Consider the following 124,755-nt stretch of genomic DNA (forward strand, 5'->3'; position numbering starts at 1 on the left):
TCGTCTGGGAGGACCGGCTGCGAAAGCCTTCGGGTCACTCACTTCGGCAAACGACCCGCATCCAACAACACACCAAAATAAAACAGACCAAACGAAAGGAACCCTGAACGTGTCCGTACGTGCAGCCGTGAGGAGACATCTGCTTTGTTAGGGTCCTACTCGCTCGCTGCAACACAAGCAGCTTATGAGCGAACGGCGCCTACCGCATTCAGCGGTATCGGAGCGCCCGTGCCAGGCTGCAATACCAGCTAGCCTTTTGCGGCACACATGGCCCGGCCACACGGCTCCCAGAGCCTCGACTCCCGGAGTCGACAAAACTCGGACCCAAATTGCAGCTTCCGTACACACTCACTTCGGGCTGACACAACGGCGCGGGCTCCCGGCCTCGCGTGGATGCAAACTCGGAAACCCCCGTTTCCATAAACAACAACGTCCCGACAAAAATTCGGCGACCACGTGTTAACTGGCAGCGATGTCCTGCCATATACACGATTGCTGCAAACTCGGCGCTTAACAAATTAAAAACGCCGCTGCAATAAATAATTCGCCTCACTCTCAGGAAAGTTCGCCTCTGCTAATAACTCGCTCCAATCAGTTAGGCCTGAAGTCTGTTGTCTGTGCTCGGATCGTCCGACGCCAGAACAAAGGATGCTGCCGTGCCTCCTGCTCGTCTCCGCAAACAAGGCCTCACGTTGGGGCGCCAGATGTGGGATTCTACATTTCACACACTAGTGATTTCCCACACCGCAGCCATCCGCGCTCAGCAAACATGCCTTGCGAGCGCCGGCTGCGGACGGGTCCGTTGTTTGCGGAGACAGACAAAGGCAGGAGGCGGCGAGGGCAAAACATCAATGGCAGCATTTATTGCAAAGTGCAAATCAAATATACTGCATACAGACTAATCGTAGGCCATAACGGTAACACTGGGAGCGAGGCATTAAACAACGCTAGAGATCGAGATGGTTCGACTCACCGATGGCATACCGGAGCAGCGGAGCGCTGCGGAGTGCGAACGCGGTTGCGGTCTCCCAGCTCGTCCGGACGCGTCCCATTGTGGCGCGTTCCCCAGGTCAGGACAAGCGCGCCGAAACGTCCGCGCGCTACCGGATCCCCAAGACAAGAGAGCGTCCCCTCGTCATGCTACGTCCCACCAGACTTCGCCTTACGGTGGCGCTAGTATCGAGGAAGAACTGGTTCTCGGGTAAGGCAGAGGGGAAAAGGGTCAACGCTTCCACCAGGGCGAAAACAAACCGTCCGGTCACTGGCGCCCTCCCGTATGGTTCCCGTCGCGTGAGCGAGGCGCATGTGCACGCCGGCCGCGACGGGAAGCTAGCCAGAAAAGGGGTTCGCGTGAAAGTCGCGATCCCCACAATCATTAACGAAAAAATTACTGACCGCTTCTCCACAGTACTGCAAACATTGCGCACTAGGTTTTCTTCGAGTAACGCCATTGCTCTTTTTTTAAATCTTGGTGCATGATAGCTGGGGCACCCTGTATATAAGACAGAAATATTTCTGTCTTATTTCAACGAGCCACTCATTTCCCATTCTGATTCGCTACATGCATAGCGAGGGCCTCTGTTCTGGCAGTCTTGGTGCCTTAGGTAGCTTAAGAGGGTTCAACGCTGGTCGACCACTCTCTACATGTCGTAGACGCTCGAGTCACGGCCCGGGGGTAAAAAAGAAGGTCCCCTTTACCCCGAGTAGTCCGAGTGGCGCTGGCTACCAACTTTAAGCGCAGACAACAAATCCCTTAACATAAATACCCGAGAAAGTGGAGGGGAAAAACAGCCCCGCCGGTAGCGCAGTGGTCATCGCACCAGAAGCGTATTCTGGAGGTCGTCGGTTCGGATCCCACCCGGCGGGAATTTTTTGTCCACTTTCTTTCTTCCGAAAATTCCTTATCTGTGTCAATGACCTACCGCATCCTCCCCTATGCTTTCCTTGGCATTCTTGGCTGCCAATCCTTATTTCTGTATTATTTCAACGAGCCCCTCATATCTCATTCTGATTCGCTACATGCCTAGCGAGGGGCCTCTGTTCTGGCAGTCTTGGTGCCATAGCTAGCTTAAGAGGTTTCAACGCTAGTCGACCACTCTCTACATGTCGTAGACGCGCAAGTCACGGCCCGGGGTAAAAAAGAAGGTCCCCTTCACCCCGAGTAGTCCAAGTGGCGCTGGCTACCACCCTTAAGCGCAGACAACAACACCCTTAACATTAATACCCGAGAAAGTGGAGGCGAAAAACAGCCCCGCCGGTAGCGTAGGGGTCATCGCACCAGACGCGTATTCTGGAGGTCGTGGGTTCTGATCCGACCCGGCGGGCATTTTTTCTCCACTGTCTTTCTTTCTTCCAAAAATTCTTTGTTTCAATGACCTACCGCATCCTCCCCTATGCTTTCCTTGGCATTCTTGGCTGCCAATCCTTATTTCTGTATATATGTATATATATATATATATATATATATATATATATATATATATATATATATATATATATATATATATATATATATATATATATATATATATATATATATATATATACTTACGCGTGCACATATCATATACCCTGTCCTGGAAAACTCACATCAATTATGTTGTTTACAACGCCAATCGTACGTTAGGGTATCTCCGGAGAAACTTTAATAAGGCTACTTCTTCTTTGAAATTGCTTCTCTATAAAACATTAGTGCGTCCGAAATTGCGATTGTCATTTGCTTCATTCGTGTAGCAAGAATAATGATTTGCAGAGCTTCGCTGGTAATATTTCTTGCATGAGTAACGAGTTGTTTTAGCCTCTACAGAAAAAGTGTGCTGCTGTTTTTGTTGTCTTGATTGAGACAATGGCGGACCAATGCAACGTGTTACTGGAAGAAGTAACCACAGGAGGTTGTGCTACTCGCAATCAGAAAGTTATTTGAAACGTTTCACACATACATGCACTGCAACCTATCGGTCGTGTGTGCTGGTGCGGGGGCAATGTCATAGGAACAAACTTACGAGCGATCACTGATTGATCCGGTAGGGTCTGCACTAGAAGTTCCTGTCCTCATTTGTAGGACAGGAAGTAAATTAGGCTCACCCATACTGCCCTTCCCTCTCTCCCAGAAATCCTGCACTCCTCCAAGCTACTTTCCACTCGGTCCACCTGTACACTTTCGCCCAGGCTTCACGCATCTAACAACGGAATCGATAACGCCGGGCCTGGGTGAAATGACGTTGGCTAGGGCCGTAAAATAATTTAAAAAAAACAGGCGTAATTAAGGTTCAAACTGCGAATGTTCGAGGACTTCGCAATAGAGACAACATAACCAGGGAAATCACAACGCGTGGTAAAGGTAAAAAGTCTCTTATTAAGCATATCAAACAGCGGAACGGGCGGTCGGCTCAGGCAATGCTATCGATCCCCATCTTTTGGGGGCAACAATGTGCTCTGAAAAACTCCACTGCAAGCAGCCTTGGGCCACGCGAGGAAATGCTTCTCGTTGGAATCCCATTTTGTGTTTCGTGACTCGGACCCTAATACAACGTCTATACCGTTCGAAAAACAAGCGATAGCACGAAAACGGAAATAAACATACGGATGCTGGGTAACGACGAGACGACAGAGGGAAATTTGTTTTGCCTTGCAGTCACGCTAAGCTGCAGGATGCCAGCATTGTGTAAATTTTTATCGACCGGACTAGGGATTTTGTTTCACCTGTTAGGCGCCGAGCATTTAGGCCAAATCTACCATCCGCATTTTATAGTCCGTGTGAAAGCTTGCAAAAACAATCTTATCCAAAAAGCAACTTTTTTTGTGTTTATAGACTGTGATACGTATTTCTTTCAGAGCAGCACTGAATTCACCACATATGAACAATTTGCGGCTCGCTCTAATAGTGATGTATGCGTGAATGCGTGAAAACGCCCAAGTTTTGAACTCCCGAGCTAATTTCACCACCTGTAAACCTTTCTATTCAAAAAAAAATATTTTTTTTATTGCAGAAAGCAAGCCCAAAACGTCAGTATCACTTCTATTACTTTTCTAGGAGGTGTCACCTAATTCCTTTTTTCTGTGTACGTACCGCTGCATTGCCATGAAATGATACGAACTAGTACCAACCATCCCAAATGCTAGTATTTTCGGTTATGAACTTTTAGCACATTCATTTTTTTTTCTAAAAGCGATACTCTGCACCTGTTTCTAAGACATGCAATGCGTCCGTAATAAAGCCTGTATCAGTGTTTTTACAACTAAAGTGCCACATTGGCAGTTCCTAATCTGCATGCATGTGTAAAATCGGTAAGACCTCTCTTTAGTGGGGTATGTGTTAAAGACTGATGGTTCACTCTCTTTAAAATAGGTTCGACCTCAGTGGGCGATGCAGTATGTAGTTTACGGATGTGCACATAAATATTTTCTCACAAAATAACATTACAAAACAGTAACAATTACTGACATCCCAAATTCCATTCTCATAAAAGAAAGCAATATACGCCGACGGGAAAAAATAACCATAATATTTACACCCAAGACAAAAATGTCTACTGAATGTGCTGAACGACAGCTTTGTTAGCACTGGCATCAACTGATATCGAGTCTCAGTCACATGCTGGAATAAAATAAAGTTAATTAACACCCTTGGGACGTAAATTATTTATTTGTGCGCGTGCATGTCTGCGTGCGCGAGTGTGTGTATGCGTGCGCGTGTACGTGTGTGCGCCCGTGCGCGTGCGTGCGTGTGTGCGTGTGGGCGTGCGTGTGTGTGTGTGCTTGCGTGTGTGCATGCGTGTGTGTATGTGTGCGTGCGTGTGTGCGTGTGTGTGCGCGTGCGTGCTTGCGTGTGTGCGTACGTGCGTGTGTATGTGCTTGCGTGTGTGCGTGCGTGTGTGTGCGTACGCGCGTGCGTGCGTGCGTGTGTGCGTGTGTGTGCGTGTGCGCGTGCGCGTGCGTGCGTGTGTGTGTGCGTACGTGCGTGCGTGTGTGCTTGCGTGTGTGCTTTCATGTGTGTGTATGTGGGTGTGCGTGCGTGCGTGTGTGTGTGCGTGTGTGCGTGTGTGTGCGTACACGCGTGCGTGCGTTTGTGCGTGTGTGTGCACGGGCGCGTGCGTACGTGCGTGCGTGCGTGTGTGTGTACGTACGTGCGTGCGTGCGTGCTTGCATGTGTGTGTTCGTACGTGTGTGCGTGCGTGCGTGCGTGTGTGTGCGTGTGTGTGAGAGAGAGAGAGAGATGGGAAGTTATGTGAAGCCAGGGATGCGGCTGAGAGGCCGCGGTACAGAGGATGTTTGCCTGTCGGTTCACGTGGCTATCTTTTCTAAGCGGTGGAGGAGGGAGTGGGGATTTACAGAAATCAAATATTATGAGAAACGTGACCTTACACGCTTCTCGAAAACAGTAATGTAAGTGCGTTACCCGTCAGTGTTTTGAAATGGTGACGAGCACGTTACTAAATTACCGAAAAAAAGTAACGCCTTGTTGGCAATTGCGTTACTTGTAACGTGTCATTTTCAAAACTGCACGTTGTGTCTCACTCGTGTGTGTGACACAAAATGTCCTGGCTCAAAAGTTTCATTTCCGTTCCTTAACTTCTATAAAAAGGCTGTAATGTAACCGATTTTATCTGAAGCAAGGACGTCAGAGATATCCGCTAATCTTAATTTATTTCTTTCCTGTATAACATATGAGCAAGCCTCTTTCTCGCTACTGTTGGTCTGAGAAGACCATGCCGCGAGTGTTCACGAGAGTCACGTCGTCCTGACACGTTAGAATATTACGTCTCAAATAGCTCGCCAAAACATAGAATTATGCGAATGACAGCACCGTCCCCCAGTTGGTTATAAGTTAGGTTACAACGAATACAATCGCTCATCTAAGGTATCGCTCTAATTCGGCCGAATGCGCTGACGGACAGAGCAACAATCGCACCTAACCCACCAGCCTCGCGGTCCAGCGTATGCGGGAGTAAGATTACACTGGAAACTAAGAAATAAAAAACACTGGCAAAAGCAGAACAGGTGTAGAGCCACTATAGAAATGGGATACTCCCTCAAATCACAGCTTTCGTTGTCACTAAATCCTCTTCGACTGACTGTGAGTGTTCAGCTCTTATTTCAGTTCTAAAATGAAAAGCCCCTCGGACATCGCCCGTAGGCATTAACTTTTCTTTATACGGAACATTTTGTCTAAGTGAAAAGTGAAAAAAATACCTTCAAAATACGTATCCGCACGTACGCCTTGCTCTAAATGTTATTCGACCGCCCGTCTATTGCGACTCCCTCAAGCTAAAAAAAACTATCGAACCATTCTAAATTTGGAAAGAGCCGCAGGACAGGGTTTTCGGCCTGCCTTGTAATGCGAACTCATCATGTTGTCAAAATAAAGACAGGTTCTTGCCCCGTATCGCTGCTTTCTTTGCGTTCTCAAGCGATAGCTTTGAATGACAACTTAGTGTATCGCAGCTGTCGACGCCGGCCGCAGTGCCAATGTCGAAATGGGTGGACAACATATCTGAGAATACTCTGAACGCTCTTCATGGATGTTACTTTACGCCCTACGGGTTGGCGAAATCTGTCGCCTTACTCCCTCCTTTCTTTATCTCTGGACGAAAAAGTGTCCAGTTACGCCAAGTTTAGGTTTTCTTTCTTGTCTGTCCACTGCGAAGTGACCTCGAGAAAAGTCTGACCGCAAGTTCAACCACGGATTCTGCGCCCAGTGTCGCTTGCATTGCGCCCGCCATTCTTGCTGCTGTGAACCAAGTCTGCTGTGTATCAGCTTAGGGCATTTCTGATATTATGCACTGCGTATATCGGTAATTTTCCCTAAGAAAGGTGCATGCAACAACCAGTCAGGAAATATTATCAATATTTGGTTGTCTTCAACGGGACATGCTTCACAGAAAACGCCGTCTATAGTTTATTACAAGGGTTACTATTATGAGGGGTACGTATTTTCAGTGTGCGTGTGTTGCCCCGTGTGCGTGGCCTTGTGTTCAGACCATGGGTCCGCCGTCGATACGCCTGTTGCGAGGTTTAGAGGACTGAATCTAAGCCCGCCTGCTTCTGAGGCGGAAGTCATGACCTCTCGCCCACGAGTCTTTTTTTTTATGCGTGCTATTTATTTCGCCGCGAAACAACGTAAGTAATAATATTTACAACTGCTATTTAAAACTATGCACGCATGGGAATGCGCTGAATGTAAGAGGAACTTACAAAACTAAACTGAACACTGTGAGCAAAGATATACACGCCTTTTAAAACGGTGAGCAGCCATGAACGTGTAGTAAGAAAGGTATGCAAGTCGGAACTGAGGTCAAGGTCATTTGAATTGTGGCGGCTCACGGGAAACCCCAAAGAGCGATGCTGCGGTGGTTCAGCCTCCACCGATGAGTGCTGGCCACGCGCCGCCAGTGCGGCGCCAGCCACCAGCGAGAGATAACTTATCAAGACTTTTCCAGGATCGCCTCACAGGTTTCCCCTACCATGTCATCATTGCAACTGATGCCTCCGTCCGTAATGAGAAGGCAGGCGTGGGTATTTTTTCTACCGGTTTAGATTGGGCCTTTTCCCTCCGATTTCCTGATTTCACTAGTTCTTTTCATGCAGTTCTTTCCATGCAATTGTCCTAGCACTTCGAATGCTAGATTCTGCTAAACAACATGCCATAGTGCTTACTGACTCTCTATGTTTGCAGTGTTCTTTTGTTCCCAAACACATCTCCTCGCCGTCGAGCCCTCAATTATTTATTGCCACCGTCATTACGGGAACTACGTTTGGTGTGGGTGCCTGGACACGCTGGCATCTGGATTATGCATCGGCCGAGTCTCTGGCGGGACTTGAATTAGATGGCCCAGTGGTGGAGGCTCTACTGCCCATAAATTTCCTTACCTCGGCACGTTTTCGTAGATTATGCCACCTAAAATGCACGGCTGAATCTGCGTTCGTAAGTTCAGAGCTTGAACACCTCCGCTACTCGTGGAAGTGCAGGATTATTAAATCCCGGGCATGTGAAGTTACCCTAACTTTCGCTGTGGCGTACCAAATTTAAGTTATTATTTGCACCTCTGTGATCTGGCCCTCTCCCCCCTGTGTGCACTTTGTAATAAATTAGAGGAAATCATCCATTTTTTCCTCTTCTGCCGAAGGTTTACCTCTACGAAAAGGATACTTGGAAGACACTTTTAATCAATCGGCCCACCCACTGTCTGTTCCTCTAATATTATCATTCGTGGCGGAAGTCCTGGGTTTTTGCCGCGGGGATCTTTGCTGCGCTATACACTTATTTATTTCTGAATGTGGCCGTCTACCGTGCTTGAAGCTAGATAGCCATGGCGGACTTCTCTATAAAACATGCCAGCGCCTGTACTCACTGCCTTCCCGCTCACTGCTTCTCCTTCACTGCCGTACCTTCTTGCTTTATTTCTTTACGTACTTTCTACGGCTCCCCTTCTTTCTATTCTTTTCTTATTGATTAGCTTTGATTTTACAGTTGATTTACCGTCTATCATACCGTACCTCATTTTCGGGCAGACTCCTTATTATTTTTTATCCACGTTTACATTCCCTTTTTCCCTAAGCGTCTACTTCAAGCGCATTTTTATATGTATTTTTTTTAATCCTGAGCACAGCTTCTTTCTCTCAGTTAGCGCCCATTTCCTGGCCAATCCCCCTGGGTTTGTATGAGCCTTCTTCTGGCCCCAACCCAAACAACCAACAGGGACACCGGTTTGGCTTCACGGTGCGAAGGCGTTCGGGCGTGTCCCATTTCGTCTCTGCTTCGGCCATTGCGAAATTGGTGACCCGGACATTGTAGCGGTTCCTGGGAGCCAGAATGCACCCTCCCCTCACGTCCAGCGGTACTTCTGCGCCCTCCGTTGCTGCACACGGCATGTCAGCCGTCGCTTGCCTCCTGCCACGATTCAGCCCGCAGCACCCTGGTACCTCCAAGCCGAGGAAAGTTTCCTAATGAGCCACATCACGCCGCAAACGACCCGCTTCAATCATTTACAACAGTACTTGCCTATTGAGATCGCGGCTGAGTTTCGGGACATTCTCGCCAACCCGCCCCGCAGAACCATTACGATGCATTAAAGGCTGTCATCTTGCGCCCCATGAGTTTTTCGGAACGCTATCGTTTACATCGGCTCCTTTCCGCTGAGGAGTTGGGTGACCGTCGACCATTGCAGCTCTTTCGCGGAGTGCAAAGCCTGGTCGCCGACACAGCTTCCGCCATGGGCTCCAGCTTACTGAAGCACATTTTTCTGCAACATCTTCCCCCGTCTGTCCAGATGATTCTCGCGGCGGTTTCCAACCTGCCCTTGCCCGCGTTGGCTGTGCATGCTGACAAGATATTGGAAGTCGCCACATTACATCCGCCCACTTCCACGGTGGCGTCCGCTCGATCTTCTGATACCACCGCGGTAGAGCCTGCTTCAACCTCGCCCTCGCCAGAGTCCTACGACGTCGCCGCTCTACGAGAGCGCATGCAAGTCTTGGAGGAGCTCGTCGCATCTGCTGCATTCTAGCATCGTCGACTCGTGACCCCCGAGCTCCTAGGTTTCGTCGATTTCGCCGTCCCACATCCCCACACGCTTCTCCCCAGGAAGATCCATCGCCCCAGCAACCGCAACACACTGATCCCTTTTGCCGGTACCATCGCCGCTTCGCCACGGAGGCACAACGTTGCATTCGCCCTTGCAGCTGGCCGGGAAACGAGAAGCGGGGTGGTTAGCGGCGACGACCGATTCCACTGCCAGAGACAGTCACCCGTTCTACGTCACTGACAAGACAAATCGTCAACGTGTTGTCGTTGACACTGGTGCTGAAGCGAGCGCGCTCCAAGCAAATCCCTGTGACCGCACTTAGCCACCGGTCTGGACTTTGAAGCAACCATGTTTGCCAGCTTTCGATCAAGCGTGCTGCGGGGAACCGGGCGTGACTATGGAGCAAAATGCACCATGTTTGGACACACGCCTCGAGGTGCCAGTCGAAGTCACTGCTTCTTTAAGCAGTACAACCATCTGCGGCACAGCTACCCCGCTTTCTTCATTGAAGCCTACATACAACGCATCACTGCCTCCAGACGTCGCCTCCAACTTGAATCCTGAGTGCAGCGCACCGCACCGGTTACTCAAGGTCACCGGTAAGATTCTGGTGCACACCACCCACCATTCTCCGCAAGCGCAGCGATAACTACAACCTGCAGGGTGGGCACTCGCTGATGGCAGGGTGAGAGATGAGCAGGAGAGCTGCGCCTCAACTTCGGGTTATGCACACCCGCAACTATCTCTGCATGAGCCATCATGTATCGTGTCTCGTACGCATCGTCATCTACTCGAAAATCCAGCAGCCAAGCGTCTCAAACCACGCGTCCGCCCTTCCTTTGCTTGGTATAACCAACGATCCGACAAAGCATCTTGCTGTGTTGTCAAAACCACTGCGCAGGCCAATCCCGACTCGTCACCTAAGACAACCAGTACACACAGTGGCGCACAGAGCACAGGCGTATCAACGCTTCTTCCGCGTCTTGTTGTATCCTTCTAAAGGCAATCAACCTCGCTTGGCGGCAGTTCTAATGGATCCTGCACTGTAGTAAACTCGTTACTGTGCGAGGCCGCAACGGAACTCCCAGTGCAGGCCTCCTGAGGCTACTCGCTACACCGTACGCTCCTTCAACGCCGACTTAGACTGCCCCTTTAGCTAACTGCGGTTCGACCGCGGATTGCCTACCAACTTTCTGGCACTAGGGGTACGTACCTGAACATTACTCTACACAGCCTCGCTCGATTCTACAAGGACTTCTCATCAAGCCTCCTTCAAAAAATGGAGGGGGCTATGTGGCGGCGCGCGGGCAATCCCCAAGAGTGATGGTGCTGGGGTTGAGCCACCACCGATGAATGCTTGCCACGCGCCGCCAGTGCGGCGCCAGGCTCGAGCGAGAAATAAACGGGGACCCCGGTTTTCCCTCACGGCGCGAAGACATTCGGTCGTGTCTCGCCTCGTCTCTCCTTGGGTGATCGCGACGGAATCATACGCATCTTGGTTTCTTTTTCAGAAGAGTGATATGGAAGAAACAATCGGTTCCGCGGGACACTACCCAAAATAAGGTCGATAGCACGACGACCAAAAATTTCAGAAGACGGCGGAGATGGAGTGGCAGAAGGTGGGCAGAGTCCGTTGACTTCAAGTTGCATACAATCCTACGTCGGCGGAAACGGTGAACTCGGCGGGCTCGACGTGTCCAATGCATTCGCCATGGAGAAAGGAGCACGGGCTTGCCCAAGAATTGCAAATAAACACGGCAATGTGACCATCGCGGAGAGTGAGGATGGCGTAGGGCAGCAATAAACACCGGCGTTCGTAAAACAAATGTGAAGGGGAGAGAAGTACACTGGCGTCAGAAGGGAAACGGCAGGATAAGGACACAAGTATGGCGAAGAATAAAGGAATAGTCGTGTCAGCGGCGACGAGAAGCTTTGCAGGAGGCGCTGTAGAAAACATTCAGGGGGCGCATCACACAGCGAAGAGAACTCAACCTCGGCACGGGCGCAGTCGATGATTGCGTTGTGACAAGAAAGGAAATCCCACCTCAAGATGACGTCGTGAGAGCATGAAGAAAGAGCGATGAACTCGATAATGTAGAGGGCGCTTTGGATGAGCACCCGAGCCGTGCACAAACCGACGGGGTCGACGGGATGCGCTGAAGCACTACGTAATGATAGGCCAGAATGAGTTGTCATAATCTTTTTCAAACGGCGACAAAGCTGCAAGCTTATGACTGAAATTGCGGCTACAGTATCGACCAGTGCGTGGGTGGCGGTGCCATCTATGATGATGTCGATGACGTTCGTGGGTGAAAAGTTAGGCCTTGGACAGTTCGACGATGACGCAGCTCTTGCCTCCGGAACTGCGGCATCTAGTTTTCCACTTCGTGAGTTGAGGGACGCCGGCTCATTGGGGATAACGAGCAGTACCTTGGAGATGGCGAGCAACGGTTGGCGGTATAACAAGAATCGGCAGGGTAGGACTTCATAGGAAAACTAGGTGGCGCATGTTGAGTCGGCGGCGGCGGAACATACGGGCAGTTCCAGAAATACTACCGCGCAGCCGTCATGGTCTCATTGTCTCGCGGCGGCAGTAATGCGCTACATGTCCGGCCATTTTTCATTAAAGCAGATGGGGTGGTTGTCCTGCGTTCGTCAAGCGTTGGTGAAACGGATATCTTCAGGCCGTGCCAGTGTATGTCTCTGCACCACGGACGGAACCGAAAAAACCCTTGAGTAATGACTCTAATGACGTCGCCCGGTGGCCCCAGAGTAGTGTCCCGGCATGACCTGGACGATTGGCGGGCTTGGCATAGCTTGTACGACGGACCTTGTGCCGGTTTCCGCGTACGTCAGAGGCCAGGCAACGGGCAAAGTTGGCGGCGCGGTTGTCACATGAGAGAGGAGCAGCTGTCGGCGGCGCGATGTCGGCACCAATCAAAGAAGCGGCCATGGGAGTGTGTTGGTGGGAGCAGGGGAGTGCGTCGGCCACTTGCTGCTGTATAGCACTTCTAAGGGAAGGGGAAAGGCTGGCGTCAGGCATTGGTGCATAAGGGACCAAAGAAAGCTGGCGAGCAACTTCTTCACGGATAAATTGCTGTATGCGCGGTTACAAGGCGCTATCGTCGGTCTCAGCAGTTATGCTCGACAATGACCCGTCATGGGCAACGGATCGCCGTGTCAGAGCTCGCTGTTTTCTCAGTTCATCATAACTCTGACACAGGTTGATGACATCGGTAACCGTTTGCAGATTCTAAGCGAGCAGCATTTGAAAGGCGTCGTCAGAAATGCCTTTGAGGATCTGCTTGATTTTGACATCTTCGATCATCGTGACGCACACCCGATTGCACAAATCAAGAACAGACTCATTTTAGCTGGGGAATTTCTCACCTGGCTGTTACGCCCGTTCACGTAAACGCTGCTCCGCGTTAAGTTTTCGCACTGTAGGATGGCCGAAAACTTCGGAAAACCTTGATTCGAATGCCGACCACGTCTGAATGTCCGGGTCCTTTCCGTGGTTGCTGAACCAGAGTTCTCCGACACCGGTCAGGGGAAGTGACACATTGTTGAGCTTCATCTTGTCGTCCCAGCTGTTGTGGGTGCTTACTCACTCGTATAAGCCAAGCCAATCCTCCACATCTTGTTCATATCGTTTCCGAGTTTTCCTTGACTGCCAACCTTTATTTCAGTCTTAATTCAACGAGCTCCTCATTTTCCCATTCTGATTCGCTACATGCATAAAGAGGGCCTCTGTTCTGGCAATCTTGCTGCCAAATGTAGCTTAAGAGGGTTCAACGCTGGCGACCACTCTTAACATGTCGTAGACACTCGAGCCACGGCCCGGGGATTAAAAAGAAGGTCCCCTTCACCCCGAGTAGTCCGAGTGGCGTTAGCTACCACCCCCAAGCACAGGAAACAAAAATATCTGAGAATAAAAATCCGAGAAAGTGGCGTGGAAACAGCCCCGCCGGTAGCGTAGTGGTCATGGCACGAGACGTTTATACTGGAGGTCGTGGGTTCGGATCCCACCCGGCGGGCATTTTTTCTCCACTTTCTGTCTATCTTTCCAAATCCGTCATCTGTTTCAATGACCTACCACATTCTCCCATTTGCTTTCGTAGGTTTTCTTGAATGCCAACCCTTATTTCAGTCTTAATTCAACGAGCTCCTCATTTTCCCATTCTGATTCGCTCATGCATAGCGAGGGCCTCTGTTCTGGCAGTCTTGCTGCCAAAGGTAGCTTAAGAGGGTTCAACGCTGGTCGACCACTCTTAACATGTTGTAGACACTCGAGTCACGGCCCGGGGGTTAAAAAGAAGGGCCCCTTCACCCGGAGTAGTCCGAGGGGCGCTAACTACCACCCCCAAGCACAGGAAACAAAAATACCTTAACATAAATACCCGCGAAAGTGGCGTGGAAACAGCCCCGCCGGTAGCGTAGTGGCCATCGCAACATACAGGTATTCCGGAGGTCGTGGGTTCGGATCCCACCCGGCGGGCATTTTTTCTCCACTTTCTGTCTATCTTTCCAAATCCGTCATCTGTTTCAATGACCTACCACATTCTCCCATTTGCTTTCGTAGGTTTCCTTGAATGCCAACCCTTATTTCAGTCTTAATTCAACGAGCTCCTCATTTTCCCATTCTGATTCGCTACATGCATAAAGAGGGCCTCTGTTCTGGCAATCTTGCTGCCAAATGTATCTTAAGAGGGTTCAACGCTGGCGACCACTCTTAACATGTTGTAGACACTCGAGTCACGGCCCGGGGGTTAAAAAGAAGGGCCCCTTCACCCGGAGTAGTCCGAGGGGCGCTAACTACCACCCCCAAGCACAGGAAACAAAAATACCTTAACATAAATACCCGCGAAAGTGGCGTGGAAACAGCCCCGCCGGTAGCGTAGTGGCCATCGCACCATACAGGTATTCCGGAGGTCGTGGGTTCGGATCCCACCCGGCGGGCATTTTTTCTCCACTTTCTGTCTATCTTTCCAAATCTGTCATCTGTTTCAATGACCTACCACATTCTCCCATTTGCTTTCGTAGGTTTTCTTGAATGCCAACCCTTATTTCAGTCTTAATTCAACGAGCTCCTCATTTTCCCATTCTGATTCGCTACATGCATAAAGAGGGCCTCTGTTCTGGCAATCTTGCTGCCAAATGTAGCTTAAGAGGGTTCAACGCTGGCGACCACTCTTAACATGTTGTAGACACTCGAGTCACGGCCCGGGGGTTAAAAAGAAGGGCCCCTTCACCCGGAGTAGTCCGAGGGGCGCTAACTACCACCCCCAAGCACAGGAAACAAAAATACCTTAACATAAATACCCGCGAAAGTGGCGTGGAAACAGCCCCGCCGGTAGCGTAGTGGCCATCGCACCATACAGGTATTCCGGAGGTCGTGGGTTCGGATCCTACCCGGCGGGCATTTTTTCTCCACTTTCTGTCTATCCTTCCAAATTCGGCCCCTGTTTCAATGACCTACCACATTCTCCCCTTTGCTTTCTGAGGTTTTCTTGAATGCCAACCCTTATTTCTGTCTTAATTCAACGAGCCCCTCATTTTCCCATTCCGATTCGCTATATATATATATATATATATATATATATATATATATATATATATATATATATATATATATATATATATATATATATATATATATATATATATATATATATAAAATATATATATATATATATATATATATATATATATATATATATATATATATATATATATATATATATATATATATATATATATATATATATATAGTTGCAGTCCTTATTGCCAGTGCTGTTTTGGCGTTTTTCCCGCTTCCGGAAAAAACGGCGCATTTTTTCTCGACTTCAATTTTCAATTATTTATTCCTGCAAAAAAAAATGCAATCATACCTCATTCGGCACTATAAAACACTGTTAAAAACGCCAAAACAGCACTGGCAATAAGGACTGCAACTTTGACATGTGTCCTTACGGAATCCCTCGTCCCGTACGTCTATATATATATATATATATATATATATATATATATATATATATATATATATATATATATATATATATATATATATATATATATATATATATATATATATATATATATATAGGACCGAAAATAAAGCTTTGGCAGTCAAGAAAACCTCGGAAAGCAAAGGGGAGGTTGTGGTGGGCCACAGAAACAGATAAAAAAATTTTTTGAGTCGGAAAGAAAGTGGTGAAAAATGTCCGCCGGGTGGGATCCGAACCCACGACCTCCAGAATACCAGTCTGATGCGATAACCCCTACGCTACCGGCGGGGCTGTTTCCCCGCCACTTTTTCGGGTATTTATGTTAACGTATTTTTTGTTTCCTGCACTTGGGGGTGGTAGCCAGCGCCACTCGGACTACTCGGGGTGAAGGGGACCTTCTTTTTAACCCCCGGGCCGTGACTCGAGTGTCTACGACATGTCGAGAGTGGTCGACCAGCATTGAACCCTCTTAAGCTACCTTTGGCACCAAGACTGCCAGAACAGAGGCCCTCGCTAAGCATGTAGCGAATCAGAAAATGGGAGATGAGGGGCTCGGTGAAACAAGACAGAAAATAAGGGTTTGCAGTCAAGAAAACCTCGGAAAGCAAAGGGGAGATTGTGGTGGGTCATACAAACAGATAAAGAATTTTTTGAGTCAGAAAGAAAGTGGTGAAAAAATGCCCGCCGGGTGGGTTACGAACCCACGACCTCCAGAATACCGGCATGATGCGATGACCGCTACGCTCCCGGCGGGGCTGTTTCCACGCCACTTTCTCGGATATTTATGTTAAGGTATTTTTGTTTCCTGTGCTTGGGGGGGGCAGTTACCGCCACTAGGACTACTCGGGCATTTTTTCTCCACTTCCTTTCTTTCCAAATTCTTTATCAGTTTCAATGACCTACCACATCCTCCCCTTTGCTTTCCGAAATTTTCTTCACTGCCAACTCTTATTTCTGTCTTATTGCAACGAGCCCCTCATTTGCAAATTTGTAATTCTGATTCGCTATATATATATATATATATATATATATATATATATATATATATATATATATATATATATATATATATATATATATATATATATATATATCGTAAGTAATGATAGACACAAACCATAAAAACATTAAAAAATGGTTCTGTCTTTGCTTGCCTTATTTTCTCCTGCTCTTTGTGCGTTTGTTTTTCTTTCGGGAACTATATATCAGAGTGTCGAAACTGAACCGAACCGAACCAAAAACCGGAACTGAACCGGTATTTTTGCCGGAACTGAACCCGAACTCGAGCCGTAATTTTTTTAGCACACTGAACCCGAACTGGAACTGAACCGAAAAAAACAAATAATGGTTACCGGTACATCCCGAAATGATTCCACCCTCCGTTGTTGAAATTGCACAGTCAATGCAATTCAGGCCTTTTTTTTCTTTCCCGTACCATCAACTTCGTACTTGCTCGCGCACTTTCCCCTCCAGACAATTGAACACTATCACGCTTTATGTAACAACAGGGGAAATGAATGAGCACCAATGTAGCATTGGTCTGTTGCTGCTGGAGGCGCGAGCGTAGTGCAAGCTGACCAAACGAAATGTCATTCTCGGCAGCTTGCAGGTGATATAAAACGACTTTGCCCTTCCCTAGCTGCGACTTTATTGGAACAATGAGGCTGCAGGAGTACTCCACTGCGCAACAGCGAAAGCCCACACCCGATGTGTGCAAATTGTTTGCATTTTATAATTTGTTTAAAAGGTCCGACCCCTGCAAATTGTTAATACTTGACAAGTGTGACCGACTCAGTGGCTAAGCCGTTTGCTGCTGACCACAACTGGCCTCGGTTTCCCTTCCCCACGACCGTTTTTCTGAAGTAGATGGAAATCGAGAACGTCCGTGTATCGAGATTTTGATCCACGTTTAATATCACCAAATGTTTAAAATAAGTCTGCCGGACTGCAACGTAAGCTGCCCCTCGGAGCAGAGATATAGGACGGGGCATCAAATGCGTCAGTTTTTTTTTATGTGTTTACATGGAAAACAACAAAAAAGAAGAGGCGAATCACATTGTTTTAAATATTACGCGAAAAGTAAGTAAAACCGAATAAGTAAAAAATAAGCTCAAAACGTGGATACTATACTTTTCTTTGCCCTGCCTTTCACAACCAAACGTATCATCAATGCGAAGGAAGTGAGTTCCGTGGTCAGTTTTTGAGGACAGTACACTGGACAAGTTCCGTTTTTTTACAGATACAAATAACAACAGATATGTCAGGGAAAACTGTTAAGGTGCGCACTTAATCCCTTGGCAAGAAACTGCAGCCGTGACCTTGTGTTGGAAGCATAAACAGTAATAAAGCAGATTACACGTGCAGAAAGGCAGCCCGGTACCTCACACTGTCCCATTCGCCCAGCGATAATCTTTTCTGCTTGTTCTGCAGTTTTGTCTCTTTCAGATCTGCTTTTTTTCGAAGGTGCACTCGTACTGACTGCCCAACTCGCTACATTACTTCTACTGCTACTCGTTCCAAAGGGGAGTACTGCTGTGGACTAATTAAAGAGAGTCTACCGAAAAAAGTCCCATCTCATGCTCTGCGCGTCAAATTTCCCTTTCATTTTGAAACAGCATAATCTGTGATAAGATTCTGTAATGTAGCACATGGAACGATGGCCGGGGGTCAGGCGGTACGATGACATACTCATTTTAATGCACACATCCGGTATAGCTATCGCAAAAGGAATTGGAGTGGTCAGAGCAATAATGCAGCGACTGAGCGTTGACTAAATCTTACTTTTAACAAAAGTGTGGCTCACACATTCGATAAGGTGGCATATAACAAATTATTCAGGGTGACCAAATAACCTAATCTATTGGTAGTATTTATGTGCCTTTTGTAGCATTTTTCTGTTTTGTTACAAATATAAAAAATGTGCGCCATTGGTATTAAGTGCTGGTATTTGAACGCGCCAGTACGCAGGCCTAAATTTAAGGCTTCAAGGTTATCGTTATGGGCGATTCCATAGCGACGATTACGATTTCAACAGAAAAGGAAATGGCAGAAAATATATCCCTCCGTCATATCTCTTGGCGGTAGCTTTATGAATAGTGCTATGACAACATAAAGTCTGGGCGACAAAGTGTTTGGTAAATCGTCAATCCAACATTAAGCATGCCCTGTATGCGGGCGATATAACGATCTGGATTGCCAAAGGCTATCCCGGCGTCATGCAAGTCAGCCTACAAGCTGCAGCGGGCGTCGTCCGCACCTACGCCAGCCGATGAGGTTTAACTTGTGCCCCGCAGAAGTCGGAACTTATAATAGTACAAAAATGCCGCCGGGAAATTTCAGACAACATCAAAATTTGACTCGACGGCGTACTCATCAAACCGAAACCCTCAATCAAGATATTAGGGATGACGTACCAGGAAAACTGCAAAAACACCCTGCTTCTCAACAGGCTCCAAGAAACCACGGCTGAAATTATTCGGATGCTGCGTAGGGTAGCGAACAGGAGCCATGGACTAAAAGAAAACGACATGGTCCGTCTTGTGCAGGCCTTCGTCGTCTCCAGAATCGTTTACGTGGCTCCTTATCTGGTTTTGGGGACAACGGAGCTCGAAAAGCTAGACGTCCTTCTTAGAAAGGTATATAAACAAGCCCTGGCACTTCCTCCAAGCACCTCTACGGTACGACTCACGGCTTTGGGACTGCACAACACCATCGAAGAGCTCATAGAAGCCCACCTAACGGCGCAGAAAGTAAGACTCGGAGCAAGCCCAACGGGTAGGGAAACGCTAGCTACGCTTGGTTGCACGGCGCCGCACATCACGGAAAACGCAGTGGACATGCCGCCAGAACTAAGGACCAGAATTCTTGTCCGTCCAATACCCCGGAACATGTCCCCTCAACATCATGAGGGAAGACGCCTAGCAAGAGCAACTGCATGCGCTAGAAAAACAGTACGGAGGGCAAGACCACGTCGTATATACAGACGCGGCGGAATATGCGAGGTACGGGGTAAGATCGGCGGCCGTTACCTCCACAACCGACCTCCTTTCCAGTCTGACGCTTCGGTTGTCGAACACCCAGCAGGCTGAAGAGACGGCTATCGCCCTTGCCCTCTCCCAGACAACGGCCAAAGTAATTATTACGGACAGCCAAGCCGCCTGCCGAGCATACCAAGCAGGTAGGGTTTCAAGACAAGCGCTTCGGGTTCTCCTTCAACGGCCACCGCAGAAGCAGGTCACAATCATTTGGACCCCGGCCCACTCTGCTCTTCGCGGCAACCAGACGTCACACGTACTGGCCCGAGAACTCGCCCACCGGGCACTGCAAGAAGAGTCGGAGCGAACCTGTCAACCGCTCCTCACATACGCCGACATCACTCAACATTTCGACTAGCGAGACAACTCTATCCCCCAGTCACCGATCAGGCAACGAAAGAACAGGAAGTCATCCTGAGACAACTGCAGACTAATACCTACCCCCACCCAACACGACTACGCACCATCCACCCTACTCTTTACGATCCCCTATGTACTCACTGCCAAGCACCAGGCACGCTGTACCATATTGCCTGGGAATGTCAACTGAACCCAGATCTTCCCCCCATCCCCAACCCCTCACGCGAGCAGTGGGAGAGTACGCTGGCCAGCTCTTCTCCTGAAACTCAGCTTTTGCTAGCGGAAAGGGCGAAGACAGCCGGCCGTACCAACGGAGACTTGGACTGAAGACCCCGACCCCAAATATGCTCACTTCAACTGTGATTAAAGTCTCTCTCTCTCTCTCTCTCTCTCTCTCTCTCTCTCTCTCTCTCTCTCTCTCTCTCTCTCTCTCTCTCTCTCTCTCTCTCTCTCTCTCTCTCTCTCTCTCTCGTCGCCACTTGATCTGTTCTTCTAATACAGTAATCCCTCGTTTAAACGAAGTCAGCCGGACAGCAAAAAATTTTGTTCTAAGCGGTACTTCGATATAAGCGACCAATCGAGAAAAGCTAAAGCATTAGCTTAAATTGCGCCACAGCTGCTAGTAATGAAAGCACAAGATATTCACTAAAGCAAAACAAGGCAGTGAACTTTGGCTATTTCAAGGTGTTAACGGGCGTGAGCTACCCGCACTCCAATTTGCCCTAACATTGCATGACGCTGTAGTCCCCGCACATAAAAGTGGCAGTGGAAGTGGCCACTTTTATAGGGGGGCGTGTGGGCGACACGGAACACTACGACAGTTTCGCGCTGGAAAGCACCGCAAACGCCGTGGCTCGAGCTAAAAAATGATTAGCGGCTCATTGTGGGTACACAGCGCAATCATGAAAACAGACCGGTTTTGCACTAGGGGCTCTGCATGATCACTGGGCAATTTTTTCCCGAGGTGTGCAGCCGTGAAGTTTGCAACACAAGAGTTTTTTGGCGCCCGGTTGTCGACGGCACTGCAAAATTTACGGTTCGAGTGTGTCGGTCTTCACGTCGCGTCCACGCGATTGACCAATGTCGAGGAACAAAATTCAATGGCCCTACCATGCACTTGCACTGTTTGTATAAAGGCAGATGGGGCGAATCGAGCTTGACCGGCTCGAGAACATCACCGGCGAAACACCAGCTTGCGTTGACCCGCCATATTGACAGCCTGCCTCGTCGCTGTGTCGCCGCCGCGCGGCGGCGCGTCCACTCGCCACTTCGCTCTAAGCGGGTCAAGCTCTCCGTGAGCTTCGAGTAATGCGGTCTAAAATACATGCGTTTGCGTTGGGACCAGAAGATATTTCGAATAAAGCGATATTTCGAGTAAAGCGATTTCGCTATAAGGAGGGATTACTGTATCCTGTAATTGTTTAAAGTTTGCTTTGCAATTGCGCCACTGCCCTTGGGGAACAGCAGCATTTTGAATTTTTGTTTGTAGTTCGATTTGACTGTCGTTTTAAACTACGAAATGTTTTTTTTTCTAATTCCAGTGATAATTCAACTCATCGAACCGGTTCGGTACGTGATTTTGTCGAACAGTAACTGAACCGGAACGAAATGATTTCGCCTGAACCATAACCGTAACCGAACCGGTATTTTTTTCGGTTCGACACACACACACACACATACACACACACACACACACACACACACGCACACACACACACACACACACACACACACACACATATATATATATATATATATATATATATATATATATATATATATATATATATATATATATATATATATATATATATATATATATATATACACATATATAGATATATATCTACACATATATAGATATATATATATATATATCCATCGGTCGCTTTTTGGTTTGGTATTTGCTCCCACCATTTTCTGCACCTCTGATTCCGGCCATAGGAACGTGTTCATTGTCCGGAGTGGTGGCAGTGGAATAATCGCCGTCGCTCATCTTGTGCTTCTTACATGGTTGCCGCCCGACGCGTCTTCCGCCGCATTTATTCTAAGCTAAACCAGGTCCCGCGACAGAAAACACGGCCACCGTGGTGCAACCACCACTGCTACTTCGCTTCATCTCCTGGAGATAAGGCGGTTGGCTCAGATGAATCCCCATTCCCCGCACGCGGACTATACCTCGATGAGGAGGCTACCGTTACTGCAAAAATATCCACAGAAGGATAGAAAAAACAAAAAGAGTAGCTTCAGCAGGGGATAACGTGTAATACATTTATTTCGTCCTTCTAATATGTTATAATCGGAAGAAATAAATAGTAAATGGACGCTTATCTGTGTATACCAGTTTTATTAAGCACTGTAGTGGTCAAAAATAATGGCATTAGTAGTGTGAAGACAATGTGCGAACTTGAGAAAGCGCGAATTACTCGGCGTGTTCTGTGAGCGCCGTGCCATCAGCAACAAATTGTTTGAACAAGTGAATTTATTGTTTGTTTGAAGAACCAATGGACATCCCCTAGAGATTTTTGTATGGTGGGTTGCAATTGGAAACGCACACTGAAGTAGCTATCATACAACCGAAGGCACTCCAGCAATATAACAACAACGAAAAAACGTACAGCACCCAACAGAAAGAAGAAAAACAAACGACGAAAAGATTTTGGCTGGTAGTGCATTCGGACCGTTAATGCAGTTGTGAACAGTGACGCCAATTTAGCGGATTTTCCGCTAAATCTGGCGGATTCCATTTCATTCTGAGGGGAAAAAATTAGTCTTGCGGCTAGTGGATTTTTTGACGGGCCATTTTTATACATAGCGGATTTCTGGCGGATACCTCACGCAGTGCACCGATTCAAAATCGCCCTGCAAGAAACCATTTCCGTGTCCTCAAAAAATGCAGAAATTGCTTAACTTCAGGGGTTAGGAGGGCTCCTGCGCACTTGCTCCGCCTATCTCAGACAAACAAATCCGTGAGGTTTCAAAACCGCTCTGAGACAATCGAAAAAATTCAAAACCAGTGGAGCAAAATCACCCTCCTGGACTGGAATCAAATATCGTCCACGCAGTCGTTCTGGTGTGAAGTTCACTCCTATAAGGACGCCTGCGGCGAAAACCCGTTTGCCGAGCTGGCCGGATTTGCCATGTCGATGCTCGGGCTGCCGTATTTGAATGCCGAAGTAGAGATGAGGTTTAGTCAGCTTAACATAGTGAAATCCAAGATGAGGAACAAGCCGAAGCCCGAAACAACAAACGCATCCTCGTCGTAAGAGCGGGACTGAAGTGACACCAGAAAAGTTGTTTTGATTACGAACTTCCCGCAGCAGTTGTTAGTGCAATCGGGACATCTGCAACGTATGTGCAATCAAGTCACCTTTCTTGTCCCTCAACGAGTACCAGCGGTCCTGTGGAGATGGTGTCAGACGACGACAGCGGCGACGAAGACCTCGATGTGTTTTTCGTTGACCTGTGATTTTTTTTTATCAGTGTGAACATTTATAACTTTTAGCCTCTTTTGTGATGAGGTTGACCAATGACGACCACCGCAGCACTGAAACCTGAAGTGTTTTGTTAGACTCCTTGGAAGACTCTTTTATATATTATTTCAGCTCTCGTAGTTTTGGGGAGCTTTTAAGAATGATAAAGGTATTTATTATACGAAATTGCACTGTTATTTTAAATAAAATAGGCCCTAGCGGGAAATTTAGCGGATATGTTTTAGAATCTAGCGGAATCTGGCGGATTTCTCATTGCTTTTTAACGGATGTCTGACGCCCAGCGATGGCAACACTGGTTGTGAAGAACAAATATTTTTCGTGCGTTCGGCCGTTATTAACGCGTACTAAAAATTTTCCAAGGCTACTAGTTAACTTTCTTTTAATGGAGTGAGTTCAATCGATAATTTATAAATGCTCGAATTTTGCAAAAAGATCACATTTGGGCATCGGGTTTCCTCGGTACCATGTTTTGCAACACCACTTGCGTGGTTCTTTCGTAAGTGGTCGTTGCCTGTGCGGAGCCCAGACAGAAGAAACCATGTGTGACAAAACCCATCTGGAGCAGGTTGCTTCTAGCAGGCGAATCACGCAAGCACTGTGATCAAACGGGGTGTCAGTGGAGCCTGAAATTCGAATGCGACTCATGAGTGGAATGTCGCCACGAATTGGACTACTTCGTGCATACTACCGGAATTCAAAGCAGCGCAAATAAACGGGCGAAACAACGACAGCCAGAAGAAACCACCTGTGACAAAACACGTCTGGAGAAGGCCGCTTCTAGCAGGCGAATCACGCAAGCACTGTAATCAAACGGGGTGTCAGTGGAGCCTGACATTCCAATGCGACTCATGACTGGAATGTCACCATGAAAAGCAAGTTGAGTTGAAACGATTAATTGGACTACTTCGTGCATACTACCGGAATTCACAGCAGCGCAAATAAACTGGAGAAACAACGACAGCAGAGGAAACCATGTGTGACATAACCCGTCTGGAGAAGGTTGCTTCTAGCAGGCGAATCACGCAAGCACTGTAATCAAATGGGGTGTCAGAGGAGCCTGACATTCAAATGCGACTCATGAGTGGAATGTCACCATGAAAAGCAAGTTGAGTTGAGACGATGAATTTGACTAGTTGATGCATACTACCGGAATTCAAAGCAGCGCAAATAAACAGGAGAAAGAACGACAGCACACGGCGCTGACTAGCAACTGGCGGTTTATTCCACGGCCTGCAAAATAACCGAAGAAGGAGGAGGAAGGGAGGCGAGAAGGAACTTATTTCCTTCTTCTTCTCTGGTATATTTCGCAGGCCGCGGAATAAACCGCCAGTTGCTAGTCAGCGACGTGTGCTGTCGTTCTTTCTCTTGTTTATTTGCGCTGCTTTGAATTCCGGTGGGAAAAGCAAGTGGCCTGCCAAGATGCATATTCAATCCACGCCCCTGCCTTTCTATCGCTAAATTCGTCTCTACATATTGATCAGCCACAACCACTTAGCTTTTATGCACGACTCAATCAATGCACTGTTCGTAATTTCAAAGTTCCTGTGAAACGACCTCCGAGACTTAATAAAGGAACTATACTTCGCTGCGCTCATTTTGCGAGGGTAGGTAAGAGCACGCCGAAAGAACATTGGCATGGCACAAAACTGCAGACAGCAGTATTTCTTTTCGGCGTCACCCGGCGCATGTTTGTGGCTGATTCTCAGAAAAATAGCAAAATGGTATCCAAGGCGCCGGCCAGTCACACAATGCGCTTACAATACCGTGCGAACAGCTTCGTGAATCTGGGTATTGATTTCTGAAGCGTTCTTTCGCCAAACAGAATTCAATTCTGCCCATGAATGCTGCATGAGGGCCGTGAAGTTCTGCGGCCGCCTCTCCCTCTCAGATAGTAATATTAACTCTATGCTCAGAGGCACCGACGCGTTGCAGCCCAATTTCGTACGTCGCTACTGCTTTTGCTTTTGAAGGCCTTGGCGAAAGCTCACCGCGCGTGATCGTATACAGTTTCATGCTTGCCTTCAGCAGGGTTTCCACAGCGTCATCCTGTCCCCTCCAGCTTCTCTTCGTCGTTACCGCTGGGGCTAATGTGCGGCGCTCCCCAACGCCCCTAGGGGAACTCCCTCGGGGCGCTGTAGTTGTTTTTTTCTTCTTCTTTAATGCCACCAACGCAGTGCCTAGATGAGCGCTACCTCACACGCCTCGCCATCCCTCTACCCCTTCCATTGACCGATCTGTACCACTGGAGCAAGCTTCCGTACAGCCGACGATGCTGGAAAGAAAATTACGCCAGTAAAAGGGGGAAGAGTGGACAAGTGCAAAAGTAAGCTCTGAAGAAAATCGAGAGTCCTGCGACCGAGAGGAAGGCCAGAAAATAGACAGTCGGAGCTTGCCCGCCGTTATTACTTCCTGCTTAATGACACAGCGTACTAGCAGTTCACCAACTTCCACTTCATTTTCCAGGCAAGAGTAATGCAATATACAACCCTATCTTTGTTATGCACATAATAAAGAAAATATTTATGTAATTTCCCCAAAGAACACGCAATTTATTTGTTACATAGTTAAGTACAAGTTATAATAAATTACTTCCACTCGTGTTTCTGCACTGAACTGAATAGCGGTGTATATTAGGTTCGTTTTATTGCAGAAAAGGAGTAACGAGAAAGTATTTCATGTAATACATTACTACGTACTGGCCTTGTAAGCGCCCTGACGTCTGAAGTACTGTTAAGATGTGGGTGGATCGACGATTCTCCTGCTACAAAATATTACATGCTAAAATTAGTAACTGAATTTAAAACCGCGCCAAAGGACGGGACGTGCCATCTTTTAACGCGGTCTTTAATTCCATAAGTATGCACTAACTAGCCCAAAGCACGGTTCTAACGCAGTAACCATTAGTGTTTGATGGCTTACAATTTCCTGTAATTTAATAGCACCGAAGCCTGCAAAAGCGAAATAAAAAAAAAGAAACTTGGGACAGCTAATTAGAGAATTGCGCCGGCTTCTTACGGCGTTTCATTTTTGTGCTTTGTCCACACTCAAATTAGCACCCTTTTCCAAATAGAGGAAGATGGAAGCATTATCGCTGAAATAAGACACAGGGTGTAAACGGCATTATTGCGAATTACGGAACTGCCTACGCGTCCCAACGTAGAAAAATACTGAACCTCCCAAATACCCGTATTTGAAAAGGAAATTAGATTTTTTTCCTAGGCCGTTTTGTTTACGGTTGTTCTATAAATGGTAATCAAAAAACATAGTTCGTTGTCAAGTTGTGACCACTTGAAGATATTCTCCTAGCATTAAACTCAGGGAATTTCATTTCTTGGCCGGAACTTATTATAAACGTGATTAGAGAAATTGGCTGATATTTTTGTTTTTAATGTTAAGCGGAAATCGTCAAAGCGAAATTCTGCGCGACCAATTTTTCTCAAATTTCGGAGCGTTCAGGGAAGTGTCAGGCTATTACAGAAACGCGATATTTTGTCTTCCCTAAGATTTCATCTTAGACATAGGCAATTCAAAAATGCTTTGCAGAGCACTTTTTTAGAAAAAGCCGTCCAAAACTGTTTGCAAAGAATTTGGTCTAATTGATTCCATCTCTTCGGAACAAGGTTGTAACAAACTGCACAACCCGAAGCTGCTCTGTCCTTTAAAAAAAAAGGCGCGAAGATGCGCTTTGCATAAACAACAAAGAACTTCTGAATGACAAGTCAGGCATGAAATGTGTTCTGCAAAGGCATAGTATGTAATAGTTCAACCAATAAACAAACCAATGATAACAGAGCCAACAGTAACGTTTGAAGGGACCGCAATCTACAGGACAAGGGAGCAAAAATTTTAGGATTATGGTCCAATGAAAATTTAACTTGGAACACTCACATTACATAATTAAGCAACGAACTGGCCCTAACTGTTGGAATGTTGTGCCGAATCGCGCACCTCATTCCACTCTGGTTGAAAAGACAGCGGTACAACACCCTTTTTTACTCCAAGTTATGCTACGGTGCACTTGTATGGGGAACGACAACTGGTCAAAATTACAAAAAGAAAATAATTACCTTACAGAAAAGAATACTAAGAATTTACGTAATTACAAATGCTACATCAGTGACCTGCGAACAGCTCCCCTATTGGGTCAATACTGCATGCTTCGAGCGGACCAGATTTATTACTTTATACTGCTGCAAATTATGCATAATAATAAGGCACAGCTCATGCACAACGACCCGACGGAACATCCTATTCCTTAAAGCATTAAAATCGGCATATTCCCAGAACCAGAACAAATTATGGAAAACAAGTGTTATCATATCAAGCCGTTATAGTCCTAAATAAACTATCTGACCAGATCAACCTTAATGTCTCCATTAGAAAATTTGCTAGCAAAACAAGAGATCTAGTCCTAACTATCTTACCAGATCAACCTTAATGTCTCCATTTGAAAATTTACTAGTAAAACAAGAGATCTATTCCTAAGAACATTCGCTTTCCTTGAGTCGAAAATTACAGTTTCCATGTATGACATTTTTTCTTTTCTTTGTCATTTCTTTCATTTTTTCTTCGTTTTTTAAGAATCCCAAAACAATAATTCTGTGAATAAAACAATTGAGCAATCACTTCTCTGCACATGCTATGTAAGTCAGTTGTTACCTGGATCCTTTCGTATACTTGTGATTGCTTTTCCAATGCAATCCCTGCTGTTTGTAGCCCCTTTTGTAAACCTTGCGTCCTATTTCTGGGTTATTTTGGAGGTCTTGCTCGCGCAGTTTGTTGCGTGCCATTGATATATTGTCTCTCAAACTGTAGTATAGATGAGTGCATGTATACTATAAGAGTTACTTGCACATGTTTTCAATGCGCTGTACGCCTGCCAACGTGTGGGCCTGCAACTCCATCATGCTGCTTTTCCTCAGCTTTTTCCGCAGGCCTCCAGCATCATGCCCTTGTGATGCGAAATAAACGATTGTATTTTAAGCTTATACGTTTCGCCATTTCAAATGGATTAGTTATCATTAATAGGTACCATTTTAAAGATCAATGGAATAAAAATAAAAGTGTGTGCGTGTATGTATGTACCTCAGGCATGACCGCCATCAAAGCTCAAGACAACTAAAATTTCCGTGTACCTTTCCCCTGAATTTTGCGTCATTTCTATGTGGTGTGCTAAAAAGCTTCGCCGTTCATCCACTTTCGCAGGGCTGGAATGGCGAGTTAATTTGTCTTGCGAGTGTCGTTCTCACGCCGGCCATATTTTGCGAGTGTCGTTCTCTCGCCTGCCACAGCGACCACTGAATTGGATGCGCGGTAACTGGTTCTGCGAGTGTGCCCATAGAACACGGAATAAGTGTTCTTTAAACAGGCACGGCGACGGATTTGACTAAGAAGTAATATTTCACTTCTCTCAAACCTGCTTTGCCAAATAATTAAAGAGGAAATTAAGTAACCTTCTGCGTTATTTAATTATAAAGATGATCAATACGCCCTCTCGGTAGGTGATAAGCAACCAATGAGCCACCTTAAGAGAGAAAGAACAACATCTTTATTGGCCGGCTAAATTAGTCGCAGATACCAGCCTCCTGTAGGGGAGGCAGCATCTATGACTGCTGGCCTTGGAGGGCCTCCATCGCGAACTGGACGGCTCCCCGTTGAGAGTCTAAGTCTTCCTTGCCCACCGCACGAACAAGATGGGGTGGAAGCACGTCTGTTGGGTCCGGAGTCACAGCACATGTCCGTAGCATGTGCGCCATAGTAGCGTGACTAGCACTGCACAGCACACACACATCACTCGGCTGTAGTTCGGAGTGGGCGTGTTTCGCCCATACAGGGGTCCACGTCGCACGCACTTGCAATTGTCTGAACAGTACTGCCTCTTGCCTGGAGAGGTTCGAGTGAGGCCCAGGGTATCGTCTCCGGGAGTCCCGGAAGCACTTCAGTACCTCCCCGTACGTAGTAATCGGGTTGAAGTCTTCACCTTCGTCGTCGTGATCGTCCGCTGGAGGAGGGGAGACCGAGCCGGCGTTGCGTCTTGTGAGCGCACTCGCCATCCGGTCCGCGTCCTCGTTGCGGTTTGCTGCGCGGTTTGCTGCGCCTCGACTATCTCGCCTAGTGTATTATGCACACCTAGCTCAAGGAGCCGTTCGTTATTAGTGTGGTTGTAAAGACCAAGTGCAGCTTTGTGTGCCTTGCGTATGAGCGCCTCCAGCTTTCTACGCTCGAGTTCGGTCCATTTATGAAAGGCCGCGACATAGGCCAGGTGGCTGATGGCGAAATACTGTACGAGTTTGAGCAGGTTGTGCTCTCTCATGCCAGCGTATTTGGTTGAAATCTTCTTAATTAAGCTTATGGCTCTGGAGACCTTGGAATCCAGTAGCTTAACGGTGTGGCCGTTGTAGCGTAGCTCTTCGATGTGGAGGCCCAGGACACGCAAGGTGCTGACTCTTGTGATGGTAGTACCGTCACCCGCATGGAGCTGTATGTCAGGTGCGCTGTCGGATCTGAACTTGCGGCGTCGCAGTAGTAGGAGCAGTTCTGACTTGGCTGGGGCGCACTGGAGTCCCGTGCCTTGCAGTTGGTCTTCAACGACGTTGATGGCTTGCTGCAGGGATGCCTCAATCTCGCCGTCACTGCCACCCGTCATCCAGAGGGTGATATCATCGGCATAGATCGTGTGTTTGACTTTTGGGAGGGCGCTGAGGCGTTCGGCCACTCCAATCATGACTAGGTTGAACAGCGTCGGCGAGATCACTGCCCCCTGCGGTGTGCCTATGCTCCCCAACGTCTTGGTCGGTAGCTCCAGATCCCCTGCCACGATGGTGGTGGTACTGGCTGTGAGGAAGGCCTTGATGTAGTTGAATGTGCGTTCTCCCATGTTGAGGTGGGATACTTGCTGTGGAATCGCCGAGTGGTGGATGGTGTCGAAGGCACTGTTCAAATCGAGACCGAGTATGGCCCGGTTGTCCATGGGGCTTGTGGTCGTCGACGGTTTGTCAATGATCTCGTGCTTGATGAGGAGCATGGCGTCCTGTGTGCTCAGCCTTGCCCGGAAACCCAGCATGGTATCCGGGTAGAGGTTGTTCTCTTCCAGGTAGTCTTGCCACCGGTTGAGCAGCACGTGCTCGAGGGCCTTGCCGATACACGATGTTAGTGAAATCGGGCGAAGGTTCTCGATGCTTGGTGGTTTGCCGGGCTTGGGGATGAGTACTGTCCGTGCCTCTTTTTACTTGCGGGGTAAGGCTCCGTTTCGCCAGCAGTGATTGAAGAACTTTGTGAGTGCTGTGATCGCCCCGTCGCTGAGGTTGCGTAGCGCCTTGTTAGAGACACCGTCGGGTCCCGCCGCGGACTTGCTGTTGATCTTCTGTAAGACCGCTCGTACCTCTCATTCTTCAATGTCTGTGTCGAGCTTAGGGTTGAGTCTCCCGTGTAACTTGGCAGAGAAGAGGGTGGCATTGCCGGTACATACTTGTCGTTGAGGCGCTTGCACACCTCGTCGTCACCTAGCTCTTTTCGAGCTTTGAGCAAGGTAAGTGCCAGGGTGTGTTGTTGCGTGCCCTTGGTTTGACTGTCGTCCAGCAGGTGACGGAGTAAGTGCTGTGTGCGACTCTTATGTATTTGACCATCTGCCTCCTGACAGATTGCACGACATTGTTGGCGACACAGCACGGCACAGTGCTTTTCAATTTCTCGGTTGAATGGGGCTATTCGCTTGCGGAGCTTGCGGTTATGCCGCTGACTCTTCCATCTTCGCTTTAGTGACTTCCGTGCCGCTGCACCTAGCTCGCTGGACCTCTGTGAGTAGTGCCTTCGTCCACTCTTCTATGTCGTCGATGTGGTCAGGAATGGTCTCCAGGTTGGTACGGAACTTGTTCCAGTCCGTGAGTTTCTGTGTTCGTGGAGGGGCAACATGACTGTTGAGAGGGATAATGATCTCGATTACACAATGGTCACTGCCGAGTGTCTCCAGGGTGTTTCGCCACCGCACTTTCGTGTTGTTGCTGAAAGCCAGGTCGGGGTTGGTGTCCCGTTGTACGGACGTGCCGTGCCTGGTAGGAGTGTATATGTCATTGATGAGGTTGTAGCCGGCGTCCTGGGTCACCTCTAGGAGGTTTCGGCCGTTCGCCGTCGTGCGCTGGTAGCCCCATGTGGTGTGTTGAGCATTGCAGTCGCCACAGATCAATGTAGTGTTGTCCCCGCAAGCTGCTTGATCTTGCGAATAAGGCTGCCGCAGCGCTGTGATGAGTACTTAGGCTTGGTGTAGATAATAGTGATGTAGATGTGCTCCTTGTGCTTCCTGTTCCTCTTGCCGACGACCACTTCAATCGCAAGATGTTCGGTGTTCGTCGTATGCTTGAGGTCGTGCTCCAAGTATACTATTCCCTTCTTGACCGGGCCCACTTCCCTGTGGACTTGGGGACTGAGGTAGCGTAGGAGCGGTACCTTGGTATCTTCGGGGAGACTTCGCAGTGGGTCTCTTGCAGGAGGATTATGTCAGGTTGTCTTGTAGCGTGTTTGATGGCTTGAATGGGTACTGCCTTCTTTCCGTGAGTACCGTTCATGTTTCATTGCCATATTATCAATTCCGTTGGCGGGGTGAGTTTTGAGTTGTCCCGAGTTTGCTGCTCTCTAGGGACTGCTACCGCCATTGTGCGAGGAGAGGCGATACAAGGTCCAGGAGTGTCAAAACAGCCGCGGCTATCGGAGATGAAAGGGGAGCGAGGAGGATGCGCACAGCCTCAATGAGAGAGGACAGCACCGAAGACAGGCCCCCAGTGTTTCGCTCGTCTTTGGGTTCACGCTGATGTTGCAGTGAAGCTCGGCGAGCAGAGGCTGAAGACCGCGTAGTTGGAGTCGTAGCCGGTGCTATCACAGGCACTTCTGTAGATGCAGGTGGTTCCGCGTGCCTGGGAGTAGGATTATGCTGAGCTGCTGGAGAGCGGTCTGCCAGTGCTGGTGCAGCAGGGGGCGGCTGCTTTGGCCCGTGTTGAAGAACCGGTAAGGCCGGAAAGTCCTCCTCGGCGTTCTTGAAAATTGGACCCGCAGTTTGCTTGGTCCAAGCTTCCTTGCGCCCTGTGCCACGCCCTTGCATAAAAGCCGATTTCGCTGACTTGTAGTCAGTGTTGTTAGCAGACTTGAGTTTAAAAATAGCCTTCTGGTCACGCCGGGCTGAGCACTGAGCAGATGTGGATTCGTGCTTTTTGTTGCAGCTCGGGCAGCAAACCTTTTCAGCGGAACAGCCTGTATGATCATGGCTGCCACCGCACCGGGAACATCGCAAGGAACTTTTACACACTTCAGAAACGTGCCCAAAGCGCTGGCAATTTTTGCACTGCCTGGGTGCTTCCACGTAGTTGTACACCCGGTAGCGCGTGTATCCGATGATTACGTGCTCGGGTATTGTTTCCGGGCCGAACACAATCTGGACACTCTCTGATGTTTTCCCGAGTCTGCGGGCAGATTTTACTGGCACCCTCAGGCGCAAGGCATTAAGAATGTCTTGATTAGAAAGGTCCGTAGAGACTCCCCTAATCACTCCCACTCCGCAGTTGCTGGGCCTTGGCTCATATGCCTGCTCCTTGATCCCCGCAATGCTAGAAATCTTCAAGAGGCGCTCGGTGGCATCAGCATTGCGCGTGTCGATGGCGATAAGGTTCAGCCGATAGTTGTGACGTACTTGTAGCACACCGCCTGGAGCCAAGGATTCCAATCCCTCTTTGAGAACAAGGGGATTGTAACGTGTGATTATTTTTGAGGAATCGAGAGGCTTTACGACCACGACAACCCCGTGTCTAAGAGGGCTCGGGACTGCGCTCACGTCAAGAGGCCTATAGGAACGTTTAGAGGCACGGTGGTGCTTCTCAGGTACAGCGGGCTGAAACGGCTGGGACTTTTCATCCTGAGATGCGTTTTCGTTTCCATAAATGATGGTCCCAGAAGTCGAGTCAGTGATGCCAGAAAAATCGTCCATGTCGTCCGGCAGAGGCTGCTCGGAAGGTACCACAGGAAGACTCACTTGTCCAGGAGGAAGCGACGTCCCGGAGGGTCCAGGATCGCTGCTGCAGGGACTTCAAGCGGCCGGCGGGCCTGACGAGGCGGCAGCAATGGAGGCAGCGATAATTCCAGGCTCCGCGGCAGGGCCTGGTGGGTCACCCGACGGTTGGCCAAGAAGTGTTGTTGGCGGCGGTAAACACACGGCCGCGCCCGTCGCCGGGAGCATATTTAAACCTCTAAACACCAAATTGCCAGTAATTTGCTCGACTCAAGTCGAATAAGACAAAATAACACAGAGAGAAGGTCACGATTGACTCAGCGTAGCTTCGTCTTCGTCGTCGTCGTCTCCCCGAGCCACCTTAAAAGGCTACGTTTTTGAGAATTGCATGCAAGGAATAAAAGAAGGAGCCAAAACAACGTAATAGCGGCCGTATTTAGTGCTGGCGAAATCTGGTAAAATTTTGGCCAGGAGAGGGTGTCGAAGGCTATTTACAATCTTGAAACGCTGACCAGCACTGGCAACGCTGAGCAACGCCGTTCCTGGGCACTGAGAATAAATTTACTTATTTATTTATTTATTTATTTATTTATTTATTTATTTATTTATTTATTTATTTATTTATTTATTTATTTATTTTAAATAGCTGGGCAGAAAGCACGCTGTTCATCTTAGTATTGAAATACTCGAATGAATCAATGAATGAAATCTTTATTCAACAACAGAATTGGACGACTACACCTACCTTGGACAGGGTGTCAGCGTTGATCCTAACACAGTGCTGCTCCCAACCCAACCAACACTCTCAAATAATGAAGGGGTCTACCTCTATGACTAGAATGATGGTATACGATCAATGTGTATGGCCGATAATTACTTATTTGGCAGAAACTTGGCACCTCACTAAGAACTTGGATAGAAAGCCTGGGTCACCCAAAGCAGCTATGGAACGAATAATGGTAGAAGTAACTCTTAGGCACAGGAAACGAGCGCCCTCGTTCACGGAAGGTGGAAGGCAGCCTGGCGCAACCTAATAAAAAGCTGTGGCTTGTGCCGGGCCTTTAATTCGACTAAAAGACAACCGGTGGAAAACCAGAGTAACACAGGCACTACCGATAGATGGGAATGGAGGTAGGAGAAGACCATGAAGTAGGTGGAAGGACAAAATGTGGTAAATCAGCTTCAAAGAATGAACTCTGGCGTTGCATGCAGGACAACAGTGATTGGAGGTCTGTGGGAGAGGCTTTCGAATTGCTGTGGATATAGATAGGCTGATTACGGTGGTGATGATTTAGAAGAACTTGTTGCAGGGCGTGTTTTTTACGGTCTAAGAACATGGTAAGCAGCGCAAATAAACGACACACGGAAAGAGGACGCGCAAAGCGCCTTTCCGTATCCTTTTTGTCGGGTGTTGTTCGTTTGCTATACATATCATGTTCATGGTGATTATCTTTCAGAGCTCTGGCTCTAGCTTGTCTGCGCTGCACGTTATGCACGGGGGGGAGGTGGAAGGTCCTGGGGAGAGGCGAGAAAAATACAGGAGCCTTAGGCGGGAGATGTATGTGGGTCCCTCTTTCGGGTGGTGTCGTGACTTTTTAGCGCCTCGCGCATCTGTAGGGTTGATGTCTAGTGAATCCAGAATCTGCCTCCCTGTCGGACTCTTGGTGAGCCGCTCCCTTTGTGCGGTTCTTCGGGCTTCTGCGAGCTCACTGAGGGTTTTATAGAGGCAGAGCGTTCCGCAGCATTCGTTCGATGCCGATAACGGCATCCCAAAAGGCCTTGTTTGCACGCCCTCCTTATCACAGCGTTTATCTAGCTCTCCTCATCCCGTTTGGGGTTCGTAAAAGGGAATGCGACAATGCCTTTGAATGAGACAGAGAATACGACCTTGAATATGACATAAACAGAAAATACGACACTTCCGGAAACGTTACAGTTTTCTATCCTGTTGACTAACAAGGCTATAGGCCGACATAAAACTACAACAGCCCTGTCGCATGCGAATGGGACTACAACGTTCTTACTGTACGAGTGAGACAGAAAACCTCTCACGTGATCTAAAATGACCTAGAGAAGAAGCTGTTCTCGCAGCTTCGCCTGCTCTCCGGCTGCTGTCTCAGCAAATGTAACAGGTGCAAAGGTGAGGGCGAGACGTTTATACTATCAGCTTGCAACCATGTTTAGAACCAACATGACGCTGGTCACACGCCAGGATTTTTTGCATAATCGCTGCTTTATAGTATGCAGAGAAGGGAGCTCAATTTGCATAAGTGGTCTGCGGCCCCCCGTGTCACTTAAACTTTTTCACAGTGAATTTAAAGCAGCGCGTTGATTGCCCCAGCAACTTTTACACATGGGCGTTTCTTGCAGTACGGACACAAATCAGAGAACTTTCAGCCACTTTCGAGGCAAACAAAAGGAAGAATGAAGGCACAAAAGGTAGCCGCTCATATATGCTAAGAAAAAAAAACATTCACCGTTCCATGAACAGTGTTATATGCCCTGCCTGCCATCTATACGGTGGTTTTATACAGATTGCCCTGTCTATGGCTTGTTCATGAAGTCCGCACGTTCGATTTTTTGTCTCCCTTCAAAGCTCCCTCGTCTTTTCCTTAGTTGCGTTTCAACTTTTCCGGGAAAGAGTAAAAAGCACTGCAGAAGTTTTGCTTGTTTTATGATTGCGCTTTCACCAACCAAGGGATTTGACCATTTGCCCTTGGTCCACGTGTGTTATCGCCAAACTTCTTCAGCGAGGTTTAGAGCGAGAGAAATTCCTGCCCCTCTTCCTCCCGCCTCCTGTAGAGTTCCTATGAGAATATTTGCATGAACTGCAGGCTCTACTTTATCGCCAGGAATTCGCAGTGGCAGACTAAAAAGCTCCTCTCACGCTTTATTCTCGCTCCGAGGGATAGAAAAAGGAAGCAGAGAATAGTGAATAGGGGTCCCAGCTTTTCGAGCCGCGCCTGAGAATCATTCACAGGATATACCCGGTTACCGAGTGGAGTTTTTTTGACAAAGCGCAAGCCGATATCTCTCTCACTCTCTCGTGCGTCGGTGCCCGGATGGCCCCGGAATGGATAATATTACCTTAGGTTGTCCGTGTGCCTCTTATCTGACGCTTCTACCTTGAAAGAAAAGAAAATGTTGAGTTTATACTTTAAAGGAGCGTTTCCCAGGTGGGTCGATGCATACGTTGCTCAACGTCTTACTCAAGGGCTTGGTGGTGCGCGCACTTATTAGCAAAATCTGAACCGGTCTCCTCTAACCAGTGCGCACCCAAGTCGGCAACTTTCATGCGAGCTCCCCGTGCGATATATACCGGTGGACGGCCGGGACAAAAGCTCACCAAACAGCATCTCACCGAACAAAATCGTGATCGCCTGTGAAGATATCACGATGTTCCTCACGGAAGCGGACAAGTCCACTGCTGTTTATTGTGAGGCCGAACAAAATCTTACCCCCAAAATTCTTACCTCACATCTCTTCACACCTATTTACACTTCCCGCGCGTTCACATTTTTATAGCGTTTAATATCAGTGTTGATCTGACGAACACACTGCACACCGATAGGATTAAAAGTTGCCAAAAAACGTTATGCACTAGTGTAATACCCGTACCTCCTCGATTTAGAAAAGAAAACGGGGCAGCAGCTCTTTCGAGTGTTGCGTAAAATACACTGCACAAAAATTCAAGGGCCGCACCGTTCATGTGATAGCAAATTACCAGCGAAGCTGTTTCGGCCTCATTGGTTCGAACGCATTCACAAAACAAGAAGTCTGCAGATACCCGAGTTTTCTCGAGAGCTTTTAATTCGAGGACATGAATGTCCACTTGAACGCCTCAGACGCCTTGCTTCCGCCTAGCTTTGTAGAAGGGCTTTGTAATCTTACCGTTTGAAGCGCTTTGCTGTGTGATTCGCCTTAGCGCTTCACAATGTCTTCGGTCTGTCTCCTGCGCGTTCTGCCGCTGCCCTTCCCTGCTGCCGTGCGACGGGAGAGCGGACGACGATCGCGAATTTCACTGCTCCTCTGTTCGCTCGTTCGGCTGGGTTCTTCCGCTCCCTTCATCTGCGGTGCGCTGGTGTTGGCCGCCACCTTTCGCTACAGCCCAGTCAAGCTCGCCATAGCAAACGCCTCGTGCCATGAAACCTTCTCGCCGCGCCTTCTCTCCTTCCCTTCCACACGTACATTTTAGGGCTCGGGTACACGTCCCCCCCCCCCCCCCCCCCCGGGGAACATATAAATAAGCTTTTATTTAGTGCCACTAGTGCGCACGGCGTGTGCATAAGGGGCTAGAAGTAAATAGGTCCGCTGTAAAAAAGAACCCGCATCGATAAAAGTGCTACATGTCACACAGTACATGTCAGCCCTCACCTAGTAGTGCGTCTGCTGGACCTCCTCGGTTTCCCAACCGCTACCCTATACTTGGCGTCCTTCGCGTCCGATCTGCTATCACTGTGCCGTACGGGGCCATATCTATCGCTTCTGTCCAGGCGCCAGCAGGATGGAGGGTTCGCATATTCCTCCGTCCCACCAGGCGGCAGTCGAGCATGCTGTTCGCAACAGCTCCCTCACACACAACCCTTCCCATCCCCTTCGGACTCCTTGGACCAGCACCGCAGCTCTCGCCCACCGAAACGGGGTTTACCACCTCCCTTCCGCGGCCCCGCTGCTTCCCGCTTCGTCAGGCCTCCCAGGTTGTCAACCAACATACGGAAAACTAAAAACGGTAGTTGTCTGGGGGCAAAACTGCGTCACGTCGAAATTCTGGAAGTCCTCCTCATCGGCCATCCAACAGATTCTCTGTTTTAGTTGAAGGAATTCAGGTGGAAGATCTTGTGGACACTGCTGCTAGCATTTCGATAAATTATGACTTTTTGTACCCTACTTCTAAAAGTAAAGAACCAATATGCTGGCCCTGCTCTACGTGGTGCAATCTCCGCTACAGTTCAACCTTCGGGGCTGTGCACAGTCCGTGAGCTCCTTGATGGCATTCGACACCACATTCAGTTCGCAGTACTGCCCTTTTGCGTTCATCATGCAATATTAGGCTGAGATTTACTGAAACTGGCGTCTGGTTCGACCGCTTGTGATTGGCCGATGACTCATTTAAATGACACAAGCGTTTTGGCTCGACTGAATACACTTCGCCGGTGCAGGAGCTATGTGGCGACGCTAAAACCGATGTACCGGTAAGTTACCCTTTACGGTTACTCTCGCGCATGCACAGTCGACTCGCGCAATATACGCTGTACCTCCTGCTCAAAGTCCGTAAGGGCCTGGAAGCAAGCTAAAAAAGAAAGCGTCGTCGTCCCATGTGCGACCCACTTGCCGAAGCAATGATGGTAACGACGCCGCCTCAAACAAATGTGGGCTGGACCGTCGCCACCATCGCCGATAGAAATCGCGAACTCGAGGCGAATTCAGGCAGACAACCATGAAATGTGGGCTTCGCTTCGGAGTACTACTTCATCGCAAGTCGCCTAGGCCACAAATAGTCCTACCTTGTCTAAGTAATAGCTATTGTTAGCGTGAGCGAATATGCTTACTATTTTTAAAGTGAAGTTTTAGTGTTTTCACTCGTGGTGTATGTGATGCCAAAACGCCTAAGTGAAAGAAAAAAATGCTTCCGGTGGCCGGAATCGAACGTGGGTCCCTCGCGTTATGAAGCTGGCGTCTATCCGATTGCTCCAAGCAAATCATTTTTTTCTTTAATGCATGGAAATTTTAGAAAGAAGTCAGCCAAGACAATTGGCACACAATATAAACACTAACAGACAGCAAAGGGTAAGCACGTCAGTCTAACTAAGGACGGCAACATTTCAAAACTCAGGCAAGCAAACGCACGCATCCAAAAGATGCAGCCACTCCGGTGGATCAACGCTCCGTACCAACGCCGCCTGTTCCCGAAAAATGCACTTGGTCGGCCTAGGGGGTTCAGCATGCCGATTAGTCATGCGGCACTTTCACAAGCTAAACAAACCTAGGAGCACCAAAACGTCATATGGCACCCGATTAACGTCCTCAAATGGCAAGAAGCAAATGGTGTAGGGGGTGTTGTCAATGTCCTTTTTTAGTGTCCGTTGCAAAACGTCCCAGAAAAACACCGCGTCACGGCACAGCACAAAACAGTGGTCAATAGTTTCTGGTTGGTTGCACAAGCGGCAATTGTCTGACCAAGGGATCGACATTCCTTTGTATCGCAGCCATGTTTTAACTGGAAGCGTTTGCGAATGAAGCTTAAATAAACGTTTTGGCATTTGGCGGCACGCAAATACGCTTGACACGGTCTAAAACATTATTCGTATGGTCCCGCAAGTATGGCTGGCGATAAAGAGGCACGAGGAATAGATTATGAATTAAAGTGTTCGTCATAGCCGTCTTTGAAAGGCTAAACAGGTACTCCAGAGAAAACCGCGCAGTAAGGAAATGAAAAGTATCCACAACTTCTTTTAGAAAACCCCATGGCGGCTTTTGGTTCACCTCACCCGTAGAAACAAGGAGAATCGGTAAATGGTAACTTATGCGCTCTTGAATTACAGTACGTAAAAATGGATGCTCCGCCAACTTGTAGAAGAAAAACCGAGACACAAGTTGGTGCACAAACAAATGCATTAACCCAACACCACCAGACCGTAAAGGAAGAAATAAATTATCCCGGCGCATTAGCTCCCATTCAGATCCCCACACGAAGGTAGCAAATACTCTGTGTAGAGCCTGGACTTTCGCCCGCGCACAGTGCAGTACCTGAAGCACATCAACAAGCTTTGCTACCAAGAAGACATTCAAGACTTGCGCACGGGAAAATACAGAAAGTTCTCGCCCCATCCATGCCTGCGAGGCACGCTCGACATGCGTGAGTGCTGAAGACCAGTGTGGCCCTGAGTTCCTTATTTGGTGCAAAGGCACGCCAAGGTACTCAAGCGGTGTGTTGTCCCAATTAATACCTGCAAATTTGGAAGGTTTGGTTCCCCACAGGTCAAACCAAAACCCCTTAGTTTTCTCCATATTCATGGCCGCTCCAGACACGTCACAAAACTCCTTAGTCAATACAAGGGCTTCGTGAACACTACGCTTGTCAGCACAAAAATAGGCAGTGTCATCAGCATACGCAAGAACTTTAACTTCACATGACGCTAACGAAAAACCACGTACTCTTTGGCTCTTTTGTATGCCAACGCAAAGAGGCTCTATGTACAGTGCAAACAGTAGAGGCGATAGAGGACATCCCTGTCTAACAGACGACCTGATCTGAACTGGTTTCGAGAGAATGCGATTGACGACAAGTTGTGTAGTACAATTCTTGTAGCAAAGCTGAATGCCTCTATACAGCACATCACCCACATTAGCCGCTTCCAAAAGTGCAAATAAAAAGTCGTGACACACCCGATCAAATGCTTTCGCAAGGTCAATTTGGATAAGGGCCAACTGTTCAACCGAATCAGACACGCATTCCAATATAGAACGAGCAATATGTATATTCGTTTGAATACTTCTGTTCCGAATACCGCACGTTTGGTGAGAACCAACTAAACTAGAAATTACCTGTTCAAGACGGTTAGATAAAACTTTGGCGAATATTTTGTAGTCAACATTGCAAAGAGATATTGGCCGATAACCCTCTACAGATCTCAGCTTGTGTTCATCCGCAGTTTTTGGTATTAGCACTGTGTGTCCTAAGTAAAAGGTTGGTGGCAAAACACCGTGATCGTATGCGGCTATGAATATGTCCAAGAGGACTGGAGCAAGGATATCAGAAAACTTCTGATAAAATTCCCCACTCAATCCATCCGGTGCAGGGGTCTTGTTTGTCTTGAGCGAAGAGATGGCAATCTTAACCTCTTCCAGTGTAATAGGGCCGGAAACCCCAGCACACTCATCTTCCGCAAGCCTTAGAAGTGCACCAATGAGAGAATGAAAGCCGCGCTCTTGACCCACGACATTAGACCCACCAAATAACCTGCTGTAATGAGCATGTAATGCACCGGTATTTTATCAGCTGAGTCGGTATACCTAGTACCATTATAATTAATCTCAATTATCTCCTTTGCAAGAGCCGATTGGCGCTCATCACACAGCGAACGGCGAGTGGGATAACTGTCAAAAAACCTTCGTGTTCTGGACCGAATTAAAGCACCGCGGTATTTTTCAGTAACATATTGCTGCAATTGTCATTTAGTTACGCCAATGTCATCTATACTTGATCTAGGCATTACTGCCTCCAGTTCATGAAGGTCCACCAGTGTACGGGAAAGTTCACGAACATGAAAGCGTTTTAGAAACGCAAGACAGAAGAAGACGCCGTTCGGAACGGCTGTGTCTTTTCATGCTCTCAGCTGGAAACAGCGCAGCGGTCACTGGCCGAGGTACTACTTCGTCTGAAACTAATATGGATAACTACAAGATCATTCTTCCTCGTCTCCCAACCGGTAACGTTGTCTTGAATACCGTTTTCCTGCATGCGGACTTGAAAGGCCGGCCTTACCGGGCTCCTGACTTTAGGGATGCGTTGGCGAGCGTTATCAACCTCTGTGATGTGTTGTGCATCGGACAATATCAATTGAGTCACGTTTGGATGTTTACCTGCGTCTCCAACAGTGTCAAGCAAAAGCTAGTACAGCTCGAGCACATCACCGTCAAGGGACTAAAGTGTATGGTGTTTGACCCGGAAACGAGAAACATCAAAATGAAGCTACTTTGGGTGCCACGCCATTTGGACAACCGGGAGATTACCGAAGCGCTGGAACCATTCGGCACTACCCAGTCTGTTGCTAGAGAGATGTGGTGTCCAGGAATGGACCATATGGAGAGGAGGTGTCCCTCATATTGAAGCATGGCGCCTCGGTCGCTGACATACCGCACATGATGGACATTTATGGGAGCCAGTGCCTTCTACTGGTCCCTGGCAGACGACCTCTTTGCGTTGCAACAGGATTGTGCACGTACGGCGACAATGCCGAACACCGCGGTGCCCCTAGTGTCGTCGGTATGGCCACACCGCAGAAAGGTGTGTCATGACATATGCGGACAAGCTCCGACAAGGTCACGAATTACCAACTGATGAAGATGTGTCCGCTCATGTCATGGACAAGTGATAAGCAGGGGGAGCCGATTGGCATGGATTCCACGACTCCCATTGAAGCCTTGGAGGAAGACCATGCTTCAGTACCACTGCCTGCCAGCGATGATGAGAGGAGCGACTTGTCTCCCGGTGATGTTGGGGGCGATGCTTCCGTTACTTGCCCCATGGAGATTGCTTCATCATCTTGGGCGGATGCTGGGGCTTTACCTGACGCCGTTCCGGGTGGTTGCAGCGGGCCGATGAAAAGGCCTGCTCCTGTGGATGGCGAGAAGTCATCCATCGCAGGCAAAAAGCAGGCGTCCACCGTACTGGACTCCTCTGACGCTGCTGTTCTGGCTAGTGGTCTTGTGCCGCTGGCTGGTTCCAAGAAGCCAGGAAAGGTACTGTCATCCAAGGCCATCCGCAAGGGTGGTTTATCTGGAGGTGACAAGGACACGTAAGGTGCTCCCACAGTATGGCAAGTGTCACAGCACTGCATGCTGCCACACTTAATGTGAGAGGTCTGAGGAACAGGAGACGACAGTACCAGCTTTTGCGCCTCCTTAAACGGATGGACGTGAGCATTGCGGCCATTCAGGAAACAAAGCTCTGTGGTGATGAGGACACATCGGCAGCATTAGAGCCTTAGAGCAGTGCAGTGTTTGTGTTAGCCACTCCGCAGGCTTGTCTGGGGGAGGCTTTGTCTTCATCAGCAAGGGCATAGGGTTTTCTTGTCTCTCGTGTATCACCGATACTTCAGGGCGTTTCATTTGTTGTGACCTTGTCATTGCAGGTGTTGAGTGGCGTGTCATTTGCCTCTACGCCCCCGTGAACTGTCGTGAACGTACGTCGTTTTTTCTGTCGGTTCGGGATTTTCTACGTGAGCAAAGAAAAGTCCTCCTCATGGGGGACTTCAATTGTGTATGTAGTGTGCAGAATCGTTCTAGGCCTAGCGTGCAATATGACCGCAGCGCAGCCACCCTGGCTGATCTAGTGCACGAGCATGTCTTGTTGATGTTGGAGAGAGGAAAGAGAGTTCCGTGCACTTCACTCACTTTCAGTGTACCTCGAATGCACCCCTGGGTCGGATTTATATTTCTGCAGAAGTTTCTAGGATTTCCGACTATACTGTGCGCCCTATTTTTTTACACCGGCCACTGTATGGTATCTGTTTACTTCGGTAGCTCAAAGCCGCGTGGTGTGCTGCCTCAGTGGGATCTATGGAAGCTCAATGTCTCCTTACTGGTCCATGAAATCTTTTGCAGAAGTATTTCGGAGTGTTTACACAGCCCTTTTGCAATAGCTGATCTTTCATTATATCAACAATGGGGTCTTTTTAAGCAAGAGGTGCGAAACTCGGATACAGAAGAGTCAGCTCGTCTTGCGTTTCTAAAATGCTCAAAGCAAATAATCGAAGCCGTTTGGAAAACTTAGTCGACAACCAAAGAATCCTTTACGAGATTCGTCGTCGTCGATTGATGGAGGGGTGCATGATGTTTTGGGCTTGCCTCTACAAGAACTGGAAAGTTGATTTCTGACACAAACAAAGCCACCTTAAAATCCATCTCAGGGCTGCTTTAAGAGCCGCGCTCTGAAATTGGACGCGTGTCTGTTCACTTCGCTGCAAAAGTCGTCGAAGACTATCGTCTTTCGACGACATTAGGCGCGACATTAGGCGATGAGGCGCGCCGTAGTGGAGGGCTCCGGATTAATTTTGACCACCTGGGGATCTTTAACGTGCGTCAAAATCTCGACACACGGGCGCTCTTGATTTTCGCCTACATCTGAAAATGAGCTACCGCAGCGGGGTCGAACCCGCGTCATTGGGCTCAGCAGCAAAACGCCATAGCCTGAACAACCGGTTCGTGAAAGAAGCCGTATTTATTTTCCGCGAAGTACGCCCAGTGCGTCCAGATGGTGCGGACGCTGTCGCTGCCAACTACTCGAACACGCGTCGCGCCCAGCACTCCCGTTGCATGAACTGTTGGCGGCCGCGGTAAGGCAGCTTACACGACCCCTCCCGAACCTCGAATTACGACCAACCGAGGTCTCCTTTCACCCCTTCATTGGCCACATATTGTTTGGTGTAGTGAGCGGGTTCATCTCCATCCTACCCCCAAGTTTCGCATCGCATCGGCTTGGACGCAGCCGTCAAGGATAAAGAAGCCGCGCCGGGCAGCCCCAGCCCTGCCTAGACCAGGACTCGGTGATGTCCCTAGCCCCATGTCCCCAGCCCGAGAGATGCCAATAAAGTCCATTCGAGGAGCCGTGCCCAGAGAAGCCAAAGAGGTCGTGTTCCCCCGCCCTTTCGTGCGACGTAGCTACAGGACCTTCGACGCTTCGTTGTGACTGAAGACGTCGTTGTTGCGGAGCCAGGCATCATCAGCGTCATCATCGTCATTCATGGTGGCCAGCGATTCGTCACTATATATTTTCATCACATTGCTCATACGCATCCAATCTTCAGCTTACCTCTGCCTCATCCGGGGGGTGGGGGGGAAGGAGGGGTATTACGGGGCGCGGACAATCCCCATGGCGCCAGGACCTACCGTCAACGGGGATGACGATGATGGAGAAGCTGTGTGTGGAGCCTGTGCCTTGGGCGGGACCTTTTATGACCGTATACATATATGTATACACCGCACATCATTATCAACATTGGTTCCTATCACTTATGTCCTGCCGCCAATATATATGGCACCCGACCGCGGTATGGCTCACCGCACGCTGTTGTCTCTCGAGTTATTGCTGAGTGGACGTTTAGAGGTACACCATGGTGTGAGGGCCGGCACTTGTGAAGGCCGCGAACATGAGGGCCGGCACATGCACCAACTTTCCCAAGCCACGCACCATCAGGAAACTGTTGTAGCCCGACAAGCTTCGGCGGTGAAGTATGCACTGGGCACGATCGGCGGACTGGCGAACCTTTGCCTCAGGGTGCCCGTACATGTCATTACGTGCCGAAAGCCCTATACCCAGGCATTTGTGGGACGCACACTTGCTGATTTCCTCCCCGCCGGATGTAACTGCTGCGTCTCCGCTTGTTCCAGCGAGGGTAATGGCCGCACACTCTTTTCGCTGAACCGGAGTCCAAGACGTGTCACCTCAGTCACGCAGATGTCCAGCAGGGCATGAAATTCGTGCAAGCACCTCAGTCATGACTACCAGGTCGTGGGAAAATGCAAGCCCTGGCAGGCGGTAGTGCTCGTTCGCCGCAGTCGTGCTATACCTGAGTCGGAAACCTAGACCACATTGGAGCAGCTTCTGATCAATACTTGTCGCATGTAGGACGTACAGCTGCGGAGAGAGCGGGCCGCCTTCACGGGGGCCTTTTAGTGACGGAGATTCGGCCTGTCTGAGTCGGACCAAAGTGCGCTGCAACGGCGCTTCCCTCGTAGACTATTTGAATCGTCTGCAGCAGCTTTTCCGGAAGCCGGAGTCGACTGAGTTGCTGGAAAAAGGGGGGCATGTGTTACTATGTCATAAACGTTTTTCCACGTCCAAGAAGCAGCACACCAAAGAGCATTTTTCCTTGACCGCGATTTCGGCACACTGCGTTAGGATGAATAGGTTATCATCCAGACGACGAGGTGGACCAAACCCGTTCTACAGTTCAGTCGAGAGCTGTTTGTACTCGGCCTACCAGCTGAGCCACTCCTTCAGCTTATGAAGAGGCGATACATCACGCTGGTTGCGGTGAGGGGTCGGCAGTCCTTCAGGATATCGGCTTGATCGCCTTGCTTAGGTGTCAACGTCAGCCGACCGTGATGCTCCTCCTCAGGAATGGTCCACCATCAAGGATGTTGGTAAACAGCAACGCCAGCGGTTCTCGTTTCTCTGCCCCGAAGCACTTCTAAAGTAGCACTGACAAACCATCAGAGCCAGTGGCCGCACAAGAGCCGATTCGGGACCCAATTCTCCAAAAGAGGGACGTCGAGCACTGTAGCAAGGGCGCAAAGCGGCGGGCACTGCCCCCGTCGTCTTGCTTGTAGCTTTGCGCACTTGCTACTGTGCTCACCTGGCTCATTCTCGCGTCTTCCCAAAACCTCAAAGCGGCGCCCCAGCCCAAGAACACACGCATTTCCATGGCGCTGCCGCACCGTTTCAAGACGAATCCCCATTTTTTTTAGAATTGGGCCCCACGGCACTGCTCCCGCTCCACCGATTGGAACCTTTCGTTACTGATGGACTTAGAATGCCGCCTCGAGGTCTAGGCTCGAGTGCAAGCCCTTTTTGTATTTTTGGGTCAAAATATTGTTTTAATTTGGTATTTTTTGTTTTCTATCGCAAAAATCCCGCGCACGTTAGTCTCAGTTGAATGAACACTACCAGTACCAGGTGATGTTTTACCTCAAATATGCCTGTTTTCTTATTGCTCAACAGTGTTGACAAGTATAGGTGAAAGTTCTGCCTATATAAAGTTCTCGTTTCAGAATTCTTTTACCTTTTGGCCGAGTGGCTGAACCAAAGGACAGGCCAGCCGCCTCAAAATCCCATTACGCACAAATTATACCACGACATTATTTTTTTCTTTTGGGATGGAAGCACCGGGCGTTCAGCGAGAAATTCCCTGCGCCTCCTATCCCTCTCTGGGGGTTAAGTAGTCTCCCTTACATCGACCTCATGAGCCAGTTTTTGGTCCTCGGTTGTTGGCCCTCTTGACTTCTGGGTTACGTAGAAGCTCCAGGCAGACCTCTGATCCTCTACTTTCTCTGCGCCCCTAGACGAGTTCTGTGTCCAACCAACTATCCCACCGGACTTTTCAAGGCCGTCATTACCTTAGTGGTTGATTGTATAGTTTTGTATAGTTTAACGCGCCGATGCAACGCAGGCGATGAGGCGCGCCGTAGTGGAGGGCTCCGGATTATTTTGACCACCCGGGGATCTTTAACGTGCGTCGAAATCTCGTACAAACTGGCGTTTTTGCTTTTTGCCTCCATCAGAAAAGCGGTCGCCGCGGCCGGGAATCGAACCCGCGACTTTCATTAGCTTAGTCAGAGTCCTTCACGGACTTTGGTTTAGTCATAACACTAGATGCTGATATTGATATTATGAATGAACAACCTTCCAGGCTGTGTGAAAACTAGATTCTGCGAGGTGGGCCAGGCGAGTAGATCCACCAGATTTTCTTTGGCCACATCTGACTTCAGGCACACTTCCCGAGGATGCCAAAGACATCAAGTGGCAAAAAGCGTGGCGAATTCTTCCCTCCAGGGACAGGTATTTCGCTTGGGAATAACAACAAACTTTTTCCTGTCCCAACTGTGGCCAACCGGAATCCACAGCAAATACTTTGTCAAGCTGCACTGTAGCGTGTTGCTTTTAGGGCATCATACACCACGCCGATCCAAGTTTTGGGCTTGCAAAGTGTCAACTTAGAGAACATTGCCCTTGCAGTCCTCTGGGCAAACTGTTTGCAGTAATTGGCGATTATGTACCGTGGCGTGACCGCTACAGGGCCGTTGCACAGAATCGCAGGCTATGTATGCAGTGGCCTGTGATTTCACATTTCAGACAAAATCTCGGGACCTTTTTAGAAGATAAGTTGGCATTATTGGGTGAGGAAACGTTTCTGCAACATTGGACTACCCAGTTTCTATAGGTGACTAACAAAAGGGTTATTATTCATGCCAAATTGGTGTCCTTGGAGATATTTGTTGTTACGATTGGTTATTTTGTTAGAATTAGTTGTCAATGCGCCACAATATTCATTACGACATTAACACCAGCTTTGTACCGTATTTTGTTGCACGCTTTTAGCGTGTGCAGTTGTATTCGTGCCCGCGACATGTTAATCATTTCTTTGTAACCAACTTCAAATTATTCGCGTGTATCTGTAAGTGTTTGTAACTGCTAGCCATCGGGATCTGTTAGTTTTGCAGCAACTGGCGCGGCGTCTGTTACATTGTGTCTGGTTGTTACTTGGTATCCTTGATACCAGGATTATTTGATAATAAATTTATGTTTTCGGACGGACAAACAGACAGACAGACAGACCCTTTTGGAAAAACTATCGTCTTTAAAAGTCAACGCCGTGTTGGCCAGCTTGTCAATGAAGTGGTCTTCAATGGTGACTACAAGACGTCATGACGAGGCACCCGCGGGTCGAGATTGTCGACCATGGCATTCGCCTCAAGCCGCAATGCGCTAGATGATACACTTCTCTTTTTTTGCGTGAGCAACAGATGTATCATGTCGGCGAAATGTTAATAACACCTCGTTCTGCAGATCCGAGTCGATCTTTCAATATAGCGAGCGGTAAAAGAGCACAGAATTGCGAAGTCGAGAGATCGCGGGATGAGAGCCGCCTTTGAGAAAGAAGAGAGCTGCCTTCGCAACGGGGACGACGTTGTCAGGAGGACGTCAAGTCGACGCGCGGCGCGCCACCTGCCTTCGCGCCGTCTCGACGGGTCCCGTGACTCCTGCCACCGTCTGCATGCGCTGTAAAGTGGCGTGTTCAGCCATGTGCAGGGACAAGTCCGCGAAGGAGAGTGACGAGATGCTCATGCATTCTTAAAAAGTATCTACCAATGAATATCCAGTTATTATTTTTAACATCGGAGCTGTTTAGGCAGAGCAATATCCGTCCGTCGCACCAAAAAACCAGGAGGCAAGGAGCCCACGAACAGGTGCTGGGAGTGCGCGCCTTAATTAAAGAAGTACTGACACGAAAATTTTATGATCTATTTGTATTGCTATTATCGATGCTTAATGGTCTGGCGAACCCGACACAGCACTTTAAATATTTCAGCGCGCGATAATTAATTACATTGAACGGCCTGAAAATCGTTTGTTTCAATTTCCCGCGCTTTCAGACCGAAAGGCGCATATAACAGAATCCCGGCATGACCCCATCGCTTTGTGCGGACGTCAAAACACTGCGGAGGCCGGTGGGAGCGTTGTTTCAACCACGCCGCCGCCGGAGCTGAACGACTGAGCTGCCTGAAGGTGCTAGGCCTACCATTGCGGGGGAAATTCGATGACCGCTTTCAATAAAAGTTCTGGTGGCGACTTCTGTTGCGATTCCGGGATATTTTATCCCTTGCTTTCCAGTGTGTGGAACTTTATTTTTGCCAACAGTTCCTTTCTAGGCAGCGGTTATGCCTGTATATCTGGCTACGTGCATCCGTTTGTGAATGCGTCAGCGCCCAGCCGCCGCTCGCGGGGCCGCGCCTGTGAAGGGACGTCACGACTCACGAGTTTTTGACGAGCGGTGCCCACGTCACTTCTTTTGGCTACCACGGAATGATGTCATGCCGATGTCCATTTTCTTAGTGCTGCCCTGCGTGCTGTTCCGTCGGCGCGATAAATGAGATCTAATTAAAGTATGTTCTTCGCATCGCAGGCCGCTCATATTTCACCCAGGGTATTGTGTTGAGCAAAGGAACCGAACTATGCAATAATATTAACGCCGAAAATTGGTGTCAGTACTCCTTTAAGAAAAAAGTGTGGCTAGGGAGGCCCCGGGAATCGAACCAGGGAGCTTTACGCCGTGAAGCCGGCCACCTAACTGCTAGGCCAATTTAAAGGCCCGAGGTTATGGGATTAGCAGCGGCGGGGAACAATGGCATGTGCAGCCAATTGAAAACAAAAACGCTTCCCGTGGTCGTAATCGAACCTAGATCCCCCGCGTTATGAAACCTGCTTCTGTCCGATTGAGCTATTATCGCATTCCGGGCGCCCACTATTTTTGGGGGTTCGTAGCGCGGGCGTTGTCTTCGGACTTGGCCGCGGGTTCTAGCGCGTGCTAACGCGGTCCACTTTGTCACAGATGTGAAAGCCTGTGGACGAAACGACCTGGGCCTGCCAGTCATGGAGAAGTTTCAGCGGCAAATTCGGAAATAAACGTGTGGTGCAACAGCCAGATCTCCGACGAAGAGACAGGGGCCGCCAGCTCTGCTATTTCTCCAGCCTTGCACCACTAGTGCAAGCTGCGGCAATTTTTTTTTTTTGTCAACCCTTTCGTTTTAGCATTGCGTCAAGAAACCATGGAGGAGAAAGGGGGGGAGGGTGAAGGGGGAGTAATGCCGCGAATCATGCTATTTTAATGGTTTGTTTATGTTGTGCTGCCAGCGCTTAGCCGCGCACAGTTATCCCGTCTTGTGCTGAAAGCAAGGGTCCGAAGCTTGTTCTTGCTGGCGTCATGCCACGCCAAGTTACCTTGTTTAATGGGGAAAGACTGTAGCCCTCCCGGCACTGTCCTACGGGCTATACCATGGCTCAATCGACAACGTCCTCGACCTCATTGGATCTTTCTAGAGAGGACTGAGCTCTAAAATAAATACGCCTATACTAAACGCCTCTGCATTTCTTTCATGTGCATGTTATTCTGTTTAACTGCTTGTTGGACGTTTGTTCTTTTAATAGTGTGTTACGGAGCATAAGTTGGCTCCAATCAACTGTGTTAAATAGTTATATAAAAAAACCGTGTATTATCCCTGACTTCGTAGCAATATGTGTTACCAATGCATCAATTGGATGCCATTGATGCCTAGGATGATAATGAGCATGGTGATATTCCTTGGTGAATGGCACATACTCAATCAGATCCGCCAATCATCAGGGTAAAAATATTTTAGGGTAATAGGGTAAAAATAGTTAGGGTAATATGGTAAATAAAATGGTAAAAAACCATCTGCAAACTACAGGTAGCAGCTTAAAGACAGTTTATATGCAGCGTGCAAATAATTTTGAAGTCAGTTTAAAGAGCACAGAAAAAAAACTCGTGGGGAATGTGATAAATAAAAGGAATTCCATACGTTCCATGAATAATAGAAACCAATTACAGCGGAAATCGATTCGACTTTTCAAATGAAGCCAGGAAGGCAGAGCAAACACCTAGCGGGCACAAGCCGTCTCTGAAGCCCCGATTGAAACAAGTGCCGACACTCAGATGTCAATCCCCAGACTGCGAAGTGGCATTTCAAGACTGAGGCGTTAAAATCGCCGGCAGGATAATTAGTAGTGGACGCGTCCCCCTTACAGTAACTGCACAAAGCTGATTTCGCTAAGCGAGACAGTTAAAGTACCTATCTAACTTGAGTACGTGACAGCGAATGGCGGTGATAATAACTGCTAGGGGACGTGAAAAGCTCCATTCAGACAGCCAGGAGAATCTCACGGGATAGAAATCCCTCAAATGCAATAAAACAATCTTGCCGACCTTGAGGGAGTAGCGCCTTTCGATGTCTGACGGCAGTGATTGAAGCTGTTGGCCGAATAACCTACGATGGGCCCAGGCAGCACTGTCATCGCTATTGAGTCTGCGGCTTCGTTACGAAAGATCGCCGCATACCAGGGAACCCAAACAAGGTGAACGTGAGTCACATGAGACGGCAGCAGGCATGAAAACATATGTTAGTGTTTTGGTGTGCAGAAAGGACAGCGTAGAGGGAAAGAGAATCTGAAATCACGGCGGCAGACACGCAAGATGCTTGCCCGCCGTGGTGGCTGAGTGGCTAACGCGTTGTGCTGCTGAGCACGAGGACGCGGGTTCAATTCCCGGCGGTGGCGGTCGCTTTTCTGATGAAGGCGAATTGCAAAAACGCCCGTGTGTCCGAGATTTCGGTGCACGTTAAAGATCTCCAGGTGGTCAAAATTAATCAGGAGCCCTCCACTACGCCGCGCCTCATCGCCTGTGAAGTGTCGGCGCGTTAAACCCCACAACCAATCAATCAATCAAGACAGGATGCTTCCAACTTGCGTAGGGCCTGTAAAAACTATTTTTAGGAATACAGCGAAATAAACTAGACGAACAGAATGGGAACTGTTAAGCGAGGTGGAAAATACATTTTTCATCACTTTGAGAGGGCCCGTATAAATGATCGCATCAGCTGGAGTGGAGGTCTAATAATCCTGTATGAAAAAAGTCACTAAACCACAAAAACCACTAAAAAGTCGGCAGTGCAATAGCTTGGCATTTTCGGGAGAATACGGCGTGGAAGATGATCAAGAGTAGAGTAGACCTATCCGGAAGTGGTGTAACCGTATTGATCCCTATGCATGCGTAATAATGGGGAAATAAAACTTCGTACCGAAGTAATTCGTACATGATAAGACCTTGGCCACTGGTGCCAAAAAACCACTTGATTGTCATCATCATCGTCGTCGTCGTCGTAATTGTTATGTTTTTGTTTTACATTGCAACAAGTGGTGCGCTTCAAGATTCCGTGTTGGGTACACTACTGTTTTCTATTTTTATCAACGATGTGTCAGCATTCTTTAAAAAATCTTCTTTGCTTCTCTGTGCTGATTATGTCAAACTATTTAGGCACATTAGCGGTGTTCGTGGCTGCAGACCCCTGAAGAGTAATGTGTCGAAAATTATCGGTCTGGTGCGGCAAAAACTGCCTAATTTTGAACCCTGCTAAAATAAAAGTTACCACGTGCAGCCTCAAAACGCATCGTTTACTGTTTTCCTACAGTATTGAGGGAGCTACTCTACAAAAAGTTGAGGAGATTAGGGACCTCGGGGTGCTCTTCAGCAGTACCCTCTCTTTTTCTACTGACATTAGGCTCATCAGCCGACGAGAGCTCCGCAGTCTTGGAAATGTGTGTCGGGTTTCAAAGGAATTCTCTTCTTCCGTTTTATTTCTAAAGCTCCCGCGATATGCTTTCAAACGTGGAGATTATGCTGGGCTGTATCACTTTTATTCCTCCGCTGAATGGTCAAGTGTCTTTGATGTCAGTGATATTACGAACAGGTTCGACGTTTTACCGAAATTGTCAGGAGTGGCATGAAAAAGTGCATCCCTCTTTATACGCCTGTTCATTCCAAATTTCCCCACTGGTTCTCCAAAGAACTTCGAAGTTCTCTTAGACTCGAGGACAGAGCCCACAAAAAGGCAAAGCGTTCTGGACTCGACAACTTGAAAGCGGAGTCCAGCCGGTATCACTCACTTTGTAAAAGCCTCTACCGGCGTGACCGCCAGTTTTATATAGAGCCTTTGGAAGCTTCTGCATCTCAGAAACCGGCTGACTTGTGGAGGTATGTACACGGTCGTTCTAAGGAGTCTAAAGAACGATTAGCCCGCTTAATTCCGATGGTGATCAGGTTCACGATGTCGCCGCCAGCTTTGCTCAGCACTTTTATTCTATCTTTCAACTTGCCTGATGCTGACGGCGCCCTCTAACGACGAACGCCTATCGTTCAATAACATGACTAATTTTAATACAGTTATGTTCGATGAGCCCCTCCGATCAGCACAAAGGCGCCCCAGCTGTTCCTGGACATGATTGATTGATTGATTGATTGATTGATTGATTGATTGATTGATTGATTGATTGATTGATTGATTGATTGATTGATTGATTGATTGATTGATTGATTGATTGATTGATTGATTGATTGTGGAACGGCACGTGCCAGTCGAACAGTAATATATTAATATCGTTGACAAAGTGCACAATAAGTTCATATCTATCCACAAACATCGTTTCTACCACCACAGTAGCAATGGTTCCGATTTTTTTCCTTATTTCTCATCCTCTCCAATGTTTGAGGGCAAGATGAACAAAGCTGACCAATTTTTTTTTATTTAAACTTGTTCACGGAATTATTTCTTGTTCAGACCTGCTTGCAAATGTAAACCTTAGAGTACAGTCGAAACTTACCCGGAAGTCCCCTGTACTTCGTACCCGTAACACATGCAATCGACACTGTCCATTGTACCGCCTTCAAAAAACATGTAATCTCTACTCCATCATATGGGCTGGTTTCATGCACCACTTCGGTCTTTCATGTGCGAATTTCTGTCTCACCCTGACTTGGTTTCGCCCAGTTCTAAATCTAACTTCAATGCCCCATTTCCGTTTTCTTGCTTCGTTTATTTTACTGTTCCTACTCGTGTATATCTGCCCGGTTGTATTGTCGAATATTTCGGACCACCGTGTTTTATCGTTTCGTGATTGTTCCAACTTTAGTGTGACCTTTAGTTTCTTCGTGTTTTTTTATTTTATTCGCTTGTATTTTATTGTTTTTCTTACATGTGAATGTATTTGTGTGTCGTCGTCGGAGCCCAGGTCATGCTCCGGCGGATGGGCTCCCTGTCTGCTTACCACGCACGGAGCTCAGGGACCTCTTCAGCTATCAGGGTAAGGCTGACGAAGAAAGTACCCCCGTCCCCTGCTTTTTTCCTATGCTTTATGGTTTTTTTCTTTAATTCCCCAAACCAAATGATCGGCCCCCTAAAAGGGGCCGCACCGAAGTTTTGTTTCCACCCCTTCCGAGCATGAAAGTCTCCAAACCTGACAACTACCCCCACTTCTTGGCAATCCAATCTCTTGAACAAGCCAAGCCTATTGCCTCACAGTCCATTTTCTTAAATTCGAAGTTTTTAGAAAGCATTATAGGGGAATCCTATAAAGCTAAGAAGCAAAGAACCGGTGAGATCTTGGTCGAAGTACACAGTCAACAGCAGGCCACAAAACTCCTGAACCAGACCCGAATTGCCGATCTTGACATCAAGGTCACGCCCCACCGCAGCCTCAACAGCTCGCAGGGCGTGATCTCGGAGCCATATCTAGCAAACAATACAGAAGCCGATCTTTTTGATGGCCTGAAAAGTCAAGGTGTGGCGGCTGCCAGGCGCATAACCATAAGAAGAGACGATAAGGCAGTACCCACTAGACATATCATCCTGATATTTGACCGTTCCGTCCTTCCAGACCACATCAATGCTGGTTTCATCCGGTGCCCCGTCCGAGCGCGCATCCCGAACCCGTGGTGCTGTTTATTGCTGGCGGTTCTAGCATGGTACTTATAACTCGTGTCGGGGCCAAATAACCTGTGCCAAGTGCACCCAACTTGACCATCCCACAGATAATTGTAGCTCACAACTCCTCTGCACTAACTGTCAGGGCCCACACGCGGCCTACTCCAGGAAATGTGAAAAGTTCCAGCTTGAAAAGAATAACAATAAAGGTCACAGAAAACATCACTTTCCCGGAGGCGCGAAAGAGGTTCGCCTCTTTCCCCCTGGGGAGGTACGCCGACGCGGATCGCCGGGGGGCGGAGCCGCGTCTGGTTTCGGCGGGAATTCAGTACCGCGAGTCGGACCTGGTCCCGTTCCCGCCCCCCATCGGGTTGCCTCCGGCGGCCCGTCCCACCCCCACACCACTCGCTGAGCCAACAGCGGCTGTGGTGGCAACCACGTCTGTTGGGGATGCCGCTGCATCCACTGCTTCCTCTCCACCGGCCCAAAGCACACGCGAGGGCACGGAGATGGAAACGGAGGCACCCGCGGCAGTTCCCACCCCCGCCGCACCGCCTCTGCCACACAGGGCGCTGCTGACGCCTTCGGCGGTCGCGGCTCCAACGAAGGGCACCGGAAAGGGTGCCAAATCCAGGGGTCCGGTTCGCAGGGCCCCCTCATGACTTCAGATGAAGACATGGGCGTCGAGCCGTTGCGGCTTGCATGACAGCGAAAGTAACGGGCTGCAGTGGCCAGGTCAGTAGAGAAGGTGAAAAAAAACCTTCCAAGAGTCTAATCCCTGAAAAACCTTACATAAATAGTCGCACTCCAGTAGCTCTGAACACTTCATAACGGGAAGAGGAAATATTGTTCAACGAAACTGCAGAGGCCTTCTTAATAATATTGACGATGTGTACGAGATCCTGCATGCTAATCAGCCAAGTGTAATGTGTGTCCAAGAAACACATTTAAATTTTAATCACACAAATTTCTTGAATAGTTATATGGTATACAGGAAGGACAAGGATTGCTGCACACACAGGTCGGGCGGTATGGTTATAATCGCCCAGAAATCCTTAGCATGCCATCCTATCACCTTGAACACTGTCCTTGAGGTTGTTGCGATTCACGCAATAATATTTAATAGGTTGATAACGGTATGCTCCATTTGCATTCCTCCTAGTTTTTCACTTTCGAGCTCCGACTTCGAGGCACTGGTTGACCAGCTGCCCAAACCATACATTCTCACAGGCTACCTTAATGCGCACATTCTCTTTGGCGCTCTTCTCGCAGGGATGCCCGAGGTTGCCTAATCGAGGAATTCCTTACATTTTCAGGAGCATGCCTCTTCAACAAAAATAAGCCCACATACGCTAATATAGGACACAACACATACTCATATATTGACTTGGCTATTGGTTCCGCAGTTTTATTTCCTTGTCTTGAGTGGGGCGTGGGCACGGACCCATAATGTAGTGACCATTTCCCCACCTCATTAACATATATAGGTAAAGGCCCAAGCAGTCCATCTTCCCAGAACAGGTTCAATGAAGCAAGAGCAACCTGGAATACATTTACAGATACATTTAAACTTCACTACTCATCCATAAGACACCTACAAGTTGAACAGGCAACCCAACTACTCACGGCGCACATCCTCGACGCCGCCGAAAAGTCCATTCCCCACGCCTCTGGTGACCTGCGCAACCAGAGGAGGCCATGGTGAAATGAGGACTGCAGGCGGGCGCGAGAAGGCCAGAACAAGGCGTGGGGTGTCCTTCGTCGGTACCCCACGTCAGATAACCTTCTTTCGTTCAAAAGGGCAAAGGTGATGGGAAAACGTGCGTGCCGTGAGGCAAAGCGAGACAGTTGGCGCTCCTTCTTGACATCCATAAACTCATACACCGATACACACAAGGTCTGGACACGCATACGAAAACTCACAGGACATCAGACACACAGCCTTCCCCTGGTTAGTACAACAGGGGACACACTGGAAGACCAGGCTAACACACTCGCACACTTCCATCACGTGTCCAGCTCAGCACACTACACAAGCACTTTCATGAAACATAAACAATCGGCCGAAAAGAAGTCTTTACTTCATAACGACAAGTCAACTTCCTCTTATACTCCGAGTTTTCACTTCATGAGCTGAGGGCTGCTCTGGGCACTTGTAAACCCTCAGCTCCAGACCCAGACATCACATATACAATTATACAGCACCTACACTCGACACTCTTCTACACCCCTGCACCTATATAACAAGATATGGCTTTCGGGGCACATTACAAACTGAAAGAGGGGAAGGACCCTTCCTCACCCGCTAGCTATCGACCCATTGGCCTGACAAGTTGCCTGTGCAAGCTTCTCTAGAAGATGATAAACCGGAGGCTCGTGTACATTCTGCAGCACAATGGTCTTCTCGAGAGCTGCCAGGCAGGCTTCAGGGTGGGGCGATCTACCAACGATCAACTTGTTGCATTGGAATCTTACATAAAAGATGCATTTGTCCATAACCAGGTCTGCCTTACTGTATTTTTTATATTTTGGTATTTTTTGATATTGAAAAAGCTTATAATACAGCCTGGCGGTACGGCATCCTTAGTGACCTTAAAGGAGCCATGAAGAGAAAATACAACTTCGTATAATTTGAAAGAACTAGGATTCAGTATCTCACTCAGCTCCATTAGAGCCACAAAATATTTTTTTAACGAAAAAAAAGCAAGAAGTATTTAAAACTTTCAAATTTTGCGCCACAGTGACGTGTTACGAGCAAGAATGACGTCATCGGGCCAACAATAAACCAAAATTTTCAGTGCGTTAACTGCACGTTAGCATTCAGGTGATGCGATCAAATGGAACTAGAGGCCCCATTACAGACGTCCAGTCATGTGCCGTCGCGACAGGTCAGTTAGGCGGCCGCCAATCGCACAAACAAGGTTTCGTGACGTCATAGAAAAGTTGCGGGAAATTGGCTAGGGGGTCGCGACTGCTTCAAACGTTTTCTTTAATATCTCCGTTATTTGTTCGAAGATTGCGGTGATATTGGTATCATTGTTATCGGGACTAAGCAGTCTTTCTAATAAACCCAGCTTGTATTTTGTCTCCATGTTGAACGCCATTTCTAGTTACATTTCCTAGAGGACATTTCGTGTTAAGGTTGGGTCATCCCTGTCCGGGATACATGTGCAGGAAAAGGGTGTGCCGCAAGGCGGAGTTTCAAGCTGCATATTGTTTGTAGTTAAGATGAACTCCATCCGAAAGGCATTGCCACCAACCATTTCATGTTCCATCTATGTAGACGATGTGCAAATATCTTTTAAATCCTGTAACCTCGCAATTTGCGAATGTCAAGTACAGCTCGGGATTAAGAAACTTGCTGGCTGCAGGTGGACCATAACGGTTTTAAACTAAACCCGGGCAAAAATACTTGTGTTGTATTCTACCGCAAGCGTGGGATTAATGCGGACCCTGAGATTACTCTTAATCGTGCATCTATTTCTGTGAAAAGGGAGCACAAGTTTTTAGGTGTCTTATTTGATGAAAAACTCACGTTCATCCCACCGATCAAACAACTTAAACATCAATGCCTCAAAACACTAAACATTCTCAAGGTCCTCTCCCACCAATCCTATGGTACGTGCAGACAAAAGACTGCTTCTCCGTGTCTTTACCGCCTTAGTCGGGTCTCGGTTAGACTACGGCAGTGTGGTGTATGGGTCGGCATCAAAAACAACACTAAAGATTCTTGATCCAGTACTCCACTTGGGTCTTCGCCTTGCGTCTGGTGCGTTCCGCACTAGACCGGCCCAGAGTCTATACGTTGAATGTAACAAATGATGTCTTGAGGACCAACGAACGTACATGGACTTGCTCTACGCTTTTAAAATTTCATCGCTGAATAACCATCCTTTTAAACCTGTTTTAATGATAAATCCACATCACCACGGTTTGTAAATCGCCCGTCCGTTCCTTTGCAGTTCTCACTTCTAGTGAGACAGGAAGCTTCGGATTTCAACATCTCCTTTTTAGACATTTACACATCTTCTTTTACTGACGTTTTACCACCCTGGCAGCTTCAACCTGTATGTTATGACTTGTCTTTCATAAAAATTGATAAAACCAGGGTACCACAAACTTCAATTTTGCAGCACTTGTCCCCGCAGTATAAGTGTCAATGTGCAGAGTTTTATAGTGACGCATCAAAAACTGCAACCACAGTGTCTTGCGCTGCTCATGGGCCAAACTTTGATGTATACAATGAGCACATACACCCCAATTTACTCAGCTGACGCATATGTCATCTTACTCATTGCACAACACATTCTTGAACACAAAATTTCAGTCCATCATATATACAGATTCCTTGAGCGTTGTCCGCGCATTGCCATCACACAAGCCATGCAAATACCGAATTGTCAATATGGTTTTCAACACTATCATGTCTCTATATGCCCAAAAACTTGTTCTGGTGTTGTGCTGGGTTCCAGGTCACGCTGGGATTGCTGGCAATGAGGTTGCTGATCAGAAGGCCGCAGTTGCCACACTCAGGAATACAGTAGATATAACAATACCACACAGTGACCTTAAGCCACAAATTCTACAACACCTTCGTAGCAAATGGCAAGCACAATGGAATGAACACACAGATGGCAGCTGCAGTTGGACAGTTGGCAGCTGCAGTTCACGGCGGTTGGACTCAGCTAATCTTCGTGCTGTATTATTACAGGCTGTCATCGGCGTGCCTTGTTCCTGACCTCGTGCGTTTTTGCCGTCAGCACCCGTGCTTGGCTCGCCTCGTGTCCGTCTCCTGAGCACCCCTTGCGGCTGCGCGGACGACACGTGACCCATCGGAGAAGTACAAAACAACGCACCAAGGCACAGGATCGACAGTTGGCAGCTGCAGTTCACGGCGGTTGGACTCAGCTAATCTTCGTGCTGTATTATTACAGGCTGTCATCGGCGTGCCTTGTTCCTGACCTCGTGCGTTTTTGCCGTCAGCACCCGTGCTTGGCTCGCCTCGTGTCCGTCTCCTGAGCACCCCTTGCGGCTGCGCGGACGACACGTGACCCATCGGAGAAGTACAAAACAACGCACCAAGGCACAGGATCGACAGTTGGCAGCTGCAGTTCACGGCGGTTGGACTCAGCTAATCTTCGTGCTGTATTATTACAGGTTAGTTATTCTGTTCTGCACTGTTTTTAAAGCCCTTTTCCACGCCGTGACTGCTGCGCCAACATTTGTGTTTGTAAATCCTGTTGTACTACACGATGCCCACTAACGCCGAACTCACGAAAAGAATCGAGGAGCTCGAGTCTTTGGTGGCTGGCCTCGCGTCGAAACTCGAGGGAAAAGCTGAAAGGAAGGGGGAGGTTGATGAATTGCGTGCGAGTGTAGACTTCATGAGCACGCAGTTTGACGATCTGCTGAAGAGGCGGGAGGAGTTGGAGACGTCCAACAAGGCGCTACTGGCTTCCAACAAGGATCTCGTAGCTAAAAATGAAGCCTTGGAAAAACGCCTCGCCAACATGGAACAGTACTCTAGACTGAACAATGCTGAGATCAAGGGCGTACCGGTCACCAAGGGCGAAAACTGCTTGGCCATCCTGACGGCCATAGGGGACGCAATCGACTGTCCAGTCTCTTCAGCTGATTTAGATGTCGTTCACCGAGTGCCTACTAAGGGGGAAGGAATGAACATTATTGCTCGTTTTTGTAGTCGTGAGAAGAAGAATGACTTTGCTCGAAAAGCGCGCAAGGCCCGTGTGATGACCAATCAGATTGGCTTTTCTGATCAGTCACACGACCCGGTGTATGTGAATGATCACTTGACGTATGAGAACAAGAAATTATTCGCACAGGCCCTCGCTCTCAAGAAGACGCACTCGTGGCAGTTCCTCTGGACGGACAATTGCCAAATCAAAGCGAGGAAAATGTGCGACAGCAAAGTCTTTCGCATATCATCCGAGGCAGACCTGCGCTGTTTCACGCAACTTTTTCATTAATTTGATCAGTTCACTTCATGAGCATGCGCTCATCCTGTTAAGATGTCTTTGTTTTCCATAGATGAGTGTAAATCCTTGCTTGCTGACTTTCACCGATCCGTCATACATTTCAACGCTAGAAGCCTCAGGAAAAACATCGATAATATCACTAACTTTGTAGCCTCAGTAAAACACAGTTTTTCTTTCATCTGTACCTCGGAAACATGGATCTGTGACGATGACTCTCACTTATACGGCTTTCCATCATACGCCTCTGAGTACTGTAACCGCTCACTTGATAGTCATGGTGGTGCGGCCATCTTCGTTTCCTCTGGTATCTCTTACAGTCGCAGGCTCGACCTTGCAATTGACGTCACTCACTGCGAATCAGTTTGGATCGAGACCGACCTGCCATTCTTTCCTGATAGTCGCAAAACATTCATTCTCGGTTGCATTTATCGCTCGCCATCCTCTTCCGTCACTGAATTCTTATTTTCCCTGGATCAAATCCTCAACAAATTATCATTCGAAAACAAGGATATCTTAATTGTTGGGGATATTAATATAAATTTACTGGCTGATAATTCTAATATAAATGCAGCATATACCGATTGCTTTACTGGTTACGGCCTTGAGTCTTTGATCACCTCTCATACAAGATGCAACTCTCATGGAACAGACAGCTTATTAGACCATGCTTTATCTAATGTTGCACCGGTTCCCGTCGCTGGCGTTATTGAAACTGATATCTCCGATCATTTTCCAATTTTCGTGGCATTCCCTAGTGAGGCTTCCACTACCCAGTCTTCTTTTTACACAACGATCTTTAATGCAAATAAATTTATTTCCGCTATATCCTCCACCGATTGGTCCGGCGTTAATTTATCATTGGATCCCATACAAGCATTCACTAAATTCCGTAGCCTGTTCCTTGAAGCAGTCAGCGTAAGTTCCACCAGAGTAAAGTGCAAAAAGAAGTATACCCTTCCTAATAATCCATGGATGACAAGAGCCCTATTAACCAGTTTAAGAAAAAAAGAAAACTTGTACAAGAAAACTAAGAGACAGCCTTTCAACGCAAATCTAGCGGAGCGATATAAAAAGTACAGCAACGTATTAAACAAGCTATTGAAAGTGGCGAAACAGCGTTTTTATAGTAATGCCTTCCTTAAGAACAAAAACAATCCTAAAAAACAATGGAAGCTTTTGAACGAATTCTTGTCGCCTTCCTCTGCACCTAAGACGATATCTAAAATTTGTTCTAATAATGAAACTTACAATCAGCCTAGCCAAATAGCCAGTGCTTTCAGCACCTACTTTTCATTACCCCGTGATAATCGCCAGGGAATATATCAAACAAACTTGCCTCGTTCATCATGTTCATTTTTTCTTTTCCCTGTAACGTATGAAGAAGTGTCCCGTACCATCGGCAACTTGAAAAATACTAGTCCCGGATTAGACGATATTTGTGCGCGTCACCTAAAAACTGCAGTGGATTATATCTGCGAACCCGTTAGCAATATAGTTAATCTCATTTTCAATACCGGCATCTTTCCCCCTGCTTTAAAACGTGCCAAAATCATACCTGTGTATAAAAAAGGCGACAAAAGTATAGTTTCTAATTATCGGCCAATTTCAATTCTTTCTTCCTTCAGTAAGATTATTGAGAAATTATTTGTTAAGCGTTTAACTGAGTACCTAGATAAATTTAACCTATTAAAACAATGTCAATTTGGATTCCGTTCTGGAAGCTCAACTAGTCTAGCGTTACTTTCTTTAACTGATCATATTAAACTTTCTATCGATAATGGCTACCTAGTTGGCTCCGTATTTCTGGACTTCACTAAAGCTTTTGATACTATTAATCATAACATCCTCTTTTCAAAGCTTCAAAGCTATGGAGTTACTGGCCCGACCCTAACCTTTTTACAAAACTATCTTTTAGATAGAGAGTACGTTGTGTACACTAACGGTGCATTCTCTGACGCTAAAATTATTAATCAAGGTGTCCCGCTGGGATCGATACTTGGTCCCTTGTTGTTCTTATTATATATTAACGACCTTCCAAATTGCTTAAATTCCTGCCATTGTATTTTATACGCTGACGATACCACTATAATATCTTCTGACAAATCCATCGCAGGTCTTACAGACAAGCTAAACAATGAACTACAGAATATTTTAAACTGGTGCCGTAATAACTACTTAGATATACACCCTGGAAAAACTAAGTACATGATCTTTAAATCTAGTCAAAGACAAATAAACTCACTTCCCCCTTTAACTCTCGGTCCTAACCTCATTGCTGTTTGCAACTCTGTTTCCTTTCTTGGTGTTTTACTGGATTCTAACCTAAAGTTTTCTTCGCATATTAATCACATCAAGAAAAAAACTGCATATGGTATTCGGGCCCTAATTAAAGCTCGTCCGCATTTTCCGCCTGAGGCTCTCTTATCACTATATTTTTCTTTCATTCATAGTCATTTAAACTATGGGATCGCGGCTTGGGGTAATACTTATCCTTGTCATATTTCATCAGCCCAACATATTCAAAATCAAGCCATTCGCATTATCACCAGGAGCCATTCTCAATCGAACACCCATGACTCATTGTGTTAATATAAGGTGTTATCTGTTAATAAATTGTTTCAGTACAATTTAAGCCTAATATTTTTTAAGTCCTTGTGTTTACAATTGCCTTTTACTGTAATTAATCCCACCTCCCTAGTTAACAGCAACACCACTAGGTTTTCATTAAATAGAAACTTTTTACTACCTCGTGTTCATACTAATTATGGTAAAATGACTTCAACTTTTTCTGCAATACATATTTGGAATTGCTTACCTACTGCTGTGAAACGAATGAATGGTATGTCGTCATTTAAATCATCTTTGAAAAACCATCTTTTGTTCTGTTAAACTGTATTCTTTCACCTTTTCTTTGCTTATTTATGTATAATTAATGTGACCATCTCCCTTATTTATTTCTTTTTTGCACTGTTGAACTATTTACTGTTTTAATTGTTTTCTTGACCATTCCGTCGAATTGTTACTGCCTACTATTATTATTACCCTTGTTATTATTTATCGAGGGTCCCATTACAGTCTTGTACTTTGGGACCCTTGTCTGTACTGTTTTTCCCGTGTATTTTGTACAATGTATTTGAATAAACTTCTTCTTCTTCTTCTTCTTCTTCTTCTTCTTCTTCATAACAAACTACACGTAATAAAAGCCCACTTGGGACGGTACACAACTGACTCACACAACAGACACACGGAAGTCGCGATCGCCTTGGCTAGGCTACGGATAGGGCACACCCATGCAACGCACTCGTATCTGCTCACGGGATCTCCAAAACCCCAGTGCAGCAGGTGCGGAGAGGCCCTATTCGTAGTTCACATACTCATTCAATGCAAGGCACTTGACACCACACGACGCAAACACTTCCCACAACTATACAGACAACACATCCCGTTTCACTCATTATACATTTTAGGAGACGAACCCATGTTTTCCAGCAAGCGTGTTTTTAAGTTTCTCATTGATTTCAAGTTTTTACATCTCATTTCTTATCATGCATCATAACAACCTGGCCCTTTACACCAGTCATCTTCATTACCGTGTGTTTTACTTCGTTTATTTTTACTGAAATGGTTTACTTTTACATTCACGTCACTCAGATGAACTAACTATCCTTTGGCGCTCTTTGCCCTGAGTCGGCCTTGCGCCATAAAAATCCAAACATCATCATCAGTAGTAGTAGTAGTAGTAGTAGTATTAGTAGTAGTAGTTGTTGTTGAGTGCTGTTGTCGTTGTCGTTGTTGTTGATTTTTTATTATGTATCTTCCTCCAGTTTTCACATTACTATTCTTACGACAAGCTGGCTTGAGTCAGATATTGCCTCCGGGGACTATTTCACAGAATATTTTAACGGTTACCACAGTGACCGTGTTTGTACAGAAGGTAAAAGTCATGGGAATGGGGGGGGGGGGGGGGGTCGTCTTGATAGCTGTGGATCGTTCTATTACTTCCTTGAGAAGCAGTCATGTTGAAACTGTGGGTGGATCTGTGTGGCTGGAGTTACGCTGCCCAGGAAAGCAGAATACATTACTATCTACGTTTCATTTTCCTCCATATCTTTTTCCCATGAGTTTGAGTCTGGCATTTTTGCCATAGAAAACATCTTTACCTCAAATCCCTGTCATGACTTTTGTGCACTGGTGATTTTAACGCACCTGGTATCCACTGGTTGGATGGTACCATCCACCATCAGAACCACTATGCCATAAGGAGAGGCCTCTGCCTTTTGGACTTTTCTTTTGCTGACTTCGAGCAAAAAAATGGTGTAAAAAACTGCAACGGGTAAACGCTTGACCTTTGCTTTTCAAATCTTCCTTCTCTCGGTGTTTTCTGACTTCCCTCTTGTGTGTTCTGACAGGTACCATCCCCCACTGCATGTTTCTTTAATGGGATCCCGTCAGTTAATTCGCTCCTGTCCTGCACGTCCTGCCTTTAACTTTGCCGGTGGGGAGTACGCAGGTTTTTATAATTATCTGTCGGACGTTGATTGGTCTGATCTTTTGAACGCTGGTTCAGTCGACGAGCAAGTCGAGCAATTTTCTTATATTATGCAAGAAGGTATGCGCCGATTCATCCCGCGTAAGCGTCCCAAGAATTCTAAATTCCCCGTTTGGTTTTCCGGTGAGCTCCGCGTTGCTTTGAAACATAAGAAGCGTGCCCATAGGAAAGTACGGCGGACAAATAGTGAGTCGTGGAAACAGCAATTTGTATATTACAGGTCTTTGTGCAAAGAGCTCTATAAGTGGGATCGGTGACTCTACATCTCTACTGTTGAAAATGATGTTAACCGGAGTTCCAAATGCTTCTGGCAGTACGTTCGTTCACGCTCCGACGCAAAGAGCCGAGATAACATCAGCCTTCTCGGTGATAGGGGAAACGATATCGCTTCTGTTGCTGACGAATTTGCTGAGCCATTTATTTGAGTATTTGGATCCAATACCCTCTCCTGCGCCATCCAGCAGTCTTCTTCGGAATTCTGTATCACCCTTATACGCGAAAAGGAGGTTCTCAGGGCGCTTAAACATTTAAGCTAACGCCATCTCTTTCCTCTGGTCCGGATGGGATTTCCTCCGCTCTACTAAAAGCTTACGGGCTCATACTGGCTTCGATTCTCGCTTCCATATTCAACAACTGTATAAAATCATCTACCTTTTCATGCCTTTGGAAAGTTGCGCGTGTTCTTCCTGTGTACAAATCTGGCGTGAAAACAAATGTTGAAAACTACAGGCCAATTTCTATTTTCTGATCGGCGAGCAAACTGTTTGAATCAATTTTGCAAGCAAGTAATGTTGTCGAGTAGCGTCAAAAACATCCTTCTTCCTGAATAACACAGGTTTTTATCTGGCCATTCAACTACTATAAACCTTGTGTGAGAAGGCTCTTTATTGGAAAAGCAGATAAACTTACCTTTGGTATCGTGCGGGTACCTCGTGTGCTGCAGGTGGCGGAGGGTCGTCTCGATAGCCGTAGTGCTCGAGCACGGCAGCCCGAAGGTCGGCTGTACGTCTGGTCGTTGTAGATATGGCTGATGCGCTAGATAATCATGTCAATACATAATTTTCTCTCTCGCAAAGAAAACATTCTCGCGTGTAATAAAGAGACATGCCCTGTATACTTTGTTATTTCAAGCTCGCTACATGTACTCGTCCTCGTAGTTAATCCCAATTTAACTTAATCTTCCGCTCGAAGCTGAGCATGTATAATTACGTGTGGAAGTACGTGCAGTGATTTCCCTACACCCCCCCTAGGGGGTGTGTAGACCCCCCCTAGTTTTTCTGGGCACCCCCCCTTGAATCCCCAAATTTCACTCTTGTCAGTCCTTGTATGGACCTTTTTCAGTATCGATCTGCGCATGCGCGGGCTGCCCGTCTGCTATTCTTGGCAGTAGCCTTGGGCAAAATAAACAAAAGTGCGCCCCCCGAGCTTGCTGTTAGCGTTGCACGTATTTATTTCCTTTTTTTCGACAGCTCGTGGCAAGTTCGTATACGCACACAAAAAAGGCTTTCAAAGGAAAGGGGCAAAGTGGTTTGAGGCTGACCACGCTGCGAGCACATTGCTACCAGCATTGCTACCACTTGTATAGAGCAAGAACAAGCCCGTGAGGAGGTACGAGCAAAGCATATATCGACAAGCACTCACCCAAAATTACTTCGACTGAGGCCGCCTTTGACTTGAACTAAGTGCAGTAAACACACATAATTTACTTTCTTCATTGATTAAATGCCGTTCTTTGTTTACAACCGTAATCTTTGCAGAAGCTCTTTCAGCATGTACATTTAAAATGGGCAATTTGGCGAGGCGAAACGCTACGGAAGCTAATCCTGGCGTTTTAATAAATCGAGAGAGTACAATCGGTGCCTGATTTATAGGTGCTGCATAATTCGTGTACTACCTAAACATTATTTCAAGAACTCAAATTTCGTCACTGGCCCTGGTAACAAGTTCGAAAATGTCCTTATAAGTTGAAAAATGGCGAGAAATTAAAAAAAAAGATACGGAATACGGACCTTTCATGGTAAAAAATTAATTTCTCTAAATTTGTTTTTTTTTAGATTGAATAGAAAGCACCGCCTCTCAGGTGTATATATATATATATATATATATATATATATATATATATATATATATATATATATATGTAGTATAGAAAATGAAAAACGTACGTCACGGGGATGAGCGTTTGGTTAACAGACGTCTATTATTTAACTAGTGAGATAAAAAAAAACAGCTTTTCTAGTTTATGAACCCCCCCCCCCCCCAGAGCCATTGAGACACCCCCCTTTGATTCGATGCCTGGGGAAACCCCTGAGTACGTGCGCTCATGTCCTGAATGTCAGCGCCGCAAATCACCGCCTACTCGCTCTACAGCCCCGTTGCAACTACTACCATGCCCCGCGAAACCCTTTGATCGCGTTGGAATCGATCTGTACGGGCCGCCAGTTACCGGTTGATAATTGTTGCGGTAGGCCACCTGTTGAGGAGGATAAGTGTTGAGGAGGATAAATTACAGCGCCAATCGTGTCATCAGTTGTGGTTTTGGCCGCTGCGAGTCCGCGCGAAACATTTCTCAGGCAAGGCGGCTTTCCCCTCAGTTGCCTTTTGTTCCCTCGGAGGAATAGCCCCGTCAACAACCGGTCCCATTTATGACCAGTCCTATTGTTGCCCACCGCCGCTCCCCTCGTTTTGCAAGGCGTGTATCATGCGGGTGCGCGCGGCGGGTGGGGGCTTGCTCCCCCTCTCAAGACCTGCAGGGGAAGTGCGTCAAAAGCCTGTTCTTGTGTCTTGTATTCCGGCGTGAGGCTGCCTGGTATTTTTCTTTTCTGTCATCTGCACCGAGCGCAAGAAAGAGCGACAGCACAGAGCAGCAGAAGGTGTTTTGCGTCATCGAGAAATACACTTGTTGCCGGGAAACAACGATTTGCAAGTCAAATGCAGGTTACTTCAAATATACACGAAAGCACGCTTTTAACTATTTTCAGTAAGCATCATATGAAGTTAAATTTATTTTAGGAATTGACTAGGAATGATTAGGAATGAATGACTAGGATGAATGAATGAATGAATGAAATACTGAATGAATGACTAGGAATGAATAGGAATAGAAAAAAATGAATAGGAATTGACAGTGTTATGTGTAATTTTTACATTCCTGTCACGTTTGCACCGCAAATTCTGCGCCATTGAAGCAGAAAACAAAAATGCGAGAGCTGCTTCTTATCAATGCGGCGATCGAATTAACACCCATTGGATGATTTGGTAGATCTGTAACGAACTCACACCTACAGTGAAAGCCAGAGTTGCCCTGCGCATGCAACGCGAGACTGCGACACCGCAGTTTCGCGTTATTTTGTTTCGCATTAGCCATATAAAGTACAACAGCATTGTTATGGTGCATCAGCCACAGAGGAAGAAGACACGAACGCCAGTGCCTAGCCTGCTCGCAGGTGTGCTAAATTGTAGCCAAAACAACACGCTGGGCGCGCTCAGATCGACTCTGAGGTGTACATGTATTGAAAAGGAAGAAGCCGAAGCTCTGGCGTTCTTGGTCTGCGCGGGGCCTTCTGTTCTGTAAATACGCCTTGTTGGTTTATGGATTGTAGGGTTTAACGCGCCGATACAACGCAGGCGATGAGGCGCGCCGTAGTGAAGGGCTCCGGATTAATTTTGACCACCTGGGGATCTGTAACGTGCGCCTAAATCTCGTACGCACGGGCGTTTTTGCTTTTCGCCTCCATCGGAAAAGCGGCCGCAGCGGCCGGGAATCGAACCAGCGTCCTCGTGCCCAGCAGCACAACGCCTTAGCCACTGAGCCACCAAGGCGGGTGTAAATACGCCTTGTAAATACATCTTCGTTCCACGTATTCCTCTCTGTAACATTTTGGTGGCGGTTGCTAACCATATATCCATGCTCCTGCCTTGAGCCTATACGAGCGCGTAAGTGCTCACTATCGATGATACCCTACGCTCACGCTCGCGCTACAAACGGCTAGCCTCCTGGTTATAAGTTTAGTCGGGAAATAGACTTCATGATGTCGATGGGCGGTGGACCCTAGGTGAAATCAAGCACCGGGACCCTTGCGAAGTATCTAACCAAGCTGTAGAGCCTTCCTTTGTAGCCGCATAACTGTATTTCTAGAGTGGATTTCAACTTTTAACATCTACGTATATAAACTGCACTCCGCTGTCGCTCCAATTCCTCCCCATAGCGCTGCGCTGGCGGCACGATTGCTGCCTAAATATTTTGATGTCTGCTGCTGCGGTGTTGTTAATTCACTGCAAAAGCTATAATGTTTGACAACTGTATTACCTTTGATGAAACTTCATAAAAATATTTAGGCGACGAAATTGAAACTTTGAAAACTTCCCTTTGCGGCAGGCGTAATCAATTCGTCAATTTTGATGCAAGCCTAGGTTTATCCGCCGTGTAAAAGCACGCACCACGTCGAAATATAGAGTTACGCGTACAGTTAAGCCTGTATGTAAAGAAGTTGATAAAAATTCAAAATTTTCGTTACATGCAGGTTTTCATTATATGCAAGTTTCGATTTAAGGCACCCGTAAATGAAGCCGAAACTAAATCAGAATACTTGACATCAGGGACAGTGAACTCTCCCTTCAAGAATTTATTTCAGAGTGAAAAAAATGCTCTATTTGCGGCTTGCTTTTCCACGAAGTTTTTCAGTACACGGCAGTCCAAAGAATCAAGGTCACTTATACCCCTGTATTCGCAAGCGTAACGTAACTATCAATTTTGCCTTTTGACACTCTTCGCTGCTTTAACCAGTTTCAAGGAGCAAACGTGTGCTGAAAGGGCGCCTTTTCGCGAACTTGATGCTATTTAATTGTGCACTCAAGCTTTTTGAGAAGGTGCTAGCTGGGATGCTGTACCGACCGACAACGTTGATCCTACTTGCCTGCGGAGACGGCACCTGAAATTGCGAGCTTGTCTTGAAAAGACAAATCTTTTTGTTTTCTAGTAGCAGAACTCATCACCAACGAACCTACACCTCAGAAATCAGTGGAGACGCGCGAATATACTCACCGACAGTTGGGCCTAGCACCTAAGCGACACCACACTCACATTGGAAACACACGGTAGTTTGCAGCGCGGGCAATGTTCGCTAAATTAGTGCATATCTCCAGCCAATTTTTCAGAAAAAGTGCAAAAAACGATGGCTCATCAGCGTAGCGAATTCGTTACATGAAGGTGTAACTGTTGCCATGCCTTCGTTATATGGAGGTCAGGTCGAAAACGCATCGTTTTCAATGAGGCTGGCAATGGGGATTTGAAAAACTGTTAAATCCAGGAATTCGTCACATGGAAGTTAGTTACATCCTGGTTCATATGTAATTGAAATGACTCCTTTTTTCCCATTTTGTGCCTTGCAGACATTGTGCTAACTCAAAGCCCGAATTCTTCTCACAGGCAAGGGCAAGACGATTAGGAAGTATTCTAGTCCTTATAATCAGCCGAAGCGCAATGTTTAGCCTCCAATTACGCGAACTTCGTTTAAAACCTTGAGTTGCGTTTGTTGTTGAAAAGCTGCGTACCCATATTTTTCCCATCATCGTGTGCGGCGTAAGGACACGACGCCCTCGAAAAATGGGGAGGGTGAGGGGGGGGGGGGGGGGGATCGAGCCTTTCAGCGCCCACTTTGTTGGCGCCTATGCCATCGAGCTAATTTGAAACGAATCATCCGATCTCAGTGTCTCCCTGTTACTGTTATGACGGGGTCTGGGACATTTCGGTGAAGCACGTTTCGGCGCACGGGCTTTCCGATGCACGGACTTCTCAGTTCAAAGGCATTTCGATGCGAAAACATTTTGAAGAACAGATATGGTTACTCGTAGTGTGCTCCTAACGTGCCACGATGGAAGAAGACAACGACGGTAGAAAACGACGACGAAGCGTTTCAGTACGCAAGCAGTGCACGTGCAGTTTTCTGGAAACAGCGGACGCCAGCGGTGCGCTAGCTGTCTCGAGCAGGTCATGTAAAATATATTTGTTGGTACTAGCCACCTACTTCGGTCTGGTTCTTGTATGCCTTATTTGCTTTGAACGTATTGTTGTATTTTGATTTTCGTAAATCATATGTCGTGAATGACTATTTACTGCACTTACTGAATTTTTTTATTATATTAATGCCGCGTTTCAAAAGTTTATCTTACGATTTGTGTCCATTGTTAGGTTTTTCTTTAACACACTTCAAGCAACACCTATTATAAAGCAGATTTATTTTACTCGTTGCGGCTTATTTCCTATTAAGTTGTGGTTCTTTGGGCAGGGGAGAGATTGCTCTAGATTCACTCAGAAAACATTTTAGAAACATTAGAAAGAGCAGTTTCTAGCCGTAATATCCCGTAATTTGCGTAATATTCCGTGATTTACTGTGAAATGATATCCTATTATTTCTAGTCGTGAGACTATGTAATTTTCGGAGCCGTTTAACGGGGGAGGAAGAAGGGGGGGGGGAGATGGACTCCATGTGCGAAGGCATTCCTGGCGAAGGCATGCTTTATCGGCGATCAGGCGAGAAATTACGTAATCGTGTTCGCTAATAGTGCTCAAGGCTGCAGGGGTAACTCGCTTGTTTAAAGCATACATGTACGAAAAAAAAAAAAAAAAAAAACCTTTTTCGTAGTTATGTGACCACACAGTTATTCCGTACGCACCAGCCGGACTGGTTAAGTTGCCCACAATTCTTTTTTCATCGAAGCATGATATTTCTGACTAGTGAATCAAAACGTTTAAGTTCTAGTTTACAAAAAAAATGCCACTGGTGTTTTTTACAAATTTTCTCCCTACACCACTCGTATTTCATGTTTGGTTATGAAGCGTTCCTTGATCCGGGCATCACGATCAGTCTCGTTCAAAGTCAATCTTGTTCGCGAGTCCTCTTCATTCTGTTCGTTGAGACGAGCAGGTAAGGCTGTCTTCACTTTGCGATGTAAAAGGCGAACTTCGCGGCGCTGTCCCCAAGGGCGGGTGGAGAAGTTTCCCGTCGCATTGTGCGACGTTCCTTTGTGTAGCATCCCCCCACGGCTTTTTGTTCATTCAGACAGGTTTCAGCCGCAGACAGCGGCTACGGAAAGTTGCTTGGAGATCCACTGCCTTCTCGCCCCATATGAGAGGGAAAGAAAAAAGGGCAAGGGCTCAAGGGGTCTTTTCTCGCCACTGCCGACCCCGTGCGCACCCAGCTCCAGTCGTTACACCGGATCGTTTACCTGGAACACTGCAGTTGTAGACGTAAGTATATGCGCAAGCGCATGCTTGTTCAGTCGTAGCCTGTTCGATGGTGTTATATCTTTCTCCGTGGTCTGTCCAACCGAGACCCGTTTATCGCTGGATATTCAAAACGAAGCGCCAGAGGCGGCGTTTGGGCAATGTAAGCGACATACAAGGAAGGTGTGCAGGAGCAACTCGTGAGTATTTTCTTGCTTTACAGGGTGCGTTTCATATGACGAGGTAACAACGCCGAGCGTGAAAAAACAAAAACCATGGTTAAAGTGAACGCTAACAAATTTAGTGGCTGCAATGATACGCATGGCTTTGACTGAAAAACCGAACCTTCCTGCATTCGTGCAAATAAAAAAAAAAAGAAGAATATGCCCGGGTTGTTGTAAAATGCTCAAATTCTTCCTCCTTTCTTCCCCTAGCCTGTTCCAAGCATGTATTAAACATGTCACACAACTCTTTTCAGTGCTGAGAAAGACTAGGATCGAAGTTGTTCGTTTATGAGTTCCCACTTTGGTTCCCTTTATTACGTAAGTAAACTTGGACCATTATACACATTCGTGTTTAATGGGTGTTTCTTTTGTGTGAACCATCTGTAATACCTCTGTAGCACTTTGTGTTCTTTTTTAGGTGAAAGATCTGCCAAACTGGAGGAGCAAACGTCGCTTCTACAACCAAGCGAATTTTCAGATGGGTTGTTTCGATTGAGGTAGCGGTCATCTATATACAGTTGGACAGGAAGAAAAGAAGAAAAAGGTCCGAGAGGTTAGTATCCGTTCCCGAATAGTATTTGGTGAGTGTAGAAAATTTCTGAAAGCGTATTTTGATTTGTTTTAGTAGTTCAATTTATGAACTGCTATGCAGCCCATAACTAGTCGCGCCCTATGCTTTCCGGCTGCTGCTGGTGTGACGCAGGTCACAGTCGATAGCGGGCCACATCATTGGTGACTGGATCCACTTTGCGAATATTGGGCTCCCACAAGGTAAGCAATAAACTAATATTCTCAAAATTTAATAGTGCATTTATATTTAAATGATTTTCATCCTAATCTCTGCCTAATAAAAATACATGAACCATGCAGAAGACACAACACTCCGCTAGCGAGCGACTTTGACGAATAGTCACTAATAGTTACTGACTCGGGAGATTCAAGTTGGGAGTCAGGTGACCCAAAATTTTGTGCGCTTGCTTTCTTCTGGTCATATGGTTAGCACGAGTTGCTGCGTAGCTGCTTGTTCAGTTACTCTCCTTTTAGTGCGTGCGTGTGTGCATGTGCGTGTGTGTGCGTGTGTACGCTCGTTAACTAAACAAATCCTTAGACGGCGACTACTTTTACGCGCAAAAACCGCCTACTGCCGCAGCGTACTGAAGTAGGAATTGTTTGCTTTTTCCACACAGACGCAGCCAGCCCCTGGATGGAGCCTCCTCTCCTGCACAGCAGCAGCAATGGAATGTAAATAAAAAAAATGTTGTAACCATGCAAAAATAAAATAAAATTTTATTTGAAATTTCACTTTTCCTTGTTATTTTGAAAATGCTTTAAAATATATCGTAACCGGCAAACGTGGATAACAGAAACAATGCTCAACGATACACATTCCACACGTTTGGCAAAACGTCACTGTAACGTTCCTGGTCCACATTCTGAAAAGGTTTTGCAACGTTAAAAGATTGTTTCAAGCGTGTTTTCTGCAACGTTAAGTAAATGTAAATCCAACATAATTACTATGTTGTCGAAATGCTTCCTCACAGTTCCAATAATGTTTGACGAAACGTTACTGTAACGTTTTTTAGTTGTTCTTAAAATGTTTTTGTAGGGTGCTTCTGCAACGTTAGGTAAACGTAACTCCAAAAGTATTTATTTGTTGTAGAAATGTTTTCTTACTGTTCGCATGACGTTTGGCGAAAATTGATGTAACGTTTTCCATTGTTTTTAAACGTTTTTTGAACGTTATTAGATTGTTCGCTGCAACGTTAGGGAAATATAACGCTAACATTAATAATATGTTGTAAAAATGTTTTGCAGACGTTTAAATAATGTTTTCCAAAACATTATTGTAACGTTTTTGACAACATTAGTTAAACATTTCAAAAAAATGACATTAAGAACATTGCTCTAACGTTAACACCAAACAAAAAAATTACGTTCTTCTAATGTTTTGGTGCTACTTGGGGTTTGGGACCCTGGTCGGGTCCCAGTCAGGCTACACGTGCATTCAAAGCTCTCAGAGTTTCTTCGGAGCATAGAACTGGACATGCAGAGTCTTGTGATTGAAAATTTTGGGCGCATCAAATGATATCCTTTCATTTTTATAATTTTTTCATCCTCTTTTTTTGTTTGTTTTGTGTTGTTTTCTTTCTCTTTTTCTTCTCTCATCTAGCGTAGCAAGCCAGTGCGACGGATCGGCTAACCTCGCTGCTCTTCATTAAAGTCTCTCTCTCTCTCTCTCTCTCTCTCTCTCTCTCTCTCTCTCTCTCTCTCTCTCTCTCTCTCTCTCTCTCACCCGTGTACTTGTGTTCTCCTCCTGTGTCGTGTCAGTAGTTCGCGCGTAAAACATGCACCAATTCGCCCAACATCAAGTCCTTCTAAACTATTTCAGCATCCAGGTGACTCCTGTATGTAGTTGACTCCATACGATGATTACAGGGGCGGTATTCTCGAGTTTTGTCCCTTTTGCGTCCCTTTCAGAAGTGTCCCTTTTGGCGAGCCCTGATTGGCTAAAAGCAAACAACAGGAAGTGACGTAATGCAAGTGCGGCAAACCTACTGCCAAAGCCCACTGCTTAACCGGAAGTACGTCACGATGAAAGGGACGCAAAAGGGACGTTTTCAAAAGGGACAGTTACGAGAATACCGCCCCAGATTACATGTTACAAGTTTTGCTCAGCTCCCGACAAGCGCGTCTTCACCCTTTTGCGCTCGTTCCGCGCCACAATTCAAAACACCTTTCGTTCAATTTAGTTTCGGTTTCGGGATTGAGTGGTTGTCACATTTTTTTTTTTTTTTTAATTTACAAGTTACGCTGACAGTGGTAAGACCCCACTTTAGTGTATTTAAGCTTCTGCGTCATATATCTTCGCTGAGATAACTCAAGGTTTGACTAGCAAAAAAGTCAGCTGTTAAGTGCAGCGGTTAGTCGAAGCATGGCCAGATGTTGGCTACCATGCAAAGCAGCATGGCAGCTTCCTTCACTTGTTAAAATTCCTCGGTGTGCTCCTGTAAGAAATGAGCTGTTTTCACCGCAAACATTTGTTTCTACGATGCAGAACGGTTCTACTTGGACGACGTGTCCAACACGCATTAAGAAAGCAGCAACTATGCTCCCGTAAGTTTTCCTTGGATATTTTTTTTTTTTTTCGAAAGTGCGTTCATAGGCACCGATCTTGGCCTTTACAGGCATTGGTGCTTATGTCTTCACTTTGAATGGCAGTTGTCTCTTTCTTTGTCCTTAGCAAGTTTGCTTGTAATGTTTCTCTCACCGTGGCCTTTCGATCCATAGCACATAGCTTTTAATACACTTACAGCGTTTAATGGTGGACGTGGTTTCGATCCTTGCAGAACACGAGAATAAAGCTCCCCTTGGCTTTGATACCGTCTTGTCCAAGAGGAGAAGGGAGTCTTCGGCGAGCGTTCTTGTCGAGATAGAGAACCGGCACAAAATCGACGATCTTTATCAAGAATGTCTGCAGTACGGGAATTTACAGAAAGTGTACTTGTACACGAACAACTCCCATAAAGTAAGATGACTCGGACTTTTCCGTTGCCGTTTCTAGATTAGTGTTGGTTTAGCGATTTTACCTACACCTGAGTTAATGTCCTCCGCAGTGTCAAGTTCTCCTGGAATTCAACAGCCCGGATGAGGCGTTGGGACTGTTGAACGGCTGCAAGCATTTGTCGTCTGATGGTTTTCCTGTGCGGTCAAGGCTTTTGAGATTCGTGCCAAAGAACGGCTCGAGGAGAGACAAAAAGTCTGCTACTGTAAATATTGAAACGTCTGCAAACATCACACCCCAAGCTCAAGCCACGAAGCTGGTCCAAAGTGACACGGTAAGAGAAAGTTCTTCCAGTTCCAACTTCTTTCCAGATCTACGACCCAGGAATCAGTTTTGTACTTGTACAGGCATGGGGAGTCAAGTTAATTAGCGTTATCAATAAGTGAATTTAATTACTCGTATAAAGTGTTAGCTAAAGGGCAGTATAAATCGAATCAAGGTAATGCATGAAAACAAACCTTCAAAGGCAATGGTAACACTTATATGTTTACTGAACATGCACATATAATTTCGCAAGAATCGCCCTTAACATTTGCATTTTATTTAGTCATGACACAGAGGGTCAATTTGCTATGCAATACTGGTCAATTTGCTATGCAAGTTGAAGGTGGCAGCAGTGCACGTCATATTCAGGTTAACATTTCTCACCTTCTTTGCAGATAGCTGAGCAGATGAAACATTTTTATGAGACTGAAAAGCTCAGTGACCTCGAGACAAGACTGGGATTTATGGTCTGCAAGCAAGTGGAGGAGTTTATATCCGGATTGTATCCCAAGGGCCAGGTGTTGCCATTTGGTTCCCTCGTCAATGGCTTTGGCAGGCATCACTGTGACATTGACATGGTTTACTGCGTTCCAGATGCCACGGTGAGTTGCCATATGCTGTTCCTGCCGTACCTTGCCCACTTCTGGATGTCACACTCAACTAGCAGGGCCATACGTGGAAAATTTTGTTGGGGAGAGCTTAGGGGATTGGGTGGGGGCAGATGGGAATATTTGGTCGCATGGAAGCTGTAATAAAATTAAATCACCAACAGTAGTTATAGAGGGTAATATGCAGGAGTGCCAACCCTTTGCCGAGCAAGAAATTTTCTCGGTGTGTGCATGATTGTACGGCGACATCACGCTCCCATTGTGTGCCCAGTGTTCTGCTGTGCATGCGCTGCTGCTGTTGTGTGCAGCACACCCCTGTTTCTGCTTTCTTCCTCTCCCACTCTGCTGATAACTGTGCAACATGTTAGCCAGCTGAAGTAAACTGAAACTCACCGTGGGTACTTTGAACAAACAGACGGGCACTTCTGCAACATTGCTTGTTTAACGGAACAGGACTGTGTTCATTACTTGATGGTCCAACGAGTTGCACGTATTGGTGAAGGGTTCTTGAATGACGACAAATGAAGCCATGTGAAAAGTGATGTGAAGTCTCATTCGAGTCCTAGAGACACTTGAGTAGAAAAAAACTTGGGGTGAACTCTTTGGAAAGAATTGGTGGGAACATTGGGTGTAATGACAGGGGATGGCTGCATTCATATGATACACCAACACACACTCCTCTTAGATGAAGATGTTTCTTGTGGGGGGAGAGTTATTATAACTCGGTCGTTCCACATCCCGCTGGAGGACATGTCGTTGACCCTTTTTAGGAGAGTTGGTGGCACTCAAGCCTCTCCGCAGTCTTGTCTCGAGTAGCTTCCATACTACATAATTGTACATTGTATCCTGGTAGTCCCTGGCTGTTGCAGCTCAGTATGTATCTTCTTTGCTTCACTGGCTTCAAAGTGCACTTGTCAAAGTGCAAGTACTCATTGTGGGTTACTGAACAGCAGATGCATTTCATGACCAGTTTAGAAGCAACAAAGTGTTCTGTATGTGGAGGTGAGTCTAGGTATGCCAAAGAAAGTAGATTGTGAGGCCTTTCATTAAACCTTTGCAAGGAAGTGACCGTAAGACCTGGTTTTTTTTTTTTTTTTTTAAGCACACAGGGGTTGTGGGAATGAAGGGGGCAGTGTCTGCGTAACCGAGGGAGCAAATGAGGCACCCCAGGCAGAAACAAAATGGAGCTGCGTATGGTGAGGGGGAGGGCGGCACGCGTGTCGCCACGGCTCAGTTTCACAACTTCCTCCTCACACTTTTGCCATGTGTTGCCGCTGCGGAGTGCCCTCCCCCTCACACTTTTGGCGAAAGCTCCTCCATCGTTCGTGGCTCATCCCAACCGCGTGACATTTGCGCGGGAGGTTCAAACACGATTTGCAACAGTATGCTCTGTGGCAGTGAAGCGCTGCGAGATAACGACAGAGTAGCGCGCGCCGCCGTGCGTTCATTGATCATGCGATCACTTCCTGGGGTGCAGCAGATATGTGCCGTGACTAAGAAGACTGCACTTCGCGCTGTGCACAAATTTTGCATTAGGGAGTATAGTAATCGTCATGTTACTTACTGGTTACTGGTGATTTTTTACTGGTGATCTCCATTAAACTATGTTGTTGATTCTAATATTTCCATTGTAACTTGGTAGCAGTGTTTTAATTTCTGTTGTTTTGGTAAATGTATAGGTCTGTTTTGTGCTTCATTTAGTTTCTGCCAGGTGTTTAGTGCTTCATTTGTGCTTCATTTAATTTCTTAGCAATGCACTCCATTCAGGCGGCCTCTTTATGTAACCTCTACACCCCCATTCCCTCCTTGATACGTAGGCAGTCGTGTTTTGTACTGTTGTACTCAGAAACCTGATCGGACGTGTCATTTCATTATGAGCGATTCAGTTGTTGCCTGCAAGTGCAAATGACAAGACGTCTAAATACCAGTAATCGTAGTATGGAAGCAGTGTGCACAAAACCGCAAATACGTTCTCTCCCCGTTTTTTTTCTTCTTTAAATGGGTGTTATTGCTCCTATAAAGACCTGTAACTTTCACTAGAGCACGTAACCAAACTTAGACAGGTGTTTTAGGATGCATTCTGACCTTGATATTACTATGTGGCCTGAAAACCCACCTGTACAGAAAGTTAAAATGTCACTTGTTTGTAACTGACCTGCATGCGTAGCAATGCTTGCTCTTTTCCATACGTGTGTACAGCATGTACATTGGTGTTATTTCTAAATTGCCAAAGAACGTGGTGTTCCTTTTTGTGTGAGTAAAGTTATTTCGCACTGTACTTGCAGTGTTGCATTGCGAAGAAGTACGGTTTCCCTTTTCACCAGCACTTGCTGTTGTCTTTTCATCTTGGGAGGTCACCTTGCGCAAAAGTTTCTTTTGTGTGTAAAAAATGATTTCTTAGTTTGGTATTGCTTCCCTCTAACCTATTATAAATGCCATGAAGGTAGAAGTGGAATCATGTACTGTACATCATGTGATTTTTCGAAGCGTTCTTTGTATGTATGTTTAGCCACTAACATGCTTTACATTGCATGGCCATCTATTGCAATTTATGATTTTTTTTGTTTTGTGCCACCAGGGATAATGGTTTTATGTCATAGGCAGTGTAAGAGCTTGTAGACTTCACCCCCAATCATTTAATAGTTACCATAAGTTAAATAAACCCCCCGCAAGCTTGCCTCATTTCTTGTTCCTTAGACAATCCACTGTTAGAGATAATACTGGCACCTCAGGATACAGGTGAATGACCTGGCTTTGCTGTGTATGCTTACATTGCCCTTTTTTTGTGTGTGGGAGCCTGCAGACTTCTCAGGACTGTGGCAAACAAGTTGAAATGGTGAAGACCCTGGGCTGATATTTCTCCTCAGAAGCTATAGCTTTTGAGAAGGAGGATTCACTCGGGCTCATCACTGTAGTGACAGTGATGGTAGTGACGGTGGTGTCAGTAGGAGTGGGTATGGTGTAATGTATATAGTATGTGCAAAGTAAGAACCACAATGCAGTTGAACTGAGACGAAAGGAACGACGCACATGGCGCTCGTGTGTTTCGTTCCTTTCATCGTCAGCAAGCAACCACTGTCACATCCCGCACATGCACGTGCATGCTGTGCAGTGATCAGTGTGGTGCCCTTACCCGAGCGCCCGTGCCACAGGGAGCCCCTGGCGGCGGCGGCGGCGGCGGCGGGCGGTTCTACTTCCAGGACAAGCAGCAGGCGATCAACGACCGGACGCTGGTGCAGCGCATCCTGGAGACCCTGGGGGACCTGCTGCACTACGTGGTGCCCGGCGTGTCCGAGGTGCAGCGCATCCTGCGTGCCCGCGTGCCCATCGTCAAGTTCCAGCACCACCTGGTCGGCAGGGAGTGCGACCTCACCCTCAGCAACATGTGAGCCCTCCTTCGTCCGTGGGCGCAGGGATTGTTCTTTCCTCAAAGAGAGGACCATCTCCGAGATTGGCCAAAGTTGGCAGCACCCTAGCTTTAGTCTCGCACACAGTGTGTTCGTGATGCAGCCCCCCCTTGTGGCAGTGTGCTGGCGGGGTCATCTTCATGCCAGGGTAATCGTGACGTAGGATGTGGCTGGCCCATGTGTATCTGTGAATTGGCATGCACATGTGCGTGTGTTTGTGGATTTTAAAATTCCAAAGCTCTGGTGAACTTATTAATGAAAAAAGGGGCACCTTGCATGAGCACAAGAAATAAGGCTGCAATCAACACTTTTTTTTTTTTACAGTTCAATTTTCCACCTATCGTTTGCACGCCATCAGTTTGTTGATATAAGACACAGAACTCTGAGAGGGAGAGAAAAGTTGAATAGCTTGAAGTAAGGCACTTTTTCTGGCCTAAAGTTTAAGCAGAGTCTTCAGGGTGGGAGGAGGGCATCACCGCCTGATACTATGCTGTACTTGGCCCCTTCGTCATATACTGACTTGGCAAGGGAGATTCATAGCAGTATTTAGAAGCCAGTTGACACAATTACTAGTTGTCGAATCAGGCATTGCTGCTAAAAGGATTGCATTAAGCGGGTGTTCATGGCTGTGGTGGGAACTCTGAGAGGCGATGCACTCTGGCCAGCTTTCAGCACCTTTGGCTTACGGCCTTGTTGAACCATACGAGCGAGTCGCTTCATTGTTGTCAATTGCTTTCGCTACGAAAAGCAGGTTTGGCTGATTGTTGTACGGACACTACTATACAAAAAACACAACCTTTGTACCAGCTGGCTTGTACAATGGAGAAAAATAGGTGCTCCCGGAGGGAAGGTGGGTCATAAGTCCTCCAATCATGTGTGGTCATTGTTTTCCCATTGCACGTTACAGTGCCACAAGTTGTCATCATGCCTTTACACTTGGTAGTGATTGTTCCGAAGGGACTTAAAGGTGGGGGGGGAGGGAGGACAGTGTTGTTCACCACCACTGCCCCCCCCCCCCCCCTGGCCCACCCCTGAATGGCAGTGTACTTCTTAATTCATTTACTTTCAAAAAATGAAATCACTGAGACCGAAGTGTTGCGTGTCACATGTGCCAGGACATTTTATTCTGCCCAAATGTTTACGACATTTTTCTTGCTCTGTTGAAGCAGCTATTACAGTGAGAGGCCACTGAACAAAAAATTGCCGCTGAATCCAGTTTAATCAAAACCATCTGAGGGTATTGCTCTGGTGATTGCGTTCCAGTCCACTTTCAGTCATTGTGCATTTTCTGCTATGACAGTGCAGTTTTAAATAGGGCTGTCATTCACCGTCTTCAAAGAAACAAGTTTATTGCTGAAATGTGTAATATGGCGTGTTTCCTGAATTGTGCTGTGGCTTCCTTCAATTCATTACCAGTCTTTGAAATACTGTCACGTAGCCAAAGATGACGTAGGTTTTCGTCAAGAAGAAACGTTTATTGGAGCAAACTTGTGCTCCACAAAAAGTCAAAGAAAATACAAGCGGCGTAAAAGCTGTCAACAAACTGACTTGCGCAGACTGGTGTCGGCGAATCGAGTACTGTGGAGTCTGCCCTGCGAGTATTTATCTTTCGGTGCGATTTCGAACCTTCGAATTACATTGAGAGCACTGAAGATCAAAGAAGATTACTCTAGGCCAGTGACGTCAGGGTGAAACACTCTCCCTATAAAATAAGATAGTCCGTGTAACATTCAAAAGAAAGGAAAGGATACACGCACTTCACTTGAAACACAGATAACACAGCCAGGCACCGCCAGATGGTAAAAACCAGTGTGTCGAACCGAAAAAAATACCGGTTCGGCTACGGTTCTGGTTCAGGCTAAATCATTTCGTTCCGGTTCAGTTCCGGTTCGACAAAATCACGTACCGAACCGGTTCGGTTCGCGAATTATCACTGTAATTAGATAAAAGAACAATTAGTAGTTTAAAATGGCAGTCAAATCAAAATACAAACAAAAATTAAAAATGCTGCTGTTCCCCAAGGGAAGTGGCGCAATGCCAAAGGAAACTTTAAACAATTACGAGATATTAGAAAAACAGAGGAAGTGGCGGCAATTTACCACCTAGTTTCTCGCCCAGAATTTATGTTGTCCTACCGACTATTCATAAAGCCACTGCCAACAGATATGACGGTTGGGTATATTTTCTCCCCTTTCCTTTTTTGTTGAAATCGCAATTGTCGAATCACCCATCACATTAACCTTCAAGCCTTAAATTAAGCCTGAGTACTGGCGCGTTCAAATACCAGCGTTTAATACCGATGGCGCACATTTTTTTTATATTTGTAACAAAACAGAAAAATCCTACAACAGGCACATAAATACTACCAATGAATTAGATTATTTGGTCACCCTGAATAATTTGTTAGCTGTTACCTTTTCGAATGTGTTATCCACACTTTTTAGGTAAAAGCTTTAGTTAACGCTCAGTCACTGCATTATTTCTCTGACAACTGCAATTTCTTTTGCGGTAGCTATACCGGATGTGTGCATTACAATCAGTATGTCATCGTACCGCCTGACCCCCGGCCATCGTTCCGTGTGCTACATTGCGGAATATTATAACAGATTATGCTGTTACAAAATGAAAGGGAAATTTGACTCGCGGAGCATGTATACGCTCTTTAGTTCGTCCACAGCAGTACTCCCCTCTGCAACGAGTAGCAGTAGAAGTAATGTAGTGTGTTGGGCATCCAGTACTAGTGCACCTTCGAAAAAAAGCAAATCTGAAAGAGACAAAAATGTAGAACAATTATAAAAGATGATCGCTGGGCGAATGGGACAGTGTGAAGTACCGGCCTGCCTTTATGCACGTGTCGTCTTCTTTATTACTGTTTCTTCTTCCAAGACAAGGTCGAGGGCTTCAGTTTCTTGCCAAGTGATTAGGTGCGCACCTTAACAGTTTTCCCTGACATATCTGTTGTTATTTGTATCTGTAAAAAATGGGACTTGTCCCTGTACTATCCTTAAAAACTGACCACGGAACTCACTTTCGCATTGATGACACTTTTGGTTGTGAAAGGCAGGGCAAAGGAAAGTATAGAGCAATATCCACGCTTTGGTGCTTTTTTTACTTATTCGGTTTTACTTATTTTTTGCGTAACATTTTAAAACAACGTGATTCGCCTTTTCTTTATTGTTGTTTTCCGTGTAACTGGCGCATTTGATGCCCCGTGCTGCATCTCTGCTCCGAGGCGCAGCTTATGTTGCAGGCCGGCAGACTTACTTTAACCAGCTGGTGATATTAAACGTGGATCAAAATCTCGATACACGGACGTTCTCGATTTCCATCTACTTCAGAAAAACGGTCGTGGGGAAGGGAGATCGAGGCCACTTGGGATCAGCAGCAAACGGCCCCCTGCAAGCTGCCGAGAATGATATTTCGTTTGGTCAGCTTGCACTACGCTCGCGCTTCCAGCAGCGACAAACCATTGCTACATTGGTGCTCATTCATCTACCCTGTTTTCACATAGAGCGTGAGAGTGTTCAATCACGGCCGCTGGATGAAAGGTGCACTGACGTGCGGCCTGCCGCGTGCCTTCAATGCGGCGTGAGTGCGCCTAGAGCCAGATACTGCCACCGCGGTGCCACCGTTCCGGGACTGGTTGCGGTGAGCGCGGCCCGTGGGACGCCGGCTTTTGGGCCGCTTATTTCGAAGTGTGGGCTTATCATCGGCGTTCCACGCTCCACATAAGGCATTTACCAGCACAAATGTTACGCCTGTTAAAAGACAAGCACGATTAGCGGCGGCCCAGCTTAATTTGGTCAAGATGGAAGTTAAATTCCGTTCGCAGCAGCAGCATTACGCGTTGATAGCGTGCCTTCTGTCTCACATTGCTGTGTCGTTGTGTCTCACATCGCCCGGCATGCTCTTTGTTACCTCACGCCCGGCAGAGATTTACGTTTTGTCTGCAAGCTGCGACTGCAGAGAATATATTAAAATTCCGGACAAGCAGAAACAGTGTTTTTGTGACGGCGCTTGTTATTTATGAGTGCCAACACTTCCCAATGTTTAAGACATATAACCAACTTTTATGTAGGTTTTTCCTCGTGCACTAAATAAAACACCACAATTCGTATTAATCTCACAGCACATATAACTTGATTACACGTTATTTAGTTATGAAGTAATACTAATATCATATCTATGTCGGCCCTTTTTTATTTTGATAATATACAGTTGAATGAAAAGCGATTCCAGTTTCTACCTGATATTTTTACTTCTTCCCTGTAGCCTCAAAAAAAATTAAGGAGAGCAGATGGGATGTCCGGGTCGACAAAAAATTTAAAAAAAAATATTTGGCGAGCTTGGCAAGCTAAATTTTTGGCCAGACTCAAAAGAAAAAAGCGACATTGTACAGAAATTCCAAAAATTGCGTAATAATGCTTAAGCATTCAAACACCGCTTTTCCACTTCACATTTTCTTCTTTTCTTTGCTATTTTAAACCAACAATGTACAGGTCCGCGCAGAAGTAAACGGAGCACGGGAGCGGTGGCCGAACTGCATCGCGGCGCCGCGTATGGGCGCCGACGGGAACCGTGGAGCGCTGGTCAAAGAGTGTGTTCGCACTTCCCCCGCCGCCCTATCTGATATGTTTAATCGCCACTCTGCTGGCGTCTCATGCTCGGCGAGACGGTCTTCAAAAGGCAGCGCTGGGTTATAGAGGGGCGCTGGTTGCATTGCCGCTCGCAGGCATCAGCGGCGACCGAATCCTTTGCCCATGAGCGGGATGAAGTTGCACGCGCCCGGAAACGTGCCTTGTTGCGCGCTGTAAAGGGCGGCATAAAATTGTAGGTCACTGCGGTTTGGCATAGCATGTCATTGCGATATAATTTATTGCAAGCCGGCAACAAAATTGCCCTGGACAATATAGAAAGAATATTCACAGACATTTTCGTTGTTCGGAAAAAAAATTCTCGCTTCCGAGATTTTTTTTTTTTAGTTTTGAATTTTTCCCAAGTTATTGCTGCCCCTCAGTCCAGGTCTCTTCTGAAGAAAGGGAAATAAAAAAAATTGCATGTGGTGGAAATTCTGTATTAGAGAACGCCGTAAAGAATAGGTGCAATCATTGCCTGCTATTACAGCGGGTCTCATAGAGCGCATATTTTGTTGTCGCATTAAAACCGACGTTGTTATTTTTAACGAGCACCTGATATTCGTTAAGAAAGTGTTGCAGATTTAAATTAAACTCCGCATTGAATTGAAAGATGGCTACACCGCATGACCTCACTGTCTTGCAAGAAAGCGCCGTCAGGGCCCCCAAATGACCAATGACGAATATAACCGTCATGGCCGATGACGACCATACTCGTCATCGGTTAATTTGGTACAAAATCTTATGACGGCTATCCTAGTCATCGGTTAATTAGTACAAAATCTTATGACGGCTATCCTCGTCAACGGGAGCGAAATGGGTAATGTGACAACAAAATATGCGCCTATGAGGCCCGTTGTAATAGAAGTCAACGATTGTGTTTATTTTTTGCGGTGTTCTCTAATACAGAATTTCCACCGCATGCAAATTTTTATTTCCGTCTCTTCAGAACAGACCTGGACTGAACAGCAGCAACGAAAATGTCTGTGAGTGTGCTTTCTATATTATCCAGGGCAATTTTGTTGCCGCCTTACAATACATTATATTGCAATGACATGATATGCCAAACCGCAGCAGCCTACAATTTAATGCCGCCCTTTACAGCGCGCAACAAGGCACGTTTCCGAGCGCGCGCAGCTTCGTCCAGCTCATGAGCAGAGCATTCGGTCGCCGCTGATGCCTGCGAGCGGTAATGCAACCAGCGCCCCTCTATAGCCCAGCCCTGCCTTTTGAAGACCGTCTCGCCGAGCATGACACGCCTTACTTAGGCTCGTGATGTCACTCGTCGATGTTGTCGGCGCCGTCCACACGCTCACTGCGCATGCGCGTCGAAGCGCAGGTGTGCGTCTCTCCCCCGTACCCTCCTCGCTCTCAACAACAGGTGCGGCGGTGCACTGCGGCGGTGCGGGGGGAGCGCGTCTGTGCGCGCATGCGTCGTAACGGCGGCAGGGTAACGGCGGCAGGGCGTGTAACGGCAGGGCGTGTAACAGTAACGGCGGCAGGGCGTGTACACGTGATAACGGCGTGGTGGGTGCGTGGAAAGTTCGCGCGCTTGTGTACGGAAGTGTGCGCATGCGCGTCTCTCCCCCGTACTCCTCTCCCTCGAACGCGGGCGGTGTGTATATAAGCGGCGGAGCGCGCGTTCGGAATTCAGTCAAGGGCGTCTTTGCTTGGCTTTCGCTTGACTTGACGCTTTGCTTGACGGCACCAAGCAATAAAGACAGACTTTAACTTTACACTCCTTGCCTTCGCTTCTCCTTCATTCAATAAATAAGAATAATAAAGACAAAATAACAATTAAAGGAGCCATGAAGAGAAAACACAAGTTTGGTTCATTCAAAAGATTGCCTCGTTAGAATCATACTGACACCACTTTTAACGTAAACTTCGCTCAAATAAGCTACATAATTAGGAAAAAAGGGAATGACCATGCGACCCACCAGCTCATTTCCCGCAACAGAACCTATGATGTCACACGGGAATGCTCTGCGATTGGCGGATGCCGGCACAAGCAGACGCAAATTAGGTAGAACTTACAAACTAGACGAACGAGCGATTTGCGCTTAAATTTAGGGCACATTCTTTACAAAGCAATAAGAATGATGGGACAAACAGTGGAAGTTACGAAAGCACATGTAAACAGAAGTACTGATGCGTTCTACTGTTCGTACTGCGCACAGCATGCTTGGTTTAGCTGCACGGCACTACGGGGCTTGGGGTTGTCTCAGACGACACTGGCCGATTGACGCAAGCAACGGTGTCTTACGTGACCACATTTGTGGAGCGAGCACTGTTTCAGGGAACGAATATTTTCTCCCAGAACAAAAACAAGCATGGTTTAAATACGGGCAAAAACAAACCAAACGGTTGCCACTTACTTGCCACGGTATGGTGGCGCCATCTAGGTTCGGGTAACGTAAAGAAACGTGGGAACAAACCAACACCGCTGTACAGGGTGGAGACAACCTTTGAAAGGTCCCGTGCCACCGCAATTGGGCCAACGTGCTCAACGCGTTGTTCTTTTCGTTTCCCACGAGACCTAGCAACGCGAAACAGACAGTATGATTCAAACTTCTTCAGTAAACCGCGTTGCGGCGATAATTTTAGCGCGGTTTTGACACAATGACTTGCTTCGGCGGTGAGCGAGCGACACAAAATGGCGGCGCCAGCATATACGTGTCTCTACCCTGTACGGCGGAGAATGAAGGTATTCTAGGCTGCAGAGCGGTCGGTTCCTGTGATGTCATTGCAGACACCGAAAACAAACGATTTAGCGGCAAAATAAAAATTTTAACCTAAATTGTTTAATTTCTCAGTGAATAAAGCATTGTTTGTATCCGGACAAGCGCTGGGGGCACTATAAAACACGAAATCTTTCGAATAAAACCAACTTGCATTTTCTCTTCATGGCTCCTTTAAAGGAGCCATGAAGAGAAAATGCAAGTTGGTTTTAACCGAAAGATTTCGTGTTTTATAGTGCCCCCAGCGCTTGTCTGGATACAAACGGTGCTTTATTCACTGAGAAATTAAACAATTTAGATTAAAATTTTGATTTTCCCGCTGAATCGTGCGTTTTCGTGGCCCCAAGTGACATCACGGGAACCGACCGCTCTGCAGCCTAGAGTACCTTCATTCACGCATCCGCCGTACAGGGTAGAGACACGTAACGCTGGCGCCGCCATGTTCGGTTGCTCGCTCGCCGCCAAAGCAAGTCATTGTGTCAAAACTGCGCTAAAATTATCGCCGCAACGCGGTTTACTGAAGAAGTTTGAATCATATTGTCTGTTTCGCGTTGCTAGGTCTCGTGGGAAACGAAAAGAATAACGCGTTGAGCCCGTTGGCCCCATTGCGGCGGCACGGGACCGTTCAAAGGTTGTCTCCACCCTATAGCGGTGTTGGTTTGTTCCCGCGTTTCTTTACGTTCCGTAACCTAGATGGCGCCACCATACCGTGGCAAGCGTTTGGTTTGTTTTTGCCCGCATTTAAACCTGGCTTGTTTTTGTTCTGGGAGAAAATATTCGTTCCCTGAAACAGTGCTCGCTCGACAAATGGGGTCACGTAAGACACCGTTGCTTGCGTCAATCGGCCAGTGTCGTCTGAGACAACCCCAAGCCCCGTAGTGCTGTGCAGCTAAACCAAAGCATGCTGTGCGCAGTACGAACAGCAGAACGCATCAGTACTTCTATGTTTACATGTGCTTTCGTAACTTCCACTGTTTGTCTCATCATTCCTATTGCTTTGTAAAGATGTGCCCTAAATTTAAGCGCAAATCGCTCGTTCGTCTAGTTTGTAAGCTCTACCTAATTTGCGTCTGCTTCTGCCAGCCTCCGCCAATCGCAGGGCTTAGCCCATGTGACATCACAGGTTCTGTTGCGGGAAATGAGCTGGTGGGTCGCATGACCATTTCCGTTTTTCCTAATTATGTAGCTTATTTGAGCGAAGTTTACGTTAAAAGTGGTGTCAGTATGATTCTAACGAGACAATCTTTTGAATGAACCAAACTTGTGTTTTCTCTTCATGGCTCCTTTAAGCATTCCTAAATCATACCCAATTACGCAACATTCACGCGATACCCCCACCACTCTGCGACGCATTTACTCGAGTTCCCCCCGTGGGAAGATGCGGGCGGGTTTTTTTTGACAGTGCGCTCGCTGCCAGCGGTCTGCTCAGCCCGACCGGAGCATGAGCAGCAGAAACACGTTTAGTTTTAAGCGATAACCGTATCTCCCTCGGCTGGAAATCATTCGCGTCACTGGTCGTGCCCTGTGCGTGTGCAAACCAGGGCATCATCCGAAAGGAAAAATAAGAACTGATATTTCAGTCACGGAAAATGCCGTGTTTATTGCCTGCCTCACCATTTTCATATAATACAGTAGGTGATAAGATATGAAAGCCTCGCATATTTTTCTTCATATGCCCCGAGTTAAAATGTTTCTTTCAATTTTTGATTAGGCGTTTCCGAGTGATAATGTTAGGCTGTTTGACCCTATTAGACCGAAAATTCAAAAGGGGGGAAGGAGTCGCCTATTTTAATGACGAGCATGTAAATTTACACGGACTGGTGTCACCTGTAGCAACGCCGCCTGTATTAACATTGCCTGACGCGTCGCGCGCTTTTCAATGGGAAGGGTAGGGACGCTTAGTTCAGGCACTGATCCGCTATGTGGCGCGTGCCGGCGGACATCTCGCCTTACGTCACTGCTCGCGAGTCGCGAACGCTGCACCCACTTCTACGACGTGTGTCTGTCAGCTTGTCTGTTGGGCTTCAAGGGCCGTTTCGCTTACATCTTAGCCGCGACGGGGCGCTAGTTTTGTGGTGCACTGGGAATCTCGTTCAACGTGTCGCTCGCTTCACACTTGCTGCATTTTTCCAAAAATAAAGACGGAGGCGGACTGAAATAGTGTAAGAACATACTGATTTTCGGGTAGACATATAGCTAACAGAAAAACGATATTTTCGGATGGGGCAGCCATAATTTTACTGATATTTTTCTTTCTGGAGTATTTAGAGAAGAAAAAATTGCGTGCACGTTTTTTGTTCAGGCGCTCACTTCTACGATTACTTTCCAATAATATCACGTGCTTGTAAACTTCAGAAAATTATAGGAAACAAAAGGATAAGCAGCTGGGGTCTCGCCACGCTGTCCGGGCGCTTCTACAGTACAGTCCTCAATTTTAGAAGTGCATACCGATGCGGAGTGCGCACAGCGGGGTCAAAACAATACCTAAATGCGGAGGGGATAGAGGTGGGATGCCCCACTCAGAAAATTTCAGGGCCTGTGATCCGAGTAGATAAGCGCGCAAAGCCGGCATCAGCCTGCGGCAGCGCAAGGGATTTTGCTTCGTGACAAAGGAAGTTTTATCAGTGACAGACCAAGACAGACAGGCATGGTGAAAAACAAGAAGGCGTAGGAGCGCCGCCTCGGGAACGCTAAACAAACTTTCCACTATTTTGCATAGTTTCCGAGAAGCGGCGCTGGCTGGCGGACACGAAAGCACGCTGGAAGGCTACGGAGCGGGGAAGGGTAGGAGAGAGCAACAGGAGAGTGGCTGTTTGGCCATTTTTCGCTCATGCGTTAGGCAATGTTTCTACAGGCGGCGTTGCCTGTAGCCACGGCAGGGTAGGGCAGGGGCAAATGCCCGCGCGCCGCCGCTCTACCCCGCCCGTGCTGTAGGTCAACCGGCAAGGGTTGGTCCACAGCGCCACGAACTAGCGGCGGTGGAAGGCGGGAACTATAGGGACCGGGCAGCTGGACGGGTGGCGCCACCACTCGGCGCTCCCCTCGTCAGTGGAATGAGCCAGTGCATTGGACTACACTGCCTCCCGTTGTTTTTGTCGTGTTTGCTTCGGTGGTTTGTATGTTTTGGTGGCGTTGTGAGCAGACATGTGAGATGAAACGAAGTCTAGACAGATGTGTTGGGTTCTTAGATGCAGTAATGACTACGTAAACTTGTCGGATGCGTCTAAAGTTGGGTATCGGCTGCAATGGCATGAGCGCTTTTTGCAGCGATCTGCGCTTGGCTCCACCCGTTCTGAGTACGAATAAAACTACTATTATTAGTATTCATTTCTTCTTAAATGCACTAACGGCTATGCAAACTTATTGGATGCTTGTAGGGTTGGGGAAGGGCTACATTGACACGAGCGCTTTTGCAGGGCTCTGCGCCTGGCTCCGCGAGATCTGAGTAGGAATAAAACTATTAGCAATATTAGAATTCATTGCTACCACTTTAAATTGTCTTCACTGGTTTCAATGACTACGGTTTCCACGCCAGCCTTAGCGCTGGGATGCCTCGATACGTGTGCTTTAAATAGAAAGGCACCTGCATACGAGAGGGATTACCGTGTAGCCGTAGAAATGTTGCGGTAGTTTACACTTTCTGTAACCGTGAGCTTTGTACCTTCGGTTTGGTGAGCGACACTGTGACAGCATGGGAGCCTGAAAGCCGAAGTGGAAATCCCACGTTTGTGGTGGTCATTTTATCAAGAGCCAAAGTTATTCACCAACTCAACAGCCCAAGCTACAAACCATCCCTCCTCCCTTTCCTGTTTTACCACCTGCATAGAATAAAGGCTCGCACCGATAGTTAAAAAATGTGGCAGTGTTAACGTCAGCCGGTGTTTTTTAATGCTTAAGTATTCTTTACAGAGTAGCTAAAAAAATCGTGCAATGCCTGGTGAAGACACCGAAAACGCGCGATTAGTTGCCTCAAATATGGGTGCATGAGCCCGAGTCCTCCATCACAGACACATTTCCGACACGCTGGAAAAGGTTTAGGTTTGGAGAGGGGGCGTGGAAGTTCAAAATTAAACAGCAAAATCATCTAGCCCTCCGTCTAATGATTATGATGGTTGAACACCAAGCTTTTCTTTGTGCGAAATCGAATGGGAAATGGTCAAAGTCAAAGACGCTGCGATCAAAAGACCAAACTGTGTGCAGGTCAAATTCGACGCTTAACTAGTCAAAGTTTAAATCCAGAAGGCAACCAAGGAAACCCATATGATAGAGGTTTGCGATAAACCATCATCGTCGTTAGACGGAGGTGCGCATGATTTTTCAAGCGTAGGTGGCAGCTTGTAAACCGACGGCAGCATACAGTTGTGAAGCTGAGTACAGGTTTCGGGTACCCTCCTGTCTTGCGTCCTTCAGCCACGCAGGAATTGGTTTTTGAAAAACCATTTACCAACTAGCCAGCAACCATTGCAATTCTTGTAAAGCAATGCTTCTCCACGACAAGCAGTAACGTTCTACTATCATGCGGTATTTAGTGTATCAACGATTCCCGATGACTGTAGTAAGAGCATTTCTGTGAAATTAAACACGTTTCAGCCGTAGGTAATGAAGTTACGGAAGCGTCGTCCATCACAATTTCTGTTTTGAGGTAAATCACCCCCCAACTTTGTCTTTCGCTTGTGCATGACGTCGACGCCGTTTCATCATCAACTGCCCAAGGCCAGCGCCGCATATTCCTAGATCGTTTGCACACACTGGCTTTGTGGGAGCATTTAGCTGCAGTATACTCCTAGATACGCGAAACTGCATGCAGGTATCAAAAAATTGCATGAAGCAACGAACTTTCTCTTCCAGCTTGACTTCCAGCTTGGCGCATTGAGCGTCGTCTGCTATTTGTGAATACTGAGTATGGGCGTAAATCACACACATGGCATTTCTCGTAAACGTCACATCCACGCTCAAGATTTACCGATCTGAAAAATGCACGTGGGGTTACGTACGCTTTGCAAGCCGCACCGCAGAAAAACGACAGAAAGCCATGCACAGTTACGCTGCGCTGTCCGCCACCGGCATTCCACTGACGAGCGGTTCGCCACGGGCGGCGCTGTTCGCTGAAGCGACGGTGGTGCCATACAACGGCCGCCCAGGCCCTATACCCGAGGCGCAGGCCGTATGAAAGTGCGTGCCCGCCGCTCCTCCAGCCCGGCCGTGACCGGCGCTCCATGGTTCCCGTCGGCGCCGCTCCCGTGCTCCGTTTACTTCTGCGCGCACCTGTACATCTTGAATATCATAATTATTAATTGTTCTAACTGCGTGAATTACGCATTATTTGTGCAGATACAAGGCATTGCACTTGTTGCATTACGTAGAGATTATGCTTGGGTGCTCAAAAAAGAAAGCTGACGTAATAACAACGTATGTGAAAATTTTCCTACGCTACGAAAATTCATTCGAAATGAAGCGCAGTATGTTCACAGAGCAAAACTACCGCAACGTCTTTAGAGAGCGCTAATTTGAACGCATACTGGTGCTGCTCCAGGAGCCCGGCCGTTAGCTTCAGGGATAAGTGCATATGGGTATTTAAATCGGCGATGAAATAACGGAGGAAATGTACTTAGCGCTTGTTCTCATCGCAAAGTTTGAAAAATGCTTAGCAGCTAGGAGAATGGACCATACGCACTGTTTCTTGAACACAGCACGGTGCATTTATTTTTTTTTTTCTATACAACCTCTGTAATCAAGTTTTCAGTAGCGCGTTTAAAGCCATTGTCTTGCCTGCGAAAATAAAACAACCCAAATCTCTATGCGCGAAAAGACATGATCGAGCCAGTATAAGAGTATCAAAAGACACGCATAGCAAAATGTCTAGTCTTTGGAAATCCTTTTTCCACCATCCTATCGCGTGTCCCCGTTTTATGAGGTGCGCATTCCGCCCGGCCAACATGTTTTTGCAAAGAAGTGTCTTTAGGCAAGCTTTAATCCGTCGCCGGCAAATATTCATCGCTCTCCCGTGTGTCGACACCGCGTTTCCCGAGAAAAGGTGACATTTTTGAAATTTCGGACGAATAAAGTTCCACCAAATACCTGCCGCTTGAACTGTAACTAATCAACTTGCGGCTTTAAACTGTGCAACGCGGTTTACGTGCTGTGTGTGAGACGTTTTCAGACAAAGCTAACCGGTGGTTATTATCTTTTTGTTGAATATTATCTTTTTTTAACAATGTTGTCGAATATGGGGCATGTTTTTAGATTTGTTAGATTGAAGATGTATTGCCTATATCTCATTCAAGAATTATTTTAACTTCTGGCTGCTTCAGTCACGGCCGGGCGGTTGGATCGAGCGACAGACTGGCAGACATACATACATACGGACAGACAGTTTTCGTGGTTGAGTAGCCCAGGAAGGACAACCACATCTTTAAAACCCATGCGCTGGCTGTGTCTCTCAGTCGGCGCAAGCGCTCGCCTACGGGGACCGCCCCGCTCCGTCCCGAAACCAGTCCCTGAACGCTAGCGCCGTGAGGGAGTCAAGCGGCGGCAAACGTAAACACCGCCACTCACGCCCTCGCCCGTTGAAATCCGGGCGACGCGGCAGGCCGCACCTTGCGTGCGCTCTCATCCAGCGGCCGTGGTTCAATAGTCTGGAGGGGAAAGCGCGCGAGCGGGTACGAAGTTGATGGTACGTGAAAGAAAAAAAGGCCTGAATTGCATTGACTGTGCGATATCAACAACGAGGGTCGAACCGTCTCGGCGTGAACCAGTAACCGTTATTTGTTTTTTCGGTTCAGTTCCGGTTCGGATTCAGCGTGCTCAAAAAATAACGGTTCGGGTTCGGGTTCAGTTCCGGCAAAAATACTGGTTCAGTTACGGTTTTCGGTTCGGTTCCGGTTCGACACCCTGGTAAAAACAAAACACAGAAGTAACCAAACAGAATGCATGGTGTGCGGCGATATGATGGTCGTTACTATTGGTTTATTTGCAAATTCCAGTTGAATTATCACCTAGGGACTCCAAGAAAAGGGGCGCCTAAGTCAGAGTTTGCTTTATAAGGGTAAAGTGAGAATGCGACAGTGTGTCATTTTTGAATCAAAGTTAAGAATTTTTAAGGAGTGAGCAGGAAAAAACATCACATACAACTATCTTTATACACATTACACTTTTTTTTTTTTTGCTCTTTGGCTGAATAAATCTGCCCATGCATCATTAAACAACACAATTATCATCATTGTAAAAAATTCAGATGTAATCACCAGACATACGCGAACTGACAGTGGCAGCGGTCTTTGTTTTGTGAGAAATAGTGAGAATGAAGCACGCTGTGTGGAAAATTTATTTAGCACCTTTATGGCGAGAGTGCGGGCTCGTCCTAATGTTAGCAACTGATATTAGCAATAGATGTTTGGGTGAGAAGAAGAGTGTATAAGCTTCCCTTCTATTGCGCTTCAGCATTCTCATGACACCACCAGCCAACTCTTCTCTTGTGAGATCTCACAAGGGCACAGTGTACCTTGCCTTGCACTCACTTATGCCTGAAAAAGGGCCCCACTTCATGCATTTCTGTGTACTTTTGATGTAAAGGTTTTTACTCTAGCCCTTTTTCTAACAACCTTATGCCAGTACATAAGCATGCAGTGCAACCATAGACTGATTACACATACCCTACTCACTTTGGAGGTCTGTTGCACTGTTCAAACATGCGATGATCATCACTATAATCAGGAGGAGCACATTCATGGAAAATGGCTGTGCTTTGCGTGGCAATACACGTAAACAAGCTTTTCATACTTTCTCAGTTAGCGAGTCCAGTCACAGTAAAGAAGTCTTCACAATTACATGGCACTTCAGATGCATTCTTGTAGTGCATTCCACTCGCAAAAATGTCAGCGTGGCAAATCCTTGTTCCCCCTCGGATAGCTGCGGTGAAAGTCAACCTTGCAGTGCTGTTTTTGTCGGCACAGGTCCGGCGTGGACATGTCGCGGCTGCTGCACACGTGCACCCGTCTCGCCCCGAGCCTCTGCCCGCTGCTTTTCACCGTGAGGAGCTGGGCCACGGCCCAGGGCGTCACCAGCAAGGTTCCGGGCACCTGGATCACCAACTTCCAGCTCACCCTGCTCGCCATCTTCCACCTGCAGCAGCACGGGCTCCTGCCCCCGCTCAGGGACCTCCAGGGTCGGTGGCTCTTGCACTGTTGCACTCCTCCCTCTCGGCTCTGCTGTCGAGTCATGTGTGTGTTCGTGCGAAGTTTCGTGCTCGTGTTCGTGCCCGGTTTTTGACCGGCCCGACCGGTTTTTTTACATGACGGGCCGGTTGCCGGGCCGTACTTAAAAGTGGACGTCATTGGCGGTTTTTTGGCCATTGTGCCGCTTATTTTTTTTGTGTGTGTGTTTTATGAGTGTCAATTGACAATTTGGCAACTACAATGATAAATATGTGTCAACAAGCTGTGCGGAGACACGCGAGCAGAGAAAATACACGGTAGTGCGCACTTCCTGAGATGTAGGGGGACCAAGAGGAGGAACAGCACAACGAAATGCTGTCACTGCAGTGCATTCAGAGGAACAACCAAAATCTTATTCATTTTTGGTTTTTGGTACAAACATTTTGTTGATTTCTCACTAGGAAATCGCTACAACGAATGTCGTTGCATATAAAAAAAACATGGCGTCCCCCTCCCCTCCCCTCCCTACCCCCAAGGGCTGTTCTTTTTTTTTTTTTTTTTTTTTCCCCTTCTCGGGGAAGGTATTAACCCTACTTGTGAGGAAATTGTCTGAACAGTGTCGTGTCAGTATTGTTCCAATTTTCACAGCATATTCTGTCACTTTTGCCCATCTGCAAGGGGTGCCTGGTGTAGACAGGGTTGAAAAAACACTGAATTATTTGATTTCAGTGCATGAAGCAAAATTGAAGCTTGCTGGTTTTCAAATTTGTTTCTGATATTTGACATATTTTACAAAAATCGATAGATGTTATACATGTGTTGGAGTGTGAAATAAATTTTTTGCATAGAGAAAATGTTTTGGAGTATCTGCATATTTTTCTCGTAATGTTTTGTCAAAATTATTGGTTTTTCTGTCCAATGGGATTTGGTTCTTCGTTTTGGTAATTTTTTTTCTTCGTGCAACCATTACCTAGAGAAAACAAGGAGTTTAGTGGCTTTTTTTTACACACTGGTCACGGGTTCATTGCTGTTAACTTTTAACCTGTGCACTTGAGAGTTTCACATTACCGGTACCATGCTGAACACAAATAAGCAGTCAGTTTTTGCCTATAGAGCCTTATACACCTTTAAACTCTAAAAGAACTGGAAGTACAGCTAAAACACAGTAATAGTTTCAGCGTTGCCGTTTTGAAGATACAATCATAAAAATATCAGGTGAGGAAATACGAACATGTATGTAAATCCTGCACGGAGTTTTCTACTATCAAGAACTGGTGCCATAGTTTTGCAGTTTCATCGCACTAGCCAGTCTATAAGCTTTCAGATTCAGCAAAAAATCATGTGAATCTGACCACTAGATCCCACGTTACTAACTGTGGGCAACAGTTCACCCCAAGGAAAAAAAAAACGATTCTGAGAACACACTGCAACGAGTTCAGAAAAATAGGTGAAAATAGTCATTTTGGTCTGGTTTTAGTGTGACATCTCTGTAAACGCTTTAGATGCAACTGTCATATGTTGCAAGCACATTATTCGGGGCTTTTGGATGAGTTTTGCCTTCTTACTTTGCCGTACATTCTTATTCTGGTGCCTCACTTCAGTTCTCATCTTTTCTCCCCCTCCCCCCTCAACTTCTTGCCAGTATGCTATGCCGTGCCATTCGTCAATGTTCAGGAGTGATAGAAAAATTTGGATCTCTTTCGCCTTAACAACTTTGTCAGCAGAATCATCGCTTTGCCTGTCTTACCCCGTGTCCCACACCTACCAGCTTTAGGAGTGTGCCATGGCAAGCCATAAACTAGGACCACTAAAAAGGCAGGCAGTCCGAATGGAGCCATGGGCCCCTTGAGGGACAAGATTTAGTTTTAGACACATTCTGAACATAAAAATTCTCGCTTGGAAGTGCGACTTGACGAAGTTTTTACGAGATAGCCAGCAGTGCTGTCGTCTCATGAAGAAAGCTTTTTCTTTTTTCCCTGTATTCTGCCTTGTCACACTTAGTAGAACATTTTTTTTTCTTTCCTTTCCTGCAGAACTTGTAAATGATTTGCTCAGACTTGTCAGTTACAGTCTGAAAGGTTGCATGCCTACATCCTTGGCTCATCTGTACATTGTTAATCAAGCCAGGTGCCATCCTAGCATTAAAATTGCTATGACAACTGATGTGTTTGGATTTTTCATTTCAGAAAAAAAGCACATCGACGCCTGGGAGAAGTCAAAGCCGCCGGATGAGAAGGGTGAAGCTTTCGGTACGCTACAGTCTGGCTTATTAGCCACATTCTGGAACCTGTACACATGTTGCTTCGTTGGTACCTTTTTTTATGCCACTTATGCTTACAGGGTCAGGCTGTGCTTGAAAATTGCAGCGTAGAGTACATATGCCGAAACAGTTGACTGTATGTTATTGCCTGAAATTGGCACGTTGAGCATCTGTGTTTTCTGTAATTCGAAATATAAAAGAAATTAGGGGAGCACTAGCTATCTGCACCTGGTGGGATGAACTGCTATGGGGGTAAACAAGCCTTAGACAAGCCTTGAAAGGGACGGTTAGGTAAGTGAGTTGTGAACACTAATTACCCTACCAGATTGAAGTCTAGTACATGTAGGCCATGGTCTCATTGGCTAATTTATGCACATTCTTTGACACGAAAAATGCATTTTGAAGTGCCCTTCTCTCGCACTGTCCTGCCCGCCAATTCATTGATGTGGGCTATGACAACATACTGGCTAGCCCGTAGGGCTAAATTTAGGGTATCGCTAGCATGTTTAACCTCTACAATCTGTGTGTGAAGTAACAAAAAGTTTGTATTAATCACGAACCAAGTGAAAATAGATGTTTGCTGAGGCACCATGAAAGGACATGCAGTTTTCTTGACATGAAGGATTATTTCCCAAAGGGAGTACTAGCAATGCCTGTGAAACCACGGCATGCCAAGCTACCAACAACGGTGTGATGTGTTTTGTGATCAGTCCATTATTGCACGTATAGCATCGTTTCTGATACTTTTCTTTTTTTAGACAAAGGGCTCACGAACTGATGCCGCAAATTTTTCCTTTGCTATGTGTGCATCTCGAGTGTCACATTGTTTTAATTTTCGAATTTTCATAACATTTGCAATAATTTGGGGAATCTGTATGTTTGCTTAATGAAACCAAATCTCCCCATTGTAAGAAATGTGTGGGGCACCCATAAATGCAGATGCAGTCAGTCACTCACCTGACCTACTAATGCTGGTAGGCATGTCTGTCTATTTAGTGGAGCTGTGGCCCTAGGTTCTAGCCTGAATGATTTCTGTAAACCAAAATAATGGTGCAAGCGTGCTTGCATTAAATGCAAGGTGCTTGCATTAAAAATCACAACCTGCATACATAGTGGAATAATCAGCTTCTACTGACAAAAACTTTTAATCCCATTTCCCTCTTCTGTCCTGTCTGCAGGTTGTTTAGTGTACGTTTTTCTCTCCTTACACACACATGCACGTACAAGCAAACGACATAGACCAGCATGCTAGTGCAGCTCATGAAAGGCAACTCTGGTTAGACCATGGTTCAACACAGTGTTTACATGCTTTGTGGCTACTTGTCGGCAGCCCGCCACGGTGGCTCAGTGGCTGAGGTGTTGTGCTGCTGAGTCGAAGGACAAGGGTTCAGTTCCTGGCCGTGGTGGCCGCTTTTCTGGTGGAGGCAAAAAGCGAAAAAAGCCTGCGTGTACGAGATTTCGGCGCATGTTAAAGATCCCCAGGTGGTCAAAATTAATCCGGAGCCCTCCACTACGGCGCGCCTCGTAGCCCAGGTGTAGTTTCGGCGTGTAAAACCCCACAATTAATCAACCAAATCAATCTTCTTACCATGCCTTAATTATCTACAACCCTCCACCGTTCCCCATTCCCTAAAGGGGCAGTGTCAATCTTCCAATGGTGGACTTGCCATTTTATTTTTAATTCCAAATTCACAGCTTTCTCATTTTTTGAAATTATATAGTTTGATGGAAAAACGAAGACAGGCATACTCTGAGCCTGCTCAGATGCAAACCGATATTAAATTACGTCTAGCATTTATAGCCTCGGTTGCTGCGCCCACCAGGGCAAGGGTTGGGTGAGCACCATTTTTCACCACGTCTCTCCGAGCAACCAGTCTGGTATGCAGGAAAATCAGGTTGCCATCCCGAGCTCCCGTGCCAACTCAGAATTGTATCGTTACTGTGTACCACCAAGAACCAGGGCAGTTTTGCATTAGATACTACAGCAAAAGCACACCGAAATTCTTACTTAGTGAAAAGTAAAAAGCCACCATTATCAGGTGACCACTTGAAAAGAAACTTGTGCATGGCGTGCTTCGTAGCTCAGGTGTTACTTTGTCTCGTTAAAGTCCGGGAAAGCCGGTAGCGTGTCTCGATTGCGTCGCTGGCCTTTTTCGCAGAGGATGTTCTAAGAAGCTTTTTTGAGTTCTACTCGTCGTTCAACTTCAAGAGCAAGGCCATCGCGCCGTACTCGAACCAGATCCTGGAGAAGCCCGAGTACACAGCCATGCACATCCAGAACCCAATCGACCGGCAGCTGAATGCCAGCCGCAACGTGGGCCTCAGCGACCTCAAGAAGCTGCAGGCCCGCATGGCCGACGCGCTCCACTTGCTGGACGGGGCACCCCGCAAGATCACCCGCGAGAAGCCCTGGGGCATCATGGCCCTGTTCTCTGCCCAGACACCCGCGGCCAGGAAGCAGCAGGAGGCCATGCACCGCCGCTTCCAGGTCCACGAGCTCTTCCAGGAAGCCAAGGACACTGGCGAGAACTACGTTGTCGAGGCCACCGCCACGGGCATCAAGACTGCCAGCTGATAGGGGCGGCTCCGGCGTGCGCCCTCATCTAACTGTAAGGGAAGGAGGACTACGGGTGCTTGTAGCTAGGTGCCGCCGCAAGTGCTGAAACTGTGGGGCTTGCTCGGCATGAAGAAAAAATATACACGTGTGCAAGAAGCCCGTCAGTCAACATTTAGTCGGCTTTTTGGCTGAGTGAGCTAGTCTGGCCTGCACGTTGATGTTAAAATTGTTGGCGTTCTTCGTGCTCTGATTTTCTCTACTGCTGTTGTTGAGGGAACAGATATCCCTTGAGAATTGTGCATTGTGATGCTACGTGTTGTGGAGATAGCAGTTGTGGCTTCTCATGTAACACTTCTCAAGGAACTGAAGCGAAAATTCATGCGTGGCATCATCGAGGAAATTGTTTGTACTGTGGGAACTTTCACACTGCAGTTAGATAAAGCAAGCCCATGCAAGAACAGTTGGAAAAGAAAGACATGGGTGGGTAGTGTGCTGACTACAAAGATTTTTGTGAAGAAAAATAAAATGAACACAAGCTCTTCGTAGAGGTATAAAATGTGGAGTGCTGCCCTGTTGAAACAGCAGTGAACATAAAAATGGCTGTTCCAGTTGTGTAAGGAGTGCAGTTACAAAATGTGCTTTCTTCTAATAAAATAATTCATTGCTCACACCCATTACATCACAGAGCTTGCAAACAGGACCTGTAAGCCAGTTTTACAGCAATGCCTGTAATATCTGCAGACGAAAACTGCCTGAAGGGCAATGCTTTTACTTCCAACACCTACGCATGTAATGTGAAAATCTAAATGTTCCAGGCTAGAACGATCTTATGGTCGCAAATGTATTGGAAGTTCATGCCAAGTTGTACTGGCAGGATTGGTACTGCTCAGGACTGAGTGCCAGCATGTTACAGCCCCACAACCATCAAATTCCATGCAGGTGCATTTAGTATGGCAACAGGCACCACAGTAACTTGACAGAATAACTGCCAAGTTGCAACTAGGATGAATTCGATGCTTGTTGGCAGCTGCATTCTGGAATTGAGCGTAAGAATTTTCACTTTGGCCACCATGTACTACAGCACTCGCAGCCACAGAGAGGACAGAGGTTTTGTACCTGCGAAGCCATTGGCTGAATACTAAAGGCACTGGTTATCGGTTTGGCACTTGTGCAGATTTTTCATTCATACTTGTCATTTTTAGTCTCATTATAGTTTTTTTATTATTAAAGAAGCTTTTTGGTCTACATTTAAAACATTGTGCACCAGTATAGCAGCAGTGGTAGTTATTGGCAGGTAGGGTATTTAATGTGACCATGCAGGATAAAAAAGCAGTTGAGCAGCCTGATAAATATTATTGGGATGGACTCGGTTTTACTTGCTTGCACTTGAGGTTCACACGCAAGTTGGAACGAGTAAAGCCCTCCATGCATTGAGCTGTTGCACACCGGCGCTATTTGGCAGTTCAGCTTTGCAGCACCTCACCCATCGAGAAGAAGCAACCTTTGCATGCTCAGGCATGAAGAGCATCAGTGTAACAACATCCAAAAGCACGCTACTTTACTAGAAGGCCGTACTTTTGTAGTATCTAGCTTGGCAAACAAGTAGTTTCAAGGCCAGAAAGAGTCGTCAAGTCATTTGTCATGACCTATTATGCGACTACTTCTGGACAGTGACAGGTGTAAAAGTTGAAATGTTCTAAAGCACATGCAACATTTCAACCACTTTTGAAGTGAAGGAAAAAGTACTATCATTACCATTATAACGTGATGATATGGATGAGTGGCAACTGCCTATTTACTCTATCGAAAATGCTAACCACAGCAAAATGTCAAAATATAGCTTTAGGAATGAAACAAGGCTTGAATAGGGCTAGTTAGTGTGATGACATCTAAGCATACACACACACAAAAAAAAGGAGCATGGAACGACAGACAGCAGAGACACGCATAAAGATGGGTGCACACCAGTCTTCATTGCTGTCCCTGCTGTTGTCCCATGCTCTTTTTTTCATTTTCTTTTCGCCATTCCAGTGCACAATTCCTCAGTCTAAAAATGCAAAGGCATGCATACATAACAAATACATAACAAAGCAGTTGCAACAAATTGAGTTTTAGTAGTAAAACTTGTATGCACACCTTTTTTTTTTTTTTTAAAGTTATAACTGCAGGTACCTGAACTATCTCACCACTTCACAAAAACTTGCAGTGGAGGGAGCGGGCTGCGATATGCGCCATCTTATGGATTCACAGTTCACACAAAAATATCTGCACCAAGTCTGGCAAATCTTTTCTACACTTTTAAAACCATAATCCCAGCATGTTATTAACAGCTGCTGATCACAGACATGCAACAGACTTCGAAGACATGGTAGCTCTGCCTCAATTAATCAGGTCAAACGGTTGTGAGAATTATTAACTTTCTTAAATGCGTAAAAGCAATTTACACACGTTTATTTTTTTTTACACGTTTTTGAATTGGATTTTCGTCAAAATTTCTATGACGTAATATTGTAGCAGACCATGCTGATTAAGACTGCCACGGTGGTTCACTTGCAAAAAGTAGTAAAACTGACTTGCGCTCATGCATATGGTGGTGGTGGTGGTGGTGGTGGTGGTTGTGTGGGATCAGGCGGTGCTAGCCTGGCTGGATATGCTGGCAATTGCTCCGCTCAAGCTCATCCTAATTAGTCAATATTAGGGTCCTTTCACCATGAATCTGCCAGTCCCGTGTCCTGAGGAAAGCTTAGTAGAGGCCGCGACACGTCTTTGTGCAGCATCCAATGTCCCCTTGGGAAGATGATGCGGTCCAGAGTGTTTAGGGGGCTGCCAACTTTCGAATTGCCGAGAGCATAGCGCTCCGTTCGACACCATGCTCTTGGCAACACATTACATAGTGGTGTACATCCCCAATCACTGCACATGATGAACACAGAGGTGGTCGCACGAGGCCCACCTTGAATAGCCATGCTGTGGTCTTTGCTGAGCCCGTTCGGATGCGGTACAGCAAAGTCGTCTCTGATCTCATAAGGCTCATGCATATCTGGCAGCGTACAATATAAAAAACCAACATGAGGCGAGCGGCTCTGTTCAATGTGTTCTGCAACAGCTTTGAGTGGGTAAAAAATTGGTGAGACTAAATGTTGCTTTGGACTTCTCTTTGCCGTGAAATGCAAATACTCACACATACCTAAACTTCAAGAGCAATTAATAAATCTCAAGAGTAAAGTTTGGGTGTGGATAAAATGGGCATTCTGTCCCAAAGTGCAGCAGCTTCACTGCAATGCGCGCCATGATGCATGCATTGCCACGGGCGTCGTTGCGTTCCCTTCCCTGCTTTATTTTTGCCGGCTTGCTGTCACGAGAAAGTGAAGTTTCGCTGTTCAGTTTGGGAAACACATCATCCTTTATTTATCACGGGCATGCGTGCTGTTCAAGGTTGGATTCCACCATGTGCAAGTAAGAGCATTGGAACAGGGGTTGCCCCAAACAACGAGTGAGAGGGGAGTTTACAGTAGCTATCTACGAGCAATCAGCTCGGCAGATTTGCCTCGTAGTACAGTAAAATGAGTGCATTTTTTTATGTGCAGGCATAGCAGGCTCAAACAGTAAATATCCACGTAACCCATGTGTGAAGGCTGGGCAAGTTGAGCAACGATTGGGGAAGAACTAAGAGGGTTACAGAAGAGAAGAAGATGCAGGATGTCGGCGCATGCCATTTTAGGGGCTGTACTTGCACCTGTGCTACGGAGGAGCGTGTGGCCCTCATGTTGGGTCAAGAGGCATATCTGTGGTCACACGCCCATAACGCATCTGCACCAGTGTCTTTTCATTTTTTTGCTGAATCCTCTTTACCCACACTCTTCCTGCGCCGGTGGTACGTACCTTCGTTATGTGAATAAACGCAGTGTAATTGCACGGTACCATTTATTATGAGCCCGGAAGGTTGCATTATGCGGTCAGCTGTGCAGGACATATGTGCGATTTTTTTTTCTTTGCAGGTGCAACGCAGGGTGCGGGTTATATGCGTGAAGATAAGGTATATATTTATTGTGTAGGGCATGCCTTACAATAGCGCTCTTTAATGCCATTCTGTTGTGCATGTTAGTGCTTGTTGTGTGGCCGGCTCACTTCCCATTCGACTGCAAACAAATGGGGGAGCAGGCTACCAAATTGTACTTGCAAAATTCATAAAGGCACTTCAGACTCCTCACGTGTGTTATATGTAGAACACTTGTGTTTGCTAACGCTTGCGACATTTGGCTTCTGCCTGGCGTTGCCATAGTTCTGCATCCTATTTATGCTTGACATTTAGCTTTAGCTTTGCGTTGTCTTAATTTTTTGTCAACCTGTCATCGTAAACTTTCCAGGTGTTGTCAGGTGTGGGAAGCCCCCACCTCATTGCTCGTCGTGCGGCATCGCGTGATGTTCTTGTGCTCTCTCACTTGCGAGATAGCCTCCCGTGGGTGTCCATGTTGCTGAGGTGCCACTGAGCTAAGCTCTACAGAGTCCACCACACATACGTGCAAAGTGAGATGTACGAGACAATGTGCTCATGTGCTCCTTTGATAGCGATGGGTATGTTAACATGGCAGCCAAATGGGAACTGTTGGATTGGTCATGAGCTTCTGACAATAGCTGTCATCATCACTAGCCAATCAATTCCTTTGAGCAGGTACGTGAGAACTGTGGGCCAATAAATGGAATTTTTGGTGCCATTGCAGGCTTGCTGGATGCCAGATTTCCACAAAATGGGCCCGATGTAGAGAAAGGGAATTTGCACATTTTTTAGGCCTTACAAGGACAAAGAACATGGAAATAGCTCCAGTACAGTCATTGAAAGAATTGAAGGACACTTAGGCTTTCCGTTTAAGGGTGGAAGGCGATAGCCAAGCAGAAGCATAGATGCGCCATCCACGCTAGTAGCGGATGACTCGGAGCAGCACTTTGCGCTGACAGACAGCACAGCATCCAACGCACAGTGTTCCCGCTTGGCGGCCGAGTGGTGGCCCCACATTCTCCATAGGCAAATTGTGACATTAGGATCGCAGTGCCACTCTGTGGACTCCGCGATGGATGGCACCTTCCCCTGCTCCATAGGACCCGCACTCATCATGACCCTATGATCAATCAGGATCTCCGTGACCCGCCACCGATGCCAGTTTTCCTGTGACCCAAGCTCCGTAACACTTTTGTGTTAAAAGGCATCTGAAGCTCTTGTATGAGAAACTAGTCTCAGACAGTGCCAAATCCTTTTTGAATTTCCCCCCCCTCTCTCTTCTATTTTTGCACCAAAGCTGTTGATGCTGCCTTAGGTCAAAATGTTGTTTTGTTAATGTAGGCTCGGAAAAAATATTTTGCTCCTTCTCAGTCCACTCATCACATTAGTGAGGACCGGGGGGCACGTCACTGTCCCTCCTGGGGACAGTTGGAGAGGAGTTGCTTCCTACCCTCAAATGGGGCAATGGCCACATCTGTTTTCCATCTGCTTCCACGTTGGTGGGTAGCAGGAACACCGTCAGTGCCTCTTAGTTTGCCCATAGGATTGCTGCAATCCCGCGATGAAGTGGTGGTCAGATTTACTGGGCCATCATTTGTCCATCCACTCCATAACCTCCTGCACCTCAGTGCCGCATTTGATGTAACCAAGGGAAACGCCCTCTCCCAACATGCCTCCTTTTTCTCTGCTTTTTCGGATTGCAAAAAAAAAAAGCTCTGGCAATATGGGCCTTCACAATTATTCCCCAGTCCCAGGTGGCCTGAAGACTGTCCCCCAACAGTACGCCAATTAACATGCATGTTCAAAACAAAAAATGCCGGAGTGTGTCTCGGGGAGTCCGGAACCGATAATCAGGGGCCCAGTGGCTCATTCCCAGTGCTACCACTTGCAGAGACATAAGCCTAAACTTCTGGCGATTTTTTGGTGAACTGGGAAAATGAGGACACTCTGCCAGCTTTACTAGGATATGTTGCGACTCTACCTTCTCAATTTTTGCAATTTTTTAAAGAAAAGTCCTCTTTTATTTTCTTCTCTTTTTGTCTCAACTTTTGGCCTTTTGCTTCGTCCTTTCTTTGCTCTTGCCTTGACGGTCCTTGCTCTTGCCAATGACACGTGTTGAAAATACATTCTAGTGGCACTTGATGAAGCCAGTCCAGCATTCGTAACCTTTCACGAGGATTCGAAAAACCAGACTCCCAAAGAAATTGCCAGGGTCATTTCGGAGACAAACTCATCTGATGACAAGCTAGAAGATCCTGACATTTCTATGCAGTCAAAGTTTGTGCTGACACTGACAAGCTGATATTATTTAGACCAGCTGGGGATTTTTAATGTGTGCTGAAATCACCTACACACGGGTGGTATTGTTTTCACCCATAACTTCTGACGGGACCTTTTGGGGCCTCTGGAAAATAGATGCAGGAAACTCCAAGTGTGTACTATTTATTGTGCGCAGAGTTTACTACTTGCACAGTACAGTATGCTTAATTAAAGCTGAATGCACCAGCAAGCGGGAAATTTCGTCATGAGGCATTTTATTGGTCACCTCCTATGTACAGTAGTAATGGTCACTCCTAGTAACCATCGAGGGGGCTGCTCAGCTGTCATGAAGCTTAATTTTCGTTATTTTTCGAGCATTGCCTTGGAGAAGACCCGCATGGTGATTTTCGGCAAATATGACACGGAGCTTCCGTCCCACTCCCTGAAAAACAAGAGAATGGGGCACAGTTTCACATCACGGAAAAATCTCGTGCCACAGCTGAGACCAAACACGAGCCAAGAATAGCATCAGTACCTTCGCTGAAAGAGCATCCAATCGATCGTCAAACCACCTAAGTCGCAAACAAAGAACAAACCTATATGACGATTTTTCGCATACTAGGAATGCATCCATGAACTATGTGGTTTATGAGATAAAGGCATACTATTGTGCTCCTTCTGCATGATCAAGGCGCACATTGTCTCATCCAGAACCGTTCCTTTTTCGCAATTTCAAGTAACCGTTTTGTCGCAATGGAAGCCCAGTTTCACGCATGCACTGTGTGTCCAGAGATCAAGCTTTTCGGTCGACCAACTGGATTAAGGGATAATGCATTAGTTTTTAGACAGGACGCCATCGCTTTAGGAAGCTTATTTAACGAAGCTTTTGCTTTAAAACTGACTTCACTCTTACGCGCATACTATTAAAAATTGCTACGCAAACGATAAAGAAATGCACCACGCTTACAATAAAACACAACCTGAAAGCTTCATTGGAAGGGTTCCTTCTCAGTCCTTCAACTACTGAGCAGTTTTCTCCAGCGTGATTTAAGAGACTTTCTTAATGACCGTTCTGCCCGAGCGAGAGCCGATACGTAATTTTTCCAGTTGTGATGCAATAATTTTCGTAGCTTTCTCTGTGATAAAAAGAGTAACAGTTTCTCACAAGCACATCCAGACACAATCTTTGCCCGAACTCTTCTCTGAAAGTTGGGGGGCTAAAGCTTCAGCTCTGCTCCACAGCTCCAAACTATGTCGCATGTTCTGATTTGTGGCTACGACCGCTGCACTTTCAGCAGAAGCAAAAAAAAAAAAAACATGCTTGCCTGTGCAAAATATTGGTCTGCCGTGAAGAACCTCAGATGGGGGTGGGAATAAATTTAATATGCCATCCTCCATTATGGGTGCACCTTGTAGCCCAGGAAAATTAAGCTTTAAGCTTAAAACTTTGCATATGCATAAACTTTCCCGTCACCTTCACCTGTCTGTACAAATTTATTCGTAACATGTATAAGCCCTCAACTTCCCTTTTTTTTTTTTTTTATAACCATTAAACCCGATCGACTCGTAGAGGCTTTGTTATTTTCCAGCCACGACGGACCGTTTCCATGGGAGTTTAGTTAAACATGTCAAGACTGCAACTAAGCTTTACTGCTGCACACAGTGGTGCCCCATACTTTTCTAGTCAAAATCAGCAAGGCTCTAAACACACAAAGACAATGACCGAGTTAGGACAATGTGAAGCAAGAAACTATAGGTACAGAAGTAAAAAGCAAAAAACACTAGGAAAAAAATACAACTGAGCACAGCCACAGCTTGATACATGTTAAAGCTACAAAAATTTTAAAAAAAGTAAACATTAAAAAACAAAAAGAAAAGGCTCTGGAATATTTTAGCATATTTTAGCATTTGCTTGATTCACTGACAATGCAAGCTTAGAGCAAAAGCTGTACAGGTGTAACTGGAATATAGTATTACTCCAACATCAACGAAGTGCAACAAGACAGAAACGCCCAGAAAAAAATACAAGAAAGGAGTACCAGATACCAGGTTGCCTTTTTTTTTTTTAGCTGGCTTACGAATTGCCACTGCCAAATATTTAGTAAACACTTTTTTTATGTTCTTAAATAGGTCCACTGTTTTGTCATCAGGGAGGCTTAAACAAAGAGTGTCACAGCAGCCTGCTTTAATTTGGCACTTCAATGCTCTGGCAACTTCAGTCACCGTGCAGCGTTCATTATGCCTGGCGGTTCTTTTTTGCTTAAAGCTTCTCAATGAAATCTCGTGCACGACACGAGCACATCTAAACAGAGGCATCAGTTTCAAAACACATGTACTACTAAAGAAATTTGGGAGCTCTTTGCGTGCCGAAGATAGGTGCACCATAGTGGAGAACTCTCCACATTAATTTTGACCACCTGGGGATCTTGAATAAGTGCCGGACTCTAGCCACATAGCCTTTTCGCTTTTTGCTTCCATCAGAAAAGCAGCCACCGCGGCCCGAATCTGACCTGTCCATGTCTTTGGATTAAGCAGCACACCATTGAGCCACAGCGGCGGTTTAACATGTATAGTGCTAAGCGTGCAAACTTGGTCTCATCGAGACTTTTGTAGAGTTCTGAGAGCTGGCTCCTCGAGATGGACAATTTTTGTCCAATTATGGGGGGGGGAAAGCAGTGCTGACAGACCCTATTTAATGTGAGCAAATGTTGCAGGCACATGGTAAGCTGCAGCACCAAGGTGTTGCGAGGCTTCCAGCAACACAGAATAAAACCAATGACCCGCCGCGGTGGCTCAGTGGCTAAGGCACTGAGGCTGAGCACGAGATCGCGGGTTCGAATCCCGGCCGCAGCGGCCGCTTTTCTGATGGAGGTGAAAAGCAAAAACGCCCGTCTGCACGAGATTTCGGTGCACGGTAAAGATCCCCAGGTGGTCAAAATGAATCCGGAGCCCTCCACTACGGCGCGCCTCATCACCTGAATTGCGGCGGCGCGTTAAACCCTACAATCAATCAATCAATCAGAATAAAACCAATGAATAAATAGACAGCAACTCCAGTTCCTGGGTACAAATTACATATTTTTTCTATGTGCAATACTAAATACTCAAAATCTTTTTTTTTTTTGTATTTTTATGACGCAACTTTAAATCTGAAGAAGGAAAAATTTGTCTCAACAGGGAAAAATTCTGCGTTAAGTGCTCTTGAAATATGATGATTGTCAGCTTTCAGCGAGTGTAGTTGACCATCACAATTACAACAGCTCTGTAAGCTGAAGTACCAATGGTCGTCCTCCAGCTGCAATGCATTTCCTACCTTTTCATGCTGCAGGAAAGGGAAAATATTGGTTTTTGGCTGAGAGAGCAATTATAAAGGTTACAAAGACTAAGCCAACCTACGAAGAGCCTTTACACTGTGGTGTAATATCAGCGTGTGCTTAAAACTACACTACAGCTGGTTTTCTATCATGTTCTGGGTAACGGCAGTACTTAATCCCAAGGCACTTTCAGCTCAAGTTTCTTGCACAAGGCCTGTCTCTTTTTTTTGGCTCTTCTGAGATTGCACAGCCATGCACTGAACATCGCCTTTCCAGCTATAGCAGAGCTTATGGCTTTTTTTTTTCTTTTTTGTCACATCAAAAATTAAAATGAGCGACGAGAAGTTTGCTTGTCAAGCAGTGCTTCACATTAAAGAACCTCACACAGAGAATGGCATTAAATTACATTTCACATTTAATGGAACAGCCGAACACCTCGCTTATCAATTACACTATGGTGGAGTGCTTCAGATTTATATAGACCATATCGGGTTCTCTAATGTGCGCCAAACTTCGTGTATCAACAACTTCTGCACCTTGCTTCCATTAGAAAAATGGATGGCACGACCTAGTTGTTAATTACTGACTCAATGGAGAGCAACAAAACGCATGAGATCCTACTGCTGAGGAGAACTGTTATTAACCAAGCTGTGTCAATGGCCTTTCCCAACTATGCTGCAGCATATTAAATATAAAAACAAAATAAACCTTTACGGGCAGTGGTTAAAAAATTAGGGCAGATGGTGTAGACAATACAAGAACTCACATGAACAGCTTGAATGCATTGGGGGACAGCAGGTCTGGCATTTCTGCACAATGGCAAGGCATGGTCGAATTAGCTTCAGTCACAGACAGCCCCAAACAGGGCTGGCGAAGCGCTAACCAAACTAACCTATGCCACATGAATTGTAGTCTCCAACTTCTTTCTCGAGAGTCATCTTGATTGCATCAAGGCGTCCTTTGAACTGTGTCACGGTGCCCCGGATCTGTTCAATGTTGTCAACGTGCTGGAGCTCGTGGTCAAAGCGCCGAAGATACCTGCAACAACCATTAATTAGTACTGTAAGCATGCATATGGAGGTGCATGTGATAAAGGAAAGATATGGGTTACAAAAACCTTGAAAATCTCTCAATTGAAAACCTCTCAATCACCACCGGCTCTTCGAAGCTGAAATCTGACAGAGAGCGCATTTTACTTGTTCCTGGCCATGCACACAAATCTGACCACTGGGAAGCGCGTGGGAAATGGTTTTTGAAATAAATGTAGATCACAATAAATGTCGAAATGTGACCAATGTTATCAGTCATACTGCCAACCTTGTCACACGACCCTTTAGTTGGAACAGCAGTCTATTAGGTTCAATGCTGTCACACCCAAGACAAAAATACAAGTGAGAAGATAACCCGATGACATAGCTTCAACGTGTGCTACTACTGCAAGTTCAAAGTTGAGCTCAGAACATACGGCTAATGCACAAGCTTCTACACTTCCCAGTGTTTAAATTCGTTTCCGCTGGTTGAGATGCCAAATAATGAGCAGGTCATACGGGCGGACATTACATGTTGAAACTCCCGAACTATTTCACCCAGAGCTCTATTACTTGTATGTGCTCTCAATAATGGAACCTTACTTTTTTCTTGCGTTAGTCACTAATTTTGGACTTATAATTAACTTTGGACTTGACTCTCTTGTCAGATCCTGCTGAAGTTTTTCTATAATGGTTGAATTGCTCAGGAATTCAGTCATTAACTACTTTTCTGTATGCTGCATTAAAAGCAGACGTATTTACAGCTACAACAAGGGTGTTAGAGTTAGACCAATTAAAAAAGCGGGGAGTGTTTTAGGGAACAAGTAATCGTGATTACTGACAAATGTTGCTCAGTTGATCTCAAAAATGGCCCCAGTACTTTAGTCACACCTGGAAGGACTGTCGTTGGTAGAATACACACAAAATGATGGTGGGGAAGGGCAATATGTCGGGCCTCTTGTCTATCATTTTGTCATCTCACTTTTTCACGCAGGATGTGTCTACATGGTGGCTACCATTTCTGCAGCATCACGCTCGCAGCACTTCCAATACGGGATACTGTGGGGCGTGCAAAGCCTTCACAATGCTTACTAGTGGATGAAAGAAAAAATCTGCCGGCTGCCACCGAACGTGCGGATCAAAAATGCATGCAACACCGTGCCACGAGCAGAAATAACCGCATCACTGTAGGCAGTTAAGAAGAGAGATGCCCAGGGAGGAACAAAAGGAAAAAGGAAACTAAGAGAGCAGTAAACATCACTAAAGAAATACTAACAACGGAGAGGCACTAAAATGTCACAAAGTATGGCAAGCTCCAAATCTGCACTCGCACTGTGCGCAGTATTTTATCCGGATTATCAAAAAAGCACCCTGTTTTTCATCCGTGCCACCCCCCATGGGCCAGCTCTTCATGAACCTAGACTGCATTGTAAGAGCAACCGCAAACACAGGAGGTTAGAACAGAGTAGCACAGCAATGTGTCACTGGGCAGCCTCTATCATCCACCCAGCGCTCATCCCAAGGACACCGCGGAGAAGCGGCGGCAGGCGGCACAGCCATCGCGAAGCTCGAGGCGTATACACTATTTTTTTTTTTTTACCATCTGGACATACACAGTGATTGCAATTCATAGGGAGTATGTAACAAGTACAAAGTGAGCCTCAGTTTTCTCGAAGCTCTGGTGCACAACCCTCGGAACATTGTGCGGCTCAGTTCCTTTTTTTTTTTTTTTTTTTAATGCAAGCTCACCACAAACACTTTGTTCTGAGCGTGCAATATAGCTCCGCACTTTGAGCCAGATTCCCACATCCCACAGGACAAACGAAAACTGTAGTGAGGGGTAGCAAAATGCAGTGACGCAGGAGCTATCAGCTGTTGCCTGTTCAATGTGTGTAGGTTTCGGGATATGCATATACCTAACGTACATGCTGGAGGTGCCATGTGGCGCATGCAGTGAACGACAAGGAAGAGAAAATGGATGCCTATGCCAATAAAACTATTTCACCTGTGCATGCATTTATGCATGACTTGCACATCAGTGCAGTTCATAAAAGTTATAATCAATTGTTTATACTTTGGTAGCATGTGCAAGTATGCTTGTTTACAGTAAAGTTGTTTACAGAGCTGGCAGAGAAGGCTATTGACATGAGCAGCATGCTACACACACCGCGTTTAGTCATCTTTGCTTTTAATGGTGCCTTCTTTTCGATTATGCATTCCGGTGCCTAATTTTGCCCGAATTAGTCACATTAGATTTAAATTGTTCCGAACTTAATTACAGTCACCACAAATGGCGTCAGTGTGAACCCTAGAACGGCACAGGACTTGCTGAAATGTGAAGGGAAAAGTTTAACTTCTGTGGTAGCCCGTAGATTGTCATTGCAGCAAGAGTGCAAAGGCAAATTCTCGGGCCACAAACGAGGCTTGTGCAACAAAACTCAAATTTTGCACAAGGTTTCAGTCACCCCTGCCTGTGCGGGTAGCTTACTACACAATGCTTGCAGACGCCCTTAATTAACGATGTGATGTTCCTGCCGTAGCCGCAATACAAACATCATTCAAACCCAAACACGCCAATCAACATTTAAGCCCTTTTTAAAATAATTTGTCAAACCATCATGTAGAATTTTGATGCGCTTTTTCAAGTTTAGTGTCATTCTATTTTTTTTATTAAGCACAGCTGTGCACTGCATTTATGTAACTGATATGTATAAAGTTTTATTGTGCTTGCATTAATGCTTATTAGTAAGAAAAACAAGTGCACCAACCAAATTGCATGTCCTATTTTGACTAGTATTTATTCTCGGTGTCTCTTGACGAACCTTTGTTTCATTTGCTTAATCTGTTCCTTATGTACTGGAAAAGTTTGCAATGTTCAGTTGAAATTTTGTGCCTATAGCTTTCTTCATTTGCATAATAAAGGTATTAAATTTATGTACCATTCACTCCTAAGTGGCACAACTAATACATTTCTGTGTACGTACAAGAAAACAGGGGGTATCACTACAGTATACTAGTCTGTGACCTCTCTATGTACCACACTGAGTTAAGACAACAATAAGCAGATTTTGAAACTTTGAATAAATGTTACCCTGGTTTCTGACACTATGTATGTTCCACCCATCACTACGCACCAAAGGGTTGTCGAGGAAACCAATACTGCCGGTAACTACGAGGCAAGGAACACACAGGCAGTCTACGTCACGCCTTTTGAACTGCTTGATGTAAAGGGTCTAAAGTCACTATTTCTGCATAAGCCCGCACTTCCGAATATTTGACACGACTATACAACACCTGTCTTCACTGATTTACTTTCTTTGAGCATTGAGAGCAGTAAATTGGCTCTTACTGTTCAATCAAGGCACTTAGCTCTCCTGGGGCCAGCCGATCCGCCTGGACGTCGCACAACTTTTCACGAAACCATGACAGCTTCTCCACTGAAACATCCATTCGAACACCATTATACAATGTGATAATATGTGAAACATGGCACTCAGTAAATGCAACACTTACATTTTGTTTTTAGCTTCAGCGATAGCTCTTTTTTCCGACTGTCAAAAAGAAAAAAATGGAGAGTTAAAAACATTTCAAATAAGTGTATGGGAGACATGGTAAATGTTGTTGCGACTTTATTGCAGACTTTAATAAGTTTACGAGTACCTTTTAGCCGAAATGGCTTGATTGTTTGCGCACTAATTTCCCACTATGTTTGCATTTTATGGCCTACTTTTTTTAACACCAAGGTCAGCAACTCAATTACCTAGTACTTTACAAACCAAATCACAAGAAAACCATTTTTCATCCAGCCAGGCAACTTTCACAGCATCAATTGTGTTTTCAGATGAGGATAATGACGACTAAGTGCAACAGGGTGCTCCCAAATGCCACCTTGCCTGTGTAAGTTGCTTATCTGCTGCAGTCTATTTTTGGTCCAAACTGAGGCTTGTATTTCATCCTTTGATTACATAATACTCAAACCAGCTATGGTTGTGACAGCCCTGCCACTGTCTCTTCCCTGCTTTTTCTTCTATGTACACGATGAGCGTCTCTTGCTGATTTCCACTGCAGGCCAGTTCATGTACCGATCACCTTTAAAGCCCCATACCTCAAGAAAGCGGACATTATCTGTTTCAGGTGGGACAGATATCGACATTTTATTAAGATCTGAATGGGAATGTCTTTAAATCCTTGCCACAGCATACAAAAGTCTCGGTTGCACGAATTCGCTAACATATGTCCGTGTTCTCAGACAGCCACCTTAGGTCATTTTTATAGTAACAAAAAGGGGCAGCACTTATTATAAATAAGCGCTGCCCTTTTTGCTACCATAAAAATTTTCTGTCATTACTTGTCATTTGCAAGCTTTATACCTCTACTACTGACTTTTTTACATGTCTACTCTCTCCACCACCAAAGATTCCCTGTTCCTTTCAGATTCTTTGTGATGGCCAAAGATGGCACATTTGTGCTTCACGTTGTTCCATTCTTCCATTGCATCACCACATATTTAAGATACAGGTACTTGCACACTTGCACTGCCAATTTTTTTATCTCTGTTTCCAAGTTTCCAAGGGCCCTGCAATTGCTTCGTTATATCCATTAGTTCGCTATATCCCGCTTCGTTATAACGAAGTTTTACTCTACACATATCCCGTATACGCTGGTGTGGAGTTATTTTTACTTCAGTGACTTTCCATTCTTTTGTTACACACAAAATAAAACCTCATTTATCCAGGTACAAATATTGTCGAGGCTGTTTTCACAGTGCGATCAAATTGGGACGACCCGCCGGCGGCCGACGCACGGCGCTGTGGTCGGCGAGCCGCTCACTAGGCGCAGTCAAACCCATAGAGTTTCTTACAATATACACTTACAGTACAGTACTTCTACAGTACTTCTTACAGTATACTTACTAAGAAACTCTATGAGTCAAACCAATACGAAAAAGTGCGCGTCATAAGAAACGTCATAGGAAATCAAGTAGGATTCAGAAAGGAGAATAGCAGTGTCACTTCATAGGAACAACTTTCGAATTGATTTTTCTACTACATACATTCACGTAAACACACCCAGAGAGGTCGAAACATGGCCTAGGGAATGCTGACTTTAATATGCACAAGTAATCTCACAATGCGTACCAATCAATTTAGTGCTGGGTAACCCCGCCGTCACCTGCGGCCTTCCCTATTTCGATCTTCTTGAGCGCCTTCTCCATCTGTTCAGTTGCTCCGACACCCCTTCCTAGTTACCACGACGTTTTCTCCTCCTCGTTTACACACGACTGCCGTCCTAATTTTTTTTCTCTGTATCCGCACTAACGTCAGACATCGCCTCCTGTATTGTAAAAATACAGGAGGCGATGCGTCCGACCGTCCGTACAAACGTGTAGACATTTTTGCTGCAATCAGGGGCACTTTGCACTGAACAGTGCGGTGAACTGCGTCAACACAACGTTTACGTGCGTGGAACTTGTACACGCCGCAGACTTTCGACGTCAAATGATCTTACGCATTAACTTTGTCCTTGTGGATCTTCTTTCTGGCCAACTGCTGTGCTTTGCGGCTGTTTGGGTGTACTGGCCTCGAGGTTCTTGCCTGTATGCTCCGCTTTTTCTTTGCCTGATCAGCCTTCGTCTGAGGAAAACAAAGAACAGTTAGAAACCTCAGTTAAAATCGCGCTCGCGCCAACTGACAAAGGTGAATTTTTTTACCATTGCGCCTCGATCAACGGCTGGACATGTGGCTGAACGATAGCTACGAATTTCAAAGCAAGTAAAACTTCGAAGTAGGGTCGGCACTCGGCAAGCGTTCTCCGTGCGTAGCGAGTGTTCAAGATCGGTTCTTTTGGCGATAGAGGGAGTCACAAGCTTCTAGTCATTCAAAAAGGGGGCAAAGGCTGCTGCACCCCGGGGATCCTTTCCCCCGGGGCGCTCCAGCATCGCCCGATCGGAGCTGGCTGGAACGCCCCACGGAAGTGACGTCACCTGTTTTTGTTATTATTTCTTGGATTTGGTCGTTCTTGTTGATCGCCAAAACTAGTACACCTGGGGCGGTATTCCCGTGTTTTGTCCCTTTTGTGTCCCTTTCAAAAGTGCCCCTTTTGAGCGAGCCCTGATTGGCTAAAAGCGAACACCCGGATGTGACGCCATGCAAGCACGGCGGAGCTATGAGCCGTGGCTACTCGGAGCAGACGATCTGGAGCAGACGATTTTTCGTCGCAGCTCGCTCGCGGAACAATAAACACATAAAAGATACTCTGATACGGTTTCACTTCTTTAAAATACGTTTGCAAGAACAGTTACGCTATTTGAATAAAAGGCCCACTGCTTAACCGGAAGTACACGACGAAAGGGACGCAAAAGGGATGTTTTCGAAAGGGACAGTTACGAGAATACCGCCCCTGTTCTGACGAGAGCTTCGCCGCTGCGACATTCCACAATAAAACACAATAAAAACAACGTAGTCTACTCTCGCTACCAGACCACTGCTCGGTCGTGATCTCTGCGCCCTCAAGCGTACTTTTTTTTTCTTTTTCTTTTTTTTTTTTGTCTGGCGTGAATCGGCGTGATGGCGGCTGTGTTGAGTCGTTTTTTAGATCGTCGTTTTTCAGCAGCGGCCGGTTAACCAACGGATCGCCAGCGATGCGACATGGTGAGTGTGGTGAATACATGGAGGAAGTCTTTCCTCCATGGGTGAATACATACGACCAGTTTGTTACGATTCAATGCTTTTAATACCTCTACGCTTCCTTCTTTGCTGTCCCGCCCCGAGACTGTTGTCGTGAGGTTTCACACTCGATCCGCGAGGACAAATTAAACGAACGATCCTTGACGAATACGAGGAAGCGTCTACAGACTATGCACAATCGAAGAGCCCCAATAATATTCCATGTCCTGCTTCTTCCGCACAATGCATCACATTCGTTGTGGTGTTGCAATGCATTCAGAGGCTGTTAAATATTACTCTTTATGCCTCTGCCAAATATAAATACATGACGAATTTGTTGTCAAGGTGCGTGCGTATGACCAGCGTACCAAGCAGGTCCAATAATCACACCAGCAAACCAAGAAAACCAATGATTTATTTATGCATCAAAACATAGAAGCTGCGAATTGTTCAGGAATTTTTGCAGTATTAACTAGCGGCAACCCTGTTGCATGTTCTCCATATGAACATCTCATCATGGTTAATAACTATGATTAATTAGGTACTAATCTAGGTACTAAAACTTCATCTTCTGAGGCATCGGGAGGCATAGCATATGTGAGGATAGGCCCGTACAGTGAAAACGCGGAGCAGCGCCAGATTAGGTGGTCAAGGGTGGCGAATACGGTCATCCGGCAATGGGGACAGGTGGAGATCCCGTTGGGTAAATCCATTTTCTAGTGATGTGGGGTGTGAGAGCTGCGTTGGCCCTGGCTTTGTTGACGAATACTTCCGCAGAGCGAGGCATCGGGGGAGCCAGAGCCAGGTAGCCAGGAGGGGTAACAAAAGAAAGACGGCACTTCCGTGCCTGGTGTGCGTGATCAAAGAAACAATTCACAATTACTGCTTTTTTTTTTTTTTGAAACTTACCCACATATTCAGGGCTGTTCTGCACAGCTCTGGTGTAATGTGGAAAAGCCATCCATGCGAGTGGTGTAACTCTTCCTATTGCTGGATTCCTCACCATCTTCGAGACCCAGCCGAAGCAGCAGCCATTGCATTGGCTCTTCCTCCTGTATTAGCGTACTCACAAACTTGCAGGCAGCATGCGGGCGCTTTTCCTTGGGACTTTCACAGCGACCATTTCCTTTCAGTGGCCCTAGACTGTCATTGCAGTGGCCCTAGACTGTCAAAATTTGCAAACTACCCTCACCAAAATCATTTTTTCTTAAAGGCCAACTGCACTAAAATTTCAACCTCTTGAAAACAATATTTCTGTATGGTCGGCTGAAAAAGAAAGCGAGATGAAAATACAACAGCTGAAATACTTGCGTGGAAGCCGCAAGCGGTCAGCAAAAATCGTCGATTTTGAAACCAAAATCGAGAAGAGCGCAGCCATTTAAAGTGATGTTGCGGCTGTCCAGCGAGCGGCCGGACGGTCAGCAGCTTGGGAGCGAGCCTGCGCGCAAGTTCTGCGTGCGCATGGGGCAGCAAATAGGTGAAGTGTTCACAGCAGAGCTCGACTGGTTCTCCAGTTGCGTGGCTGGCTGGAGAAAGAAGCCCCCGTCGGCTGGAGCATAACAGGCGCGTCATGGCTGTTTGTGATGCGCTGGCAGGTGTAGCGTGGTCTGACGCGGAGCTTTCTTCCGACTGATTAATGAAGCGTTTCGCGGGGCCACCACTAGTGTCCCAGCTGATTTGGTGGTACCAACACCGCCTGTATAATTATTGCCTAACACGTGAGCGAAAAAATGGCCAAACAGCCACTCTCCTGTTGCTCTCTCCTACCCTTCCCGGCTCCGTAGCCTTCCTTTGTGCTTTTATGTCCGCCGGCCAGCACCGCTTCTCGGAAACTATGCAAAATAGTTTAAAGTTTGTTTAGGGTTCCCCAGGTGGCGCTCCTATGCCTTGTTTTTCACCATGCCTGTCTGTCTTGGTCTGTCCCTGATAAAACCGCCTTTGCCTCGGAGCAAAATCACTTGTGCTGCCGCAGGCTGGTGCCAGCTTTGCGCTCTTATCTACTTGAATCACGGGCCCCAAAATTTTCTCAGTGGGGCATACCCCCCCTGTCCCTTCCGCATTTCGGTCTTGTTTTCTCCCTGCTGTTCGCACTCCGCATCGGTATGCACTTCTAAAATTAAGGACTGTGCTGTAGAGGCGTCCGGACAGTGTGGCGGAACCCTCAGCTGCTTATCCTTTTTTTTCTGTAATCTTCTAAACTTTACAAGCACGTGATATTTTTCTAAAGTAATAGTGGAAGCGAGCGCCTAAATGAAAAATGTGCAGGCAATTTTTTCCTCCCTAAATCCTCCAGAGAGAAAAAAACATCAGTAAAATAATGGCTGCACCTTCCTAAAATATAGTTTTTCTGTTCACTATTTATCTACCTGACAATTAATATGTTCTTACACATATATTTCAGTTCCTCCTCCGTCAGTTATCTTTGGAAAAATGCAGCAAGTATAAAGCGAGCAACATGTTGAACGAGATCCCTAGCGCGCCCCAGAACTATCACCCCGTCGTGCCTAAGATGTGACCGAAACGGCTCTTGAAACCCAACAGGCAAGCCCACAGACACGCGTCATAAAAGTGGGTGCAGCGTTTGCGACTCCAGAGCAGTGACGTAAGGCGAAATGTCCGCCAGCGCGCACCACATAGCGGATGAGTGGCTGAACTAAGCGTCCCTACCCTTCCTATTGAAAAGCATGCGACGTGTCAGGCAATGTTTATACAGGCGGCGTTGGGTGGTACTTACTACAAATTGATAAATCTGGCCGAGCTGAAATGTGAGTACCGTTGGCCTTTTATGAGTAACCCTGACCATTCCTTGATTTTTACAGGTGCCATTCTGTCACGGGGCATGGTGGACAATTCCCATGGCTGACCATTGATGACAATGACGAGGGAGAAGCTGTGTGGGGGCGAAGCCAGCACTGACTCTCTCATGGCCATTTTGTAAATGATGTAAATAGATCGCTCATAAACTTCAACCACGGTTCGTCTTATCTGCTGTGCCACAACATTACAGTTCTTTGCTAAGTTTCGCAGTTGCTACAAATCCTGTTGTAGAGCAAACCTTTTATTCACGTTAAAGGGGCCATTAGGACAAAATACCAGTTTCACTCACACATTGGGTGTCTTATAGAGCCCCTACTGCTTGCCAAGCAGCGAATAATGCTTTATTCATTGAGAGATTACACAATTTAAGCCAAAGTTTCAATCCTCTCGCTAAATAATGTCTCTTGTGATGTCAGCGATGATGTATCCAGGGCAGGCATTTGAAATGAATGTTGAGCACGTTAACTAGGGCTGCAGCAGATGGGGAAACCTTGCCTTGCATCCGACAAGGATGCAACATCTTGCGGTGACAGGCCTCCGCGTAGGCGACGCAACTGCTTATACTACATGGATACGTGGGCCTCATCATCATTCCCTCTTGGACTTCATCTGCGAAGTGAACATTTTCATGTTCAATTAACTTTTGTCATCATCAACTCCTACTCCCTCATCTATGCCCTGTGGCAAAATAAATGCCTTATAATTTCATTTCTTCATTTACTGCTGGTCCTCTAGATGGCGCATGAATACCACTCCCCACTGTCCATACTCACTTTGTTTTTGAGCATATGTGCACCTGGCTTGTATTTCTGGCTTGTCTTTGTTACAGCATGTAGTAATCGTTTCTTGAAATATAGGGTATGCTCAAGAAATAGGGTCATGCAAGACGATGTCGCTTACGCCAATCGGCCAGTGTTGTGAGAAAACTCCCAAAGTGCCATACTGCTGAGCAGCTCTAACAAGCGTAGTGTGCACAGCACAACAGTGCACACTGGTACTTTTGTTTAGTTTACATAATTTTTTCAAGTTCCATTGTTCACCCGATTCTTACTATTATAAAATGAAAAAAAAAACTTGTTTTTCAAGCTCATAAGCCCTGCCTAACAACTTGCGCTTGTTTTTGCTGGCCTCAGCCAGTTGCACTGCATCCCAGTGTCATACTAATGAGGCAGTCATTCCAATGAACCAAACATTCATTTTTTCTTCATGGACTAACAGGGATTTACTTTTTCGTGGCATTTACAGTGAAACCTCATAAGAACTGAAAGGTAGCTTTGTTATAGGTAGTCTACTAATAGTAACGTGATGAAAACAAATAACTTGCAACTCCTGTTGTATCCCTTACTCCATTATGGCTCATTTTGTTGCCTCGCATGACCTTGTCACACTTGCTGAGGAAGTGACACGGCAACACCAAAATGGTCAGAAATGGAAAGACATTCTGCACTTCAGCCAGACGAATGATGACTAGCCAGGGATCATGGCATGTGTAACTTTGCCTATGTAATTTGCTTGTGCACAACTGCTCATCCGTTATACTGTTCCTTGCGCGTTGTTTCAAATTGTGGTAACCGGACAACGGTGGCGGTGGTCAATCCCATGGGATATGTCCCAGGGGAAGACGAAGATGTGGCATGACATGGCCTGGATTAGAACATGGCCAACAGTGCTGGACTAGGTGTGCACAGCGTGACATGCTGATGATCGGACCTTGGGGGAACGGGACTTCCAGTGAAGGTGTGGTTTTCCAGGGACCCCGTGTCTTTATTGGGAACCACAGTCGGGTGAAAGGACCCTGGTACTAGAAAATAATGCCCTGCCATTACCTCAATGTGATGAATTTTGATCGGCCCATAAATCTCAAAGAAAAGTTTTCTGGTAACACAAGTAACCATTCAACAGAAGTATTTCGTAGCGTACAAATTTATTGCGCTCCATTTTTCTGCACATCCAAAGATGGCCCAGTGTGTCGCAGTCACCGTGGCCATGGTCAGCTGCAAAAGAAGCAAAGTTTCACTTCAGATGATGGTCAGCTGAACTCTGAATTACATGCAGTAGCTACAGGGCCGTACCCAGAGGGGGAGTTTGGGGGTTTGAACCCCTCCCGAAATCTTTTCCAGGCAGCATGTAAGCAATACTTACTGTTGTTTCGGGAAAACTACCTCCTTCCCAAAATCCAGACCCCCCCCCCCCAAAAAAAATCTGGCTATGGTCCTGAGTAGCTATAATGGGAATCACAAGTTGGGTGCCACATGAAAACAGCACCAAAGAATGGTTGATTAACCGGAAGGATAAGCAGTCTAATTTCGGGTTTAACACACCAAATAACACTTTCACCTGCATGCCTACCGTTGAGTTTACATTACAACTGATTTGCATGACTCAACACTTGCACACACACACACACGCACTACTTCTCAAGCAGCTCTTAGGTAGACAACAGGGGCCTTAGCAGTTGGAAAACAACATTTGGCTTAGAGAGAGCCACCACCTTCAGGGTAAGATACTTTCGGGACTCCCAGAATGAGTTTTTTACAATTTGTCATAGAAAAAGCAGTGACACCCTGCACCCTGTAGCAACAGACATGCCTTGCACAAAAGCAGTCTATACAGCATCTGCGAAAATTGCTTGGCTACTCTGCTTCATAATGTAAAAATACTGTGCCAGGTCTGCATACTAGTGACTGGGGTTTGAGACCTACAAATATTCAGTTTATTTGCTTTTAAGGCCTTAGATCCCTGTTTCATGGAACGCGTTAGGTACAGAAAATTGTGACAATCACAGAATTGCAAAAGAAAATTGGAGCACACCAGGAAAGGGAAATGGCACCATTGAAGGAAGCGGGTTGCTGCTGCACATGCACTACCACCACACTTTGAAGCCACCACGGATGCGGTCACAGAGTTTAGCAGCAGATAAACAATGCCCGACTACTTTTGATCTGCTGTTGCAATGTTGTTTGTCTTTGACAAAATTTAAGCATTTATTCAAAGTGGAAAAGGTGATCATTTCACAATAACAAACACAGCTCACAGTAGACATCTTTGGAAAAGAGACTATACTCGGGTACAAGTTAAGAACAGAAACGGAAGCTGCCACTGTGCCGCATCACCACACCCGGATGCTGCTCAGCGCGGCACAAACCGTTCTTGTTTTTTGGACTTAATATGCTCATAAACTACTGCAGTGACAACAAACTACATCACAAAAGGCAGACAATATCATGCATTCATAGCAATTTCCTTTCAAAATGCCCGTGCCAGTTGACATCTGGACCCGCAGCCCTGGTGGAGTGATATCGTACGTGAG

General features: G+C 46.5%; 2 protein-coding genes and 1 long non-coding RNA gene across 3 annotated transcripts; 2 read left to right on the plus strand and 1 right to left on the minus strand.

Annotated features, from left to right (window-relative positions):
• The first annotated feature begins 76,108 nt into the window (after positions 1 to 76,108).
• On the plus strand, positions 76,109 to 102,933 carry LOC144142975 (poly(A) RNA polymerase, mitochondrial-like). The gene is made up of 8 exons (XM_077674805.1): positions 76,109 to 76,293; positions 76,527 to 76,705; positions 76,794 to 77,015; positions 77,401 to 77,607; positions 80,766 to 80,998; positions 96,348 to 96,559; positions 98,735 to 98,797; positions 100,968 to 102,933. Exons 1-8 carry the CDS (start codon positions 76,194 to 76,196, stop codon positions 101,381 to 101,383), a joined length of 1,632 nt encoding a protein of 543 aa, XP_077530931.1. The 5' UTR covers positions 76,109 to 76,193; the 3' UTR covers positions 101,384 to 102,933.
• A 4,946-nt stretch (positions 102,934 to 107,879) lies between these two features.
• On the minus strand, positions 107,880 to 117,828 carry LOC144143009 (translation machinery-associated protein 16-like). Its single transcript, XM_077674836.1, has 7 exons — positions 117,674 to 117,828; positions 117,472 to 117,596; positions 115,477 to 115,514; positions 115,313 to 115,400; positions 111,828 to 111,973; positions 111,702 to 111,744; positions 107,880 to 108,063 (listed from the first exon to the last, which is right to left on the minus strand). Exons 1-7 carry the CDS (start codon positions 117,674 to 117,676, stop codon positions 107,985 to 107,987), a joined length of 522 nt encoding a protein of 173 aa, XP_077530962.1. The 5' UTR covers positions 117,677 to 117,828; the 3' UTR covers positions 107,880 to 107,984.
• Positions 117,829 to 118,515: 687 nt separating this feature from the next.
• Positions 118,516 to 121,597, plus strand: LOC144168820 (uncharacterized). Its single transcript, XR_013322250.1, has 2 exons — positions 118,516 to 118,613; positions 121,448 to 121,597. It is a non-coding gene; the product is annotated as an uncharacterized LOC144168820 (long non-coding RNA).
• The last annotated feature ends 3,158 nt before the right edge of the window (positions 121,598 to 124,755 follow it).

Source organism: Haemaphysalis longicornis, unplaced genomic scaffold (genome assembly GCF_048455015.1).
Source record: "Haemaphysalis longicornis isolate Haplotype H1 unplaced genomic scaffold, Haemaphysalis longicornis Haplotype H1 scaffold_1, whole genome shotgun sequence".
In the NCBI taxonomy this organism is placed as follows: Eukaryota; Metazoa; Arthropoda; class Arachnida; order Ixodida; family Ixodidae; genus Haemaphysalis; species Haemaphysalis longicornis.

Coding starts and splice junctions, on each gene's coding strand:
- LOC144142975 (XM_077674805.1), top strand. CDS start 76,194: ATGAGCTGTTTTCACCGCAAACATTTGTTTCTACGATGCAGAACGGTT. Junction 76,706..76,793: donor ACACGAACAACTCCCATAAA/GTAAGATGACTC, acceptor TGTCCTCCGCAG/TGTCAAGTTCTCCTGGAATT. Junction 77,016..77,400: donor AGCTGGTCCAAAGTGACACG/GTAAGAGAAAGT, acceptor CCTTCTTTGCAG/ATAGCTGAGCAGATGAAACA.
- LOC144143009 (XM_077674836.1), bottom strand. Junction 115,515..117,471: donor CACAAGGACAAAGTTAATGC/GTAAGATCATTT, acceptor TCTTTTTGACAG/TCGGAAAAAAGAGCTATCGC. Junction 111,974..115,312: donor CTAAGTGCCTTGATTGAACA/GTAAGAGCCAAT, acceptor TGGTTGTTGCAG/GTATCTTCGGCGCTTTGACC.